Genomic DNA, 144,179 nt, shown 5'->3' with positions numbered 1-144,179 from the left:
AATTAAAGACAACAGGCCCTTGTTTGTATGCAAAGAAGGGAAGTCACAAATTTCAAACTATGGGGGAAAGTGCTTTTTATTAAAATAATTGAAGTAGAACAAATAAGCCCATCTTTATGCCACAGAAAATGCAGTTCTACAAACAGTCTCCTCTGGTCTAATGGGATTCCAATATATTATAAAAAAGATTGCAATGATATTGATGTTTTAAGTCCCTTTCCCAACTGTTTTCTGTGTTTACAGTTCATTGGTTCAGTGCATTTCAGGAGATATATGCTTTACTAGATGATTGATAACAGTTCTTTAAATTTTCTGATACCTCATTGTATTAAATGTGCATTGTTTACCACACTTGTAATTTATAAATACTGAAAGGACAGATTCCATCAGCCTCTATTAATGTCTGAAAATAGCAAACTAGAGTAATGTGACAATAACTTTCTTACAATTTCAAAGTGTTTCTGACCTGCTTTTCCCCCTCTGGGGAACCAAAGCAGCTCACAAAACTCCAGACTGCTATGATGAATAACAATAGATTAAAACTTGTTAGAATTATCAATAAAAAATTAAAATTAACCCACTAAGTGACCTAAAATAAGGAACTCTCTGCCTCAGCATCAGCTCCCTACTCCCTCTGCAATACAGGGGCCGATTTCACACGACTTACCTGAACCCGGGACGTTGCACTACGTTGCGGATCATGCCGGGGAAAACACGAAATATCGCGTTTTCTCGCACAAGTTTTGTGAGACATCATGCAAAACTCACGTAAGAAAACGCAATAATTCGCGTTTTCCCCGGCATGATCCACAACATAGCGCAACGTCCCAGGTTCCGGTAAGTCGTGTGGAACCGGCCAGGGATAATATTCTGAGACCTTCTTTACAGGGTTGTTATATGGAAGGATTGCAACAAAAATCATGTGTGTGAACCAGCTTGCACACTGAAGGGGCTATTTTAATGAATTTTTTGGAAGCAAATAAAGTAGAGAATGACTGTGAATTTATGATCCAAAATTTCAGATAGGTAGCCATATTGGTCTGCAGTAGAATAGCAGCACTGAGGTTCAGTGGCACCTTAGAGATCAAGATATTCAGAGTGTAAGGTTTTGAGAGTCAAAACTCCCTTCTTCAGAAACAAGGATCCAAAATTTCTTGATCCAAAATTTGTGTGTTTAGATACAAGCAGCTTGCAAAACTGTGTGTGTGTGTGTATGCATATCTGTCACTATGCTCATTCCCAATTTATTTATTTAATTGAATTTATATTCCACTCTTCCTGCAAGCGGGTTCAGAGCAGATCAGAGTAGTATAATAAATACAATAAAAACATAATATAAATTAAGACATCAATCAGTAAAACAATCCAGTAAAACATCCACGCACATAATGCACAATCCATCACACATTTACAAATCTGTGGGGCAGGGTGGCCAGCTACCAGATGAATACAAAATCTGGGAGGGCAACCCCCACCCACGTCCAAGGCAGGAGGCCTGTTTGGTGGAACATCTCTGTCTTGCAGGCCTGGTGAAAGGATAGTAAATCTGACTGAGGCCGAGTTTCCACAGACATAGAGTTCCACCAAGTTGATGCCAGGGCCAAAAAAAGCCCTGACCCTGGATGAGGTAAGGTGAACCTCCTTAGGGCCTCCTTAGTAGATGTTTGTCTTCCAAACGGATCAGCATCCAAAAAAAAAACCCATCTTGAATCCTGTTCATGAATGGAATAGGGTTTTTCATATAAAGAAGAGGGATCTAGTAAAATGGAATTTCTTGCAAGGGCACTTTCTAACAAGATGAAACCCAGATGGGAGTGGGAAAGACAATGGTCCAATTGTAGAAACCCTGATCTCCCTGCCCATGCCGATATAGACGCCAATGCAAATATAAGCAACGGTTCTCATGCACTATCTAGTAGCTGTAGGATGATACCTTGTCTTGTGGCAGATGAGTTTAAATTCTCTCAGTAATGGAAACCGTTTCTCACTTGATTATCTCTAGAGCAAAGCATCTGTACTGCCCTAAGCACTTAGAGGTAACTGGAATATGTTAGGAGAGGTAGAAAGCGACTCCACTGGATGATTCAAACGACCTCCTAATGCTCATTCATTTCCCTCATCTCTCTCTTATTATCATTCCCAGCAACCTCTGGGTTTTTTTTACTTTTTCTCTTCTAATCGCCTTATCCGAGGAGACACTGGCTGTGCTACACAGAACAACACAGCAATGCTTCAGTAGCTTCCTTCAGATTCCATTAAGCTTTGGTCTCTGTGAGGATAAATAATAAATAATTTACAAGCATAGACCCAAGACAATGTTCAAAGTTTCTGTATGCTACTGCTCCTTCTTTTTATGTTTCTGTCACAACTAACCCAAGAAAGAAAAAACAAGGAGCAGGCCAAAGATATTTGGATTCTTACCTGCACTTTCACTGTTATGCTGGCATCGTTGAAGAGCTGGGATATATTTGAACGGATGGGGAATGGTGCTCCACATCTGAGGCGATTATATTTTGTGCAGAGCTGGACCTGGATTGAGGTCTACTTATGTAAATTACTGAAACAACCAGAGGCATGGTGTGGGGGACGTATCCCCCGTGGTGTGCGGGATGTATGGAAACGCACTAAGGATGTTCCCCAAAATTTCTTCCTACAATTTCTCCCAGCTTTGGGAATTCTGAATTTCCTGGTCATGCTTCTGAAGTGGTGCCAAGGTTGCCAGGTCCCCTGTCTTCAAACAGGGTGGGGTTCCAGGTGGGTGGGGGGAGCTGGTTCTTCATGCATGTGCAAAATGTGCATGCGCTTCCCGTGTCTTATGATTATCTAGTTAGGTGTAGTTGTTAAGAGTGGCATGACTCTAATATGGAGAATCGGGCTTAATTCTTCACTCCTCCACTTGAAGCCAACTGGGTGACCTTGGGTTAGTCACAGCTCTTCTAGAGCTCTCTCAGCCCCACCCACCTCACAGGGTGATTGTTGTGGGGTTAATAATAATACACTTTATAAACTGCTCTGAGAAGGCATTAAGTTGTCCTGAAGGGCGGTATATACATCTAATGTTGTTGTTATTATTGTTGTTGTTAGTTCAAGTGGCAGGTTCTCAGTCAAATATAGTGTTTCTGCTGTATTGAACTGCCAGGTTGTCAAGCCTCAGGTGGGGTGAGCCACCTTACACTGCCACCACTCTTGGATTTAGGGTCCCTTTGGAAGGCCCAGAGTACCTTCTCAACCCTTCTGACCTCCGTAGCTTGGCCAATAAACAGGCGTGAGGACCCAGCAGAGTAACAACAAACAAAATAGTTTATTTACAAGGAGGTCAGTTAATATCAAACAAACAAGCAAACAAGAAGCAAGGTGCATTAGCAACAATAGATGGGTGAAAGCAAAATAAACAAAAGGACCTAGTGCGACTGACTGAACTCCCTGTCCCTCTGTCTGCCAGGCCTGTCTTCTCACCCTACCTGGATGAGGGCCTCTCCCCCTAGCAGAAACCTCCTCTGGCCTGCTCCCTGGGAGAAAGAACACAGGCTTTCCCCCTCCCAGACTTATGTAGCACTTAGCCCCCCATGTTCTGATTGGCCAAAAAGGGTGCCAAAACGGCCTAGGGGCTCCTGGGAATTGTAGGCAGGCCTACTCCCACTGCTAACAGGCTTCTGAGGCCTTCCTAGGCCTTCCTGGCACAGCCAGATCATGACACAGGTGAACAGTGGCAGGGAGCAGCAGCGGGGGGCAGGGGGCAGCCAACTCTAAATGATACTGATTAATAATCCTGTGTGGTTTCAGTTTTTAGTTCAAATGTACCCAACACATTTGTGAGGGGTTGATGAGCCATGATATAGGGTATCCAGGGTCTGGCCTCTACGGGGGGAGTGGTGCCTTACTGTGGGGAGGACTTGGCAGAAGGGCCAGGTTGCTTCTGACCTCCTTCACAGAGCTGGTTTTGTAAACCTTACATTCTCCCGCTTGTCTCCCGACAGTGTTTGGGAGACTGTCCGTTCTCGCACAGTGGCAGCAGTAGGGAGAACTACTGGAGCCTTCCACAAACAAGAGTCATTGCCATCTATTATTCATTGTTGGCTGTTTGCAATTATGTAGTCATTAAAGTTTCAGCTGGCCAAACACTTATCCATGTGGCTTAGATGAGCGATCATGCACTGCAAATAGCCTGGGTAAGCAGTTAACAAGGAACCCACCGTCTGAAAATTGCTCCTGGAAAGTGTTCCGCAAATAGATTAAAAGGATGAGCATACCCATCACTCATGGACCACAAAGAAGCCTACACGCTGTGTGGCTCTCACTCTACTCCACATGGGGCAGGTTGTATATAAGGTCACATACTGGGATAGTGCCTCTCCGCACAGCATTTGTTCAACGTCCTTTCCTCCATCCCATTGTTTCTCACCCCTTTGAACTCTATCCTCCTGCCACATTGCTTCGCCACTTCCTGGAGCTACCAGGTACTGAGTATTATTGAACGTTCCCCCCATACCCCGACATCTTTTGCTTATTCATGCTCATTCTGTCTCCATATCTGTTTTTTAATGCTTAGTTTAAACATAATGGGCTCACTGGAGATGATTTTACCATTCAAATTTGGTGTGTCTCCTTATGCTTCTGCTTTCATCTGTTTGCATAGCAGCACTATGTTGCTGTAGCATAGTGGTTAAGTGGTTGGGCTGTGAGTCAGTAATCTGATGGTTTGAATCTGAATACTGCCATGAGCTCAGCAGGTGACCTTGGATACGCAACTTCTCTTATCCCCAGCTCCCCCACTTTATTGTGGGGATAATAATAACACTGACTTTGTTCACTGCTCTGAATGGGGCACTAATCTGTCTAGAAGAGTGGTATATAAGCACTGTTATTATTAGTTCTGAGAGCTGCTGTAGCATAGTGCTTAAGTGATTGGGCTGCAAATCACCACTCTGTTGGTTTGACTCCCATTACTGCCATGAGCTGAGCAGGTGGCCTTGGACAAGCCACTCCTCTTAGCCCCAGTTCCCCACTGTATTGTGGGGATAATAACACTGTCTTTGTTCACCACTCTGAGTTGGGCACAAATCTGTCTAGAAGAGCAATATATAAGCATACTGTTGTAATAATAGTAGTAATTGTTATTGATACCTTCATTTTAATTAAAGGTGCTTTACTGTTCTAACATTATTTTCAGTCTTGTTGATGCTACCAATGATTTTAGTTTACATGTTATTGTTTGTATTTTTAATTTATGTAAGCTGCCTCAGGAGTTTTTGCAACTGAGAATACAAGATAAAAATATCTTAAATGAATAAATCATAAATAACTTCATGCAACCCATTCCTGTCGACATGTATAGTGAAGTCAATACAAACCCATGTTTATGGTTATTTTTCTATGTTGAACCCATCATGTAAAGTACTCCAGCCAGGGATGCTGCCAAATTCATAGAAAATAAGTTTGGCAAGTGAACGAATCATGTTCAACAACCCCAATTTTCAGGACATGACCTGATGATTCCGTATCAGAGGATGAGGACATCATGGAACAAACCATGGCTAATTCCGCACACATTGGATAATGCACTTTCAATGCACTTTATCAATCATTTGAGGTGGATTATTTGTTCCGCACTCACAAAAATCCGTTCCAAATGATCTATAAAGAGGATTGGAAGTGCATTATCCAACGTGTGTGGAATCACTCCACGATAGAACCTGAGATCTCTGAGCTTTCTGACTTCCAGGGGCCATCAAGGGTCTTGCAGCTACCAGAGCAGGAGGTTCAGGTAAAGGAGCCAGCACCAGAAACTTACGTACCATTGAAGGAGAGCAGCCTATTGCCAGGGATCCCACAGTTGCCCCCAAGCTCTCAAGAGGAACGAAGCAGAGCTCAGATGACAGATTGCACAACTGGCTCTCGGTGGCCTCTTGATTGACAGTGAGGCATCTAGAAACCGAGATCCACACAAAGGCTTTGCAGGATGATCTACAAGGTCCAGCAGTGAGTGCGTGTAGACTCCAGGCCACTGCTTTAGCTGCAAGCACTCACCTCTATAAATAGCTTCAATTCGCTTCTGGCTGTTGTGGGATCAATGGTTCTAATGATTCCTGTCATATGTGCTTTGGGTCCCTGGGTGATTATCCAGGAACTGAGCCTTGGATTTGTCCAGTTCACTGCTGTCTGAGTTGAACAGCTATCAAAAAGTTTTGGGGCTATGCAGTAGCTTGTGGTGGTGGTTTCATTTCTTTGCCTTGCAAGCACCTTTGCTTCTCTTTAATAGGTGAATTTGATTTTTGCCCAAGCTCATTGATGGTTGGATCAGGCAATTAAATGAGGGGAACTACACCTCTCAAAAGGCTGTGAGGAAATGCACATGTGCAAACTCATCTCCTTAACACAGATTTAAATGAGCACCAGTAAGACTTTTTTTAAAAAAAGAAGGTTGGATTCAGAATGAAACTTTCCTGTCTCTCTCTCTGCAGCCCACTGACTTCCACAAAATGCTGCTCTTGAATGATAGGTAGCATGGGAGGGGGTCTGTAGTAAGGGAGAATCGGTGGGCATTGTCAATTGAGTCTGGATCCAACCCAGAGTGTTTAGCATCATTGCCCAATTCATTTGTTCATTCATGATTTATACATAACAATTGGTTGCCCAGTAGCATGCATGCACTGATGACAGGCTCTGCCATTCCTCATGAGAACCAGGGTTCTCATCTGGCTGTGTAAGAATGCACCTGTATGGAAATTGCTGGTTGTCCTATATTGTACTGTTTGACTATGCAAAAAGTAACCCAGCAGGCTCCAACTGCTTGCAAACCGCCAAATGATCCATGAAAGTTCAGCTCTCTGTTCACAACGGAGAAACAGAACTTGAGCCAAACCAGTGGGTGTTTGAGCATAAGATCATTATTCAGCATGCATGAATCTAAATAATGATCTGAAAAATCAGAGAGTCTCATAGAGGGAGGCAGAGATGCAAGACCTGCATTTATCTGGGTTTCTTCTCTGTCCTAACCCCATTATGACAATGAGGAGCGTTCAAAGAGACCCAGTTTGGTGTAGCGGTTAAGAGCGCAGGACTCTAATCTGGAGAACCAGGTTTGATTCCCCCACTCCTCCACTTGAAGCCAGCTGGGTGACAGTCACAGCTCTCCGGAGCTCTCTCAGCCTCACCCACCTCACAGGGTGTTTTGTTGTGGGGATAATAATGGCATACTTTGTAAACTGATCTGAGTGGGCATTAAGTTGTCCTGAAGGGCAGTATATAAATAGATTATTATTATTATTATTCATTTCTCCTGCTTTTTTACCATATTAATTCCCATTCTAACCTGTGTTCCCCTTTCCCCTCTTTGTGTTATTTGCATACTAGAGCTGGACTTTTAAAAAGGAGGAAATGAATACACTATGACTTCTGTAAAAAATCTAGAGGACAAAAAGAATGGAGGTGGGAGAAAGGAGTGAAGTTATATATTTTCTTGCCAGCATCCCTGAAAAGGACAGCATCTCATTTTGCTTCAGACACATGACTTGCTGGAGGGGAAAGGTGCCTGCGAGGCTTGTCTGGGGTCAGTAGGCAGGTGCCAAAGCCATGTAGAAAGGGAAAGAAGAAAGCAGGGAAGGAAAACAAAGCTTGCAAAGGGCACCAGCAATGCCTTATCTTTTTTAAAAAGGGAGGCTTTGGGAAAAACCATTTCAATCATAAACTATTTCAGTTTCTTTTACAGAAGTTCACACTTTGGTGATAAGAATTTTTTCCCTTTCATTGAAGTACACAGTGCTTTGTAAGCAGGGAAAACTAAGATAGGCGGAACCATATAGCAACTTCTTACACTGCTTGGACCCCTGTGTTGTCTTCTGTCCATCCCCCACCCCCACCCTAGATTTCCAAGGATCACTTAGTGGATCAGTTAAACTGAATGTCCAGCATTACTCCAGCTTTCCTCTTGGGAGGACGGGTGGAGAGTACTCTCAAGTTATAGCTGATTCATGGCAACCCCTAGAGGGGTTTTCATGGCAAGAGACTAAGAGCCAAGTTACAAGTGATGCCTTACACAGATTGGACACTTGTCAGCCTACCTCAAGTTTTGATGGGAAATGTAGGCATCCTGGTTTTACAGCTTGGCTCTCCATTACAGCTGCAAGACCAGGATGCCTACATTTCCCATCAAAACTTGAGGGAAGCTGACACGTGTCCAAACTGTGTCAGGCGTCACTTGTAGCTTGGCTCTAACAGAGGTGGTTTACCATTGCCTGGTCTTTGCTGGAGGTCTCCCATCCAATTACTAACCAAGGCAGACCCTGCTTAGCTTCTGAGATTTGATGAGATCAGGCTCAACTGGGCTATCCAGGTCAGGGCTTCTGTTGGGAGTCCCAGGTCCAAATCCCAACTTGGCGATGAAGCTTGCTGGGTGACTTTGGGACAGTCACTCTCAGCCTAACCTCTCCCCCAAGGTTTGTTGTAAGGATGAAGCAGAGGAGGGGAGAATGGTGCAGGCTATTCTGTGTTCCTTGAAAGAAGGGCAGGATTAAAATATATTAAATAATTAGGAAGTTCATTGTATACATCTGTTGTATGTCCTTATACACATGTACCTATATGTACAGTGACACACCACAAAAAGAAGGAAGATTGGTGGGAGCGACCCAGAACATGTTGCAAAAATAAATAGCCATGGCTTTGATTTGTACAAGAGAGCAAAACCCCCCAAAAATAGGAATCTGGGGGTCAAAACAGCAGGGATAAGCAATTCAAAAATCATCTCTAGCAAAAAGAAATCAATAGCTACTGCCACCTAGTGGGTAAAGGAAAAATTGTATTCTAATAACTTATGCAAGCGGTCTAATTGTACTAGTTCCAAATGAAGCTTTGCCAGCTTCCAGTCTCTTACCATGGACTTCTGTAGAGAATTAGCACACACTTTCTTTGTAATTTGGCTGAGAGAATAAAGTCATTATTGTGTGGTTATGTAAGATTAGTTGGACTGCTCTCCCTGACCAGAAACACCCAAATTTAGTTAACCAAGAAATCAGATTTATTTATTTTTAAATTAAACACTTCATGTACATTAATTCAGAAAATAACAGTACTTCAAAAAGGAGAGATGCAAATAATTCCAATGGTATGTTACAACTGGAGAATCATTCTATCAAGTTTTACAAAACCCAGATGAACATTCCAATAGCTAATAAATATAGTCCACTTTTGCACAAATTGGACCAAATAGTTCCTTCCCATAGTAGCATGGACCTTATCAGTGAGTTTATCCATTACTGTCAGTTCCAATTGCTTATGAAGCCATTCTAGAGTCATTGGAACTCTTCTATCTTACAGGAGAGATCTAATTGAAGTGCCAAATGAAACTCCGCCAACTTCCAATTCAAGAAGTCAGATTCATTAACAGATACTGAGAACATAGCATGGTTGCATTGGTGCTGCATGCTTAAAGTATTGTACTCCCTTTGTGCTAAAAAGCCACATTCTCCTCTTTTTAAAAAAGCAATATAGATGGTCCTGGGTTTATTGACTTTCCCAAGCTAATCTAATAGGCAAACAGGCCATATTGGTCATGACTGCAGAAGATCCATAGTAAAAACCAACTGTGTTTAGTAGAGTCAGAGACTCTCAAATTACTAGAAGCTAGGGAATTGCTAACTCCAAACAGAAGATCTGAAGCAAATCTTCTGGTTGTATGCTATTGACAATTTTGCTATGAAATTATAAGCAATGGTATGGATCCAGCCAGTTTTTTAACTCAGTCTCGCCCAGTTCCCCTGGACTATAGACGCGGTCACCCCATGTCAACCTCTCCTGCCATCAAGGCAAAACCCAGAGCCTTGATTTCCTTTGGAGCTGGGTTATCTGAACAAGATTGGGAGACGTCTAGAGGAACAGTGGTAGAAAACTAGGAAAGCATCTGACAGAGTGTGTTATCAGATCCATTGGAAGACTTATGAGGTTGCAGTAACAGCAGCTAAGAAATTTGACTTCTCTGCTAGTATTACACCAGCTAATTTGTGACCTGTGCAGTCGTTTAAGGTGTTTTGGCACTTGTTGGCTTCTAAATCTGAGCCTTTACATTCTCAGGATCAGCTGTGACAATTTTTTGAATTTTTTTTGCTGATAAAATTACTTATTATGTCCTGATTTTGATGTTGATTGTTACATAGCTCAGACAGAAGAAATATTAAGTGTATCCTCAGGTCCATTCATGCATTGTTTTGAGCTAGCTACCATGATGGATGTTGACAGGATCTTGGGATCTGTGAAGACCACCAGTTGTGCTCTGGATCCTTGTCCATCCTGGTTGCTGAACTCATGTAAGGAGCACATTAACAAATCTTGAGGTTCATCATAAATCATTCTCTAGGGCCATCAGAAAGAGGGAATGAAGCAACCAGGAAATCTTCCATCAGGTCTGGACCCAGTTAAACTGAGACTCCCTCCCTCAGGAGCATTTTATATTGAATTGTAATGTCATTTTTCTTAGAGATCCGGTTTGAACTGAGAAGTGGAAAAACAAATGAAAGGATGTGATGATGACGCCCTGTCTCCAGAGCTAGAAACTGGCAACTTAAATTTCATGCCCTACAAACTTCTTTGGGTTTTTAAAAAAATACTTTTATTTTTATATTTGAGACTTTGGAGAGTGCTTAGTCTTCTAGTCCTTAATGAGGGCAATGCCCAGACTCAGGGTTTCACCCATAGTTCACTTGGGCCTATTATGAGGAGATTATTACTGTGAAGGAACTACACATTAGACCAGAGGAAAGCAACTAAGAATTGGATTTATTTCAGTAGTACGGGTGGCTTGGTTGTTTCTCTGTTCCCCTTTTCTCCAGCTCTCTCAGTATCACAGTAACGTTACTAGATAGCTGGGGCCTGAGAAACCATTATAATCACAAAGCAGGTTTCTTGTTTGACTGATTGAGACTTACAGCGTGTAACAGAAATCATTTTAACTGTTTTTGACAGGAACAGCACCCAAACCTTTATAACAAACAGCAGATAGGGTCCTCCCTTTTAAACTGCTTTTGACAGGAATAGCACCTGAATCCTACTCGTCTTCAAAATACCTGAAGTCCTTAATGGACTTCCTGCCTACCCAGCAAACTTCCTGAACCTTGTCCCAAAATCTAACCACCCTCAACTCTAACAGCTGGCCACCATTAAAACTGCCAAACTCTTCCCTTTTTTTCCTCTTTAGCATTCCAATCCACTGTTCGAAAGTGATTAGCTGAGGCTCCTGGAGGGCAGCTTCTGAAACCATCCATCATAATAGATGTTCATAACCCACCCCTGATACCTCTTCAGCATCTATGCAGAGGCCAATTGGTAACAGGCAAAGGTCTAGTCCATGTCTTATTATAGTTCCAGCTTACCAGAATATGGATAAATTCCAGACCAGGTTTTGCTTATGGCTTTCAATAAGCTGCTTCTCCATAAACTGTTGTGAAGGACCCTGATAGGCCTCAACTAGAGGTGGGCAAAAAACTAAATATGAACTGAAGTTCATCACAAACCGGGCTGGTTTGTGGTTTGCGAACCAGCAATTCATGGGAGCTCATTTCTCATGTACTGTGACGAATTTAGTTCGTATTTCAGTCCATTACTGTAGACAGCCTGGCACTGATCAATCAGTTTCCTAGGCAATAACGGAGGGATGGGCTCTCTGCAGACCTTCTGCTGACCCAGAAGTGACATTTTCATGAACCAAATAAACCAGTTTGCAAACCGGGGCAAGTTTGTGAAAGTTTGTAGTTCGTGGTTCATGAAACATGGCGAACCACGAACTCCATGGTTCAAAATTTTCCCAGTTCATGCCCATCACTAGCCTCAACATCTTTCATGTATTTCACATGGTTTGAATAAAGTTATACTTTGTTTACCCAAGAAACATATTCTTGAGTGATGGCATCTCACACAGCCATTCGAAAGAGGCCCTGATATGTTGTCACTCTGTACAATCTCTGAAATGGTTATGGAATTAAACTCCTCTATCTGAGACTCTGATATGGTTCATGGATCAGTTATAACATCTCTGTTGTTCTTAGATATTCCAAATTGATTCAGAAGCCAGAGAGAAAACATTTAAAACCTACCAGTGGCTGTTCCGACAGGAATCTAATTTCCAATTAAATTTTTGTTCTGGTAAAGCAGCCTCCGTAATAGATCATACAAGGGAAGAAGGGATGATTTTGCATCAGCCTTTGAAAGAATGTCCGTGTGTCTTCTTTCTCATCTAAAAACTTGACATGTTTGTCAGTGCTGGGAAAAGAGGTATTTCATGTTCATTCATTCAAGATCCTTTTACATTTCTGATCCGACAGAAGCTGCAGCTTTGAATTTTCTTAGCATAATCTTCAGGTCCATGCACACTCACAAAGCCCACTATTTAAATGGAATGGCTGCTGGGGCAACGCAGAGACATTGCTTCCTTATCTCTGCCAAAAGAAAGAATGACACGAAAACTTTTTCCCCTCTTCAATAGGATCTTTAGCTACTATACATCCCCTTTTAGTAATTTGTGCCAGGTAGCTCAAAGAACTTTCCAACTTCCAAACATTGTGTCTCTCAGATTCTTCTAAAATCAAGGAAGGTGGAGCTTTGTTGCAATGGAGCTGCATGCTTAAAGCATCCTGCTCCCTTTGTGCTAAAGAGAGTCCTCTTTTAGTTTTTGTTCAGAACACTTGAGCCAGAGGAAGAGTTCTGGGAAAGCAAAAAAGTTTGCTTTGGTAATTGTTAAAAAATTCTCCATCCAATGTGAACATCACCTCATTTCTGCTGGGTATGCCAATGAGAGATGTCTTTCATAGTACAAATAAAAACCCATCAACTTTGCAGCACTTCTATGCAGACTTCAAAAAAGAGGGGATAGCAAGAATGAAGTGTTCAGTGACAATCCAAATGTCACAGTAATTATCAGTGAATGAAGCAGAGACATATTATTGCCTTTATCTGGAGAAGTAAAGATTATACACACAGCTTTGCCAGGTTCCTGCCAATGGCAGGCGATCTCCTGCTGACTGTAGACTGTGTCTGCTGATACCCTGCACCCCAATTAGCAGTCAGACCCCTACCATGCTAAAGGGCTGCTTATGGATGCAACAGAAACCCCTTCTTCAAATGCCATAAATACATGGCACAACCTGGTCCTGGCTGGATGCCAACAGGACAGGAGCATGGAAAAGTACCAGAAGGTTGAGTCAGGTGGCTGGCAGGCTGACACCTCCCATGCCCCAGAGAGCAACACATGCCTAAGAACAATGAGATCTCCCAAGAACTCCTGACTAACCTTGTCAATGCCCTGCCTCTCTTCCTCAACCCACCTATCTAATCAGAGCTATTCAGTGAACCTGACAGCTCTTCCCATCCAGCAATTGCTGGTTCATCAAGTCCCATTCCCTCCCTTAGTCTGCCACAGGAAAAGCCATTGAGCCTGTCCTAAACTTATTGTTCCAACCTCTGGACAAACCATCAATCCATTGTCTTTGAGGCAAAGATGCCAGTTTTGCCCCAGGACATGTTTTGACCTGTAATTAGACTCCCCCACCCATGTGCTCTCTCTGTGTGTTCTGGATCCAAACACTCCCCTCAAGTTTGCTTGAGCCCTCTCTTCTCACTATGAAATGCTGGTCATTTTGTTGCTGCTCCCACAGACCTTCTGCCTTCTTGGTAAATATCACCCTATCCCAATTACTGTCTCCCATTTTCCTCTCTTTTTTTCTTAGTTAGCCTTGTATGTATGCTGTGTGTGATTTTTCTGTGTGTTTGACTTTTTATTTCTCTGTTAATTAAAAAAAATGTTTCCTGTTGAACAGCTGCCTGTTTATTTGAGCGTTCTCTAAGGGAATAATCCCATTATACATAGGTGGAGAATCCCAGTTACCCCCTCTTGCTGCCTCCTTAATGATAATTCCCCCAAGTAATTAAGGAGGCAGCGAGCGGGGGTAACTGGGATTCTCCAACTATGTATACTGGGACTATTCCATTAGAGAACTCTCAAATAAACAGGCAGCTGTTCAACAGGAAAGGTTTTTTATTTTATTATTTTTTATTATTTGGGTAACTCCTTCTGGTCTCCCACCAGTTGCCCAGGAGGACCTGGCAACCCTATCTATAATATTATCTTGGATTAACGGTGCATACTATACAAAATTAGGTCTTACAAGAATCTCCTAAGGAGTAAAGCTTGTGGTTCTATGTGAGTATCCCCACTCCTGGGATCATCCCATTTGAATAACTGATAAGAGTATATTTGTGACTGGAAAAATGTCTTATGTAGATTGGGATTGCTGGAGGCATTGCAAATATACAATTAAAAGAAGCATATGCTTTCTCTCTCTTGTTCTCAGCTACCAAGGGGAACTTGAAAGCTAGAATTCAGGAAACGCATAGCACATTAGTCTATAGTATGTGTTTTATATTCAGTCTAAGCACTTGTGCATGCACACACAGAGAGAGACAAGCCAACCCTTTGGAATAATTCCTATTCTCTAGCTCTTCACAGATACAACCACGTAACAACTAATTTGTCTTAATGTCAGAGAAAGTGACAGAAAACTGTGGTAGATGGATGACCATGGCCCTCGGTGTCAAAGAGAAAAAATGCATTCCACAGAAGTGTGCATTGTGTTTATGGCCAATTATAATCCCATCAGGCCATTCTGTAGCTGCTCAGGCCTAATAGGATACGAGAAGAACAGAACCAGCAAAGCATCCATTATGTTCCAAACATTCATTATCACATCCCCAGGATATGGCCAAATGGAACACATTCCAGGCCCCATGCAGTCCTCTGATTGTAGTAGAAAATTGGGCTGCACATTATTAAAAGAAAACAATCTATTCTTGGCTAGTTTAGATTGGTAATTTTAGAGCTGGTGAGACTCTATGCTCCAAGCCACTCAGGAAATAAGATTCATTAATGGGGATAGAGAACATGTAGATAGAAGTCCTGGGTTCTATAGCTAATCTCCGCTAATTTACTTCTATGCTAGAACAGTCACTCTCCACCAGAATCAAGAGTACTCATTATGAAGCCTGGCGAGCAGCTCCCCACACGACTGCCACCCAGGGTTGTTGACTCCAGGCAAGGAAATTTATGATGATGTGTGGGTAGAGTTTGGGGAAGACTTCAGTGGGAATTTCAGTGGTGCCATAGAATCCACCCTCCAAATCAGACATTTTCTCCAGGGGAACTGATGTCTGTAGTCTGGAGAACTAGTTGTAATTCTGGTTCTCCAGGCCCCACCTGGAGACTGGCAACCCTAGACAACATCTCAGAAGGGTTCAGGGATACTTACCAGCTCCTTACAGTATCTTGAGGGGAGGCTACTGTGGAGATTTTTCAAAGTAATTTTTACCAAGAGTATTTTATTCCTTGTGATGTTCCCAGTATTACAGCTCTCTCTCTCTCTCTCTCTCTCCTTTCCATCTAAGTCCAAAAACACACTGGACATATGTAACTAGTGTTTAGAAGTAACAAAGGACTAGATGAGGGTGTGTGAAGGGTGTTCACTTGTTGGCCTGGAGGCCCCATTGGAAGCCCCTGGGGAGGCCTCATAAGTGAGAGGGGAGAGGGTTGCTGCCACCTGGTTACCCTACTTGTCTCTGAGTTTCTCTTCTGAAAACAAGAAAGACTCTGGGGTTCTCATTGGCCGACACCAAAGTCCTTTTAAAGACCTCCCCACAAGCTCTGCATACCCCATTGCTGCTGCTGACCTCACAAAGGCCTCTTCCCTTGTGAAAAGTTGGGAGCTACGTCTATCTTCTCTGCCAGCTTGCTATATTACAGCCTCCAACCCTTCAAGAATGTTGCAAACTCACTGTAGCACTTCTAGATGCAACCTGGAAGTAACAATGCGTAGCTCTAGGAATCTCGGGAACTCTATGTTAAAACTCTATGGTTTTACTAAGTGACTCCAAGAGATACCCATTGTCACTTGTGGATTATATCCCAAAGCTCAGAGGCTGGTTACTTTGTTTTCTTTATTTTTCTCCCACCGCTGTGTGGAGTGATGGCAGGCAACAGAGAGAATTGTTGGAAGATAGCTGCCATAAGCAGGTACATAGTAAACCTAATGCAAGGATCATCAGCATCCTGATGTGAAACCAGAAGTGAAAATATTGAAGTTCTGATGCTCTAGGATTCTGTGGTAACTCTGTGGTTAAACCATAGACTTTTAATAGAATGCTAGGGGATCACTACCAATGTAGAGACAAGCCAACGCAGTTTTGCCGAAGTGATATCATTGCATCACTGGTCATTATGATCACCAGTGAGGGTTCCCCCACAGGTAGTCTCCAACCTGTTGCCATCCTCATCCTGGCAATTCTAACTCTATGTCATTATTACCCATTGAGATCCCTTGTCTCCTCAGGATCCAACCCCAAATCTCCAGGAATTTCCCAATCCAGCATTGGCAACACCACTACTTTCCTGTCAGCAAAGCAGCAGCATCCCTTCAAAGAGGATTATTTCCTCAACAGCCACTTGAATGGGCGGGATCCTCCCCTCTGCCTCCTGCCATCTCCCAGGTAAGGATAGGGCACTTCTGGCTCTGGGCAGCGGGGATACTTCAAAACTTACTCCAGACAAAACGGAAGTACTCTCTCTGGGAATTAACCACAAGGCTAGGCATACAACCTGTTCTGAATGGGTTTCAACTCCCCCTGAAAGATCAGTGCGTGGTTTGTATTCCCATCCTGGATTACTTTCTGTCCTTGCATAGGCGGGTGATGGATGTCCTTCACCAGCTGCTATACCAGCAGTGGCAGTTCTGAGCGTACCTACTGTGACGCAGCAACATCCACATTAGGCTATTGTAATGAGCTGTCCTTGAAGATGGTTTGAAATTTCAGGTAGTCCTCAGTGCAGCTGTTATATAGTCCTAACTGCCACAAACACATAAAAATACTCCTTTCTGAACTTAACTGGCATCCAGTTTGTTTCCAGACCCAATTCAAGGAACTGCTTTACCTTTAAAATCCTAATAGCTTGGGTCCAAAATACCCAAAGGATCACTCCGGCCACATCAACCAGTTCGTATCTTGGGATTGGTGGATACAGCCTCCCGGTAGAAATCTGAATTGTCTGAATTTAAGGGACTTAGAACCCCACCCCCACCCCAAGAGCTCCAATTGTTCCATCGCTTCAGGCCTTATAGAGAGAATCATAGACTTTTTAAATTCTGGAAACCCCTTGAATTATGGTTTATGGTTGCTTTTTCTTTCTTAAAGATTCTTTGGTGAAACATAGAAATATAAGGTTGAGAATGGAGGTAGTAAAACAAGAAACTTCAAGTTCTCACTCAGTAATAGTCTGGCTTCTTCCTACATTTAAACATTTGAATTATATTTGTAAATCAAACTGCCTGATTTTTTAGAAGTGCCGTATGTTTTGTTTATCCATTCATCTACATATTGATCATCTGAATTTGTTAAAAGAAATGTTTTTAAGTGTAAAACTGCTGTAGGATAGGAATAGAAGGTAATGACTCCCTAAGTCACTAGCCGATCAGTGCTGTTCACTATGGGTTTCAAATGTAAGCTAGCTGAACCCCCTTTTCCCCAGAGTTCAACCCTGGAGAAGAAAGGTTCATTTGAGCTGATCACAGTAAGCATGCTTCTAAATTGGTCTCTCCCTGCTCTAAAACAATCTTATATTTATGTTCATATTAAGTGTATTTAGCAAAGTATTAAGTATTTAGCAAAGTATTAAGTGTATTTAGCAAAGAAAAGTACAGAGATTTGCAGCACCTCAAAGATTCAAAGAGATCTTTTCATTTTTGCTGGTTGAATTCACAACATAAAAAGCAACTAAAGTTTTCAGGTTATTTTAATTTAATTTTGAATATGATTTTGTTGAGTCTGGAGTAAACCATTTAGCTATGTAATAAAACAGGGAAAATCCAACACTGAGTTTTCATTTGGAATCTGGACCGAGGCATATCTCAGGATCTTTGGAAGAAAATGAGTAACAGGTTTTATTTGAGATACATTTCCTTCTCTTTTAAAAATCCATTTATCATTGTTTTAAAAAGGGATTCAAAGAGGTCGAAAGGATTTGTGCAGCCAATGCACGGACACTTTTCCTTGAATTTCTTCATATTTATTACCTCCTCGTTCGGCAATGGAATGGTCAGCCGGTAATTTATGGCAGACTGTCCGTAGAAATAAGCTAGTAGTGATGCAATAAAAAGCTTGGAGCCCTGGAAACTCCAATAAACGGAGAGGTAACATAGGAGCTAGCTAAGGAGAAGAAGAACAGAAGTCATTAAATCAATAATGCCGAGGACTGGCTCTGAGCTGTGCCGAAGTCAATAATATCATAAAGTTTTATACTGACTCTAGCATGGGAAAATGTTATTACCCGTGGCATGCAATGACAAAAGAATTTAGATCTGATAGACTTACCAGGACTGAAGCAGGGAATAAGTGGCTCTCTGATCTTGAACATATGTAAGGGAGAGAAGGTTGTTTATGGCCGTGAATTATGATCAAGTATAGCATTGGGATCCTGGAGTCTTCATTTCAGAATGCTAGTAGCGCAGAAGATAGAGATGTACATAGGACTTGGCTTAGAGTGTCCAGTGTGTTAGGACTTACCCTAATCCATCCTCAGCATTGGAAAAAGATTGCTCAGGAGACAGGCTCCTTGCATCCTGAGATCTCCCCCACAGTGAGACCATCAGGTCTAAGATGCCCCTGCAGTCTACACCACTAGAACTTGTTCCACCAGAGGAGGACTCTAAAGGAAAAGACATTCTTGATTATCAATTAGTTAATTGCCCGTGACATGTTATGGGTATTTGAAGGAAGTAAAGATAAAGGTAGTCCCCTGTGCAAGCACCGAGGCATTACTGACCCATGGGGGGATGTTGTATCACGGCATTTTCTTGGCAGACTTTTGTGACAGGGTGGTTTGCCATTGCTTTACCTAGTCATCTACACTTTACCCCCAGGAAACTGGGTACTCATTTTACCGACCTCTGAAGGATGGAAGGCTGAGTTGACCTTGAGCCGGCTACCTGAATCTGGCTTCCGCCAAGATTGAACTCAGGTTGTGAGCAGAGCTTGGGCTGCAGTACTACAGCTCACTCTGCACCATGGGGCAAGATGAGCCTTTTTTGACAATTCAAACCCCACCTTTACCTTTCTGCACGCTCTTCTTGGGTATCCAGGCTCAGATCCCTCACACCTGAAAAGAGCAAGCCTGCAGGATGGGGACTGGAGATACAGCCACCATGGTGAAGTCATTGCTGTGTTTGACTAGGATCTGGGAGACCTAAGTTCACATCCTCACACTGCTACAGAGCTTGCTGGTAGCTTTTGGGTCAGTCACTCTCTCTCAGCTTTACTTATCGTTCAGGGCTGTTGTGAGAATAAAATGGAGCAGAAAACCCTATATACCACCTTGAGTTCCTTGGAGAAAGAGTGGGGTAAACAGGTATTTAGCAATAATAATAAAGAAGAGACGCTCATGTCTCCTCTTTGCTTTTGAAATATGCTTTACTGTGATGAAAACAAAAATAATTGAATGTGACAGAACTTTCTCCAACCTCCCTCTCAAGACAGTTCCAAAGGATCTCTCACACCACAGAGGAATCAATGCTAATTCCTGCAAAAATGCAGAGCTGTGCAGAAGAGGCACTGGGCTTGGCTATCAATATGTCCACTACACGCAACCTGCAATTAGACAAATTCATGGAGGAAACGTCTATAGCTCATAGCTGTGTTAACTAAATAGGATATTTACATTCAGAGGAAATGTACGTCTCATATTTGTTACTAGGGGCAGCAAAAGGGGAAGGCTGTGGCCTTCCAGAGCATATTTTTAGCTAGTGTGGGAAACAAGTATTGATGCTCTAACCAGGTTGGGATTCAGATATGTCTGAATGAGTTCAGTTGCTTCCATTTTGCATAAATAAACCCTGTTCTTACATAATTACAGTACATTCTCACAGCAGCTCCCCACCCACCGGTATGTCACTGATTCCACATTTTAAAGGGACATTGTAAAAACAAAAAAAAAAGTCAGTGTGAATTTTTTTAAAATGAAACTTACTACTTAGATGTCTTTGTGTTCCATTTGTCTTTGCACGTGGGCCCAGCTATTCTGATCTTGGGATCAGCTCTAGCTTTCACTTCTCCAATAGTTGTCACAGCTTACGCAGGCACTAAAAGCAGTCAATGTAATCTAAGCTGATGATAGCCATTTAAAAGATGCATCTGACTGCAGAAACACATAGACTAGATGAACAGCAAACAATTTCTTGCTTTACATAAGTCTGTCACTTTAATGACCCAACCATGACCCAGGAGGAGATATACCTGCTGTCAATTGAGAAGATTTAGTTCTCAGACTGGGCAAAACAAACTGCAAGGGTATTCTGCCCACTAGGCAGCCCTAGAGGATTGCCTAGAGCACCAAACATAGTTAGCTGCCCCCCCCTCAGCAATTTACTTGGGTGCCCCACCCTCCTCCTGCCCTGCTGCAGCATCAAGGAAATACCCCAGGCCTAAGTGGATGGCCTGGATACACAGTGGATACACAGCAGACTCCCTTTCTAGGGGGGAGGGGGGAGGGTGAAGCCCTAATCCACCAGCTGTTGGGAGAGAGAAGAGTGGGCATCTTCCTATGAGGAGCAGGGCTGGATCTAGGGTTGCTGGCACCCAGGGCAACCCAAGCCCAGCCTCCCTTCCCCACGTGCACGCACAGCGTGCACACACTCCTGGTTTCTGCATGATGATGACACTTTCATGATGTCATCATGCAGGGGGCAGCCGGCCACCCACATGGCAAGCCAGCCGGCCCAGCACATGGTGCGCCGCGGAGCTGGCAGTGGCAGTGTGGGCAGCTGAGCGGAGGGCTGGGAGGCTGCCCGCACCATTCGCCTGCCCCACTGATGGGGCAGCCGGCTTGCTGCATGCTCCCTGTAAGCCAGCTGCCCTGTTGGTGGGGCAGGCGAAAGGCGCGGGCAGCCTCCCAGCCCTCTGCTCAGCCGCTGCCGCTGCCAACTCCAGTGCACTCCCGGCAGCTGGCAGCTCCACCGGGCACCGCCTCTTTGGCAGTGCTGAGGGCAGACTACCCCCCTGCGCCCTCCCATCAATCCAGCCCTGATGAGGAGCAATGGCTTGCCTAGAGTGCCAAACTCCTTGGGCTGGTCCTGCGGTCCTGTATCACAATAGCTATTGAGTGGATGCAAAGTTGCTTGAGACAAACTGACAACAACTATCAGGGGGTTCAATCAGAAGCTTGCCTTTCTTATCATCAAGAGTTCCAGCTATATAGCTTTGCTTGGTTCATGTTCTTGTCAAATTTCTCAGCTTGCCTAGAAATGGCTTGCTGGACTAGATGAACCATTGCTCTGATCCAGCATTTTCATATTTTCAAAACAACCATTAGCTATTAATGCAACAGAAAAAGCAGAAAACAGCAGCAACTTAACTGGGAATTCACAAAGCTCATCAAAAGAGCAGGTAAAATTGCCACCCTCCAGAAAGGGCGTGGAATGGCAACTGATCTCCAGACTACAGAGATCAGTTCCCCTTCAAAATAATGGTTGCTTTGGAGGGATAAGTCTATGGCATTATACACTGCTGAAGTCCCTTCCTTCCCAAACCCCACCCTCTCCAGGTTCCCCACACCAAAAAGTCTCCAGGAATTTCCCAACTCAGAGATGGCACTTTTAGGAACAGGGCTTGACTCTGCTACTCAAAGAACAACAGGGAAAGGTTCCCAGGGGAAGCATTCTTACAGTTTCAGTGCCACTGTTGAGAATGCCCTGTTGCCATAGACAGAAGCAAAATTTTGATGGTGGGGGCATACTGTTACCAGAACTGCTCTTTATTATAATGGGGAATTAGCTGTAGCAGTCTGTAACTTAAAATTAGCGCGGATCTTAACCTATGTCTACGGAGGTCCCGATCCCAGACACTCAAGTGAAAAAGAGGCAGACTACAAATAAGTTCAAACACGTGTATTTAGTGTGGCGTAAGCCTAAACTTGCACAAGCATACAAAGAACACACAAGATCTAAGAAATACAGAGTAGGAAATACAGAGACGTTCGCATTAGCTGGTTCCCAACGATGGTGGGGAATACTCACTTATCCTGTAGCGAAGCAAAGACACAGCAGCGAGGTGGCCCAATGCCAGCACTGGGACCACAGACGGACAGCGAGGGGTTCTGGATAGGATGGCACGAGCACCGTGTGGTCTGAGAGACCAGCTTAAATACCCCAAAACGTACCCTGGGGCGGGTGCTGTACTTGGTGGTTCTCACAGTTTAAAACAAAGGTTCTAATGGGTTACTGAATGGCTTGGATGGGCCACTTTGGTAATCAGATTGTGATAAGTGACACCTCAGGAAGAGGGGACAAAAGAGGGAGGGGGAAATCCAAGTGGGCTGAAAGGATGTTCCAGCGGACAGGGCTTGTCCTGATGTCATCAGCTCTGGAATGCGGAGGTTTCTTTGAGATGCATTCTCTAAGTGCTTGGGATGGTCAGCACTTAGTTCCTTCTCTGGGGCGGCTCCTAAGATATGCAGAGCGGGGCGAGGTACTCTCGCTGCGGACGTGGTGTGCCCGCTTTGCCGAAATGGCTTCCCAAAGCAGCCTTTTCTTCTGGGTCTTCTAGCTGCCTGAGAACATGGATGCCGGCTGGGCATAGCTGAGGCTGGTTTGCAGGCTGCCCGGTAGCGAGGGCAAGCTCGGGGACCGGCCCGCGGGAGACTCCAGGCGGGAACTGACCAGGGAGCGCCTAGCCAGGCTCGCTGGAGGTTTCCCCGGCAGGCGCCCGGCTGCTAGCAGCGGCTTGGGCCCATATGAGGCAGGCTTCCATGGAGGCAGGGGGAACAGTACTTAAAACACAGTCCAAAGCAGGGAACAGGCACGGTCCGTGGCAGATGGCAATGCAGGCACGGGGCACACTTGTGATAAAGTCCAAACACACACTGGGAAGTCCAGATATAGGTCTGGGCAGGGTTGCCCAGGAAAAGAGTCCTTTGTGCAATTAACCAAACATGGAGTCAGTAAACTACACAGTCTATTGCAGCAGCAGGGTAATCAAACAGCAGACAGGAAACTGACACGTGTATCAGAACACACACGTGCAGGGCAGTCTTTGGTGCAGCAGTAAAATAGCGATGCAGGAAACTTTAACACAGTTCATGGCAGGCTTCAAAGCAGGAGAGGGGGCCTACTTGGCAACAATTCCCCCCCTCGGAGACCACGTGGCGTCAGGCACGTGGGTCTCCAAACTTGACTTCAAAGGCGAGGTGGTCGGCAATGTCCGGTGGTCGAGCTTCAAGCGAGGAAGGAGTGGGAAGGGAAGGGGAGGGAGGCGTCACTCAAAAATTTAGTTTGGAGAACCACCTAACCAAATAAGTGCAATTTAGATCAGCCAATGGGCTGCAGGTCTCTGGGTTCACACCAGGAGGTGTGCTAAGTGCAACCGTCAGAATAAATAGCAATAATTCATAAGCAATAGTGGTACAAGCAGCAATGAGCAATTCATGTATATAAGCAGCAACAATTCATATTGTGTGTACATAGATCAATTCACAACCGGAGGTAACTCATTCGCAATTCATGGTGGATTAAAACACTAAAAACCAGGAGCAATTCACATACATGGATTAATTCATAAGCATAGGATTAAAAGCAAAGACAATTCATGGTTCAATTCATGAATGTAGGAGTAAAAGCAATTCATACAAGATAAAAGTGAAAAGTGCAAGCAAGGCATAGACTAATTCATATAGGGTGGAACAATTCATAGACGATTAAAACCATAAATACATATATATATATGATTAAAAGCAATAGACCAGGAAGTTAAAACCAATAGATAAAGCAGCAATGATAAAAGCAAGTGTGAGGAAATAATTCATGAGGGAGGCGGCGGAAGGGCTCATGGGGGTAGAAAAATAAACTTCGCAATTAAAGGCTAACTCATGCAGCCAGATTAAAACCAAATTCATAAAGTCTAAAATCAGGAATAAAATAACCTTTAAAAGAGACCGTTTAGGAGTGGTCCCGGTTAAAACCAAATTCATGAGATGATAAATAGGCTAGAATTACCTCGGCGGAGGGAGTCAGGTTAAAAAGGCAATTCATAAGGTTAAAATCAAATTCGTAGGGATAAAGTTAATATGGGGTGATAAAAGGATCCCAGTTCATGGGAAGATCATGGGCGCACTTGCAGCAAATAGAGGGAGGGACTAGTTCGGGGCTAAATTCATGGGAGTAAAATTCATAAGGCCATAGAACAACAAAGATCACAGATGGCTCAGTCCGCAGTACAGCTGCTAGACTGGGTTGCATATATACAGGAACAAGCAAACTTAGTCCATGTGTTCCAAAACACACTTCCACCCCCCCTTGCTGTCTGCGTCAATCCGCAGAGCAGGGTCGGTGAGCGGCGAGAAGGGCTTCAGGCACACAGTTCTAGTCCTCATGGAGGTAGTGCCGCTGGCAGTCGTTCGTAGGCGGGCCATGGGCTGGGAGGCGGAGAAATATGTCCCCCCCTAGTCCACAAGAGGGCCTCGGAGCGGTGTCCGGCAGCAGAGCGTCCATGGGGCCGGTTTAGGATCCATACACATAATCAAGAAGACACAAGCATAGTTCATACCAACATAAGCAAATAAACAGGGGTTAAAAGAGGGCGCCAAGAACAACCATTAAGGCAGGAGGAGGTCTGGATTGTAGTGACCCAGGCGGTAAGACAGCTGGAGTTGCTGGAGCTGTCGGCAGCTCCAACAGCCCAAATAAAGTAGTGAGGCACATAACAAAACTTGGACGGCCATAATAACGATGATCGGGTGCAAAGCCAAATTGTAAATTCCAGTGGCAGTGGGGCTCCAGCCAAAGAGGGTTTCCCACCACGAGTGCTCACCGGTGGTCTTAATCCGCTGGACAAGATCCAAAATCTCTTTGCCGTTGTGGGACACAACCAAAGCGGTAGTATCCCCGTCTCTCTGGATGCTCTGGAGGGTGCGGTGGAGCTGCGGGTGGGTCAGGAGCTCGTGGATTAATTCCAGACCGATGCCAAGGGAGACTGGCTTCACATAACGATAGATGGAGGGTGCCACCAGGATCTCTTCTTGGGTCCAGACCGGTACCGTGTAGGTGAAGTCGCAGGCTGCCACTGAAGACAGGTTGCAGAAGCAGCGGTTGACTCCCGGGATTACGGGCTTGAGCTGGAACGAGTTCAGGATCACGAAGTCGCAGGCCGTTCGCACACAGGCACATCCTTTCCCAAGGTAGACCACAGCGGAGCTGTTCTCCCGGACGACCTCAAAAGGGCATTCGTTGAGGGCGTCGACTTGTGGGGCTACACAGGGGTGATGTGGTGCAAAGGCTTGGTCTTGGCAAATGAAGCCGGTCTGGTCTCGATGCTGGCACCCTTGGAGGCTGACAAGCTGCCATCCGGTCGGGGTGAAGCGGGCCCAATGGTCGGGGTGGCGGGCGTAGAGAACTTCGGTGTCGCTGACTTGGAGTCCCTGAGGCACGACTGGATACACGTGGAACGACTCGTGCGCACTGGCCGTTAATAAAAATAATTTAAGTTCCTGGGTGGTCGGTGAGAATGAGGAATTTACGAGAGACCACCAGGATTCAAGCTCCAGTTCAATGGGTGACAATTTGGGCATAATCAATCTTTTAATTTCCAGGGGTAAGTGCCCGTCCGTGGCTTGCCGAATTAGCCCCATGGCCACAGCCTGATTTAATTGTTGGGCTTGCATACATGCCATGGCTATTGACACGTTGCGTTCAAAAGACTGCGTTCCTTTGAGCAGCAGAGAAAAATCTCTTTCAATTTGACTCTCCCAGTTAACTAAAATGGAGCTGATCTCGTGTTGCCCATTTGAAATGGAATTTAGGGACTGCACCACTGGTTTACCTAAGTCAGAGATGCTAGTCGTAACATGGGCAAACTTATTAGCGAGAGTCTCAATGTTGACCGAATCCATGATTGCTAAGCCTCCGGCTGCAGGAGCAGTCCAGTCGGCAATGCTTCGTCTGGCACGCGAGAGAGAGGGAGAGGGATCGATCCACAGTTGTAGCCATGCATTCCAACCCTTGCTACCGGCCTCCAGATAGGGAGCGCACTGCGGCAGCCTCTGGGTTACATTTAGCTCAGCTAAGTCTATGCGGATCTCTTTTAAAGACATTTGCGGGCGGACTAGAACTCTCTCTCGAATGTCAGTTTTCAAAACATGGGAGCCCACTATATGCGTGCCGCCTTGGCTTAATTGTTCATTGCTAGCAATCAAAGGGTCAATTTGGATGGTGTGGGTCTCCTGGGTCCGGATCAGCAGGGAATAATTGCCTGGTTCGTGAGTCAAATTTACAAAGAGCAGCCCAAGCCGGTGAAATTTCTCTACTAGGGGCTTGGTTTGGCATTCGGGCGTCTGTTGAACCAGTATCCAATCGGGTGGGCCATGTTTGGCTAGATCTTCCTCTTTTACAATCCAGGTCAGGTTCTCCAAGCGTTCTATAGCGAAGGAGAGAGCCGTGCCTGAAGGGGGCGTGATAGTGACAGATGCAGATTCAGTGGTAGTAGTGCCTAGTAGGATGGTCATTCTGAAGGGGTCTCCTGCCTTCCATACTGCGGCCGACACTAAAATAACTTCACAGTATGGTCCGAAAGCCTCAGTGACAAATGGCGAGGTTTCGACATTGGCAGGGGTGGTATATTTGTCTACCACCGGGACTGCGGTGGGGGCTGGCCTGATACGGGGAAGGAACATACATGGAATCGGAGCGAGTGGTGAAATGGTATCGGTGGGCGAGTAACACACTAGTTCTTGGGACATGGTTTTGACTCCCACACATAAAATAACAAGCTCTGGGGGTCGGATCCACTGCTCTTCACAACTGCGGAAGTTAGTGCGATCCGTAGGGGTGGTCATATTAATCTGCTGCACAACTTTGCAGACCATCATTTCATTTCCTGCTAGTGTGTTAATACATCTCCAGTGGGGGTAGGGCATTAATTTGGACGGGCGTCCCTCTATTAGGGTGCCTGCCAGCATGAGCAAACACAGAGTAGCCAGGTGCCTCATCTCCTGGCCTTCTTTTCCTTTCTGTAGTGAAAATATCCTGGGGAGACCTGCGGATATAAGTACAGGTTCCCTGAGTTTGTTGCAGCAAAATAAATAAAGTGAAGTAGGGAGAAAGAAAAGGGAGGGCGTTTTTCTGCCAGCACTGTCTATTAGGTGGGGCTCGAACGAGAAGTCCCGGAGCACTAAGCGAGCCTTCCAGCTTGTTGCTCTGGGGAGCTCCTGTGCGGGGGCTTCTTCTTAAAGTATGTATATTTCAGGGGGGACGTCTTTACGTCGAGCGAGGGTCAGCTGTACGTTAGGCGGGATTATGCAAACTCGCCCCAGGGGTCCCTGGGTGCCTAGACTATGTGGCCTCCAGGTGCCCCTTGCTCGGTGGCGGGCTGCTTTTATCTTGCGGGCTGAGAGCTGTCGGTCCGGCTCGGCCTGGCCTTGCCGCTTTAAAAGGAAAAAAACTAGAGAGCGGTATCCAGCAACTATAAGGGTTGCTGCAAACGGGGACCTTCGCTTAACTTCCTAAAAATGGGCTTTCGTCATATGTTTGCAGGACTAGCAATTTTTGGAGGGACTCCCTCGGGAGGCCCCATTTTCTGGTTTAAAAAAAGGTACACCGGGCAAAAAGAAAAATATACTGAGCAAAAGAAAAATGCACTGAGCAAAAAGAAAAACACACGGAGCAAGAAGCATACGGGTCTGGGGGACTTTTAGGTTGCCCTTACTTGGGGTGCCTGGCAGGGCTTCATTGTAACTTCAATATGTCTCCCCCCCTTCTTTTCCCTTATACGGTACGGGCAAGGGAAAAGATTACATTAGATGGGGCAGGCGGCTGCTGGCGGAAAGGGCCGAAGTGGAGCCGAAGGCGCTCGGCGGTGTTTATCGAAAAGCGGCGGAGGCGTCGGAAATCTTTCGGCGCCACTGGGTCTGGGTTGTTCGGGGGTCATCTTGGCGTGGGGGATCCTGGCTATGTAAATGAGGCACGCTGCCTCTTGTGCATAGCGAACGCACCTCAATAACACATTCCAGAGGAAACATATTTACAAAATACTGGCGGGTCTTTTACCTTTGCACTAAAGCGTACTAAGTGGTGGCGCCGTATAGCAACTCACCATGACGAATATGCGCATTAGTAAAAGAGGGGGTTGACGGGCTGGACGGGGGTTTCCTTCAGGGGAGGCACGGCCCTCAAAGCCAAAGCCGACCATCATGCGAAAGCGTGGGTCTGGCAGGTGAGACCCCGAATCTACGTAGATGCGGGATCTTCACCAGCACGGCTGTGAAATGTTTTCAAACAAAGAAATCACCTTATTTGGTGGTTTCACCGTTGGAAGACTGCATTCACTTTTGGGCTAAAGCCTCTCCAAACACTTTCACACACAGCAAATCTCTTTTGCCTGTGCAATTTTTTCCGAACACGCAGCTCAAAATCCAATTAAGAATCACTTTCGGTGGTGGTCCTATTTGGCTTTGGTTGCCGTGTTTCCCCCTAGGGTCCCAACTGTGGGGCCCACCTAAGAAAGTTAAAGAATAGAACTAGAAAAACTTTTGACATTCACACCTACATCTACATATTCTGCTATTTCTTTTATACTAAGGCTACAAAGGTCTGGTCTAAGGGAACGCAGGGTATCTCTGGCCCAGGGTGAAGGGACTTCTGGCGAATCACTGGGCAGAGGGGGGCTGGACTGGCAGCTGTTCCCCCAGGATCATACACAGGCGGGGCGGTTTGGAGCGGCTTCCCTTTCCATTCCTTTAATTGAGAGGCATGGAAGCATTTTAGCCAAGTGCCTCCTGCCTTCCTTTGAATGGCCACCTGATAGACGGCTGGAGAGACTCTCTTCGTGATGGGGACGGGGCCTTGCCATTTGGCCGCTAACGAGTGTGCCTTCTGTGAGAACTTCCTATATAGAACGAGCTGTCCTTCTTCCCACTGTCTTGGGTTTCTGACCCATCCTAGTTTGCGGTCCATATCCTTCTGGGCTGCGCCCAACTTCTGGGCTACTTGCATGTGGACGGCGTGTATCGATGAGAGCAGGTCCTGGACCCAGGCGTCATTAATCACTATGGGCTGCATATCAGAAGGGAGCTGCGTATCTAGCCAGAAGGCTTCCGGGAGCTGCATTCTTCGCCCTGTCATTACCATATGTGGTGTGAGCCCGTGAACTGCGGTGGTACCTCGGATGGCCATTAGGATTATGGGGAGTTTCTCATCCCAATCTCTCCCTGAGGAGCGAACCATTTTGCGGAGGGCCTCCTTGAGGGTCCGGTTGGTTCTTTCTATGGCGCCCGAAGCCTGAGGGTGGCCGGCTATGTGGAAGCGCTGTTGGATGCCTAGCGCCTTGCAAAGCTCCTGGGTGACTTCTCCGATGAAGTGTGAGCCTAAATCAGAGTCCATGACTCTCACAGTGCCCCATCTTGAAAATACGTTATTAAACAGTAGCTTGGCTGTGGTGGCTGCATTGTTGCGCTTACAGGGAAACGTTTTGACCCATTTGCTAAAGGGATCTATGATAGTGAGACAGTAGCGGTTGCTGCGAGGAGTGGGGGGAAGGGGGCCGCTAAAATCAATCTGGATGCGAGCCCAGGGTCCGTCAATTCTCTGATGCTGGAGGGGAGCTCTAGGTCCGGTGGGGTCTGCATTGACCATAGCGCAGGACAGACAGTTGTCTACCCATTGCGCTACTTCGGTGCGCATGCCAGGCCACCATCCAACCTCTTTGACCCTCTCCAGAGTCAGGTCCTTGCCTCGGTGTCCCTGCTCGTGGACAAACTGAATCAAGTCAGCCCTGACTTCCAATGGCACTACCCAGTGGCGCTCACCGGCTGCATCTACTGCCCAGACTATGCCTTCCTCTTCTCGGATCACTAGTCTTCCTGTCTGATCTCTTCCTGCGGCTAGGAGGTCAGCTACTTCTGGGTCAGATATCTGTAGTTGGGCTAGGTCTAGTGTACCTGCGGTTTCCTGAGCCTGATCACGGGCTTGTGCCCGGGTGGTGACAGGGTGGAGGGGACAATCGGTGGCTGGTTCCGGTAAGGGAGCATTCTCCGTGGCGGCCGCCTTGGCTGCGAGGTCTGCCTGGTCATTCCAATAAGCGGTCTCTGAGTTTGTCTTTTGGTGTCCTTTAACATGGGTAACCTGCGTTGGGCCTGTGCGGGACTGAAGAAGCGCGGCTACTTGCTGCCATAGCTGTAGGTGGGCTACGGGTTTCCCATCGCTACCTCTCCACCCTTGATTCTGCCACACCGGGAGCCAGATGGTGGCAGCTTTGGCCGTCCAATCCGAGTCTGTGTAAATGGCAAGTGGGCTTTCTGGGGGCTCAAACTCAAGCACTGCCAGAAGCGCTTGCGCCTCAGCCGCTTGGCTGGAATGGGGGCGGGCTGGACCCTTTAGAGTGCATGCATCGCTCACTCGCACGGCGCCGTAGCCTGTCCGAGGGGAGCCACCAACGTGAAAGGAGGAGCCGTCACAGAACCAGCACGTGAAGCCGTTCCGTCGGGCTTCCTCTAGCGGGACTCCCCAAATGACTGGCCAAACAACCTGCGGTGGTGGATCCAGGGGGCACTCGTGCTCGGTCCCGGTTACTAACAGGCCGTATGGGGCGGGTGGTTCGGTTGCTTCCCTTTTAAACTCTACTCCGCGGTTAACCAGGGCCAGGGTCCACTGCGCTATGTGAGCGTTTGACACTTGTCCATCTTGTATTTTTCCTGATAGGATGTACTTGAGGGGCGTGTGGGTGGTCTGGACTATCGTGCACGAGCCACCTATGATAAATTTCCAATGGGTCAGACTCCAAACTAGAGCGAGGCAAGTCTTTTCGCATGGGCTGAACTTGGTCTCGACTGGAGTTAGATTACGAGAGGCATAGGCTACTACTCTTGCGGTCCCGGCTTGCTGCTGGGTGAGCGTGGCTCCTACGCTTTTGTCTGACACGGCTAACTGAATAAAGAATGGCTGGGTAACATCTGGATGGGCTAGGGCCGGGGCTGCGGCCAGGCTGCGCTTCAGTTCGGCTAAGGCTGTCTGTTGATCCGGTCCCCACTCCCAGGGAGTGTTCTTTTTAAGGAGAGCATAAAGGGGGCGGGCCTTGTCTGCAAAGGACTCGATGAAATCTTGGGAAAAGTTAAAGGTTCCTAGTAGGGCTCTAAGGGAGGGGACGTCGGTGGGTGCAGGCAGCTTGGAAATGACCTCCATTCGCTGGGCGTCCGGGGTGCGACCCTCGGGTCCCAGGGTCAGACCCAGGTACTTAACACTGGTCTGAACCAATTGAGCCTTTTCCCTGCTTGCCTTGAACCCAGTCTCGCGGAGGAGCTCCAGGACTTCCCTGGTGATCTGGCGGGCTAATTCTTCCGTAGGGGCGTGGACTAAAATGTCATCCACGTAGCTCAGTACGTGGGGCCTCGAGGAAGGTTGGAGGCGTTCCCACATCTGAACCACGTGGGCGTGACAAATACTGGGGCTGGAGTGGAATCCCTGGGGTGTCCGCTTGAATGCGTATTGCTGGCCGCGGAAAGTGAACGCGAACTTGTACGAGCAAGACTCATGCAACCGGATGGAGTGGAAAGCGTTGGCCAGGTCTATGACCGAGTAGAACCGGGACCCAGCGGCAATGGCCGTCAGGATCTCGTTGTACTTAGCCACAACTGGGGCAACGGGAGGGGTGGTGGCATTCAGGGCACGGAAGTCGACCGTCATTCTCCAGGTCACTCCATCTGCCTTTAGAACTGGCCACAATGGGGCGTTGCAGATGGACTGCATTGGGAGTATGATGTCCCACTCAAGGAGTCCTTCTATAGTCTTGGCTATCCCTGCTTCGGCTTCCGCTGGGTACTTGTACTGTCTCTGGGGAGGGGGGTCCTTTCCTTCGATCAGGACGCAGGCGCCCTTCACTGTCCCACACTCGGCCTTGTCTGTCACCCAAACTTCGGGAAAGTCCTGAACCCAGGGGTCTCCTGTGATGGGGGCGAGAGGCAAAGGGGCCCTAAGGGCTGCACATCGATGGACTGCGTTGACGAAGTCTGGGCCTCCCGGGATGCGCCACAGGAGCCCGTTCGCTAAGTCAATGGTCAGTCCCTCAGCTCGGAAGAACGGCATGCCCAAAAGTCCATCATCTTCTCCCCGGTTTGCGCATGCCGAAATCCTGGTGGCCAGGTTCCCAATGGAGAGGGGGATGTCCTGCCAGACCGGGGATTCTTGCATGCCGCCTCCAAAACCGGCGAGCTGCATGGTAGTAGAGGTCTGAGTTCCCTTTGTGACTAAGGTGGGCCGGAGTATATTAAGTGAAGCTCCGGTATCTATGAGGAGGGTGGCAGGCTTCTTCTTTTCCCCAGGAGTCCCGATCCCTGCCTTCACTGTCGGTCTCCCCCATGTGTCCGGCTTTAGTTTGGCAACTATGCCCACGGAAGGAGACTGGGACTCGGGGCGACCCTATTCTGATCCTGCACCCTGGTCGGTGGAAGCGGCGCTTCCTCTAAAGGGGTTGTTGGGGCTCGGGCGTTCCCGGACCGCAGCTATCGGGGGACCTGAAAAGGGAAGGTCGGGCGGTAAGGGGGGCGCTGTCGGTGGCACTGGGGGCTGTTGCTGATCTTCCCAGTCCATGATCGCCTTCATTAGAACGGACGTGGGCTTTCCATCGAATAGCTCCATGTTCGCTCCAATGTTTTTGAGGCGCATCCAAAGTTCCCATCGGAGGGGGTCCCGGGACTGAGGCGTGCTGCCGCGGTCCTTGTAGCCCTCGTGGTCACCCTGTGGTGCTCCCCAAGCGTTAGACTGATCTGGAGGTGGGTAGACCTGGTGGTTGTACGGGTGCGATGCTCGAGAATGGGAAGGGGCTAGGGGCGCATCTTGCGGTCGGGGCTCGTGGGGTCCCTGCTGGGAGGAGGAACTGTAACTCGGGGTGGGTGCGAAGGAAACTCCCGGGCGGTAGTCCCTTGGCCCTCTTCCCCGGTTAAAACTGCTACTCCTTCCCCGCAGGATTCCTCCCCTTGCCTCCGAGTACGAGTTGCGTCCCTGCGGTCGGTACTGGGAGTGGGGGCCATGGTTGGCATACGTGACTGCGCTTATCGGCTCGCTCTCCTTCCTACGGGAGGCCGGGGACCTCACATGGCGGATGGCGCCGGTCTCTCGCAACAGGCCTGCAATGCTCCTAATGCGAGCTTCCAGGTATCCCCATGAGATGCTCCCGGGCTCCACTCCTGCTAGTGCTAGGCGGGTAGTGCTATTGAGACCATCTATAACAGCTCTTCTGAATTCTAACTCGTCAAAGTCGGGTACATCGCTTGCGTCTAAATCTACTTCATCTGCTAGTTCAGCGAGAAGCTGCTTCCTAGCCAAGTATGCCTCTGGGTCCTCTCCGGGCTTCTGGGACTCTGCAATGTACAGGGCTTTTAAGCTCTTGGTGGGCCATAGGAATGCACACAACTCTTTAATTGCTCCGTACTGACTTCGGGTGGCTAGCCTTCAGTTAGAGATATAGGCGTTCAGGGCTGAAACTATCTCAGGGGCGGCGCATTGGCGGGCCAGCTGGGCCACATCGGAACCACTAGCGGAGGGCTGAGAGGTGGTTACATGGGTGAACCATTGGATAGCTGTGTCTCGGTTTAGGGGCCCCATGCAATCTGCTATGGCTTGGAGCTCATCGGGCCTCCAATTGCGGGTTTCCTTAACGACCCGGTCTGTCTTCTTGCCGTCCTCGTCCATGGATACAATTTCTTTAGTGGCTATTGGATGGAGGGGCTGTGGAGCTTCCTCGGGCTGGGGCGACTGAGATGCCCAGCTATCCTTACTATCTTCTGGGAGGGCCAAGAGGGCTGAGGGGTGCACGGCGGAAATTACGGCCTGTTGCATCCCTAAGTGTCGCTTCAGGGCCTCTAGCTCCCTCTTACAAGCTGAATGATCCGCGGCTGCGGTTTTAGACTGGTTGTGGTCCGCCATGAACCGGGCGGCATGGGTGAGTTTAGTAATCTCCTCTTGTCCCTCAGTTAGTGCGTGCTCAGCCATATCGGCACGAGCGGTGGCCGCTTCAGCCTTGTGCTGAGCGTCCTGGAGGGCAGTAGTGAGTCCTTGTTTCTCTAATATGAAATTGACACGTTCGGCACGCCACTCAACTGCTCTTCTCTCATACTCTTTTTCCTGTTCGTTTAGCTTAGTCCTGAGAGTCTGGATTTCTAGACGCAAGGCATCCTGCTCTCGCTCTGACCTCTCCTCTAGCTCCTCCTGCGCTGTTTGCAACTTACTAATTAGGGACACGCTGTCCTGTAGGGTGGTGAAAAGTGCCCAAGCTCCGTATCTATCTTTCTTACTAGACCTAGGTTTCTCCTTGTCACAAAAATCCTGGAAGGCGCTTCTAACTATCTGGAGCGGGTCTGGTCCCTTGAAGGAACCGGCTTCCCAAGGGCAATCTCCCTTCTTAACTAGCCACTTCTCCAGGCGGGGCACGGTGGGGTTTGCCCGGTACATTTTACTTTCGTTTAAGGCTGATCTCGGGGGAGGTTAAAGAGTGGATCAGCGACACCACGGACGGGGCGATTAAAGCTACTCAGGGGTTTTAACAACTTTTTCCTCTCTATGTTCCTTTGGGAGGTTTATCCTTCCCTCCGGTTCTCAAGGATTTTTAAACTGGGTTCTACACAGGTTTTTACCAGGGGTGATTTAAAGGTCCTACTTTTAGGTTTACAAGGGTATTTTTAAGGGTTCTACACTCGGTTCTTCTCCACCGGGGGAGAAGGGAAAATTCCTATTCCCGTTTTAAGCTTGCCTACAAGCCACGGGACCAGGAAAAGTTTACTGGCTCAGAAGGTGCTCCCAAGCTCTCTAAGCCCAAGAACAAAAACGCTCAGTGCTCCCAAGCCTCTGCTCAGAAGCTAAAGCCCAGGGGTCTCCCAAGCCTATGTGCTCAGAAACCCAAAAAGTGTTCCCAAGCCTTTGCTCAGAAACTGAAATGCTCCCAAGCCTCTGCTTAGAAGCTGCAACTAAGGGGTCTCCCAAGCCTCTGCTCAGGCAACCAGAAATGCTCCCAAGCCTCTGCTCAGAAGCTACAATGCTCTCAAGCTCTCTACCCAAGAACTAAACTCACAGTGTCCCCAGGCCTCGTGCTCAGAGACAAACGGTTAAACTGTCTCCAAGCCAAGACCAAAAGACTGAAAGCGCTCAAGGACTGCTTCTGCAAGTCCCCAAGCAAAAGTGCCCAGGAGTAAAACTACGGTACTCCCAAGCGGGGTGCGCTCAAGAGTTCAAACAACTCCCAAGCAAAGGTGCCCAAGAGTCCTACTAACTCCCAAGCGGGGTGCGCCCAGGAGTCTTCCTTAAAACTCTCAAGCGAAAAGCGCTCAAGAGTCTACCTTAAAACTCTTAAGCACGGTGCGGCCGGCTGCCGCGGGGCTTCAGGAACCTGGCTTTAGATTCCCAAAGCTAACTGACTGAACGAACGGACTATCGATCCCTTCACGTTTCCTCCGGAGCGGGGATTGAAGCCTAAGTGCTGGCAGGAACGGGGTTTGGACGGACTTAGGAGAGATGGGGGAGGGCGGAAAAGAATTTCATATGTGCTGCTTCAGGAAGTGTATATATATCTATATATCTAGAGCCTACTTCTGGGATCCCTCCCACATAGACGCGTTTAGGCGGCCCGGAAGGTGGCCAGGAACTTCACCAGTTCAAAGGTCCTCACCCACAGTACACCGGTTATAACGGCTGGAGGGCCTCGCGGTGCACCACAAAAGGCAAGTAGTCCAAAGCTGGCTGAAGGAGGAAATGGGGGAAAGCCAACCCACAAGATTGAAATGCTCGCTAGAGCCACACACACTCACACTTTTAATTCCCTAAGCTAAATTGCGCTCTTTACACAGAGGTCTGGAAAATTTTCCTCTAAGTCAGTTCGCTGAAAACACGCGTGTCGACTCACGTGTATTCACACGAACTGGGTTATGCCCGCATTCTCCACCAGTAAACTGTTACCAGAACTGCTCTTTATTATAATGGGGAATTAGCTGTAGCAGTCTGTAACTTAAAATTAGCGCGGATCTTAACCTATGTCTACGGAGGTCCCGATCCCAGACACTCAAGTGAAAAAGAGGCAGACTACAAATAAGTTCAAACACGTGTATTTAGTGTGGCGTAAGCCTAAACTTGCACAAGCATACAAAGAACACACAAGATCTAAGAAATACAGAGTAGGAAATACAGAGACGTTCGCATTAGCTGGTTCCCAACGATGGTGGGGAATACTCACTTATCCTGTAGCGAAGCAAAGACACAGCAGCGAGGTGGCCCAATGCCAGCACTGGGACCACAGACGGACAGCGAGGGGTTCTGGATAGGATGGCACGAGCACCGTGTGGTCTGAGAGACCAGCTTAAATACCCCAAAACGTACCCTGGGGCGGGTGCTGTACTTGGTGGTTCTCACAGTTTAAAACAAAGGTTCTAATGGGTTACTGAATGGCTTGGATGGGCCACTTTGGTAATCAGATTGTGATAAGTGACACCTCAGGAAGAGGGGACAAAAGAGGGAGGGGGAAATCCAAGTGGGCTGAAAGGATGTTCCAGCGGACAGGGCTTGTCCTGATGTCATCAGCTCTGGAATGCGGAGGTTTCTTTGAGATGCATTCTCTAAGTGCTTGGGATGGTCAGCACTTAGTTCCTTCTCTGGGGCGGCTCCTAAGATATGCAGAGCGGGGCGAGGTACTCTCGCTGCGGACGTGGTGTGCCCGCTTTGCCGAAATGGCTTCCCAAAGCAGCCTTTTCTTCTGGGTCTTCTAGCTGCCTGAGAACATGGATGCCGGCTGGGCATAGCTGAGGCTGGTTTGCAGGCTGCCCGGTAGCGAGGGCAAGCTCGGGGACCGGCCCGCGGGAGACTCCAGGCGGGAACTGACCAGGGAGCGCCTAGCCAGGCTCGCTGGAGGTTTCCCCGGCAGGCGCCCGGCTGCTAGCAGCGGCTTGGGCCCATATGAGGCAGGCTTCCATGGAGGCAGGGGGAACAGTACTTAAAACACAGTCCAAAGCAGGGAACAGGCACGGTCCGTGGCAGATGGCAATGCAGGCACGGGGCACACTTGTAATAAAGTCCAAACACACACTGGGAAGTCCAGATATAGGTCTGGGCAGGGTTGCCCAGGAAAAGAGTCCTTTGTGCAATTAACCAAACATGGAGTCAGTAAACTACACAGTCTATTGCAGCAGCAGGGTAATCAAACAGCAGACAGGAAACTGACACGTGTATCAGAACACACACGTGCAGGGCAGTCTTTGGTGCAGCAGTAAAATAGCGATGCAGGAAACTTTAACACAGTTCATGGCAGGCTTCAAAGCAGGAGAGGGGGCCTACTTGGCAACAATACAAGCGAGGACCTGTGAGTTAGAGCTTACTATATATGAACTGGAGGCTCACAACAAATGTCTGCATATCTTATACGGAGTGATTCCGCACACGTTGGATAATGCACTTCCAATCCTCTTTATAGATCATTTGGAACAGATTTTTTTGTGTGCGGAACAAAAAATCCACCTCAAACTATTGATAAAGTGCATTGAAAGTGCAATATCCAACATGTGCGGAATCAGCCATAGTCATAGTGAAGTGGCCCTGATCAGAGGATACTTAAATCTGGAGACTGGATCCATGAGCAGACAAGACACATCTTCCAAAACACCTGGAAATGTGCCAGGTTTGCATGAAAATCTGAAATCTAAAAAAAGTACATTGGGGGATTTAAAAAAAAAACAAATGATAAAAGGCAACTAAAGCAGTTTAGCCAGTAATCTAGCCTTGGTTTCTGTTAGTAAAAGGCAGGAGGAAAGGGCAGGGCCCTTTCTAGGGCTGCTTTGGCCTCTGATAGAAGATTCATCAAGGCCAGGACCAGAAGCAACCACCAGGTAACTTAATACCACATGACTTACATGTCTTGCTTCTTCTACTGTTCAACAGCAACACCCCCCCACACAAGCCAGTGTAGGATAGTGGTTAGAGATGGGCACGAACCGAAAAATGAACCAAAATTAAGCACGAACCTGACCGGTTCGTGGTTCATGAACCATGGTTCATCAGATCCCATTTCTGATGAACCGCCACGAACTTTTAGGCTGGTTCATTTGGTTCATTTTTTGGTTCGTCACTGCAGACAGCCTGGTGCCAATCAATCCATTTCCTAGGCAACAGGGGATGGACTTCCTGCAGACCTTCTGCTGACCCGGAAGTGAGCTTCTGCTGACCCGGAAGTGAACTTCTGCTGACCCGGACGTGATTATTTTCTGACCCGGATGTGCCTTTTCACAAACCAAACAGAGAGGAACCAGGGGCAGGTTCATGAAAGTTCGTGGTTCATAGTTTGTGAAATTTGATGAACCACGAACCACATGGTTCATTTTTTTCCGGTTCATGCAGTGGCCTCTGGACGAACGGCCGCCCGATGCCACCCTCCGGCCCCACTCACCTGAAGGAGGCCAGACCAGGTGCGGCCCGAGGCGTGGCAGTGTTGATGACGGTGGCGGCGGCAGCAGAGAGGCCCAGGGCTGAAGCGGGCAACACACAGCACCCCTGGCCGCTGAGGCTTCGGTGGCAGCTGCGGTGACTCCCTGCTGAACAGTGGGGCAGCAGGGAAGGTGCAGTGGTGCGGCATGGTCTCTGAGCACCTCGAGGCGCAGCGAGCCAGGCCTGTGCCTCCCGAGGCTGCACCAGCCACTCCCCGGCCCAGGACACTGAGCTCCCAGCCGGACATGCCCCTGCCACATCAGAGGCGAGCTGCGGTTGGGTCAGGGAGAGGGCAGCCCAGGAAGGCACACCTGGGAGGGGAGGACGACCAGACGGAGGGAAGCTCAGCCCTGGGAGAAAGCATAGGTCGGAGCGGGGCTTTGGCATCTGGCCACACCTGCTCCAGGTAGTGTGCCTGACCATGGGGGCAGGGTCCTGGGAGCAGGGGTGGGGCTAGGGACAAGGGGGAGGTATAAAGGAGGGCTCTGGAACCCAGGCCAAAGAGGAGTATGATGAGGGGGATAGTCTGTCTCTGAGGTTAAGAGACACTTCCCCGAGGCGCCCAGGGGCAGATAGGCTTAAGGAGGCCTAGCTCCAGGGCCCACCTGGATTCTGAGGCCACGTGGGGAGGAGCCCTCGCCTGCCTCAGGCACCGAGAGACACAGCCGACCAGGCAGCTGACGTCAGGGAAGGAGGCGGACCTGCTCGAGAAAGTGGGCCCGGATGGCCACCCCAACCCCGCCGGCGCCAGCAGCCCCACCCGATCCTGACACTCTAGTAGTGGTTAAAGTTTCAGAGTAGGATCTGAGAGACCCAAATTAAAACCATCACTCTGTTGTGGAAGCTCACTGGGTGACTTTGATCTATTCACACACTTTTAGCCTAACCTACCTCTCAGGGTTGTTGTGAGGTTAGTATGGAGGCAAGGAGAATGATATAAGTTGCTTTGGTTCCCCATTGTGGAGAAAGACAGCATATAAATGAAGTAAATTAAGAAATATAGGTGAATATGGGGAGCAAATAGAAGGTAAGTTGTTTAGTGGGTTTGAAGGACTGAAAGATGTAGGGAAAGGTCAGCATATGGAGGCTGCCAGAGGGAGGAAGAGAGGAAATCATATGAGAAAGAAGATACAGAGAAAAGTGAAATACCGCCCATAAGTACTTAGAGGTTCCTCACCATGCAACTGGGACTGGCTCAGTTGCTACCACACAACCGGGCCATGGGGGACAGGCTGCCGGCAGGGAGGGGGAAACAGGAAGACAGGGGGGCAGACAGAGGTGGGTGGGAAGGAAAAAAGGAAGCAGGAAAAGGAGGAGAGTTAGGGGGGACAAAGAATGGGAGGCGGACATGGTGCAGGGGGATGAGATGCCCCTGCAAGTCGTTGCGGGTCCCCCACTGTGCATTAATAATGACAAGCAATATTAGCATAAGCAAATGTATTAAGTAACATCATCCTGCTAAGCCAGCCACAGGCCCATTAATAAAAAGACCACCTCTCTCAGGAGCATGTTTGAAAGCGAGACCCTCTTGCCTTCATTTTACATACCAATTTTTAAGAGAGAAAACATACAAAGAGAAAAGAAAACAGAAGCAAAACAACCCAAGCCACATTTTTACACGGCTCTGAAAATTATAGCTCAGCTAATAAAATGAGGGTGTCCTACACCAGCTCTGATATTGTATAAATCATGAATAATACATCAGGCAAAAATGAGAAACTGCGATGGAATCAAACCTATATGGAAATAAATAAAACATACCATCAGAGCAGCAATCATGTTAGCTGTGTTGATAAAATGTGTGTTTGTGTTTGCAAGAAGGAAAGGGGGAGGAAGGGACAGTAGTAAGTGATGGTAAATGCATTAATAATAATAATAATAGGACTCAGCCATGACATGCCATGAGAAGTGGTAATTAACATATAAGCATGCTCCTTGCCCAAAATATTTCTATGAGGGTGAACAGGTGGGGGGAAACGTAAAGGAAACAGCATGATGGGGTGAATGGGGAAAGAGAGAACAAGAAAATATCTTGACTGGATAATATACTTTGTGGACCTTGTCCCTCTTGGTTGCATAATGTTAAAAAAAAAATTGCGGGGCAGGGGAAATATTCTGGAGAAATTCATTCATGGGCCAATTGGCACATGGGTGTTAGTGTATCACTCCATACAATTCAAATATGGAATGAAACCGGGGCAAGTTGGCTGAGGCATAGCCAATATGGGGGCCTAAAAGAGAAACTTATTTTTAAAAGCTCTGATTGCTTCAGCAAGATTTCAGTGTCCTTTTTCAAATCTACCCAGTATGGGTCAATCAATTGCCTTTGGGGCTGAGCAGGATTTTTTGGATCTCCTTAGATTGGCTATTAAAGGGAATCTTTTTCATTAGTTTCATGTTATGCTTAGGGTGGTAAATAGAATTGCCATTGGCAATTCCATTGGCAATCCCAAGGAGTGTTTTGAGGGGGGGGAGTGGAACCTCGGGAGGGGGAGCATCAAAAATACTGTGATGTCATTTCCAGTTGAGTAGCTAGAAGTGATGTCACAGAGTCTGTGATGCTTTAGGAATTCCATCAATCTTTATGGTAAATACCACACATGTGCGTGCATATGTGCCAAGTCGCAACTGACTTATGGTAACTCCAGAAGGGGCTTTCAAACCAAGAGAGAAGCAGGGGCAGTTTTCTATTGCCTTCCTCTACTGAGTCTTCCTTGGTGGTCAGTCACCCATGCAAGTACTGACCCTGCTTAGCTTCTGAGGGGTGATGAGATTGGGCTATACCGTGCTTTGTTCCTTCCCAAATACCACACAGTTTGGGGAAATTCCTACAGCATAATGGCACTTGTGACATCACTCCGTGGCAGTAAACTGTAAGTGGTGTCACAACATTGGCACCACCCTATTTTTTCCATCCACTGTTCCAATAAGTAAGAGCAGGAATCAGAGCATAGAGGTGGGAGGTTTATTTATGTCATTTATAATCCATCTTTCTCACTGAGACTCAAGTTAGATTACACAGTGCAAGAATTAGTACAGTCAATATCAAGGACATTTCAAAAACAATGCCATAGGGTAAATAAATACAAGTTTACAAAGACATAGCATTAGCAAGAATCCATTATAGAGTTGAAGAAATGCTGAAACAGAGCATAAACAATTCTAGGACAGAAATTAGACAACATATAACTACCCAGTAGGATCATACTTGAAGCACAGGTAGCACATAGGAGCACATACTTAAAGCACAGATAGTATGGAAGGCAATATAGTGGTGAAATATATGGGCCCTAGCTCATTACCTAAGCATCTGAGACCCCCTCCCTACAATACAGCCCTTCTATCTGAGTAAAAAAGCCTTTTGAATACTTTGGTTTTGCATCGTTTGCAGAAAGCCAGGAAGGTGGTGGTTCTCCTGACCCCGAGCTGGGCAACCTGGTAAACCTATTAGTAAATATAACTGGTTTTGTGACGATTAGGCCATAGCTACAGATGGCAGGAATAGGATTGTTTGAAAAGGCAGGAATAATTGACGTGCAGCCGGAAGCATCTAAGAATGAGGGGCTGATTTTAAAACCTTTCTCTACGTTGTATGTGGATGGGCAGATACATGAACGATGTCATGTTTGGGCCTCATTGTACTTAGGTTTGCCAACTCGAGCTTTGGAAATTGCTGGAGATTAAGGGGCAGTGCCTAGGGAGAGTGGCATTTCAGGAGAGGAAGAGATGTGGTTCCATATTGTACGCCTTTTGAAGCAGCTGTTTTTTCCAGAGGAAAAGATCTCTTTCATGTAGAAATCAGTAATTCCAGGAGAACTCCAGGCCTCACCTCAAAGTCAGTAACCCTAATTATACTACCCTTCAAAACAAGGTTGTTCATATCAAACTCCTACAGAAGGGTATTGGGAAAAAGAGGTATCATGTAAGCATGAGAAATATTGCAATGGCCTGTGCGGGGGAGTGTTAATCCAAACATGGATCAATTAAGGTACTTCGAAACAAGTTCATGGGTTATTTTGCTGCTGTTTAAACTGCCAGGTGCTGAGATGCATTCTGGCCTCATTGCACAATCTGCATCTGCCTGTTCACACTCCAATTGTTCTTCTTTACCAAGAACCACCACCTTTCCTGTAGAGACGGGCACAAACAGCATTACGAACTCAAAAAAGCCCACGAACAGCCTGTTCGGCTGTTCGCAAACAAGCTGTTCGTGAGGCCCCGTTCTAAACAAACAGATGGTCGTTGCAAGCCTCATTCGTCGCTGTTCGATGCTGTTCATCAAGCCAGACAGTCTGGCACCTTCAATCAATTCCCATGGCAACTCAGGTAGGGATTTTCTGAACTCTGTCTGAACTCCTGCTGTTGCCCTGGAAACCCAATCGAAGCCCAATTTAGCTTGATAGGCAGGTCTTCCTTCCAAATGTGGACAGGAGCTCCAAATTTGTTACAAGAGGAAAAGAACGGGAGGTGGGGCTTCCAGCTCTGGCTTTCAGGGAGAGACAGCTGCTGTTAAAGAGACAGGGTGAGTGCATTGGAGGTTGAATTTTCTTTGTGTGTGGTGGGATAAGGATATACCTGTACAGGTTCCAGGCTCTGAATCCAAGCCGCCAGGCTCTGAATCCAAGCTATTATTTATTATTGGTACCTTTTCTGCTGCCTGCTCTAGTAGGGTTTCTGGGAGTGGTGCAGTAGGGATCTACCCCTTCAAGTTCCAGGGCTGCTGCCAGGCTCTGGGGTCAAGCTATTATTTATTATTGGTACCTTTCCTGCTGCATGCTCAGGTAGGGTTTCTGGGAGTGGTGCAGTAGGGATCTATCCCTTCAAGTTCCAGGGCTGCTGCCAGGCTCTGGGGTCAAGCTATTATTTATTATTGGTACCTTTCCTGCTGCATGCTCAGGTAGGGTTTCTGGGAGTGGTGCAGTAGGGATCTTGATGGGTGGAGGAGAGCCTGCTGACTCCCACGAACAACAAACAAACATGTTCCTGACAGGATCATGTTCATCAGTGTTCATTGTTCATTGTTCGTGGATGGCAACAAGCAACGAACACCATGTTCGGTTGTTTTTTTTCTGTTTGTGCCCATGTCTACTTTACTGGTACTCATGCCTATGAAATCTTTGTCCCTATTTTCTCTCTCTTTTTGCTTTTCAGCTTGTTAAATTTTGTGAGTGTGAATTGCTAGCACAGGTGCTTTTCGGTGTACAGTTCTTTCCCAGGGTTTCCACATGTTAAATTGGGGAATGGGTGCATTTTAATGTGCAGAAGTATGAACTCTAAGGCAAAGACAGTGTGCAGTCTTCTATTTCAACCCCTACCCCTGCTGTGGCAATTTTGAATTGCTGATAATACTTTGTAGGACAATTCTGTTTTGCAACTTGCTCTCAAACTCAATGAAGAAATATCCTCTTGGCTTTTAAATCAATAAAGGCAGGGTCTTGCTAAGTAAACCAATATAGCATACTGCAAGTGGATGAGTGCCTTCAGCAATATGTGACTTTGCAGCAGAGGCTGCGAATCATGGTCTGTGCCCAAGTGCTCAAGTGATGGCTCCACTAATTTTGAAAATCCCTTGGCACTTTCTTTTTCCTTTTCAAGCCTTTCATCCATCCTGCATTTCACAATTCCTTTATCATACTTCCTGTTTTTCATTCCATATTTCCTTTTTTCACTCACATATAGGGCAAACAGGAATAGGGTGAGCCTATGTGGAATTCTCCATTGAGAAGAATCACAAAGACACAACCAAGTGCATACATTTATTGGCAAGGAATTTAGAATTCCATTCATAACAGAGCCCTCTTCAAACTCTTTTAAAAAGTACAAAGAACATTTAGTCGACAAAATTATTAGGAATATACAAGGGGTGATCCTCAAGAAACTCATGGGGAAGGGGAAAAACTTACCATCCCCTGGTCCCTGCTTCCTCCTGGAGCATCTTTGTGTCCCTCATTTGTGTCCCCAATAGCCTCCCCACCACCACCTCCTCCCTTCCCTACTGACTCTGCCGCAACTGACTTGCCCACTCGCTTGTGCTACAACCCCATCCGCTGCTCCCTGCTTCATTTGCCTGCTGTCCATCGGCAGTACCAACCCTCTTGTCTTCCTCACCATGAATTCTTTCCTCAGAATGACACACCATCAACTGTCTCCCCAAAATCTTACAACATAGCATCACAAAATCTCATTTTTTCCCCACGCGAGTTGATATTTGGGTGATTTTTAAAAGTCCCCTCATCTTTTTCCCGCTATTTTTGTATTTTTTGCAAGGGCCTATAGAAAAATGTTTCTCATCAGCACATAACCCCGTTGTGCGGATTTTTTCATCCATACTCTGGGACCATTGTTTAGAATAACATATAATGATTTCATTCCTAAAGTTCTTTCCCCTGTACTTAACAAAAGAACATCTTTTCCACCTGGGTCAATAAAGTGTACTTTCAATTTCAAAATTTACATTTTCAAAGAAAGGGACTTTGCATGTATTTCCCTTTAAACTTGCATTATCTTTCCTTTTCTCTTGGTTTTCCTAGAGCTGACATAGAGGCCCATCTGGAAATGAAGCATTTGTGTCTTAACTGTGTAAAGCAGTTATAAACCAAGCTCAGCAGAATGAAACTGCAAAGCAACCATTGTACATATTTAATGGAACTCCAAAGAAAACATTCAAGGACAAAGGCTCCATTGCTAACAGCCCTCTTTAATGAGCCTCCGGTTTCAGAGTGTTTCTCTTGCCCCTAAGATTACTCGTATCATTTTATGTAAATTGGATGCATCTCTCTCTTTTTCAAGGTTCAGAGTAATCTATGCATATCTTTATATTACTTTTCAGAGCCATTAGCCAAGATGAGTTCATATTTTTATTCCCTTTGCATGCTGAATGTGTTTTATTTCTTTGGGGTGGCAGCTTTTATGATTAAAGTCAGCAAAACTTGATGCATCCCATTACCAAGATTTCTTCCCTCTTTCCCCAGCTTCCAAAGATTTATTAACAAAAATCAAAGTTTGGATTTTTAATAGACTATGCTTTTCATTTTTCCTGTCTTCCTGACCATTCTCTCCCCCCCCCCCTTTAGATGGAAAGAATGTTGACCTGATCAGAATAGCTCTGAATACAAATATCAAAGAGATGATTTTCATGGCTTCTCATCTCATTGTATACCTTGCGTAATCTCTAAATTATGAAAAGGAAGATAGAAAAAATGTGAAGGAAAATGTCACACAAAGAAAGGGGGAAGACTTTTTTGGAAGGAACGGCCCCATATCCAGCTCTCTTCATTTCCAGTCAGATTACAAGTGCCATCTTTGTACTGCTTGGGGTTGATTAGCACATGTGTTTACTATCTTCAGCCTAGTTCAGAATTAGCTCAGTAATTATGAGCTTTTTCTGTCTCTTAGTCTAAGTGTGAACCCTATTTTAGACTAATTTATGTGGTCACACATTTTGGGTCAAATTGGAACCACCTCTGTAATTAGGAGCGTTCTCTGGTTGGTAACTGCAAGGCCCAATGTGGCCTTTGTTAGGGTTAGTTCACGCAAGAGTTCACTTGTTCTAGCTGAGTTCTGAATAAACTTGGTAATTACAAGCTGTGTTTGGTAATTACAAGTACGTGTGTCTTAATGTATCCCATTCTGCCACCTGCCATAGAGCCACTTCCTCTCATCTGATCTTCCTCTCTGGAAAAAGAGAAGGTTTTACATCTGGATGGGTGACAGTAATACATAAATCATTTCATACATTCATATGAAGCTTCCTTATAACAAGTCAATCTAGCTTGGTGTTGTCTACCTTGACTACCAACTCTTCTCCAAGTTCTTAAACAGAAGTCATTCTCAGACAAGCTACTTCACTTCTTTTAATTGGAGTTGCCAGAGAGTGAAACTTGGTGTATATCACATGTTCCATCACTGGACTTCAGGCCCTGCATTTTATAAGAAACAATCACGAGTACTGACCCTAATAGAGAAAATACTCACCAAAGACCAAGTTGCTTGGTTGGGAGTCTGATCATTTATTTCATAGCAGTCGTTTAATCAAGAATAAGTATAATCAGAAATAAGTGGTAAACCTTGAAAAACTTGATATGTCTACAAAAAGCTAGCTTTGTAACGCATGTGGACTCACAACAGTCAATGAGAATTTCACTGAGATTAAAGCCCTTGTCCTCAAAGATTTACTGGGCATACATTCACAAGCAACATCGCTATGGGTACCTGCCCTGCTGAATACTGACTTCACATATATGCTGAATACTGACTGCACAGTAAGAACTTCTGAAATGAAGGGACATCCACTTCACACTTCAATTGAACATTATGAGGGAGACGAAGTTGTATTATGAACCAGATAATAACACATTTTAATGACATCTCTAAAAATCACTCAGTGATTCACAAGAGAATTGGTCTGCCACCACTAAAAAGCACCGAAATCAGACAATAAGAGATCTGTCTGTGATGGTTGTTCTGTACTCAAGTTGTTGCCTGGTGTTTCAGTCACCAAGTGGTAGAATATATACCCCCCAATGCTGGGTGAAAATGTGTGAAAATGGAGAAACTCTGACAGAGGACAGAGAGAAGGCAGAAAGGCTAAATGCCTATTTTGCCTCAGTTTTCTCCCAGAAGGAGAGAACAGGCCCACCTAGAGATGGCAGTAGGCAAAGCATGGCTTTAGGGCTGCTGGTTGTCATGGGCAGAGAAGTTGCTGAGAATCAACAAGCTGTACTGGATGTATACGAATCCACCAGACCACATTGAATGCACCCAAGAGTACTTAAAGAACTTTCAAAAGAGCTTGCAGACCCTTTGTTGATCATCTTCCAGGCCTCTTGGAGGACAGGTGATGTACTGAAAGACTGGAGGAGGGCAAATGTCATCCCAGTCTTCAAGAAAGGGAAGAAAGACAATCCTGGGAATTAAAGACCAGTCAGCCTGATCTCTGTCTCAGGGAAGATCGTGTAACAGTTATTAAAGGCATCAGTCTGCAAGCATTTGATGGACAACATTGTGATATGGGGAAGTCTGCACGGATTTATACCCAACGGGTCCTGCCAGACCAACCTCATCTCCTTCTACGACTGAGTGATAGGCTTTCTGGATCACAGGAATGCTGTTGATGTAGTTTATCTAAAGCTTTAGACAAGTTCTTCATGATATTCTGATGAGGAAACTGGAGGACTGTGGACTAGAGATGGGCACGAACCAAAATAAAGCACGAACCAGGCCGGTTCGTGGTTCGTGAACCAGCAGTTCATCAGATTCCATTTCTGATGATCCGTCACAAACTTTAGGCTGGTTCATTTGGTCAGTTTTTTTATTCGTCACTGTAGACAGCCTGGTGCCAATTAATCAGTTTCCTAGGCAACAGGGAATGGACTTCCTGCAGACCTTCTGCTGACCTGGATGTGAACTTCTGCTGGCCTGGAAGTGATGGTTTTCTGACCTGGATGTGCCATTTTCATGAACCAAACAAACCAGTTCGCGAACCAGGGGCAGGTTCGTGAAAGTTTGTGATTTGTGGTTCGTGAAAATTGTTGAACCACGAACCACATGATTCAGCCTTTTTCCAGTTTGTGCCCATCTCTACTGTGGACTGGACCCTAAAATGGTTAGATGGATAGGGAACTAACTGGATAACCACACCTAAAGAGTAGTCATCAGTGGCATCACATCTAATTGGAGGAAGGTGTCCAGTGGAGTGCAACAGGGTTTGGTTTTGAGCCCAGTCCTTTTCAATATTTTTATAAATGGTCTGTATGAGGGTATGAAGGGATTCCTCATTAAATTTGCAGATGACACCAAACTGGGAGGAGTGTCATACACCCTTGAAGACAGGGATAGAATTCAAGAAGAGATCTGAACACACTGGAAAAGGGACAGATTTGAATAAGATGCAATTTAACAAGGATAAGTGCTGGGTTCTGCATCTGGGTAACAAAAATACAAAGCACAGATACTGGATGAGGGATACACTTCTAGGTAGCAGTGTGTGTGAACAAGATCTTTGGGTACGGATGGATGGGGAGTTAAATATGAGTTGCCAGTGTGATGCAGCAGCAAAAAAAAATCAATGCAACAAAGGCATAACTTCCAAATCACAGGATGTCATTGTCCCACTATATATCACATTGGTCAGGCCCCACCAGGAGTATTACGTGCAGTTCTGGATGCCTCATTTCAAAAAGGATGTGGACAAATTGGACTGGGTACAGAGGAGGGCAACCAGGATGATCAGGGGCCTGGAGACCAAGCCCTACGAGAAGGGACTGAGGGACCTGGGAATATTCAGTTTGGAGAAGAGGAGATTGAGGGGAGACATGATTGCTCTCTTGAAGTATTTAAAAGTCTGTCACTTAGGGGAGGGGAGGGAGCTATTCCTGCTGGCAGCAGGGGATAGGACTTGAAATAATGGGTTTAAACTACAGGAGAGAAGGTACCGGCTGAACATTAGGAAAAACTTCTTCACATTAAAGAGTAGTTGGGGAAAACATCTTCACATGAAGACTGCCTAGGGATGTGGTGGGTTCCCACTCATTGGCAGTCTTCAAGGAGCAGCTGGGCGAATACTTGCTGGGGATGCTGGGCTGAGCAGGGGTTGGATTAGATAGTCTGTAAGGCCCCGTCCAATTCTTTGATTCTAGTAATCCAAACCCAAAAGTAAAAACCAAATATCAACAGTAACATGTACAATAGAGCAAACCCTTTATCCCCTAAAACCAAGTCAGACAACATATTTTATTTAGTTTTTTTAAATATTAATACCCCACTTTTTGTCCAATGGGGATATAGTTTATAGAATTCTTATATGCTCCCCTGAAATCAGCTATGGAGGAGGAGGCACCAATATGTGAGTGATACTTTGTCCCTTGTTCTACTTAAAACAGAGGTTTTCTTTAAATCTTTACTACTGTACTCCGAGTATGTAGCAGACAGCTTATTTGGTTTTTGTCCTTTGTATGTTGTGTTACAGGACCAATCATCTTGATGTCATAAATCCCAGATTAGCTTTTAGAGCTAGAAAAGATACAATGCAATCATATTTATTAAACTGTCCATATTCTAATAATTACATGTTCAGATAAATATGAGTGCCACTTTCAGGGACAAATGGCAGGGAGCAGAAAAGGAAATTCCAATTTGAATAATTAGGGTTTACTGCAGCCGAATCAAACATCATCTTCTACCATCTTGAAAGATGCAAATTCAGCTTCAAAGTTCTCTTTAAAGTTAAATGTTTGCAATCAAGCATTGCAGAGGAAATTTCATTTTATCACGCTTTGAATTTGTAATGCACAATTCATAATTCATTTTTTTCAATATTTAAATAACTGGGGTATCACAGACATGTTGTACATATTACTATGCAAGCAGTTACTTAAATATTGAAATCCTAAATTGCATATGGCAAACTCTAAGCCACTAAATCACAAACAGAAGGATGACATTTGAAAAAAAAAACCCAAGATGTACAATACACATTAAACAAATTATTCAGAGCCAAAGATCACCCAGGTTTTCCTGGTTACAAAACCAAACTTGAAAGAATTTGTCAAAGGAAATCAATATTGAATTGGATCACAAGCTGAAAAGTCCCTGCATGCGTTTTCACTTTATCCGTTTATGGAGAGCTACCGATTTTATTCATGTTGAATGAACAAACAAATATATGTACCCTTTTGAAAAAATAAAGCAAAAGTATTCCCAAAATCATAGCTGCATAACAGCAGACATATATTTAGCTCATGTCCATCCTCTCTCTCCGGTCTCTTTCTGCAGGCCTTCCAGGTTTCCCTATAAATATTTAAAACATTTTATATAGCCAGGCCTAGAGGTATCTTTAACTTAATTTTTAACAGCTGCATTTCAAGTACCATTATCAAGCAGAAAAAAATGTTCTGCTCGCTAATTCAGACGACAGTTATTTCCTGATGATATATTAGATCAGATCCTTGGGATTAGATCTCAAAGGACCATTTCTCTTGCAGAGAGAATCCTTTTACTCTACTCACTTGTGCAAGGAAGGATCTTTTCCACAAGAAAAGATTCTTTCCATAAGCAGAGCCATTTTTCTGTCAGCTGGAGGGCATGCTAGGATCTATTCTTATGATTTGGGTTGGATCTGGCCAGCTTTCTCACTCAATCTCACCCTCTATAATAGAGCCCCCATGGCTTTTGTACACTCAGTTCTCGTGATTCTCATCAACAGCAAAAGGAAGGAACTGGATGATGAGTGTTCAGTAATTTGGAAAGTCACTGGTAGGCAGGGAAGGTGGTGGAATTCAGTGGGTTGCCAGCACAGGTGGCAACTCTTGGCGGGAGGTGGTGCCCCTGGTACCACATGTCCACACGCAAAGTTCACGCATGCTCCCAAGGCCAATGATGTCACTTTGGGTCAGCTGGAACAAGGAGGAGTTTTTAAAAGTTTAAATTGCCCTCAGCGAAAATGGTCACGTGGCTGGTGGCCCCGCCCCCTGATCTCCAGACAGAGGGGAGTTGAGATTGCCTCCAGCAGCACAGAGGGCAATCTAAACCCCCCTCTGTCTGGAGATGAGGGGGCGGGGCCACCAGCCATGTGACCATTTTCAAGAGGTTCCGGAACTCCGTTCCACCACATTCCAGCTGAAAAAAAGCCCTGCTGGTAGGTAAGAAAGTTGTGAAACTGTGCAGTAATTTCTTAGGTGATGGTGTCAACATAAAGATACCCTGGGTTGGTTTTCTTGGCCCTTGCAAGCTTCCTGCAAATGCTCCAAGAAAGCACCAGGGATGCTTTTGCTGGGCACTGATAATCTATCAGTATTTCCCATAATACACGAAATGGATTGATACAAAGACCTAAGAAGGAAGGTTACAAATGTGTTCCTCATTATGTAGTACTATGAATTTCCAGCCTCATGGAAGACCAGAAACTCGTTCAACTTCAAGACCTATATTCCTAAAATATGTTCATGAGAATGTCTTCTCCATCCCCAAAGGCCTATAATCTGATTTTAAAGGAGTCTATTAATATTAATCCAGAGGAGTTAGCCGTGTTAGTCTACAGTAGCAAAATAGCAAAGAGTCCAGTAGCACATTTAAGACTAACCAACTTTATTGTAGCATAAGCTTTTGAGAATCACAGTTCTCTTTGTTAGATGCATCTGACAAAGAACTGTGATTCTTGAAAGCTTATGCTACAATAAAGTTGGTTAGTCTTAAAGGTGCTACTGGACTCTTTGCTATTTAATTAATATTAATTGTCTGCCGTTTTCTCCATAATCTTAGATCTTTTTAAAACCCAGGTTGCCATATTGGGTACATTTATATCCTTCCAAAGCTTAATGATAGAAATTCTTTCTGTAACCAATAAATACTATGTGATATTAGAATGCTCTTTTTAAAATCAGTGACAGTCAGGTATACTTGAGTTCTCGGCTGGTTGTTATTCTGATTACCAGCAGATTCTTCCCAAGAAGTTCTTATTTTGGGACAGTGCACTCATATAAATAGAAGTGCTGTATCACAGCTCTGACAGCACATGATTGACCTGTACCAGTAAATTTCCTAAGTATCCTTAGTGATGAAAACCATTGTGACATTGTAAAAGGATCCAATTAATGCAATACATCAGAGGAAGGGAAACAACTTTAATCTAGACATAAATTGAATAGTTTCCTTCATATTACTCCATTTCTTTCTCCTGTTAGCTCAATTAAGATTATGCATTGGGGCACACTGAACATGTGGAGAGGGGCATGGAATCATATCCACTGGCTTCACGTGGTATCTGTGCATCCAGGTAAACTTCTGAACAGACCCTATAAGCATACAACCTGTACGCACATAGGCTATCTATGCATGGTGTGTCACTGAATGTTGTATGAATACATGTCAAACAGGCAAGCCAGCCTGCCTGCCATACCTGTGACTGTCTATCTACTGGAGGGGGATGGGTATTAGTGTAGTTGTTTTCTTGCTTCACTGTGTCTTTGCTATGCTTTGTTTGGGCTGAGTGGTGTTATCAGTGCAGCTGGGGCTGGGAACCGACTGACCTTGGAAACTCAGCTCTGCATCTCTTCCAGGACTTTTGCACTTAACAGTTCCACGCCAACTGCAACTGACTGTCGTTTGAACTTGGGGGAGGAGACTGGGGGTATAACCTTTCTGGGAAGAGTTTGCTTTGGCATTCCAGGCAATTACTATGTACAGTGTACTTCTAGGGAGCAATCTCTAATAAAGACCTTTAACTCATACAACTGTGTTTGATGAAATGGAGAGTCTGAGAGAATCCCCTAGCCAGGCCTGGAAACTTCTTCATTCCTTCGAAACCAGAGGAAGCCAGCAAGATTCCCTACCAGCAGCATGGCAGAAGGAGGGGACAATGAATCTCCTGTGAACCCCGAGGACCTTTCTAAAGACCTCATGGGAACGCCGAAGCTTGGGATAGGCATGGCACATGGGGCTGGGGCAATTCCCAAATCAGGAGCCAGATTCCTACACTGGTTGGGTACAACACCCCGAGGATGGATACCATGTCCCTCATACAGATGGATGAAGGCCCAGAAGGAACGGCGCAAAGCCAGGCCTGACAATAAGGCTATACATACATATGTATGTGGCTGAATATCTGTATGTACAGTCAAGGCACAATTGACTTATGGCAACCCCAGCCAGGGGCTTTCAAGGCAAATGAGAAGCAGAAGTAGTTTCCTATTGCCTTCCTCTGCAGAGTCTTCCTTAGTGGTCTCCCATTCAAGTATAGACCCTGCCAGTTTGGTGCAGTGGTTAAGAGCGGCAGGACTCTAATCTGGGTTTGATTCCTCACTCCTCCACTTGAAGCCAGCTGGGTGACATTGGGTCAGTCACAGCTTCTTGAAGGTCTCTCAGCCCCAACCACCTCATAGGTTGATTGCCGTGCAGATAATAATAACATACTTTGTAAACTGCTCTGAGTGGGCATTAAGTCGTCCTGAAGGGCAGTATATAAATCGAATGTTATTTTTATCATTATTATGCCTCCTTCCCTCCCAAATAGGGGTGTAGTTGTAAATAATGAACCCTCTCCCCCTTAGCGTTAACTTTGGAAGATTTTATAGATTCTTGAAATTAGAGATGATTTTTAGTTTCTCATCTCTGCTGTTTCAGCTCCAAAATCCTTGTTTCAATTCAGCTTCTCTCATCTGTGAATCTAACTTATTCTTTATTTTCCACGGCATTTTAAAATGTACTCCATATCAATGTTATCCATGCATCAACAAATCATACAATAAATAATACAATAAATGTTATACAATAAATGAGTGTTATATATGGTGTATACCACATACCTCTTGTAATCCAATGGAAGGAGGATCTTACAACTTTATGAACATTTTAACAGATGCATATGGAATATGGATTTTTTTTAGATATTTGAAGACCATTCATAGATGCCAACATGTAGATCTGCCACCATTATTGTTATATTTGTTGTTGTTTGTATTGAAAATTCTAAAAAAAAATGAATATAGCGATACAATTTCCACTGTACATATAAATAATTTGCATAAAAACCATACAACATTCATATGCAATACAAAAGAATTTACAAGACCAATAGTGAAAAGAAGAAAGCTAGAACAATTGGGAGGAATAAAAACAGTCATAAAAACAGGAAACATTCCATCCATGTTCAGACACAGCAAACCTCTGAATATCACTGGCTGTAGTAAACAAGGGGAGCTCTCAGGATCTCTGTCCTGCTTGTAGAGCTTTTGGGAGCATGTAGTTGACCAACGTGTGAAGCAGGATGGTGGACTAGAAGCACCATTCCTCTACTCCAGCAGGGCTGTTCTTACTCATTCCTCCTTATTGATCCCCTTCTTATATATCTTAGACCTTGTGCAGCAAGAGCATTTTGTTAGAAAGGAACAGCTGCTGGTGGCTTCTCAGGATAATGAGAAACTAGTCTGCGGTCCATCCAAGGCAATGGCGCAATGAATCCACCTTCTAGATGACTAGTCAAGGGGATTCAAAGTATTAATAAGCACGGTTCTGTAGAAGAAGCAGGCATTCACTCCTCAATGCACATCTTCTAAGGATCTGGAGGATGAGGAGCCATTTAGTATGTGTTGTGATTCTCACATTTAATGAAGTGAAACCCTCTTGGCCCCCTGCGAGGATAAGAAGTTGGTAATTTACAACATTTGTGATACAATGACAAGGTACTTTGTGCTCCGTTGCCCTCCTAGTAGAGGCCACTGCCGAAGGCTCCATGGAGAAGACATGATCATCTCTAATTAGACCTGAAAGGTGTGTGTCTAAACAACAATGGTGATAAATAATAATGATTTGCATATTTCTTTCCGAGCTTATATAAACAAAGAAATGGTATGAGCCTTCTAATATGAATGTAAATGATTGTGCCATGTTTATTTAGTCATCACAATGATACAGATTCAATAGCAAGATTTTTTAAAAGCTGATTTAATCAGTCAGCAGGGTTGAGCTTCATGTGAGGGCTACATTTCCTCTCCCCTCCCCTGGCAATTGAAAACCTACCTACAGCGGGAGAGTGAGGTAAAGACTTTACTTGCACATAAGCAAATAAGACTGATCAAGACAGAAGACAGTAGAGGCTGGTGGACATATTATAGAGGTTGGATCTGGGGTCCCCATCCTATGTCCTATGTCACTATGTCAGCACCACAGTGAGTTGGGTGGCTCTCATTTCCTGTATGTGTGGTGCCCAATTCAGATCATGAATATAGTATGTTTAAATCTCCCTCCCCTCACGCCCTTTTCATGCCTGACTCTTAATGTTTTATGATTGTTTCTGTTCAGATGGCAGCCATTTTGTGGTGGTATCCTCCACTCTTTCTCAGAAAATTCCCGCAGGCTCAAGTAGGATGGGAACCCCACCTTTCAAATATAGTGCCATCAGCTTGTGGAACAAGAGTATTTCAGACATCGTACTTAAAATTTTGTCCAGACTCCACTGCGAGCCGTACAATCAAATTATCCATGTTTGCATCTACTTGGCCTTCATACTCAAGCATCCGCTACTTTTGCCCTATGGTTTGAGGAAAGCACACCTCATTGCAGCTTGGTCATGTTCCCCTACAGTGCAGCTATCACAGCACTGTGGAGTGCTGATAAAAACAAGCTGTTGAAATCAGCTATCCAATCAAATCTCCTGCAAGCCTCCCCCTCCCGTTATTTTTTTTTTGTATTCTTGGTTTTTTTTCCAAACAAAAGCTTGTTTATTACCTAGCAGCTTGACATTTTAAAAAAAGAAAAGAAAAATGTATTTGAACAGTTTCCAGAATAATGCAAGCCATATTGATGTGTAGAGTGTTTGCTTCTGCAGATTAAAAATGCATGTTACACTTGAGGTGTTCAAGCTGTGGAGCATCTTGCAAAGGCAGGTTGCAAATTGCTGTAACTGATTCTGTATTTGTATGAAAAGAACACCAAGGTGTATGTAAAGTTAGTACTGGATTATGTTGACCACTCAAGAGAGGGGACTAAAAGATGAATGAAATGAAGGCAAAGCAAAGAGGGAGGGTTTCCAAATGACTGTCTCTCATCTCCTCCAAAAGGGACACTGACAAATGCTCATCTGATTATACCAACACTATTATTAGAAGAGAATGAGATGAGAATTGCTCAGTGCCATCCTAGGCAGAGAGATCCCTTCTATGTCCACTGATATCAATGGGCATAAAAGGGTGTAACTCTGCTTAGGAGCACACTGTTAAGACCCTAATTGACGAACAGAGACCAGTCTTCTCCCTTTGTTACTCCCGCTGTTGCATTTGGAATTTTACTATAGATCAACATGACTACCTACACTTTCTCTTTCCTTTGGAGAACACCAAGTTAAGCCATGGGGGTGGGGATCCCAAATCCTGGAGGGTTAGTGCTTGCTTCCAAGTAAGCACAAGCCCTTCATAGTATGGGACACGTATACCTCCAATTTGATTCCTGTTGCAGAAAAGGTAAAGAAGGTTGTCATATTAACAAAGCTAGACATTTAGTGGAAGGTGAGCACAGTCCAGAAAATGGACCCAAATTTGACACGGTCCGGCCTGGTTTGTGGTTCACAAACACATGGTTCATGGGACTCACCTTTTTCACAAACTTTGGTCCATTTGGGCCGGTCTGTCAGTCTTTGGACCATGAGTTCCTGGCTCCGATCTATCAGTTCCCTAGGTAACGGAGGGGATATTGGCAGACCTTCTGCAGCCCTTAAAAATTTGATAGGCAGCTCTGCCAGAGAGCTTCCATTCTGCTCTATGCTAGCAAGGTGGAAGAATTAATTCCCTAGGCAACAGAGGGCAGGATGTTCTGCAGCCACTGGAACACCCTTAAAACCTTGATAGGCAGCTTTGCCTGCCAACCAGAGAGCTCCCATTCAGCTCTATGCAAGCAAGGAGCACAAATTAATTCCCTAGACAACGACTGGGAAGGTGTCTGTGTGGTGAGTGAGGGGGCTCTTCCCCCACTCTTTTCTGTTTGATTTTGCTTCATTGCAACTTTTTGGTCACGCAACCCAATGCAAGTCAATTGGCATTTGCAACTCCTAGTATCTACTGGAAATTTCCTGGGGCTGGCCGCTTTGGAGGTCTGTAACTCGGACGTGCGAACTGCAATCTTGGGCAAATTTGGAGAGTGGCTGGAGGAGAGCCTGCTGAAGCCTTGCTGCAAGTTTGGCATCTCTGAGTGCGAAAGGGGTGGTCTTAGGATCACAGGCTGGCGGTCCGTAGCATTTTCCTGGTCTGTGCCCACCTCTACTGAGGATTGATCTAGACCATTATGATCTACTCAGTCTTGTAACAGTTCTCCAAAGTTTCATATCCAAGTATTTCCCAGCCTTAATACTTGAAATCCTTTAACCGAGAGACTAGGTTTTTGCTCTCATTTTGCTAGTCTTTGACCTAGTGTGAATTTTCCTTTGAATATGGGAAGACATGCATAATATTTTTATGAGGACCAATGTGGTGTAGTGGTTAGAGGGATGGACTAGGCTCTGGGAAACCCAAGATCACTTCTCCAGTCTGCTATGGAAGCCTTCTGGGTGACCTTGGGCCAGTCACAAGCTATATGGCTAACTTACCTCACAGGGATTGTTGTAAGGATAAAATGGAGGAGAAGAGAATGATGTAAGCTGCTTTGGGTCCCCATTAGGAAGAAATGAAGTAAAATAAATAAATACATAATGTTTATTTTATTTTTTGAAAGGACCCCTGTGGTCTGGAGATACATCTATACACTTTAGTATAACATGAGGTTACCTTATCAGTTTTGCACTCAAGAGAGTCTAAACAAAGTCTCCATAACTCTTCCTCTGACCCGTCTGAAGACTTTGCTTTCACCAAAGTTGGAGCTTCTACCAAGTCTTCCATCAAGTCCAGCAATTGCTTTTTCTCCTCTCCTTCCCTTAATTTTGTTTTTTTAATACTGAGCCTGAAAAAAAAATTCCTGGGAAATTCTAAAGTTTCCTCCCAGCAGGACTGAGAGAAATAAAAAAATATACTAACAGTGTAATTCTAAGCAGTTAGGATTTTTGTTACCAAAGTATCAAGATAAAGAGTGAAATCCTAAGCAGACTTACGTCAGTCTAAACCCATTGATTTCAGTGGGCTTAGACTGGAGTAACTCTGCTTAGAATTTCACTGCAAGTCCATAGAACATAGTACTCATGTTCCAAAATGTTCTTGTGAAAATTCTGGGGACTTTTAATAGAAGGGACAATTAGCAGTATTGAAGTAATGGGTACTTAAATATAAATACATAAATTCCTGTATTTGGAAAAAGCCAATAGGATTTCCACAGAAATCTGTTCCTTAGGGTTCAGGAAAAAAAAGAACTAGAGATGTAACTCTTGTTTCAGATTCACACATTACTCTTGCCACCGCTGTGCATCAGGTGCATCAAAGGCTTTTTTTTTTGGTCAAACCACTACTATAACAACTACTACTACTATAATCAATCTATCATTGTTGCAGTCTGCAACAATATAGTCTGCATCTCTATAAACGGATTCTACCAAATCTAATCTTATTTTGTAGTCATTTGCTTAAATTCCTTTGATGTCCTACTTGAAATGGCCTTTGGCCTTATACAATTACTACTACTACTACTACTACTACTACTACTACCAGGGCTTTTTTCAGGGGGAATGCGGGGGAACTGAGTTCTGGAACCTCTTGAAAATGGTCACATGGCTGGTGGCCCCTCCCCCTGATCTCCAGACAGAGGGGAGTCTAGATTGCCCTCCGCGGCGTGGAGGGCAATCTAAACTCCCCTCTGTCTGGAGGTCAGGGGCTGGGGCCACCAGCCATGTGACCATTTTCTCTGAGGGCAACGCACTGAGTTCCACCACCTCTTTTCCCAGAAAAAAAGCCCTGACTACTACTAAGATCAGGTAGGATAGTTTTGGCTGGGTAGCTGGGTTGGTTTGCAGAAGAACACCAGGATTTGATACCCCTGGCACCTTAGGGCTTAAACACTCTTTTTCAGAGAGTTATTTAAATTTAACGTTATTTTGTTGTTACCTTTTATGTCCTACATATAATGGCCTTTGGCACTGTACAATATCTAAAACTACTACCACTACTATTGCTACTGTTACCACTACAATCAATCAGTCATTTTTGAAGTTCAGAAATCTATGACTCGTGGCACCTCCATGCATCAGTTGCTTGAAAGGTGGGTTTTTTGTGTGTCAAACCACATATTTTCTAATACTGAGGTCCAAACAACATGCTAAAAAAATCTCTTTTCCTGCTCACTGTGCCTGATTTCTCACGAGCTGAACATTCCATTCTCTGGAATTGCCAATTGTTTGTAATATAAAATGAGCAGGATTGTAAGTATATTATGAGTACAGTCAGTGCCAGTCATCATCAGATAGGCAACCATCCAGTAATTGCTATTGGCACATGCTCAGATTTCTCAGATAGATGGGGTTTGTCATTTTCTCAGCCTGCCAGTTCAATTTGAGAGGCCACTAAAGATGCAATTCCTTCCTCCCACCAGTCTTGAGAGCAAGGCAGGCTGGGAAAGTTTAGGATGATTCATTTATAGCAAAGAAAGTCTCTGTTGCAAGTTATCTCCATAGAACACTCCCAAAAGACTACCAAGCATTTCTGAGAGTTTGGAGGAAATGCTTGTCAAAATGGTATGTTGAGGTCAAACTTTGCAGTGTTTTCTATCTCTAGATGATATTGGTCCAGCATAAATAATGGAGAAAGGGGGGGGGGCTAAGAGCAGCATCTTTGGGAGGCCATAAAATGCCCCCCCAACGTGAGATCTGCTTGAGCCTTGGTGGAGGGAGGGAGGACAGGTAGGAGGAGGTCCTCTGAAGTTTGGGGGCATTTTGCATGCAAAATGCCACCCCTATCCAGACAAGCCTCTCTTATTTCCCCCATAGGGAATAGTGGAGTGGAGGTGGGTAGTAGAAATGTAAAATGGCCCCCCAAAGTGGAATCTGCCTGAAATTTGGTGGAGGGTGGGAGGACAGGTGGGAGCAAGTCCCCTGAAAGTTGGTTGCATTTTGCTTGCAAAATGCCACCCCAAGCCACCTAGAAAAATGACTTGTTTTTCCCCATAGAGAACCATGGAGAGTGTAGGAGGATGGGGTACCTTATTTGGGGGGGCATAACTTGGCCCCCCAAAGTCCAATCTTTCTGAAACTTGGGGATAGTTAGAGGAGAGTTAGGAGAAGGTCTCCACCAAGTTTGGTGTGATTTGGATAGAAAAGCCCCCCCCCAGACTCCCGGAAAGCCGGTAGAAGGTCTTCTCATTGAAAACAATGGCCGAATCAAGCTGAAACACGAATACCAAATCGGCTTGCTGTTTCGGTATTCCCTGGATACCAAAACGGTTTCCTGATTCAGTTAAAACCAAATCAGGTTTAGCAAAACAGGCAGGCCTTGCACACCCCTACAAACAATCATCCACGAAATATTGTTGGGAACAAAAGCCCAAGAAAGTTGTTGAAAATGAGAAGGTTAAGTTCTTGTGGGATTTCAAAATCCAAGCAGGTAAAAAGTTAGAACATAATACTCTAGATGTTACTGTGGTTGAAAGTAGAAAGTCAAACCAATACGTGTGGCAATTCCAGGAGACAGTCTAAGTAAAAGAGATTGAAAAGATAAAATATCAGGATCTAAGATATGAAGCTCAGCGTCTCTGGAAAAAACATACAACAGTTACTTCAGGCCTAACTAAACACCTAAGCAAGATCAGCATAGACAAGATAGCAATCGGACAATTGTAAACAGGTGGACTACTTGGAATATGCTACATACTAATTTAAACCTATCAGACTTCTAGATTTTTGGATAAAATCTGAGTGGGTGAGGGACCAAATAATTCCAGCCCAAACACCTGGTGGAGTGTGATAACAGAGAAGAAAAAGTAATAATAATAATAATAATAACAACAACAACAACAACAATATGCAATCTATATTTATTATTGATTGTGTTGCATGTAATTTTAATAATAATAACAACAACAGCTAAAAAATATTAAGGGAAAAAGTGACAACAGCCTAACTTGGGCATGGTTGAAGATGGGTACAATCGAGAAAGAAACTGAAGGTCTAATCTTCGCAGCACAAGAACAAGCATTGCAAATGAATGTTTTGAAAGCCAAAATTCAGAAAATCAGTGAAAATCTAGAATGTCAACTTTGCCAGTAAAAAGATGAAACTGTGTCCCACCTTATCTCTGAATGCAGCAAAATTGCACAGACAGACTACAAAGCTAGACATGACAGGATCGCAAAGCTGATTCATTGGTCATTGTGTAAAAAGTATAACTTGCCAGTATCAAAGAATTCATGGGAATATCAGGTGGAAAAGGTGCTAGAAAATGATCAAGTCAAGATCTTGTGGGATTTCAGAATTCAAACTGATCGGCACCTTGAACATAATACACCAGACGTAACAGTCATAGGAAATCAAAAAGTCTGGATAATCAACATTGAAATTCCTGGGGATGCCAGAGTCGAAGAAAAAGAACAAGAAAAAATGATTAAATATAGAGATCTGGCAATAGAAACCACCCGGCTATGGAAGAAGAATGTAACGGTAGTCCCCATTGTCATCTGGGCACTTGGAACCATCTCGGAAAACTTTGCAATTCATATGGAAAAACTGCAGCTTTCTGACATAACATCTACAGAACTGCAAAATACGGCGCTACTTGGAACAGTGTACATATTACGCCGATATTTGGTTGATACTTAGGTCTCCAGTGGAAACCTGTATCAGCTTAGCAAGGCCAATCAATAATAACATGTGACCTCTGCTTATTGTTTATTGTGTTTTGGATAATTCGAATAACAATAACAACAACAATAATAATGGTGTTAAAATATACGCACATAGGCTTTAGAAATAAGATGGTTAGCTATACTGAGATGTCCTGAGAAGTGCATTGATCCTACAATAGAGATCTCTGCAAAAAAGAAGTTGTCATTCCATTCATACTCAAATGAAGCTCTGTAAATAAAGTATGTTGCAGGTATGTTTCCAGCTGTGTCATGACAACATGCCCTCCATTGTTTCCTCCCAATCGCTGGGCCTTAAATTGACTTAATCTGCTAACGTTGCCTCCTCAGCAATTTCTCTCTGTGATTTATTGGATTAAAACCTGCTGCTCCGCATCACTGTATATCAGCCTCTCAATTTCAGAAGCCATTTTGTGTTGTGGCTCCATCAATGCTGTCCGGAGTGAAGCTGGCATTATGAAAATTGGATTGCTTCTTTATCCTCCCCATTATACAAAAGGTGGTTTTGATACCAGGCATACAAATATGATTGCTTGGTCCCCTTCCAGCTCTATCAAACCCCTGTTGCGCACTCAGTGGTGCAGCTAGGAATAATCACATATTAACATATCATAGTGGCGTAAACAAAAAAAGGCTCCCACCCAGCCCAGCTACTGGCTTACTCTTCTTTCTGCTGAGCAGGCTTTTGTTCTAACTGCCTTTTCGGAACAAGATAAAGAAAAACAGAAATCCACGCCGGTGGGAGCAATATCATTCACAGTGCAAGCCGATTGGAGGCAGGTGCTGGATTATTCTGCACTTTCCCAAGCAGCCAGAAATTCCAATGGCAGCCCTTCCTTTGGTGGATGGGAAATCAGGAGACTTTTGGGGTCTTTGTAATATTTGCTTGGTTTTCAAATTACAAGTAGAACCCAGCTGTAGGGAAAAGAAACACCCCAGTGTCCTTCAACTAACCCACAGCCCCCTTTGTGTCTCTGTTTCTTCTAAACTGTTGTTTCTTTACAAAAACACACACCTGTCTTTTTTTCTCAGCTGGAAGGGGTCATCTTCCCCAAATTCTCATTTAAGAAATGAGTTAAGAAGAGGCCATCTGTTAATAATTACTGCCCTCTGATGAAACATCTACTGCCTTTGCAGAATTTGAGTCCTCACATTAGAGACCAACAAGAGCTTCAGGGTATGAGTTTCTAAGAGTCTCCCTTCTCCTGATACTAATGTAGCCCCTTCTCCTGGGGCTACATTTCCTACTTGTATCTGACAAATGGAGATTTGACTTTTGAAAGCTTGTACCTCTAAAATCTTGTTGGTCTCTAAGGTGCCACTGGAAATCCAGCTGTTCTACTTCAGGCCAACACAATACCCACATAAAGCTATCTACTAGAGATGGGCATGAACTGAAATATGAACCAAAATTCATGACAAACCAGGCCAGTTTGTGGTTTGTGAACCAGCAGTTCGTCAGATCCCATTTCTGATGAACCACCACAAACTTTAGGCTGGTTCATTTGGTTAGTTTTTTTATTCGTCACTGCAGACAGCCTGGTGCCAATCAATCAGTTTCCTAGGCAACAGGGGATGGACTTCCAGCAGACCTTCTGCTGACCCAGAAGTGATGATTTTCTCACCTGGATGTGACATTTTCACAAACCAAATGAACCAGTTCGTGAACTAGGGGCAGGTTCGTGAAAGTTCGTGAAATTTGATGAACCACGAACCGCATGGTTCAGGTTTTTTCCATTTCGTGCCCATCTCTACTATCTACTGCCATAAGTATCCTATTTGTCTATCCATCCATTTATCACATTTTTGTCCCAGCTTTCCTCTAAGGAGTTCAGAGCCATGTACGTAGTTCTCCCCATTTTATCCCTGTGTGTGAGGGAGCAACTGGCCCCTGGTCATCCAGTGATCTCTGTGGCAAAGCAAGTATTCAAAACCTGGGTCTTCCAGTCCGAATTTAACACTTTAACCAACCTCTACACTACACTGGCAACAGGGTGAAGGGATTTGTCACTCTGTAGTTGATTGAGCTTCTCTCATTTCTCTCAGCCAACATGGTCAAAGAAAAGGTATAGAAGTCTAGTTTGCAAGTTACACTTCTGTTGTGGAAGCCACCCAAGTAAGTTTTTTGTGGCAGTGCTCCACAAGCTGCAAGATTTAAAAGCCTTCTCCTTGTGTGATTCATCCCATTCATGTGGAGGGTGACCGTAGTGCCTGTGGCTGCCAGGTCTGTCTTTAACAGGTCCTGAGAGTGAGAAGAAAAGTGACATGGCAAGAGGTCTGCACAAGGCAATATTAAAAGGAGATGAGGCCTAATCAAAAGGCCGACACACAGAGCACGGAGTGAACTGAGGAAATGAACTCAGCGGCATCCACATGGCCAGCTCCAAGGGAAGAGGTACGGCAGCCTGGGAGGATGCAGAAATCAATCTTCGGGTGTAACATGAGATTCCTTTGATCAAACTAATCTTTTCATACCTTTCTTCCCTTCTGTTGTTGTTCTGAACATCTTTTGCCTTCAGGGGAAGAGAGAAAGCAAGAGAGAGAGAGAGAGAGAGAGAGAGAGAGAGAGAGAAAGGCAAATAGACTGGCATTCAAAATCTACCCGTATAGTACATCCTGTGCTGGTTCATATAGGTGGGAAAGAGACGCCACAGGCACGGACTCTGTTCCATGCTGGTTGTTAAATTCGCTGCCAGCTCCTGCCTTGGTGGAGCCAATTGGTTGCCAATTATTTGACACTCTTTGCAAATACAAAGTTTTCTCCCCTGATTTATACCCAGCAAAGAAGCATTACGCTGTCCAGTGAAGAACCTGCTGGTCACAGTGATCTCATTTAATTTTTTTTTCTGTTCAATAATTATGCTTCCTTATTCTGAATTAGGTGGTGATCCTGAAAAATACTCCAAACCTGAGCCTTGCTACAGCAAAAGATTGTGTAGCCGCAGTCACTAAGCTGCTCTTAACTTCTCCTTGCCAGTACACCAATGTTTTATGGAGAATGACACTGCCCATCAAGGCAGTTGTCAGGGGAAGAGAGAAACATGGACAACATGAGAGTTCAAGTATCGACAGCTGGCAAGTACCGAAAGCCTTTCCTTCCCAGACACTTGGATCAGACAGCCTAAAGCATCTGGTTTGGTTACCTCTCCCTATAACTGTGGATAACATAGCACCTCTTACAGTGTAATGTTAGGTATATATGAGTAAGCCTTCCAGTGCAATCCTGTATATGCTGACCTAGGAGTAAGCCTCATTGAATTCAGCGGGACTTACTTCTAGTTAGGCCCTAAGTTAGGATGTTATCAGTCTATTCTGACCAGGCGTATTTAGATAGGTTTCCCCTACCAATTACAGTATCAAGCAGCAGATCCAGAGGAGTTAGCCATGTTAGTCAGTACTTGCAAAATAGTAAAGAGTTCAGTAGCACCTTTAAGACTAACCAACTTATTTGTAGCATAAGCTTTTGAGAACCACAGCTCTCTTCATCAGATGCATCTGACAAAGAGAGCTGTATTTCTCAAAAGCTTATGCTACAAATAAGTTGGTTAGTCTTAAAGGTGCTACTGGACTCTTTACCAACAGTGGCTGATTCCGCACACGTTGGATAATGCACTTTCAATGCACTTTATCAATCGTTTGAGGTGGATCTATAAAGAGGATTGGAAGTGCATTATCCAACGTGTGCAGAATGGTAAGTATCAAGCAGATGAAAGAAAGAAGGAAAATGAAGGAAGGAAGGATTCACAGCCAATTAGAGACAGGCTTCCCAAAATCCCTTCTTAGTACCAAAGTGGCCAGCTAATCCCATTTTGTAATCAAGGGTGAGAGATTGAACAGCTCTCAGCAGGCACACAGGATTTAAGAAACTTGCAAGAAAGGCCATAAATAGGCTGGGCAGAAAAACTACTCAGGGCCATACAAGACATGATGGCATCCTTGTGGCTGCCACAAGAACACCACCACCATTGTAAAGTCATTTAAAAATGCTGCAAGGGGCCAATCCTGATCAGGCCCAGAGCATGGCACTCTTCTTCCCCCCCCCTCATGCCTTTAAAAGTTCTGAAACAGCTGTCGTATAGTGGTGCAGCTGTGTTGGCACTTGATATTGTGCGGGGGCAGGGGATGGGCCCCTCAGCCTGCCATCTGCAGACCTGAGCAAGATCAGGCCATTGCAGCATTTCTGATGGTGGTGGAAAGTGCCATCAAGCCAGAGCTGGCTTATGGGAACCCCCGCTGGGGTTTTCAAGGCAAGATACTAACAGAGATGGTTTGCCATTGCCTGCCTCTGCATAGCGACCCTAGTCTTCCTTTGAGGTCTCCCATCCAGTTACTAACCAAGGCTGACCCTCTTTAGCTTCCAAGATACAAGAAGACTAGGCTTGCCTGGGCCATCCAGGTCAGGGCCGCAGCATTTTTAGATGGCATTTAAATGGTGGTGACATTCTCATGGCAGCCAAGGATGCCATCATCACATATTGTTTGGCCCTCAACCTCACCTCAAATGGCTGTGTCTTTATTTTTGAAAACTGGGAGTGACCAAATAATGGCTCCCATCTTGCAGGCTGAACAGACCCTTATAGATGGATGAAGATACATGATGCTCATCACATGTTTTGGCCCCGAGATAGCTTAACCAGTTGACAGGGATCTTTTTGTTGTTTCATCCACTAAGTATTTTAAGCCTATAAAAGAGTCAGCCCACAGCAAGTGTATAAACTGTAGACGGTTGCCAATGAAATCCTGCTGTACAGTTTAAATATATGAAATAATATTCACTAAGAAATCCTTCTGGGCTGCCTGCATATAGATCAGATAGAATCTAAGTATCTATGAATAAGCAAATTTTCTCTAGTTAGGGAAAGATGTTCCCAAGAGCACAAGCCTGAAACATGAAGCCGTGTCCCGAAACAAAGGAGAAAATCGGTCTGCAATTAAAAAAAAAAAAGAGGTGTGGGGGCCTCTTGGGTGTGAGATTGTTGAGTTACTCCATTAATCTCTCTTGGGACGTTGCTGAGTCTGGATGGGCCCAAGAGAAAACTGGATTTAAACATAAATTCTATTTTATTTTAGGGGCGGAAACTTCTTCAGACCACGAGAGAGAGAAACTGCCTTTAGCTACTGTTTAAATATGTTGTTAATGTTGTATTTTAGCAAACATGAGTCAGTCATGACCGCCTTAGGATCCTGAAGCATTTGATCCACAGATATCTTGTTTCTTTATTCTTGCAACACCTCCTCTTTCCTCTGCTGGTTCAACTGAGCCAGATGTAGAAGTGGGAAATAATTTTCTGAACGAGTGAGAGCCAGTGAATTTTGAGTTTAGCCTGGATGATGGGAGAGCTGCATTCCGATCTTGAGAGGGCCTTGACCAAAGCACTGTCATTCTAGGGGCCGGTAGACATGTTGCTCTACATTTCTACATCTACAATGGTTATACTTTACAAGTCAAACCAAGTAAAGTAAGCCTCCCCATTGCAAACCAAACTCTCACACAGCAATACAGCCCAGACCCAAATCCCAACAGCTATAATCAAGTCCAGATATACAGGCTCAACATAATATAGTTCATCTGTTAAAAATGCAAAGCATGGAATCTAGGGAAAATTCCCCTTGCCTAAAGCTAAGAGAAATCATCATTAGCACTACACAGAGTGCTTCCATCCCACTGATTTCTAAGTTGCTCTGGTCAGTGTCACCATAGCATCAAATGGTGCCAAAGGGATTGGCTATGAATTCTGCTCACATACCTGTGGAGTATCATCATGGTCTCTCTGGAATATCTTTATGGAGGATGTCTGTGACTTGTCATGGTTCATGGTTCGTCAAATTTCACAAATCATGAACCACGAACTTTCACGAACCTGCCCCTGGTTTGCGAACCAGTTCATTTGGTTCATGAAAACATCACATCAAGGTCAGAAAATTGTCACTCCTAGGTCAGCAGATGGTCACTTCCAGGTCAGCAGAAGGTCTGCAGGAAGTCCATCCCCTGTTGCCTAGGAAACTGATTGATCAACACCAGGCTGTCTGCAATGACGAACCAAAAAATGAACCAAATGAACCAGCCTAAAGTTCGTGGTGGTTCGTCAGAAATGGGACGAATTGCTGGTTCACAAACCACAAACTGGCCTGGTTTGTCATGAATTTTGGTTCATATTTTTGTTCATGCCCATCTCTATTCCTGAGCACAATTACACTTTCTAAGCCAATTGACTTCAATGGTATAACTCTGCTTAGGAAAGTACTGTAAGGGTAACAGTTCCAAATAGCCAAAGACTCCTTTTTCAAACTATTTTCAAAGATTGCAAGGACAAGAGGAAGTTTTCTACAAAGGAAACATTCCTTACTTGGTGAATATAAATGATGGACCACATGGAAAGATGTCAAATGCAGAGTTTTCAACAAAAGTTTTTTTAAAAAATTGTCAGTCTCTGTGAGATTACATTTTAAAAATGGATGCATTCTATTCTATTCTATCCTTTCCCAGGAATCAGTGGAAAGAAGCATGGCTGCTCTGAGGTCTCTATTTCAAAGGTCTGTAAAATCAATCCTCTTTGTCCATTCTGCTTGAAACGTAGGGGTTCTTTAAATTCGAGGAAGGACTGTGTTCTATGCAAATTCGGTGGCATTATCTTTAAAAACAGCTGCCCCAGACCCTCTCATTGAAAATAATGGTCCCAAGATGCCATGTCCTGAAAAAACACACAGATTAAATCCCAAACTGATAATGTCCTACCTGAAAATCAGCAATCACAGTAAAGTCCATACACACAACCCAAATCCCAGATCCAAAGTTATAATGATTATTTTTTGGATCACACCCTTAGTAAGATAACCCTCTTGAGACTCTGCACACCCAGTCAGCGTCTAACCAAAGCACAGTAGCTAGGGTCTAACTGTGAGCAAAAACTTGCAGCTTTTCTCCATGTTCTGCTCACCACAACAGTCCCTTTTATAACTCAGAAAGATGATTCCTGAAACTGCAAAAACCACTTTGGTAAGCTTCTGTGTCAGAGTAGGGGTTCAAACCTGGTTCTCCTAGATCTAGTGAAACACTATCCACTAGGCCATGCCAGCTCTCAGGATGGAGCTTTCTGTTGTCATTCACTTTGTGTGGAAATTTTGGAGACAGGCACTCTCTCGTAATCTTCTACTACCTCCAGCATTACCATTATCATGAATGTATGTGAACTCCAGCCAACTGGGCCATGTTAGTAGGAGGTGGGCTATAAAACAAGCAGGAACATGGCAGAAAATATAATGCAGGCCCACGACAGCTGTGCAAAAGGCTCCCCTCCATTCCTCATCCCTGACTTGTTGATTAACTTTGCTATTGGAATGGATTAATGCAGCCTGCTGCTTCCTTTTTCAATTTTTTGTTGTTGAAGCCTTTTGTCACAAGAATGCAGTGCAGAATATTTAAGGTCCTGCATATTCTGTGAGTTACAGGGAGGGAGATAGGACTGGGTTGACCTTTTCAGTATTCTGTATTGTGACTAGCTACCGCCATTCCATTCATTTCCCTGTTTTACAGCCTCACTGAGCTCTGGAGAGCCTGGTGGAATGGCCACCCCAATCAAAATACAAAATGATGAAAGGTCAGAACAGTAAAGCACGCGAGTATATTTCTGGGAATATAATGCATTGCGTCTCGAAGCCCTCGTCCTTGGACCAAAGTTTGTAATGAGATCGAAAATGGCAGCCCAGGAAAATGTCTTTGTAAGAAGCATGGATGTCTCAACACACACCCTCGTCATCGCATATGTTTCAAAGCCAAATGAGTGCACGTGTTTGAAAACGCAACTGGGGTCACTTGAAAATGCAAACTGCAGGGCTGGGTAGGAAACTCTTAATATTGAAGAAACTCTTTGTGCAAATAAGATATTTCAACCAAGGTAGTGCTTGAGCTGCAGCTCAAGCCAAAAGAAGGGCAGGACAGTCTTGGCAGAATAATGAATCAGAACCAGACGAGAGAAGAGAAAATATTACTAAGAGAGGTTTATATTGCATTGCGGCTTAGTGGGGCAGGAAAAACAGACAGGCTCTCTGGGAGAGTCTCTGGGAGAATCTCTGGGGTGCACTCGTGGAAAAAACTTGGCCCAATCAGAAACTGGTATGTCCAGAGACTGCTTTCTCATGATGACTTGCTACAGAGGGCCAGCCACCCATTTCATAGCATGCAGCTCTAAAAGATGCTTCAACCCTCCCTCCCTATTGAGCAGGGATAGGTCCTCCTATTTTCTTATATTTGTTTCTGGTAAATATGTCCTTCTTATATGTCAGTTTTGTTCAAATTTCATAAGTGTGAGTTGCTACTAGTTCTCATTAAGGTTTTAAATCCCCCTCCAGGGTCTATAGTAGTTAAAGCTCTTACAGTTTGGGCGGGAGGAGGGAATTCAGCCTGTCTATAGCGTGCATGCATATAAACACATGCACATAAACCATGTAGCAGATAACATATCATTCCACATACTGCAAATGTTGAGATATGTATTTTGGACCATGATAGCATATTATCAGACATTATGTTTTTTTCATATATCCTTAAATCAGTGGAGGACAGGTTATTACAGAGTAAATGAATACAGCATACAACAGAGTATAGCCTTCAGCAAGGCATAACGGGGAAGGGCATTAATCTTTGATATGAGAGTAGGGGTATTATAAGCATCACCATGTTCTCATCTGTGAAATATTGGCAGGTATCCAACCACATTGTGTGGGCCAATCTGATACAGAGGAGAAATTAGAAGGCAAATGCATTAACTTATACCTCTTTTCTCCAGTTCCTCAGATAGCTTTACCCAGGGCTTTTTTGGAGGGGAAGGAGGTGGTGGAACTCAGTGGGTTGCCAGCACATGACCACACAATGATGTCACTTTGGGTCATCTGGAACAAGGGGGGAATTTTTTAAAGTTTAAATCGCCTCGGCAAAAATGGTCGTATGGCTGGCGGCCCCGCCCCCTGATCTCCAGACAGAGGGGAGTTTAGATTGCCCTCCGCACTGCTCCAGTGATATGGAGGGCAATCTAAACTCCCCTCTGTCTGGAGATCAGGGGCTCGGGCCACCAGCCATGTGACCATTTTCTTTTCTTTCTTTTTAAAAAATTATTAGGTGAGAATATTAATACATACAACTTTCAAATATCATCTCAATATCATTTTCCCCCACCCTTCCCCTCCCCCCCTTTTTCAGGACTTCCAACAGCTTTCCAGCCCTATATCTTAATCTATTCCTAATCTATCCCCTTTTTCTGTAACTCATTATATCATATTTACATTCTGCTTTGTTAAACTAAGCCCTATCTGTTAGCTTCGAATCTATTATTATTAACTTAAAATCTATTATCTATTACTATCTGTTAACTTCAAATATATTTAAATTTAAGCTAACAATTAAATAAAATATCTACTTTATTAATTTTACTAATATCTATTAACTCCAAGTCCACTTAAATTTAGGCTCACAATTAGCTAATACTTCACTTCATATGGTAAAGATTCTGTCTCTTCCAATAAAAAAAAACACATTCTAATAATTTTCAAATTGCCATAATTCTCCTTTCACGTCCCACTTCTTTTCTAAATATGTTTTCAATCTTCCCCAATCAGTAAAAAATTCTGCTAAGTGCTGATCTCTCAACTTTCTTGTCATTTTATCCATTTCCGCCATGTACAGCAATTTATACATCCAGTCTTCAATAGTTGGTATTCCTTACGCCTTCCATTTCTGCGCGTATAAAAGTCTTGCTGCTGTCGTCACGTAAAATAGTAATGTTCTGTATTGCATAGGGACATCTTCCATACTAAAATTCAGTAGCAATAGTTCTGGGTTCTTCTTTATTTGGGTCTGAAAAATCTCATTTATTACTTCTAAAATATCTCCCCAGTACTGTCTAGCTACTTCACACGTCCACCACATATGATACAATGATCCTTCATGCTTTTTTACATTTCCAGCATTTATCTGACATATTTGCATTTCCAAGCGCAATTTTCTTAGGCGTTAAATACCATCTATAAATCATCTTATAGACAATCTCGTTAATACTGGTACAAGTTGAAATCTTCAATGTAGTTTTCCATAAATATTCCCATGACTCCATTGTTATTTCTTTGTGACAATTAATTGCCCACTTCACCATCTGTACTTTGACCGTCTCATCCTCTGTATACCACTTCAAAAGTATTTTATAAATTTTTGATATCTTCTTTTTACTTTCTTGTAGTATAGTCTCTTCTAACTCTGAGTTTTTCCATTTGATTCTTCCTTTTGAACAATCCGAGTTGTAAAGATCTCTAATCTGTCTATATTGGAACCATCCATAACAGGAAGATAACTCTTCCTCCGTTTTGATTCTTATCATTTTTTGTTCCATAATCAATATCTCTTTATATGATAGACATTGTTCTTCATTATAGATAGCTCTCGGATCGATCACTTCAAATGGTACCACCCAAGAGGGGATACCTTCACCCAGATATTTTTTATATTTTTTTCCAGATCGTGAAGAGGCTCCTTCTGATATAATGGTGCAAAAACATAGAATCAGCTTTTATTTTATCCTGCCATAAGTAGGCATTCCATCCAAACAACTTCTTATAACCTTCCAATGTTAAGAGCTTGCGGTCTTTCAGTGACATCCATTCTTTTAGCCAAACTAAACATATTGCAGTTAGCTCAATTCCAAGATATTTAACTTTATGTGTTACTTCGCAATCAATAAGTTCCATTAATTCTTGTTGCTTTTGTTTAGTCATATTCTTGCATAATATCTTTGATTTCTTCTTATTAACATAGAATCCAGCCAGATCTCCAAACTCTTTTATCTTATCAAGCAACTTTGGCATGTTTTGTATTGGATCTTCCACTATAACCATCACATCATCCGCAAAAGCTCTAACCTTGTAGGTAAATTCTTTAATCTTTATGCCTCTTATAGTATCATCTTCTCGTATTTGAATCAATAGCAGTTCCAAAATCAAAATGAACAACAGTGGAGAGGCACCCCTGTCTTGTATCCTTTCTTATTTCCAATTTTTTTGTTAAATCGCCATTTACTACAATTGCCGCACATTGGTCTTTGTATATTGCTTTTACTGCTTGAATAAAATCTTTTCCCATTTGCAGCGTTTCCATTGTGGCAAACATAAAATTCCAATTCAGATTATCAAAAGCTTTTTCTACATCCACAAAGAAGAAACCAGCCATGTGACCATTTTCAAGAGGTGCCGGAACTCCATTCCATTGCGTTCCAGCTGGAAAAAAGCCCTGGCTTTACCTAATGGCTTCTTTTGTGGATAAGATATATTAATAATGAGGTGGTATGGGATGAAATGAATAGGAAATCCAGATAGATAGCCTTGTTAGTCTGTAGAAGCAGAAGAAAACAGGAGTGCAGTAGCACCTTAAAGACTAACAACATTTTTTCAGGCATAAATCAGAGCTCACTTCACCAGATGCATAGGAGTGTAAATCCATCAGATTGATTATATATACTTTTTAATTTTTTATTTACTTCATCTTCCTGCCCATGGGGAACCCTAGGTGTCTTGCATAATTCTTCTCTCTTCCATTTTATCCCTACAACAGCCCTGTGAGGTAAGTTAGGCTGAGAGTGCCTGTGATTGGCCCAAAGTAGTTCAATGAGCTTCTGTGGCAGTTTGGGGATTTGGACCTGCTTTTCCCAGGGTGTGAAGCACTCTCAGCTATTGTTGCATAGGAAAAATGTAAAAACTGGCAGTAGAAGAAATGAGATAATCAGATGCAACAAAAAGTTACAGAGACATAAGACATTAACATCCATAAGTGGGGGCATGCCCTGACCTGGATTGCCTAGGCAGGCCCAATCTTATCAGATCTCAGAAACTAAACAGGGTTGGCCTTGGTTAGCAGTTGGATGGGAGACCTTCAACAGAGACCAAGGTTGCAGAGACAGGCAATAGTAAACCACCTGTTAGTCTCCTGCCATAAAAACTCCAACAGGGGTTGCCATTAGTCAGCTATGACTTGACAGCACTCTCCACCACCACCAAGAGGTAGCATATGCAAGACAGTAGTAGCTATAGTAAGTTATGAATCTCAGGTCTCTGTAAAGCCCACAGGAAGAGGAGGGTACATTGTCTTGAACTTGTTAATGAATTCTTATTCTACAATTTTGTATCAGCTCCTTCCTTTGAAGATACTTTGCAAGTCAGCTATATAATTTAGATCAGCAACAGATTGCCTGGAAAAATAAAATGTTTCTCCACTGGTTTCTGAATATTTATTTATTTAAATATTTATATGCCATCCTTCGACCCAACTCAGAGTCCCGAAGGCAGCAGACATTATAATGTTAAATGTTAAAATGTTTCAAACATTAAAAACAGCATTTAAAATACAAACATAATTTTTTTAAAGAAAGCACAAACACATATAAACACACAGGTAGGGAGGAAGGCTGATAAGAGTTAGTGAGGGAAGGCCAAACAACACAAAAAAGTCTTCTTTTCACCCACTGGTGTAAAATCATGATAAAGGAATCTCCCTGCTGAGAGAGTTCCAAAGTTTCAGTGCCACAACCAAGAAAGCCCTTTCTTCGCTTGACATCTGGGCCGATTCTGCATGGCTCACCTGAAGCCAGGACGTTGCAGAACATGCCGGAAAAAATGGAGAAGATCTCGTTTTCTCATGCAAGTTTTGCTCGATGTCGTGCAAAACTCGCACAAGAAAATGCGATCTTCTGCATTTTTTCCAGCATGTTCCACAACGTCCCAGCTTCAGGTGACCCGTGCGGAATCGGCCCTGGTGAACCAGCTGAAACTGATGAAAGGAGCCCCTGACCACCTAGAAGAATGACACAGAACTACATGAGCAGATGCGATAGTGGTGGGGGGAAGATTGTTTATTTGTTGCTGCCATCACCTACACTGAGTAAGATTTAAAATGAACTCTAGCCCATGCCTTGTCAGATTCATCATGAATGTTTCTCCACTGTCACTCTATCTGCCTCCCTTGTCTTTTCAGTGTCCATAGCTCCTCAGTAAACCAAGGGTCTACCTGGGCTGTTAGACCTTAGAAAGGGTGCCTAGTTTCAATTATGTTAATTACCTGGGTTATTTCCTCATTCCTGGGGTCAACCAGGTCATTGACAAGTGCCAACCATATCAACAGGAGAATCCTCTAATATCACTGAAATCCGGTCTGATCCATCAGGCTGCAGAACTGGATCATCTTAAATGATCCCCCATCCTAAGAATTCTCAAGTGTGTTCTCAGATCTCAGCAGGTGATGATATGTCCATGACAAGGGAACTACCTTCAATCCCACCCCCCACCTTCAGATCACCTTCTTCCTGCTCAGAGCAGAACAACAGATAATAACAACAACAACAACAACAACATTCAATTTATATACCGCCCTTCAAGACAACTTAACACCCACTCAGAGCGGTTTACAAAGTATGTTATGATTATCCCCACCACAATTACCCTGTGAGGTGGGTGGGGCTGAGAGAGCTCCAAGGAGCTGTGACTGACCCAAGGTCACCCAGCTGGCTTCAGGTGGAGGAGTGGGGAATTAAACCCAGTTCTCCAGATTAGAGTCCTGCCACTCTTAACTACTATACCAAATTGGCTCAAAAAGTATGACCTGCACAATGTGCAAGTGAGACAGACCTCTGGTTGTCATGGAAACCATGGCATTCTGAGCTACTCCGGATAAGGTAACTACAACATAGATATCCCCCTAAAGAACCAGCCTAAGAGTCTTCAGCACCACCTCCACCAACTCAGACAGCATCCTAGTCTTGCAGTCTCAGCCATCTCAAAACGTCAAGAGTCTTGATCCTGAACAGAGCCTCGTGCCGGGGGATAGAATCCTGATAGAATATAGTGACTGACACCTCTTCCCTGGCAGCCAGGCCTAACCTGGTCATCGGTGAGTACCCAGGGGCGCATGGTTGGGAAAGGTTAACTCCTCCCCTAGCTAGGGCTCAGGGAGACATGCCAGATCATCCCTCTCATCCAGAAAATGCTGCTGTTCTTCCTGTAACTGTCCTAGCACTTAAAAGCAAGATATTATACCCCAGTGGGATGTTGGTATGTTCACCTGCATCCCCCTAGCTGAAAGAAAAACCTGAAGGGGCAACAGCCTGAAAACGTCTGATGTCCTTCCCCTTACCTGCCCTGTTCTTCTTCCGCTACCTTATTCCCCCCATCCCATATCCTATGAACATGACACCACCCCCACCCCATTCTTCTCCCCAAACACATCCCCAGCCAGCAGGTGAAGCAGCAGCAAACAATGACAAACAAACCACACTTAAACACTACAATCCAGATACCAGCTGTCACCCATATCTGGACAGGAGAAGCAATTCCAGAAACCAACTCCCACCTGGTTCTGAACAAGACAAAAACACAAAGACAACCAGTGTCACCTAGTATAAAGACAACAGTATGCTGTACCCTACCCTCCCTCTTGGACAAAGTAGCAGTCTCATTATCTTCTACCAGGTTGGCTTTACATAGAGGCAATAGCATTCTTTCACCACCCTGTGCAGCTCAGGACACATCCAGGGTGTTAAATCCTCATCAGGGCCATAGGATAAACGCCACAGAACAAGAGACCTTTGGGCAGTGACTCACAAAAGCTCATATTGAATAAATATTGTTAGCTATTAAGATGCCACTGGACTTCTCTTTTATTTTACTGTAACAGATTAACATGGCTACCCCTTCGCAATCATTGCTGGATACATGCCATTATTGATAATGGGTGAGCCTGAACTCTCTTTGTTAAATTGATTAGCTTAAGTTCATTATCAATAAACCACGATTCGTGAATTTGTCTTAAGGCGCCAGCAGGTTTCCCCAACCGGTAAACAAATGTTAACTCTTCATGGAAAGCCTGTACTTTGTACAAGTATAGCTAGGTTGGCGTCATTAAATTTTTAAAAAAAACAGTGAGGTGATAAATCTTACAGGATCAATTAATGTTCTAAGTGCTGGAAGCAAAAATGTTCAAATTATGCAGAACTCAATGCACAATGAAGAAGCACTTGTGGGCTGAAGGACTTGCACTCTTATGGACTATAAACACAGGAAAGTATATTTCTTTAAAGCTTACATAGGACAATCTTTTCTAAATGTTAGTCAGTTCAAGTTGATGTATGTCAGGCTTCATGTGTGCCAACAAGGTGGTGGAAGATGATAAAACTGGGAATACCAAAGACATCTTTTACACTTAACTGGTTATTTCTTAGGTTAACCCAGCTGCTAATAAGCACCACCCACCAGAATCAGTGGCTGTTTCAGACAAAGACTTAGGAGACCAGATAGCTCCATAAACTCTAATGCAAGAGGGACACGAGCAAGCAACTGTCCATGCTTTTAGAAGGTAACTGAAAAACTGGGGCAATGAATATTTTGTCTTTGATCCTTCATTGTGCAACCTTAATCATACAAGCATTGCCAAATTTCTTCTGCTTCTACTAGTAGTCATGGAAGGGGCATAGCGCTAAAAGTGAAGTTCTGCACTCTCTCCAATATAAACCCTAGTGATTTCCACATTTACATTAGAATTCTTGTGTACTTTTGAGAGTCACAGTGGTAATATCTGAACCTATCTATTTCAAGTTGTTTGTTTTTTAAAAAAAGCTGGCTCCTTTTTTTCAAAGCTGACTTTCTACCAAGTCTTCCGCCATCAGGAAAAAAATCCTTTCTTCATTGCAAGAACTATTTCTCTCAGTCAAGAAGACAGCAAAAGAGAGTTGTATGACCAAACTTAGTAGAAGGAAGTTACATGATCCAACTGACATCTACCATTTCTTGCAGCAAAATTTCACACACAGTCAAAATTCAAAAAAAGAAAATCTAGAATTCATATTTTACTTATGCATATTTTATATTTTTTAAAGGCGCAAAAACTTAATTCTTTCTTGTGTGTTTTGTTGAAACTAGGAATTCAAATTATTACTTGCCAACTCAAGCAAAATCTGTATAGGAATTCTTGCCTCCTGCCCGATTTTATTTCAGCTCTTTCCTGCCTTTCAGCTTTAATTTGCCTTTTCTTCAAGGGCAAATGATCAATTGAAAGTTATCCAAACTGCAAAGTTTCCAGCATCAGTTTTAGATGAAGCTCTTATTTGTATCCTGAAGTCTTGAGATTTGTATCTGCTTATTTTCTCAATTAGTTTGGTCGATGGATGTTAATTGGCTGATTGGTAATGCAAACAACTTCCTGCTGTGGGTGCGTCAAAGGGAAGCAATTTGTATTTGCTGGCTGGTAGTTAATTGAGGAAGTATTCAATTATAGGCAATAATCATTTATTACTAATAAGATCTTCTAAGATCCTCAAATATCAACAACAAGCATAATTGCAGAATGAAATTACAAGCTTTTGCCTAATTCCAAATGTAAAGTGATTGAGAATAAAAGATTCAGGGAGGGGTATGTGAAGGCAAGCCCTACTAGAACTGCGCTTGTATCAAGGCCAACTTCAGAGAATAAGCTAAATAAATCAATAGAATTCTGATCAAAGTTATCTTTCCGCCCATGTGCTCTCGCTTTCTTATAGTTTACAAGAGGGGTTTTTCATAGCAGGGGAACAAGCTTTACAATGTATTCAGCTGGAAATAATCACGTGCTTAATCAAAATGATCAAATGTGGCATTTAAAACATATAGCTGAGATCAGAGTTGAATATTCCATTTACCGATACTCTTTTCTCCAAGCTACTTTGCAATCTCATTTGGATTTCTGAAATTAATTTCTTCACTCTTCAGTGAGGGTCTCACCAGACTTGAGTTTAATTGAAGGTTGCTTCACTCATCTGTTTTTTTTTTCTATATACAGATAATGCCAGACTGTCCAACTAGGGATGTCACTTACTTGATTCTAGCAAGAGGGCTCCTTCAGATCCTTTCTGGTCACTGCCGCTGCTCAAATGAGCAGACAGGGGAAACAGAGAGGAGGAAATGGTACTATGTGACACCTTGATGTCATTTCTGGCCAAAAAATGGAAGCGATATCACCATGGTGACACTCTAGGAATCCTCCAGATCTCTATGATCAAAACATAGAAATCTGCAGAGTTCCTACAGCATACCCACAATGAGGTGTTTTGGGATGGAAATGATGTCAGAGTCTCCTGCCACTGGACCATCACAGCCTAGCTACCCTAAGTCCCATATTGGGAGAATCTATGGCTCAGTGGAATAACATGGGCTTGGCATGCAAAAGGCATGCAAGTTCAATCCCCAATGTTGCTAGCTTTAAACGTTCAGGTAGTAGGTGATGTGGGAGTCCTCTACCAGAGACCATGGAAAGCTGCTGCCAGACTTTGTAGACAAAGCTGACTGTGATACACCAATGGTCAGTATAAAGCAGTTTTATGCATTGGTCTATCAAGGTCTGTATTGCCTACTCTGACTAATAGTGGATCTCCAGCGTCTTGGACACAGGTCTTTCACATCACCTGCTATGTGATCCCTTTTACTGGAGATGCTGGGGAATGAACCTGTGACTAGAGATGGGCACGATCCGCATGATAATGGCGATCGCGCTATCGTGACCCAGCGGATCATTATCATCCACGGCCAATGATCCAGTGATCGGGAGGGGCCTGGATCGGGGCAATCGGGTTTGGATCGAGGATCCAGACACTCAGTTGCCAGCAATCTATTCCCCTGGCAACGGAGCCAGGGGAATACCTGAGCTCTGTTTGCCCTCCTTCTGTCGCCCTGGAAATCCGAATGGAAACCCAGCTTTCCTTGATCAGCAGGGCTTCCTTCCAACCACGGAGCAGCAAAGCATTCACCAGCTGGGAGAAGACACCCAGGGGAGGGAGGGGGAAGGGGGTGTTCTGTAGCCATGGGCACTCCAATCTCATTCCTGCAAACCCTGATAGGCAGCTCTGACAGCCAAACACAGATGGCCAAACACAAACACAGATGCTGCCGGCATCACCCACCGTTCCTGTATCGCTGGGAACAGCGGGGCGCCCCTCCACTTTTGCCTCCACGATCCACGGATCGGGAATGGGAAATGCTCGGTGCAGGTCGTTAAATCAGGATTGGCGCCGGTGCCGATCCATGATCAGCTTGATCGTTAATTTTTTTGGGATCGTGCCCATCTCTACCTGTGACATCTTGCATGGAAAGCTCTACCACTGAGCCATGACACTGACTCAGCATAGTCTACTTTGAAAAGAAGCAATAATTCTCTGGCTGAGAAGATTGTTTCCCAACATCTGCTTATGTGAGTTTCTTAACTCAGAGATGCCAGAGTTTCAATCTGGGACTTTTTGTTTGCAACTCATATGCTCTTCCTTTCATCCACACAGTACCTTAAATGTGAAGTTGTGGCTTGCTTGATAACACAGCAGATCTTTGGTTCTCAAGCTCAGTATAGTTGACTCTGAATTGCAGTGATTCTCCAAGGTCTGAGGCCAAGAAATGTCTTTCCTGAAATGTCTCAGAGAGATCTTTTGGTAAAAGAACAGGGTCCGTAGACTATACTACTGGGTATTGCCTGTTGAGGAGGGAAGGAAGCATGGTATAGTCCGATCTTGTCAAATCTAGGCAGTTAAGCAGGGACAGTACTTGGATAGACAACCACCAAGGAAAACTCTGCAGAGGAAGGCAATGGCAAACCACCTCTACTTCTCACGTGCCTTGAAAGCCCCTTGCTGGAGTCACCATGAGTTTGTTGTGACTTGACAGAACGTATGCACACATATACTTTTTGGTGATGTAGATATGTTCGTATCATGTAGTGTCCTCATCATTAAATATGTCATGTTTAATTTGTTATGCTGTGATTCAGCAATGTTTCATCTCTGTATTCAAATTTATGCTTATAAGTTTATGTTTACAAATTCCTACAACCCATACTGTGACACTCTCCCCTCTAGGTTGGCAGCACCTCTGGGTTGGGGGTCAGCCACTGCCCCTTTAACTGCTATCCCTGCCATGTCAGGATACTCCCATCTCTTCCTTGTCACTCCACACCTCTCATCTAATTCCTTACTCTCCACACATGCTTGTAGAGGGGCCTCCCCTTTCATCCCTTCATCAATCCCAGCTTCCATCTCCTAGCCCTGCCCCTAACAACCTAGCTGCTGCCTTAGGCAGCCACAGCTGTAGCTGCTCTGCTGTTGGCTCTTCCAGGCTACTCCCCACCCTTTCTAGCCTATCTGTCGGTTTGCTGTGCTGCTGCATCTCTCCTGCAGCCTCTGGGTGGTAGTGTGGCCTCGTGCGCGCCTCCTTTGCTGCCTTTGGCCTGCTGCTTGAGTTGGTGGTGGCTGGCTCTCCCTGCCCTCCCCCTCTTCTCCCCCTGTCTGGGCTGTTGTTCTTCCCCTGGGCTGAGGAAAGAGGCTGCCCTGGAGCCCTGACTGGGTAACTGGTAGTTGTTAGGACCCAGGAGGCATCGCCTAGCCTGCCTCCTGTTGTTGAGACTTTGCCTGAGCTTCCTGCACCTGGGGCTTTGCCTGAACTTTCATCCACACAGTACCTTAAATGTGAAGTTGTGGCTTGCTTGATAACACAGCAGATCTTTGGTTCTCAAGCTCAGTATAGTTGACTCTGAATTGCTTCTTTGGCATTCTTGGCCTTTGTTGGTGTCTCTGACGTCTGTCCTCTCCTGGCTGGGTGTGTGGTAGGACTGGACTGGGGGGCTGCAAGCCATGTTTCTGGGGTGGGTGTCCCTGGGGGGGTTCCCTAAGTCTGCCCCAGCACAGGACACATACCTTATTGTATTGTTTCATTGAATACCAGAGTTGTTGATTGGATTGACTTGCACTGTATAATCCACCCTGAGTCTCAGTAAGAAAGGCAGACTGTAAATAATGCAAATAAATATCTGGTTATTTCCAACCTATTGGTGAGTATTTATTACCTGTAGCCACTTTAGCTGCCCTGAGCCCATCTGTGGGGAGGGCGGGGTATAAATCAAATTAATTAAATAAATAAATAAATAATAAATTTACCCTGAAGTAAGAACAGCAACCAGAGCTAAAGGGGCAGGCAGAACGTGAGGTCTGGGGAAAATAGACACCTGTTCGCTCAGTTATATGTGGTCTTCTAACTGGTAATATTTTTGATGGATTTCCTAATTCAGTTTGAGGATTACATAGATACATACACACAAACAAATGTGTGTGTAGTGAAAAGGAGAGTTAAAATATTTCGAATAAATAATAATGCAGATCAGTATCATGTTATTACAGAAAGGAAATACCAGTTCCCCGTCTTACTGGTGAACCAGTAGATTTGTCTGACTTATCACATTAATTTGAATTGCAAAACATTTTCATGGCTAAGATAGAGCAAATCCTAGGTGTTTTGCAGCAATACATTGTGAGAACTGGAAGGGAAGATGAATTTTAGCCTTCACTCATTGAATCAAAATGTTCATGTTCTTTTAAGTCTCTCTGTGTGTGTTTGGGTTTAGTGTGTAAACTGACTAATTCTGATGGTAAATAGGAATCATTTTCCACTTAGAAAACGAGGTTTTCCATTTGTACAAGGTAATGAATTGGGGTCTCGAAGATCAGTTATAAAACAAATTGTATTAAGTGAAATCAGGCACTGAGTTGTCGGTTCTGATTTGTCTCTTTACACTCCTCTCCTGGTACTTATGGGCTGCTATTATGTTTCTCATTCTATAAAAGGACAATAAATAAGCGATTAAGAGATGGTGGGATTACAATCAGCTTCCATTCATCTGGCACCCAAAAAAGTGGGAGGGGGGGGGAGATGTGCGCCTTCATCCCCGGATTTGCTAATCCTCTTTCAATAGAAACATGGAAACAGAAATGGAAAGGATGTTGCTATGTAACTTCCCGTATTGAAATGTATGAGGCGCAGTGACCCTAGGCTCAGGAGACTATGTGCCAACCATTTATATGCGCAGCTGTGCAAATTGCCAGAGTTTAATGTTAAATTTGATGGAAAATCATCTTTGCTGCTCTGCATTTGAGGAAAGGACAAGGTTTAAATATTTAATGGAGTTCCTTGCTGCGTGAGCGCATTCGGCGCTGTATTTAGAGGGCAGAATGTCTCCAAATCCTCTTTCCAGACTTTCCCATCGAGCTTCTAATGCAACCATTTGTTGGATTTGTCTTTGGTGGAGGGCTCTTTCCCAGCGAATCCAAAAGCACCAAGGAAGCTGCTCCTTTTCATTTTATAGATTTTATGTCCAACGGTAAATGTGCCTTCATGCGTATACTGGTACCCCAGCACCAACTTGGTACTTGCTGCTGTACTGCTGCCTTATTGGTGCATTTTGTTCACCTCTTGTCTGCAGAAGACAGTGCCCTCTGCTTGGGAGGCGGAAAGAATCTTCTTCCCCTTTGCATAGCACCCAACATTGTGGCTTACTTTTTTACTCTGCCTGCAAGATTTAGGTCCAACAGTGGTCCTAGAAGAGGGTGACTCTGCTTAAGGTTGAACTGTTCACCTCCCACACACACACCAACTGTGAGCCTTATTAGAGAACCTTGGGTAAATAACTGACAGCATCCGCACATTATTGACTGTACGTTCATCACCATTGCGAATGTAAAGGCATACAATAAGGATCTTCTATATGTGAGTTTTCTGCTCACTTTCATCCATCAGTTGATGTTTTCCATGGATGTCCCCTTGAAATATCACCAGAGGACTTTTCCAGGGCTTCTTTAAAAAAAAAAGAAGGATAAATGGTATAGCATTAAGAACAGTAGAGGAGGACGGGCTAACAAACAGGAAATAGAAGCTGAGAACTCCTCCTTCTCTGTTTTATGTACATGGAGGTTTTCTTCACTCACCATGGCTGGTAGTTACTGATAGATCTGTGTTCTTCTATGAATCCATCTAGCTCCCTTTTAAAGCCATCTATGGGCCAAGCTACAAGAGATGAATGACACTTGAACAGCAAGTGAACAGACTCACATGTATTCCTCCCTGTTCACTTGCGCTCCACTTGATCACGTAGTGGCTTATTTATTTTTATTTTTACATTGTTCATTTTGAATGTCAAGTATGTAAAAGAAATAGAATAAGTTTAAAGTAAGAGATAGGGCGATCCCTGCTATATATCATATTATATTGGTATGCTATATTGATATGAGATATACTATATTGATAGTAGGTTTGATAGAGATTATGTAAAAAATAAGAATGTGCTTAGAATAAGAGATATTATGATTTAAAGTTGGTAGGAAAATATAAATGAAATAGATTTAAGTAATAAGAAGGGTTAAGGGTTGGAAAGCTGTTGGAAGTCAATAGGGAGGGGGGAGGAAAAGGGTGGGGGACAGAGCAAGGGGAAAAATGGGATTATTTGTGTTAAATTTGGAAAATTTTCTTTTGTTTTTCCACTCACTAATAAAATTTTATTTTAAAAAAAAGTATGTAAAATGTTCATTCTAGACTTCTCACTTTGGTCTCTACTGAATGGGGGTGCCAAAGTCAAAGTTTGCCTAGGAAGCCAAAAAACCTGGGGCTGGCCCTACAAATCAATCTTCCTCCAGGTTCCCCAGCCCTAGAGAAGATAGGAGAATGTATCCAAGCCTATGTCCCTAATTCATTCTTGATGTGGCTAATGTTCTCCAGCACGAACTGAGCAAGGAGCACTTGGGAGTCCTATTAAGTTCCATGCTTCATTGAGTTCATTATCTATCTGACATCTGGAAGAAGGGGGGTGATGGGGAAAAGATGGGAAATGCATGTAAAATATAAAACAAATAAATGTGTATTCATCTTTTTAGCAAGCCAGCAAGTAGACAAGAAATCTTCCAGCTAGCCCTGGGTCTGACAGAATACAAGAATGAATCACATACTCTGATCTTCATTGTGTGTGTTGGGACCAAGAATAGAAGAGGGGCATTGTTTCATCATGGCTCAAAAACACAGTAGAAGGAATCAAGGAGGCTTTCACTGGTTCTACATTAACAATGTCCCTTTTAAAGGTGGCCGCTTTTCTAGACTTTGTCTACCCTTAATCTGCAGAAGACAATGCATCCACCTGGACTGAATCAAGACATTTGCTTCCTATCTCATTACCAATCTAATTTTGCCACATTCACTACCCCTCTACATACTCCACCCTATTCAATCATGCCTGCTATTGCCATTCACTGTCTACTATCATTTGGCTTCCACAGTCACTCCACTCTCCAAGATATAAGGACAGATGGACTCATATTCTAGCTATATCTGAAGAAGTGAGCTGTGGCTCACAAAAGCTCATACCCTACCACAAATTTTGTTAGTCTTATAGGTGCTACTGGACTCTTACTCTTTTCTAATGTTACAGACCGACTAACACGGCTACACATCTTGATCTTATTCTACACAGTGCTAGGTTTCTTCTGTGGATGGTCACATCCATTCCTGACACCCAGTTCATTAGCCATCCTCCCCAGACTTGGTGCATGTGCCTGCAGACTCAGCGCTGCCTGTTCATTTCAAATTGCCAGCACAGAGATATTAATCCATGTTTGGAGCAGAAGCCCAAGTCACCACTCACTGTAAAGTGACTTAGACGGAAGAGCTGGGAGGATATTATCTCTCTGGTTCATCCCATGCTCTGCGAACAAAATTAAATGCCTTGCCACTTTGACTTATGGGCTCTCAAATCTGGGCGAACCTTAGGCTTTTAGGAGGCCCAGCATTTTCTCACACCAGCCATTTACAGGGAGGGATAAATGGGTAGCTTTCAGCCTCTTCCCTATGGGGCCTGTTGGCAGACTATACAAATATGAATTGTGATGAATGCTATACTCCGTTACTGTCTGTAATAGCTGGAGCTGGAGAGATTATTGGTCAAGACAACACAACAAGTGATGGTTCAGGGAAATGTGAAGAGTCATTGGGTTGCTGACTCTATTGCTTTTCCACATATAGTGTGAGTTCACCATAGAGACCTTTGATAGAGCGCTCCTAAGCAGAATCATACCTTCCTATGCCCATTGACTTCAACTGGAGGCATTATCAGTGATCTATCAATTACATTTTTATCCTACCCCCCTTCAGGAAACTCCAGGGATGGGGGGGGGGGGTCTATTAGTCTCTCTCTTTCCATTTTATCTTCACAGCAAAGTAGGTTAGACTAAGAGAGAGAGATGCACCCATAGTTGCTCAATGACCCTCATGACTCAGTAGGGATTTGACCCCTACTGATTAGGGATTTGACCCCCCAATCTGACACACAAAAGACGACTGTAACATAGCAGCTAAAAATAGTCTATGCAAGTTTATCTGAAATATATGGGTTTATTTCTTTGCTGGGAGCCATGGTTGGTGCCACTCCAATTTTTAAGAGGAAAGCAGAAGATGATTGGGAAGTCTAGATAGTAGGAAGGACTTGGGCTGACTATTTATAGCTAGTGTATTCCATTTCTGCCTGTCTTTTTGTCAACAGAGCTGCCCCAGTCTTCCTTCCCTTTAAGTATAATATGGGATTAGTTGGTTGCATCAAGCTGAGCAGTATTTATTTGTTTTAGTCTTTGATTGGTCAGTCTTTTTCACTTGCTTCATACAGTATGATGTGTTTGTGTGTATGGGAGTGGGGTATAGTTAAGCAGTCCTGGTCAAAGTAGACTGGTAAGTCTCTTACTAGTTGCCCACTTGCACTGGCCAAAACCCCACCTTCAGCCCCAATCCCCTGCCCTTGCAAAATTGAAAAGTTTTTAAGGAAAAGGTCAACTATTGGGACAAAAAGGGAGAACTAAAACTATCAAATGTTCGTTTGGTTGTATTAAATCACAAATCTACAGTGCTACCCTGTGTAGAGTTACTCCAGTCTAAGCTCATTTAAGTCACTGCCCTCAGTCTGGATTAGTTCTGTGTAGGATTGCATTGCTGCTTTCATACAGTACCACCAATGGATGTTAAAACTGGCCCTTGATGGCTTCCTTACATCTTTAGAAATCATTATGGAAATCATTCCATGCTCCTTGGTTTAGCCATGCTCTCACCAATCACAACTGCTGTCAGGAAAATCATGCTAGCAGACCCAGATCCAGGAAAGCAATTCCTCAGGTTTTTCTATTCTCTTTTATTTTTCAATATTGTTTTCGAAGTAACATGGGCCCTAATTTCCCTATCAACACTGCTGCTTTAAGCATATTGATTTAGACTCCTCTCTGATAGCTGCTGCCGAGCAGCACTAAACAGATCAAGAAAATGCTAAAGCAATTCCCCAAAGCCAAATCAACCAAACATTCTCAACGGGGGGGGGGGGGGGCCTTGCATGGAGTGAGCAAAGCAAACAAGGCAGGAGTAGAGTCCAGCAGCAGGAAACAAACAGCCACTACTTCACAATTTCATTTTGTGCAGGCATCCATATCCTTTCTTTCTTTCTTTTTCTTTCTTTCCCTTTGTTTCAAAATAAGTAAGAAAACGTATCTAAATACATGTTTTCTTGCTATTATAAAGTTGAAGTCTATACAGATAGTTGAAGTCTATACAGAAATTAACTGCATGGTAGTGCTGCCTTACCAGTGTGGTTTATTTGTTAAGAGTGCTAGACTGGGATCTGGAAGACACGGGTTCGAATCCTTACTCTGCCGTGAAACTTGCTGAGTGATCTTGGACTAGTCACTCTCTCTAAGCCTAACCTTCCTGATAACGTTGTTATGAGGATAAAATGGGGGGGGGGAGAGTGAACCATGTGTGCCACCCTGAGCTCTCTGGAGGAATGGTGGGATAGAAATGTACCAGATAGGTTATAATTAAATGCCGTCAAGTCATAGCCAGCGTATGGTGACCCTCACGGGGTTTCCAAGGCAAGAGATGAGCAGAGGTGGTTTGCCATTGCCACCCCTGTATAACAACCCTGGTCTCCCTTGGTGATCTCCCATCCAAGAGTTGACCATGGATGATGCTGATTAGTGCTTAGCTTCCATCTTCTGACAAGCTGAGCCAAGTCTGGGCTATTCAGGCTGCTACACTAGAAAGAGACAGGTGATTTGACATGCCAAATATTGGCATTAGGTCAATCAACTGGCTACTTATTATCTGACCCTGGTTATGCAAGGCAAATGATAATCCTAATGGCCAAGTGCAACATTACATTTGCACTGGGAACTTACAGCAGGCTGCTGCCTTGAACGGAGTCAGGCTCTTGGTCTGTCAAGGTGAGAATCATCTCCCCTGACTGGCAGGGGCTCTGTCTTGAGTAAAGGTCTTCATACCCAATCTTTTTAAGTACAGCTGCTGGGACTTGAACCTTTGGCATTCACATCAGGTTCTCCACCAGTGAGTTATGGCCCTTTAAAGCTGCCTGGTCCAATAGCTATGGTCCTGGTCAAGGTCAGGATTGCCTACACTGGCTGGCAGCAGCTCTCTAGGTGGGCAGAGGTCTTTCTAGTCACCTACTACATCATCCTTTGGATTGACACTGGGACTTTCTACATGCAAAGCAGGTCCTCTACCCACAGCCACAGCCCATCTATTGTGATCAAGAACCCTCTGCAAACAAGAGGGTAAAGATATGGTAGAAGGAACAAAGGGAAGGACACTGTGAGGCCGTTGACTTGAATGGTGCCACAGGTGACTTGAAATGCTCTCCTTCTCTGCTGCTAGCTAGCTTTCATGGAGGGCTATCAAAAAAAGGAGGGAAGGAATGCAGTTTTGCTGAAGCTAAACAGAACTGGGTCTGGTTAATGCTTGGACAGGACACCCATTATGCCATACCCTGCATATAACAACAACAACATTCAATTTATATACCTCCCTTCAGGATGACTTAACACCCACTCAGAGCAGTTTACAAAGTATGTTATTATTATCCCCACAACAAAACATCCTGTGAGGTGGGTGGGGCTGAGAGAGCTAGAAGCTATGACTGACCCAAGGTCATCCAGCTTCAAGTGGAGGAGTGAGGAATCAAGCCCAGCTCTCCAGATTAGAGTCCCGCACTCTTAACCACTACACCAAACTGGCTCTCATTATATGTCACCTTAAATCAACATCTGCCCGCACATGTGCTTTCTCTGCGGTAACTCCCACCTTACAGAATGGCCTGCTTGAGGAGGTCCGGAAAGTGCCTGTCTCCCACTCTCCTTGCTTTCCACAAACTATGCAAAATGGAATTATTCACGAGGGTTTCTTCCCAAATTATAGTAGCTCATAGAGAGGCATAGGGACTATTCGCTATTATGTTGGGTGCTGTGTGCTGATGTAGACGTGTGCCCACTAGGGAGTTTTCTTGTTGCAAAACATGCCATATAAATTAGTTATGCTTTGTTTCAGAAAGATTTCATTTCTATGCTTAGCTTTATTCTTGTTTTTCCAAATCTTCTGCTACCATACCCTATTTAATTTCTTTCTCTGATTGTCCTAACTGTTGGTCATTTTTGTACTTTGCTCAGTGAATGCCCTAGTTGTTTGATTATATCATATTTTCACTTGCATTGTGTAATTCGCATTGGATCTCAGTGAGAAAGGTGAACTATAAATAACAACAACAACAATAACAACATTATGATGGAAGAAGGGTGAGATACGTGTGTAACGAAGAAATAAAAAATACAGCCTTTTGCATACTGAAAAACACTATTAAAACAGTGAGGAATAATTCTGATGAAGCCAATACTTTAATTCCCTTGTATCCCATTGCTTGAACAAGAAAAGCTGTCTGCCATTAAGCTGATTGCATCTCTCATGTTAAAAGCTCAATAATCTTTCCAAACTTTGTCCAATGAATCTGAAAGTCTGGCTTTAATTGTCATATTCAGCTCAAGGAACCTTTAATCAATTGATTGCAGAACAAATAACCCTTGGAAGTCTTTGCAGTCTATTAGGTCATTGGACATTTGTGATTCATGGTATTCTAAATTTATTCAGGGTCTGCTGGGAGTTGGTTAAAAAGTGGGGGAGGGAACGAGCCTAAATCATCATAATTTCATTGATTGATGAATGTGTACCAGCTACTGATTTTGTTGGTGCTCTGGGTAGGGTATATAGTATGTGATCCAGTTGTTTTTTATGATGTTCTAGATCCATGACTGGTAGGGGGTTACTGCTGGAGTAAGCCATTAGCAAGCCCCGCTGCCCCTTCATTCCAGACTTGCCCCTGGAGTGGTATAAGGGATGTTCTACAGATTTATTTATGTTATTTATTTATTTACTTCATTTATATCCACTTCGTCTAGTACCCCTGATCCCTGCCGATAGTCACTGCTCAACCTGGCAAAGAGCAATTGAGGGGAAACTCTAGCAGCATGGCCTCTCTCCCCAAGTCTTACTGCATCTTGGGTACCAAAAAGCAGAAGAAACAATGAAACAGTGGCTCTGAGATCATGCCCTACCATCAGATAGGGCACAGAGACAGAAATATCCAGTTATTTTGGATATTGTGCCAAATGTTTTCAACCAGCAGACTACCTTAGAGCCCTTGAGGTCTCCAAATATTGGAGAATCCTTATTCTTGCACACTTTAACATTCTATCTTCAGCCCTCCTGGAAGGCAGATACCACCACGTCCCACTCCCTCAACGGCTCTGCCCATGCCATACAGGGAAAGTAGAGTCTATTGAACATGTTCTGCTGTATGGCTCATTCTATAGCGACATTCAATCTCAATATATAGCTCCAATCTTGTCAACTTTACCAGGAAAATCTGAACAACTTATTTCTCTCTCTTTTTTGCAGACCCTTCCCTAAATTTTGGCTTTGGGGCTTGTGGGATATGCAAGCAGCTTACTAAACTTCAATAATTTTATTTCTCTGTCGGAGGAAGGTATCACCTCTCCATCTCCTCTACAATCTGTGCTTACTGTTTTGTGCTTGTTGCACTGTTTGTGTCCTCCCTATTTTTATTTTTCCTTTCCTTTCTTATTATTCTTATTATTACTGCTGACTCTCCAGAGCTGAGCTTGTATCGAATTGATTGATTGATTGATTGATTGATTGATTGATTGATTGATTGATTGATTGATTGATTGATTGATTGATTGATTGATTGATTGATTGATTGATTGATTACACCCACTTTTCTCCTCAATGGGCGCCCTGGGTGGCCTACATAGTTCCCCTCTCCTACATTTTATCTTCACAACAACCCTGTGAGGTAGGTTAGACTGAGAGTATATGACTGGGCCAAGCTCATCCAGCAAGCTTCCATGGCAGATCTGGGATTTGAACCTGGTTCTCCCAGATCCTAGTCTGACATTTTAACTACTACACTACAGTCTCTCACATACAAGCCCACTGTTTGCTTACACTATCAATCCCCAGTGCAAGTTCAACAGCTAATTAAGTGATAAACTTGAAAGTGTGGGCTGGTGAAAGTGTTGGTGACACCATGCCCATTGTCCCAGGATTGGAGAGGTGGCTGGAACACTGGTACTTATGGTTTGGAAAGGTGTGTCACCTCTCTGCCCATCAGCTCTCAGATTCCCAAAATTAAATGACTTGTAGGAAGAGATAATGAGACTTAATAGAACTGCTGAGACATATTTAAAGACTGGTATGCCAATGTCAAGGAAGGCTCTTCCATGGCTCTGGCTGACCAGAAGGGCAAATGCCCAGGATGGAAGAGAAGAGAGTCTTTAAGCCATCTCTCCCCTCTAGCGGATGTTTCAGGTGGTATACAATCAAGAGAGAAGAAAGTTTGCCCTGCATCCCAGAATGAGGACGTGGAACATCAGTAGACAGGATAAACTAGGTTTTTCATCATGGCAGATCTGCATAAGAATTAGAGCGTTTCCTTTTTTCATGTGAGTGACCACTAACAGGCAGTCTCTGTTGTCTGCCAACATTGTGGGAACCTCCACCATGGCTCCAAACTGGTGTGCTGCCATCCTGGTTTATCCTAACCTGCAAAGAAGAGTGTGCCCAAAGGGTGCCAGATCTCATCATCACCTTCCATGTTCCCCACATGTCATAGAGTGATTAAGAGTGTGGCTGCTGCCGTTCAGCACCAAGTGATTCCATTCATCAACATCCCCTACCTTGGCCACACAGTCAATGATGAAATGGCTTCGGAAAAACCTCCCTTCATCTTTGGATACTTCTCCATTTATCCTAACTTGCATCCTTGCAACCTGCACTAATACTGTCATCCCTACCAAAACCAAACCAAACTATATGGATTGGAGAGAATTAATACAGCTCCGGGCCCTACCAAACCATGTCAAGCCAGTGAAAAAGCTGATCTGAAGGTTCATGTTAGGGTTAAGATAGTCGTTCAGCAGCTCTAGATCAAGCCTGCAGGGTGAGAGGCAGCACTGGATTAAATAAATGTTCCAATTCCAAGACCTTGTCTCAGCCATATGAGGCCATGGCCCTGCCCTGTCCCACAGGAACCTTGTGCTGCATTCTTATATGGGAGTAGGAGCAAAATTGCTCCCTACTGTTCCAAGGTTATGGCAAACATGTCAATACTCCTAGATATCACAGCAATGACAGAAGCTCCTTAGAAGTTTCCCCGCATCACTTCTGTAAAGCCTTTTCAATGACATCAGCCTTATTATTAAATTCATAAATAACAAAATATCCAGGATGACTTCATGGAAAGTGCTTTGCAAAACTGATAGGCTCCATCAAAATAAGCCCCAATGACTAAGGAAAAACACAATTCTGGATATTTTGCAGAGATGAAACTTTTCAACTAATGCTGAGTCACAATGAATGGGCAAAAACTTCAGTTAATCAAGAGCTGCAGGAAAAACTTTGGGTAAGGGGAGGCGGCTCCTTGATGGACAGTTCTCTGTTATAAACACGGCTCTCCTAAGAAGGAGACTCATTTATCTTTCTAAGCAGAAAGAAAGGCCTAGAAGTCTATGCCACTTTCTGACACTGCTGTGTAACGCTAACCGAGCAATGGCCTACTGCCAGAATATAAATATGCTTAGTTTGTAACTCGTTTTGCATTTCTCTGTTCATTCTGTGAAGATCGACACCTTGCACCATCTCATGGCCTGTCTGGGCTCAACAGCTGGCAGGTCAGAGGTAGCTTTTTTGCTGCTATGACACAACAATAAAGACAATGTATTCCTGGGTAGACCATACTCTGTGTCTTTCTAATTCGAGGAAATGTCCAACAGAGAGCATCTTGCCTTGAGTTTTCCACTCACTTGCTTGATTTCATTTCTTCTCCTAACTCATATATATTAAAGATTCCACCTATATTGAACATATTTTAATGGTATTATATTCTGAGCAGCAAACACTGCTAAAATACTAACTCTGTTAGGTCCCTGGTCCTACCTGTCAGAAATTCCACCTGAAGCTTGGCAGAAGGCAGCGCTCACTACACAAGGCATATAGGTGAAAAGCAAACAAGCACATTTTTTAAAAATAGTTGCAATGGGCAGACTAGGGTTGCCATCCTCCAGGTGGGGCCTGGAGATCTGCTGGAATTACAACTGATTTCCAAAGTACAAAGATCAGTTACACTGGAGAAAATGACAGCTTCAGAGGGTGGATTGTTTGGCATCATGTGCTGCTGAGCACCCTCCCCTCCCCAAAGTCCAATCTTCCTAGGCTCCACTCCCAAATCTCCAGGAATTTCTCAAGCTGGAGTTGGCAACCCTAGGCAGACTAATACAACTTATCTGTTGTATGCACGAGGGAACATTCAAGCCATTCACAGCAGATGATACGATGTTCTGAAGATCTGGAGTGATAACGGTTATGGTGGTTCTACTGTCTTCAACCCCTCTGGACTGCATTTTCAGGGATAAATATTCTGATCAAGCCTATTCAATGTTATAATTTACTAGCAAGGACAGTTTAAGAAGACCTGCCTCCCCATGTTGGAGGGGGAACATGATTCAGTGGTAGATCATCTGTTTTGCATGCAGGAAGTCCCAAGTTCAGTTCCCAGCATCTTGAATTAAAAGGATCAGGCAGGATAGTTTAGGTGGGTCTGCAGTAGAACAGCAGGACTTGAGCCCAGTGGCACCTTAGAGACCAACAAGATTTTCAGAGAGTAAGCTTTCGAGAGTCTGTGGTGTCTGAAGAAGGGATCATTGACTCTTGAAAGCTTACACTCTGAAAATCTTATTGGTCTCTAAGGTGCTACTGGACTCAAAACCTGAAGATCAGGAAAGAGCAGACTAGGAAGTGAAAACGGGTCTGGAGCAACCCAAGCTGAGTAGCCCCCATGGTGCTGCAAGCTGACATTGCAGAGATTGCTCAGGTCAGTGGTGCAAACAATGGGTATTAGCTCACCTGTTGCTTCTTCCAGAAGTCAGGTGGCAGTTTTGGAAAAAATGATTTGTGAACTGACACCAGTTACCGTTGCTGATGAGAAGTCAGAGCCAAGTGCCCCCCCCCAAGGCTCTGCTGAGCTGCTACAGCTTGAGTATGCCTGTTCTTGGCCACCAGCAGCTCTCTCGGACAGTGGCCCACTAAGAAATCTCCCTGCAAGTTAAATGGCCAGTCCACCCCTGGGTAGCAGGTCATGCAAAGACCTCAGCTTGTGATCCTGGACTCGAACCCTTGTTTGGAGAGAATAATATAAACAGACTCCAGTCCAGTAGGACCTTAGAGACCAACTAGATTTCCAGTTGGTCTCTAAGGTGCTACTGGCCCCAAATCTTGTTCTTCTACTACAGACCAACACGGCTACCCACCTGAAACAATAGACCATTTGTTCTCTTTGTGTCTTGGAAGTGACTTTCAAACAATGCTGAAAGCAATGAGTTCCTTCATGAGAGGTGAGCCTCTCCCATCACTACCCCAGCTTGATTTGGAATTGGGTCGAACCAATGATGCATTTTTCAAAATATTGGGAAATGGTTCCATTAATTCTGAGCCTATGAGCCTAACAACACTTGGCAATGCTCTTCTGCACCTCAGATTATTTACTGAAGGAGATTTCTGCTCAGAATACTTTCATTCTTATGATAACACTGATTCATATTCAAAACAGGGTAATTATGACATTCAGTAGCATGAATGTAGGTTCTAAAACATCTCAAAGGGCCTCATAGATGGGATGACCCACATATTTCCTGTGTTATTTAAGCATACCTCATATAAACATGTGAGACTCGTAGGTATGTATGAGCTGGTTAACACCAACAAATACTTAAACAGCTTATCTTTCTTCTTTGAGAAAGTCAAACTCTGTTGTTATGGGGGCAACTATATGAGACTTCCAGACCACCAGTACAATAGACAAACTGAAGTCCTGTGAACTATTAGTCACATCAGGCACTGGAGTTGGGTAACCAGATCTCCTCCAGGTAATAAAGGTTATTAACATTTTAATTGAGAATCCCAGTAGGAAAAGGAAGGGCATACCAAATATGCATGCTCCCCAGGAGGACCTGGCCAAGACAGTCCACTTCTCAATTAGCTAGGAAATTGGATAGGAAAGGGAAAGGAAAGATGAGGTGTTATATGCTTATAAGTTGCAAATGAATGAGTTTTGAAGGTTCTCCATCTCCCCAAATACAATTTTTCCTACTTTTTCTAATGGCAGTCAGTTGTGCCAAATGGGAAGTCCCTCAATATGACACAAGATTTCCTTTCCACTGATGTAAGCAGAAGAAGAGCTCATTTTGTCCAGGAAGTTGTGCAAATGCTGTCGGGTTGTGTTCACTTTATTTATTTATTTTATGTCATTTATACCCCATCTAGTGAAGACCCAAAGCAGTTTACATCATTCTCCTCCATTTTATTTTGACAACTCCATGAGGTAAGTTAGGCTGACAGTGTGTGACTGGCTCAGCAAGCTTCTATGTCAGAGTGGAAGTTAGAGTTAGACTAGGTCTCTCAGATCCTAGTCTAACACTTTGGTAGACGATATTAAAAACTCTGGTAGTGCAACAGACTTCAATGGACTTGGAAGGGAGTAACTTGGCTTACGCTTGCACTGTGGGCGACCTAATTGTCATACATAGTTATTACTAAGTACAGGGTACAGACAGCTATTAAATGGTCCGTAGTGGTAAATTAACAGTGCATTCATGTGTGGAGAGTAACTGCAGCCTGAGCCCACTTACTGTGATTAGGCATGGGCTGAGTGCTTGACCCATGAAAATGAACCATGATGGCACAGCGTAGGAGTTAACTAGCGGCAGTCTGAGTGTCAGAGTACAGCTGGGGAGACCCGGGTTCAATATCCCCAGTCGACCATGAAGCTCTCTGGTTGAACTTACGCCCGTCATTTTCTCATTCAGGTTCACTCCCTCACAAGATTATTGTAAGAGTAAAATGGAGAAGGAAAAACACATTTATCTAGCCCTGTGCTTCTTGAAGTAGTAGTGGAATAAAAATATAATAGAGAGATGGCTTTGAAAAGGGAAGTGCCTGGCTTGATCTTGCTGCTGTCATTAATTGCTGGGCAGGGCGTCTCATACCAGCCATTCTGTCTCAGCCTTCCATTCTGCAGTTTTGGGATCATATCATTGGCCTACCTTACAGGGCTGTTCATGAGAAAACGTACCCAAAACATTTTGAACACTTAAAAGTGCTATGCAAATACTAATTATTATTACTTCAACGTCTGTGAAGGATATACTTTTACAATGCAAAGTCTGAGCTTAATATTTGTTTTAAAGTTTATGCTCATCAAATTTAGCTAACTGAAACTACAATAAAGTCCACTCTGATTTCAGCAAATTTTGTATCTACTAGGAAAAAAACAGTTTGCTTGGCCGAGGCTGTCATGTGGCAAGGTTGTCTCACATCACATTACTGTTTGCTGGGAGTTAATCAAGATAGTAAATTTGAAAATGCACATTACGTTTGTCAGTTGTGGAAAGACCACTTTGTATGTATTGGTTTTCAATGGAAAAGGGAGCACCATGGTCTTTTTGGTAGAAAATGTATGAAGGAAGCAGACCTGAGCCGCAAAGAGCTGGCTTTTAATGTCATTTCCCCCCAGCTTTCTGACAAGTTGATCAGAAATGCTGTCTTTGTGAAAAGATCATAAAAGGGTCTGTTGAGCTCAAAAAGTGTCTGCAGTGTTAGAAGCTAATCAGATTAATCTTCTGCCCACCGCTTATACTGGTGAGTGTGACCATCACTTTGTCCTATTACTCTACTGTGACTTTGCTGGGTGTACTCTTGATATTCATCAGTGTGAGTGAGAGGAGAATGAAATCATCCCGTGTGCATTTCAAGGATGCCGCACTGATGCCGCCTTCTGTCTCTCAATGACTACCAGTTCCTTGCTGACCTTTGCAGTACATCATCATTTTGAGTACAGGGGAGAGATGTACTCTGTACCTGCAAGTTAAAATAGATGAGCGTGTGGCAGATTGCAAAGCGATCACAAAGTGACTCTGTCCAGCGTGCTGAAAAAATATTGCTCAGCTGAAACACAACTCTGCAGCATCCAAGTGGAGAGGGTTCTTCGGAACAGCCCAAACCTGCATAAAAATTGAATAGAATTACTGCAGTGATCCACTTCCTGGGGAATAGCAAAAAGGATGATTCAAACACTCATCGGCAGAGGGAGTAACTAGAACAGCTGCTTTCAAGCAGCTCTTCTTTCAGGGAGCACCCGCAGGAAAGCCGCTGTCCTAGAAACACAGCTAATTATTCAAGATGGTTGTTGTCATCAACAATTTCCATTATTTTCTTTTATATAATTTACAACAATAAAATTGACCCTATCCCCAATAGGGAAGGGGAAGAGAGTCGGGAGAGGGATTATTGTTTTAGGTATATTTGGGGGATAAGAGAGGGTATCTGTGGATATGTGGATCAAAACTGGGAAGTGGAGAAGGAATGAGCTAATGCGGTGACAGGGAGCCAGAGAGAGTGGAAGGAATAAAGAGAGAGAGTGGGGGAGAAAGGAGAAAAATGACTTGGGTAGGGAGACTGACAGCACAATCCTGCACAGAAGGAGTTGAACCTAAACCCATTGACTTCAATTGGTTTAGACAGGAGTCATTCTGCTTAGGATTGCATTGTGGGTTCACAAGGTTAGGTGCACAGCCCTGGGTCAGACTCAGTCTGCCACAAGGATTGTCAGTCAGATGTGCACTTGGGAGGGGGGATCATTCCCAGGCTTATAGGGCCAATTCAGACTGAGACTGTGTCAGATGGGGAGATGGTGTCTATGGGGTCCCCCTCCCCATGCCATTTTCCCAACCAAAATGGTCCTTAAGGAGCATTATTTTTCATATTCACACCTTCATCCCATCAGCGCATGAGGAGCAACCAACATGGCAAAAAGTAACTCCCCAGTCCTTCTCAGGTTAGGAAAACAGCACAAGGGAAAAGCGGAAGCCCCTTCTCCTTGTGTGGTGCAGTCCTGATCTAACCTGGGCCCTGTGCACTGGGAATTTGGTTTCCCAGATTTGGTTCACCATTCCAGAAGGTGTTTTGGCTAAATGAAAACAGCAATTTCCAGGTGTATTTCCAGCTCCTTTGTTCCATTTTGCACACCCCTACTAGTTACTGGTAAGGGAAAGGCATTTTCCATGGACTCGGTGGCACTTTCATTTATCCTTTATCTACTAAGGCTACAATCTTCATGTTCATGGGCTGAGCCTTGGCTCAGCTTAAACCCTGGTAGCCCCAGAGATCTTCAGGAACACAACTGCTTTCAACACAAAGGGCATGAAACCGCTACATCAGGGGTCTCCAACGTAGTGCTCATTGACACATTTCCTGTTGCCTGTTTTTAGAAAGTGGATGGTTCCAGGTAGGGCTGTTGGCCAGCAGGGTTTCTGATTGGCCCCTGGAGATCCAACTGACTGTACACGCAACTGCTGCCACCACAGTGTTGGTTTTATTCTCTCTCACTCCTCTTTCCCAATGTATTTTTGAAATTACTCTCTTCTTCTCCCCTGCACTTGGGCTTCCACTGTCTGGTTAGCTCTACCTACTGCAGCAGCCATTTTGTGGTTGGCTCTGCTTCCTGTGGCATCCATTTTATGTGATTGGCTCTGCTTCCTGTGTCAGAATTCCAGAGGTGCCCAGAGGCCCAAAAAGGTTGGGGTTCCCTGCTCTACATCAATGAGACATAATTTAGGCAGTTTTCATAATGCTGTTCACTGTGTATGTTATACTGTTTCTCTGTTTCTCTGACTGTTCTCTGTTTCTCTTACTGTCCAGGATGGCCTTTTATAAAGGGAACAGGATCATAATAATTGTCTTTGAATCTTTAGATAGTTTTCATTGTTTTGTTTATTGCACAATTATACTGTTGTACTTTTTATCTAAATTTGAATGGAGTAGGTCATAGGGACCATATTACTCCAATTCTGGTTCATCGATACTGGCTCCTAATTTGTTTCCTGGCCTAATTCGATGTGCTGGTGTTGACCTTTAAAGACCTGTATGATATGGAGCCAGTATACCTTAAAGATCACATACTCTGATATGAATCTACCCAACTGCTACTGTCATTTTCTGAGATTCTGATCCTGGAGCCTATACCTTCTGAGCCTAGATGACTGGTACCCTAAGAAAGGGCTTTCTCAGCCTTGGCACCAAGATTATGGAACTCCCCAGGCTTTTATCGTCCTCTTTCACCAGTGGATGAAGACATTTGTGTTTTGTCTGATGGTTCCTCAATGACCCTTCCTTCCTGCCCCAGGTTTAATGGTTGTTTCTATGCTTTTACACATTTTATTTTTATTTTTGGTTTTAGTTGATTTTCTGATCTATTTTTATAATGATCTGTTTTTTAATTGTGATCTTTGGTGACTCAGATTGGAAAGAAAGGTGAGAGATGCTTTATGTAAATAATAAATTTGTAATACTGTTTGGTTTCATTGTATGCATTATACTGTTTTATTGTATTTGGTGTACTGTTTTCAGTGTACTTGAGGAGCCCCATGGTGCAGAAGGGTAAGCTGCAGTACTGCAGCCCAAGCTCTACTCATGACCTGATTTTGATCCTGGCGGAAGCCAGGTTTAAATAACCGGCTCAAGGTTGACTCAGCCTTCCAAGGTCAGTAAAATGAGTACCCAGTTTCCTGGGGGTAAAGTGTAGATGACTGGGGAAGGCAATGGCAAACCACCCCATAACAAGTCTGCCAAGAAAACATCGTGACGTGACATCCCCCATGGGTCAGTAATGACTTGGTGCTTGCACAGGGGACTTTACGTTTTTTTCAGCGTACTGGCTTCTACTTTTGTAATCTTGTTTTATTGCATTGTGGATCATATGAATTATACTGCTGTGTTTGCATGGTTTTAATTGTGCAGTCTGCCTTGCATCTCAGTAAGAAAGATCAACTATAAGTGAAGCAAATCAATCAATAAATGTTCGTGTCTTTCATCATGAAACGTATTTGGGTTTTATTTATTTAGAAAAATTTTATGCCAGTTCTCCAGAGGCCTGCTCAACCTGCTATTGAGAAATAGCTACCTCTACAAATGATTTAGAATCGAGTATGTGGATAAAAGTATTTTCTTAGGATCAAAGTCTTTATTAGTCTGTATCTTGTCTTACTTGCACTAGACTTGTACAACTATATGGGAAAGAAATAGAACATAAGAGAGTGCATGAAGCAAACCACATGGAAAGGGCCACGTGAAATCATTTCTTAGAAAAGGAGGTATATTTTTATATCCAAAATTGTAATGCCTCTGTGCTCAACTGATTAATTTTGACCAAATAAATGTATATATGAGAAAGAACCATCCAGGGACAATAGAATAATAATTAGTTTGGGGACAAAGGGGGGAAGCAAGATTACATGGAAACCTTGGTTTTGTGGTATCTACAATGGGGAGATGATGTCAGTCATACTGACATTTCTGGTCTTGCTGGTTGGATGGAGGAAAGTGGCAAGGGAGAAGCAGTGTGGGACAGTGGTTATGGGGAGATGATTAGTGGGAAGACCTCGAATCAAATCCCACCTCAGCCATTCAGGATGACACTGGGCCACTCACTCACTGTCAATCTCAGCCTAGCCTAAATAACAGAGTTTTTTTTGTTAAGATAAAAATGGGGAATGTGCATATTACCTTGGGAAAGGCTGGGATTAAAATGTGATAGGATTAGTGAAAATATTTGTGGGAAAGCTGATGCCAGCTGCAATTACTGGGTGTTAGAATGCTTTGACAAGTGTTCTTTGTTTTGTCTCTAACTAGGGGCCAAGCTACAAGTGATGAACGGCACTTGAATGGCAAGTGAACAGACTCATGTGTATTCCTCCCTGATCACGTGATCAAGTGGAGCGCAAGTGGAGCACAAGTGAACAGGGAGGAATACACGTGAGTCTGTTCACTTGCCGTTCAAGTGCTGTTCGTCACTTGTAGCTTGGCCCTTGGATAGAGATATTTTTGAACATGTGGTTATTTGATCCTTTTTACACAGACAAAGCAGGAAACAATTTCAATGGAAATGTTTCTATCAAATTTGAATCAAATCACAGTTCTCAAGAAATTCAGTAACATCCTTAAGGAGAAGTTGTGCCAAGCCCAGAAAGCTTTAAGTTCTGTGGTCCAGTTTTCAAGTAGCCCAGTGTCTTACCTTAGTGATCTATAAATTGGGGGTCTCGTTAGGTGTGCTTCACTTTTTCTACTTGCAACATATTTAATGGGCTGGCCTTTCTAAAAAAATTTGCCTAGGACAGGATTTGATCAGTTGGGGAAAGTCAGGAAACCATATTGTAGCTATCTGTTGTTGCTGCTGGAGCCGCCACAGGGAGGGACAAGGTTTTTGCGGTGGTGGCTTAAAGCAGCCACAGAGAGGAGCAATTTTGACTGGGCAAACAATACAGAAAGAAGTAATTAAGTTCTTCCCCTTCCCTACTATCACACCTTTGATCCATACATAAAGTTACCAACTCTGACTTGGGAAATTCCTGGAGATTGGGTGGGGGGAGTGCTGCTAAAGGTGGGATCTCAGTGGGATATACTGCCATAGTGTCCACTTTCCAAAGTAGCCACTTTCTTCAGAGGAACTGATATCTGGAAATCAGTTGTAACTCCAGGACCCACCTGGAGGTTGGCAACCATATCAATACATTGTGTCCCAATCTGCCTTTTGAGGTTAAAAGACACATCAGGGGTCCACTCACGAATTCCCCATGTAATTTGTAGATTGGCCATTAATTGATCCATATCGGCTTAACTCCCCCCCTCCCTATGAAAACTTCATAGCAAGCCTGCAATGCCAGCTAACTTCATTGATAGCTTTAAAGAGCAATCCTCTTTTATCCCATCTCTCCAAACACAATTAAAAGTGAATGTGAAATCCTTCCAGCAGGCCTGAGAGCCGACTGCAGCTTTCTTCCTCCGTAAGGCTCACAGTGATTTCCTGCAGAGGCCGGAGTGGCCAGCTGTTTGAATTGAGAATCAGTTCCTCTCTCAGCGGCATTCAGAGGTGAAACCGCTCACAGGGGTTCAGTGACCCAGTAACTCATTCCTCGGCACAGCACACTTTTCAAAGGGAAGGTTCTGATTACACTGATGGTGCTGCAATCAAGGTGCCTTGATTAGCGGAAAATTGGGGAGGGGAAAAGAGAAATGCCACCATTCTAGAACAGAGGCAAACACTCCAGCGCTAATTAAATCAAAGACAACCGCGGAGCAAGAAATAGGAAAGGCATGTTGCGTCCCCACAGTTTGCTGATTGCCAAAGTGCCTGACCTTAAAGGGACATTCAAACTGCCCATGGAGGTGTCAGGGCAACTGCTGAGTGCCAGATTAGCCCTGAAACTAGGACACACAGTGGCTGGTCATGGGGTCTTGCAGTCTTGGCACCTGAATGCCAGTGGTGAAAATTAGTATGAACAGATGGATAAAAAAAAACCCCTTATCCATTTTCATCACTGAGTTCATCTTATACAACTTCATGGATGCTCTCCTGAGAGAGAAGCACAAAATCCCACTTTTGTTTCTTATCTTCATTCATATTTTGTTGTTAAAGGTTTCAGTTTTCTGATTTTTACTGTCAATTTTGAGAGTGTCTTGCTATCATGTATGCATGTTCCACGGTTTTTATGCACAGTTTACAAGGTATGCACAATGTCTCTCATTTAGATGTGTAATGTTTTGTCAAAGAAAATATAGGGCTGTGCTGTAAGGAAACAGTTCAAAGAGATGCTTTGCTAAAGGGATAGGGAGGGACTGTAGACTGTACTGGTGTGTACCACTTGTTGCTATATGTATGCTCCTATTGTGTAGTTTCTGTGTCATTTAATATGTCATGTTAGATTGCTTATGTTTTGTTTCAGCCGTGTATCAGATTTCTGCTTGAAATGTCTGCAATCTATACTTTACTGTGTTGTTTATTGAATGTTCCAGCCATTGATCATATTGACTTACACTGTACAGGTAAGGTAAAGGTAGTCCCCTGTGCAAGCACCAAGTCATTACTGACCCTTGGGGGATGTTGCATCATTCATGATGCTTTCTTGGCAGACTTGTTATGGGGTGGTTTGCCATTGCCTTCCCCAGCCATCTACACTTTACCCCCAGGAAACTGGGTACTCATTTTACTGACCTTGGAAGGCTGAGTCAACTTTGAGCCGGTTATTTGAACCCGGCTTCCGCCAGGATCAAACTCAGGTCATGAGTAGAGCTTTGGCTGCAGTACTACAGCTTACCACTCTGCGCCATGGGGCTCCTCAAGTACACTGAAAACAGTATACCAAATACAATAAAACAGTATAATGCATACAATGAAACAAAACAGTATTACAAATGTATTTATTATTTACATAAAGCATCTCTCACTGTTCTTTCCAATCTGGGTCACTGAAGATCACAATTAAAAAAACAGATCATTATAAAAATAGATCAGAAAATCAACTAAAACCAAAAATAAAAATGTGTAAAAGCACAGAAACAACCATGGGGGGACATCACATCATTCATGATGTTTTCTTGGCAGACTTGTTACGTGGCGGTTTGCCATTGCCTTCCCCAGTCATCTACACTTTAGCCCCAGGAAACTGAGTACTCATTTTACTGACCTTGGAAGGATGGAAGGCTGAGTCAACCTTGAGCCAGCTTTTTGAACCCAGCTTCTGCCAGGATCGAACTCAGGTCATGAGCAGAGCTTGGGCTGCAGTACTGCAGCTTACCACTCTGTGCCACGGGGCTGTGTGCAATCTGCCTTGAATTTCAGTGGGAAAGGTGGACTCTAAATAACATAAATAAATAGACAGCATTGTTTTTTTAGAAATATATACTTCTTATGAGGAAACAAAAAAATGGCATCATGAGTTCAATTTGCACTTTTTTTAACACTGTGATTCTTTAGCGATTTCAAGGTACGGGATGTTCAAGGTAAGGGACGTTCAGAGGTGGTTTGCTATTGCCTGCCTCTGTGTAGCAACTCTAGACTTCCTTGGTGGTCTCCCATCCAAGTACTAACCAGGGGTAACCCTCCTTAGCTTCTGAGAGCTGACAAGATTGGGCTAGCCAGATCAGGGTCAGTTTACACAGAAGTAGAATTGATCCAGGGTTTTTTAGATCAAATCGGGGGGATGAGGAAGTCAACATGAACCAATTTAAATAATTCAAATCAAACTACTTAAAGCAAAATAACTACCTGGCATCACTGTCCAGCAGTGCTACACAAAAGGGGCAGAACTCTTATTTTTGTATATTGAACCCAAGTGGTTAGATTAAAGTTGCTACCCTCCAGATGGAGCCTAGAGATCTCCTGAAATTACAAGTGTTCTCCAGACTACAGAGATCAGTTTCCCTGGAGAAAAACGGGTGGACTCTATGGCATTATAGCTACTGATTAGGAAAATTCCTAGAACATCACTGCATTACACTGATGTAACTGGGGTTCCAGCAAGAAGGAGTGTCATGGTATCATGCAATGCTATCCCTCCTCCATTCCCCCCTGCCACTCCATTGAGCTCCAGTGGAGAATGAGGAGTGCTGGTGGGAGTGCTGCCCACTACGAGCAGGCAAATGGAAACCCAAGTTGCAACCTGAACTTAAAAGTTGACTGAATAATTAGATGACTCAGATCAGCCATTTAATAAAACTCAAATATGGTTGCCTTGTTGCTTCATTTGGGGGCTGGTGGCAGAAATAAATCCTAGAGGATTCTTTTTCTCCCTTGAATTTTTTCTGTAATTTTTTTTCAATGTGATTGGTGCATCATTTACATAGCAATGGCATAGAAATGGTGTTAAAATGGTGTAAAAAACATCTAAAATGAAGTGGACCCAAACCAATGACCAAAGGCGTCAAAAAGAAACCAAAAGGTGTAAATTAGCCAGTCCTGTGATGCACCAACCTAGTGCTCTCTCTCCTACTCTAGGGGCTGGATGCTCTCTCCAACTGTACTTAATTTCCTGGTTGTTCTATTCACTGATATGTTGATTGCTGGCTGAGGTAATTTTAAGCATGACATCTTTGGGGTGCAAATTACATCACCATTCCTGCCCTGTTTGCCAACCTTTTCACTCTCTACCAATATTGTGCAGGCTTGCCTGAATTTGCAACAAAGATTGGCTTCTCAGTTCTTGGGTCTGAAGTATTTGTCTGTCTGGGGCGGGGGGGGGGGGGTACAGTCACTGATTTATCTGTGGCCAAAATCCTACTGCAAAAGGTTGTGTGGGGTCAATGAGCTGGTATAACTACTCCACATCTCAAACCCAGCCCGTATGCCAGAGAAGTTATGAGCTTTGACACACTGTGTATAAGCTTCTCCACACACTGGCATGCAGTCCCAGCCCCTTGGCTCTGCTGCTTAGTTGAGTTAATGAGAAAACTCTTTGGAGATTTTTCTCAAAATCACCACAAGGAAATAGAGGACACACATCAGAGCCAAGTTAGTTATTGGAAACAAATAGCTAAGTGACCTTGAGTCTAAAGCCCAAAGCTCTCATAGGCCTAACGTCACATAGCATTACCTGTGGGTCACTGGCTCACTTGGTGATCATTTAAATCTTGCATGTTTTCAAGTTGTCTTTTTTTCTCTCAGTGCTTAAACAGAAAGAGTAAGAGCCAGAGAGCAGTTTCAAGCAGATAATACACAGCTGTGTGACTGCATTGCCCAGGTAAAGGACAGAAATCCCAGGTGGATGTTGTTAACTGAAGAATGCAAATGAAAGAAAATATCAATCATGGTACTGGTTTTGACTATCAAACCCTACGTAGTCTGGGACCAGTGAACCTTCTGTGTATGAATTTGAAGATCTGTTCACTAGTGTGTTATAATGGTTAGATTAGGAGCAAGAAGATGCCAATTTACATCACTATCCTTTAGGTGATCTTCAGCAAGTTTTCATCTTGGCACCTAGCCCATCTTGCAAGGTAGTTGTGAGGAAAAAAACCAAGAAGGAAATTCATTTCTTCCACAGACTTTATTATTAACATGAGTGCCTTTCATTGCCTCAAAAATGGGATCCCTTTATTCCTTGAAATTTGGAAGTGTGGATATCCCAGGGAGTGCTACAATTCCCCTAAGGGTTGTCCAATTTGTTTGGAAACCCATGAAAGTACAGAGCTGGTGAGGAGTGGGGACTTCCTTTGAAACCAATGGGAGATAATAATGAAACAATAACAACAAAAGAAGCAATAATAAAACAAAGCCATACTGACCAATCCAATAATGTAATGGTCCCTTTTGGAATGAATAACGAACATGAAAAAAATAAAAACAACTCCCATACACAAATCTATCCTTTAGAAAACTCAAGAAACCCAAGAAACAGGAAAAGGAAAGCCAGACGCTGGTGTTTGGTGGATGGGCAGAGATCCTGCCCCTTTTGGCCATCACCAGGTCCCTGTTAGAGATGGGCACGAACCAGAAAAAAATGAGCCATGCAGTTCGTGGTTTGTCACGTTTCATGAACCATGAACTTTCCCGAACCTGCCCTGGTTCACAAATCAGTTCATTTTGGTTCATGAAAATGTCACTCCTGGGCTAGCAAATCACCTCTTCTGGGTCAGCAGAAGATCACTTCCAGGTCAGCATAAGTTCTGCAGAAAGCCCAACCCCTGTTGCCTAGGAAACTGATTGATTGGCACCAGGCTGTCTGCAGTGCCGAACCAAAAAACGAACCAAATGAACCACCCTAAAATTCATGGTGGTTCATCATAAATGGGCTCTGATGAACGGCTGGTTCGCAAACTACGAACTGGCTCGGTTCATGACGAACTTTGGTTTGTATTTCGGTTCATGCCCATCTCTAGTCGCTGTATGCCTAATAACCAGTTAGGGCCCACAGATGGCTGAGGAAGCCAGATGGAAGGGGGAGCTGTTATACTGTCAGCTCAGATCAGCTAGGGACTGAATCTTCAGACAGAGAGACTGGAGAGATCCTGTCTCAGAGTCTGCCTCTGAGCAGGCTAAACTAGTGAATGTGTGGAGATGGGGTTTCTATCACCAGAGTATTAAGTGGGAGAGAACCTGTCTCAGGAGTCTATATAAACCTCAGAGTCTAAATTTTGTGGGAAAGCAGGCTAGCATAGTGAAAGCTTTGGGAAGAGTGCGGCTAATGGCTATCACAGGGCCCAGTTTCTGAGGGAAACTGTGCATTGATTTGTAGTTTCTGAGAGGAGCTCACGTTTACACTGTGAAAATCCTGAAAGTCAGGGAATGTCATTCTTTACCTCAAGAATAAAAGGTTGGCTGCTGTGTGCACCCAAGAGTTAACATCTGGGTGCACCCAAGAGTTAACATCTGAAACATGATAACTTAATGTGCCCAGCAGAAGCTGTGCGTTATTTGTAAATACTATTTTTAAGCCTCATTACTGAACCTTCTTATTTCTCCCATCCCTGACAGGAATAAATTATTGGGGGGTTTCCTCCTGTTTCCCTGATGTCTTGTATGTAATAACTACAGTTAGAAGGCCACTTGGGTTCAGTCTATCAGTAGAAATTTGGGGTAGAGACTCTGTTTGAACTGCACAGCATACTACCTCTTCTTAAGTGGCTTTAAATCCCTGACTGGGGTCTGAAAGCATATCCCTGTTCAACATCAGGATCACTTAAGAGTCTCTCTACAGACTAAAGCCGCACAAGTACTGGAATATGTCTCTGTGTTTACTGCTTCATTCTACACACATTTATCTTCATTGATATACATATTAGTGGTATTTAGGCTTGTAAACAGTTCCTCTTGTTATAGGAATCTCTGTCTTTCTTGGCATCAAACAACTCAAGCAGCAGTCATGACCCTGATCTTCTTGATCTTCAGCCAGTTGTCACAGCTAATGTTATTTACTGCAAGAAAACACTGCTTCTTCATTATTCTGAGCTGTTTTTCCAGCTTACTCAAAACCTATGTTTACTTATTTCATGCAAAACAGTCTCAGTGACTTCAGAAGTCCAATATTTCATGCTTTGTCTCTAAAAAAATAGGCACTTCTCTGTGAAAACCTCATCACATAAGGGTACTGTGAGTGTACTTTGAAATGTCCATGGTAAGGTAACTTCATCTACACTTTATCTACATCAAAGTTTACCAGGCAGCAGTGAATTTGGAACCACAGTAGTATGTCCTTGTCTTCCAGATAATGTTAGTCTCCAGTCTCATGCAGACTTCCAAAAATAAGCTTAAGCAACTCATACCTAGAAGGAAAATCCATGTACTGAAACAACCATCTAAGTTTCAAGATAGAGAACCCTCCTCCATGCCAATTCATTCTGAAGCATATTAGGGACAGATTAACAGGATAGTAAAAAATTTTACCAGATGCAGTCCATCTGTTAAAATTAATAAACCTAAATTTAATCCAATTTTGGTGTTTGTGCCTTCCATTCAGGGGATGTGAGACTAACAGTATGATTAAAATCTAATTATTAATAATAAAATCATTGGTGGTTCTTCTCCAACAGTCTCCAGCATCAGAGATCAGATGGGTGGCTACTAGAGTTGGGCATGAACTGATATACGAACCATAGTTCATCACGAACCAGGCTAGTTTTTTATTCACAAACTGGTGATTCATCAGAGCTCATTTCTGATTAACTGCTATGATTTTTAGAGCAGTTTGTATGGTTCGTTTTTTGGTTTATCACTTTAGACAGCCTGGCGCCGGTCAATCTGTTACCTAGGCAACAGGGAGATGGACTTTCTGCAGACCTTCTGCAGACCTGAAAATGACGAACCAACGAACCAAACAAACTAGTTCATGAACCAGGCAAGTTCATGGTGGTTCGTGAAACGAAATGAACCACAAACTGCAATGAACCGCCATTTTCTCAGTTCATGCCCACCTCTAGTGGCTACCAAAGGAAAGGCTTTTTCAGTCCTTTTGCCCCTGAGGATGGAAATCCATCTTGATATTTCTCCACCTGGTGCTATTGTCTTGCAGATGCAAACCAAATTTTTCTTGTTTACACAAACTTTTGATTGATTGGTGATCACTAGAGATGGGCACAAATCAGGAAAATGTCATGAACCACAGTTCATGGTTCATCACATTTCACAAACCATGAACTTTCACAAACTGGTTTGCAAACCAGTTTGTTTGGTTCATGGTTAATCACTTCCAGGGGGGCACAGAACAGCCCCCTTGACAGTCAGAGATATCAAACTCACAGGGATTCTTCAGCAGGGTCTCCTCCCGCCACCCTCCAAGTTTGGCAAAGATTGGATTTTGGATGTCTGAATTATACACCTCCAAAATGGCTGCCCCCAGGAAAGTTCCATTGCCAAATGACTTGCATGGTTCCATTGAAATACATTGCAGCACCAAAAACTTGCAATGAAAATGTGGGAGATGAAGAGAGCTGTGGTTCTCAAAAGCTTATGCTACAAGTTTGTTAGTCTTAAAGGTTCTACTGGACTCTTTTGCAACTATGGACTAAAACAGCTAACTCCTCTGGTTCTCAGAGGAGGAAGATTCTGTAACTCCATCCCTCGGTTTCATTACAGCTTTTTGGTGCTGCAATGTATTTCAGAGGAGCCAATGCAAGTCAGTCCACTCTTGTGGCCATCATTCCAACCCCAGAGCAGTTTTTCTGCTCCCAGGAACTGTTCTCAGAGGAAGATTCTGTAACTCCATCCCATGTTTTCATCCATCCAATCTTTGCCAAACTCGGAGAGTGGCTGGAAGAGACCCTGTTGAAGACTCCCTGTGAGTTCGGCATCTCTGACTGTCAAGGGGGGCATTCTATGGCCCCCGGAAATGACAAACCACAAATCAAACAAATCAGTCTAAAGTTCATCACGGTTCATCAGAAATGCACTCCCACGAACCATCGATTCCCAAACACGAACCAGCCCGGTTCGTCACAAACATTGGTTCGTATTTCAGTTTGTTCCCACCTCTAGTGATCACGCTTTGATCCCATTACTTTGTTACTTGGTTCTAGTCACTAGTTGATTTGCTCCAAATGTGTTTTTTTCAGCTTTGCTCTTACCTGCTGTTCTTGACATCTGTTTATCAAGATTATATTTGTGTAATTGCTTTTATTTTTTTGTAAGCTGCACTGAAACCCATGTCCATAGAGAGAGCAGCAGAGCTGTTGAGTTAACTTTTGTGCCATTTATTCTGATGAAGCTGAGAAGGTCCCAAAACCACCACCTGGTCTGCTCTTGTACCAGTAACAGCTTGATATCTAGAAATCAATAGATGAAGATGCATCTGACAAAAAGAACTGTGGTTCTCGAAAACTTATGCTACAGTAAAGTTGGTTAATCTTAAAGGTGCTACTGGACTCTTCTCTATTTTGCTAACATGGCTAACTTCTCTGGATCTACAACTAATGATTGTAGATCAAATTGCTCTTCAATAGCGATGAGCAAATATTCCCTATATATTTTTTCAAATATTGTATTTTTATATAATAGATGTGGCAGAGAACAGTTAAGTTATCTAAGCTATTGTTGGCCTTCTAGTTTTGTTCAAATTATATCTGTATGTTGAATGTTCTTTATGAAGAATGCACACATCCAATGCATACCATCTAAATCCAGAATAATGTGTGATGCTGATTTATTGATGCACAAATAAAGTTGGAAAAGATGTATCATTTATGGGTAATATTTAGTGCATGGAAAAGAAAAAGGAGTTTTAAAAAACAAGTTCAAACATGGAAGAAACAAAATTAAAATAGGAATTTTCAGATCAAAACAGAATGAGAATTTGAAACTATTCCTAGTCTGCAAAGTACAGGCAAAAGGCTTGTACAAACATGGGCAAATGGGTTTTCACCTACTACTTGTGTCTGAATAATTTGCAAAAGCTAGATTTGTTTTGTAAAGATTCTATATTTAATTTTTTTGCTGCTAAAGAAGATTAACAGGTTGAAAACAACATGTCTGTAAATTGACACATTTTTGTCTAAGTGATTTTGTGATGAAAGCTGAACACTGATCAGTCAGACCGCCAATTTATGAACCAGTCCCTGCAGCTGTCCCTTTAACAGTAGTACGATATGCAGAAATAAGCAGGTGCGCATATTTCACAGCAAGAAAAACCGCCTTTGCTGATTCTGCAAACCAGGTTTTTATTAAAGGGAGAGGAGCAAGCTAGTTTCCCCCCAGTCAGTTGGCAACCTTACTGGCCATTGCATTGTTATGCGGTTGAAAAATAACAATTGTATTTTCCATTACTCTTGCATCAATAGCACAGTGCACTAGTAATCTGAAGCTGATTGAGTTTTATTGACATGCAACCATTTGCAACATTGCATGTAATAGATTTTAATGTGTTAAGGGATGTTTTAAACAATATGTTGTGAATCGGAATAAGTATATTTTGCAGGAATTTTTTTCTTTAATGCGGTGCATGAAAACAGAGTTTAAGATTTAATCTCATGTCATCTTTCCTTAACCCTCCCCCTGGTCAGTGACAAAAGGATTTAGATATTACTCCCATCACACTATCACCAAAATCGAAGTCTATACTAAACCATTAGGGAGGTTGCCAGCTGCCTGGAGAAAAAAAATGTGCTACGCTTTAGTAGAGGTTTAATAGGGTGCTATTTACCTCCACGCCATGAAAAGCTTCAGCTGTCAGTTTCCACACATTAAGCCTCTATTAAAGGGGCACGGCAATTTCCTCCAGGCTTCTTGGTAGCCCTAGTAAAGATCATTTCCATTGCTCATTCCTTTGCTCATTCTGAAATAACAGTTTTATTTTCTCTTATGATGATTAAATAATTAGGCTCCCTATGAATGGGCTTTCCCCCATAAAGCATGCACATTTTCCAATTTTATTTGTGCATCAATACATCAGCATGACACATCAGGCAAGGTGATGACTTCCAAGGAACCATAGAGGATCCTTCTCTCCCTTGTCCCCCTTTTCTTTCTTCTCTCTCTCCTTCTCATCACCATCGTTATCCTCAGAATCTGTTAGGAACCCCAACCAGTGCCCAGAGCCTTCAAGATCACATTGCCAGACTTTGGGTGCCATTTTGAGTTGCCATAGCAACTTAATGGGTACCGAGATATGCGGATTCTGTTGTGCCACACAACCTTCTTCAGGATATAACTCTTCAGCCAAGCTTCAGTTGTTTCTGTACCAGTGGTCCCCTCAACCTTTTTGAACCTGTGGGCACCTTTGGAATTTTGACACAGCGTGGTGGACTCAACCACTAAATTCCTGCCAAAAAAATATCCCGGAATGAGGCCATGCATAGTTCTATCAGTAAATCTTCAAATCTTGTTAAACAGGCAGAAGCTCTGTTTAACAAGATGCCTTTTAAAATGAACATATTTAAAAATATTTTCTTGTATACACACAGCTTACCTTCAGTCAAGCAAATGCTCATGCCGTGGTGGCAGGTGCTACATAGACAATTTGATCTGCAATCAGAAGCCCTGCTGGGCAAATGCCTCCCCTGGCCCCGCCCACTTTCTAAAAATATTTGGCAGGCACCAGAACAAGTATTGGCAAGTGGATCACAAGATCCTGAAGAGCCACTGCCATCCAGAACAAACAATAACTGAACTAGAGGCACTAATGACCTGTCTCAAGTTAAGGCAACGTCATATGCTCAACGAGCAATTCTTACTCCCCACAAGCACGGTGTTCCACTTTCTATACCTGTAAAATGTTAGCTAGGTTTTTTTTGCTCTGTTACTTGTAAACACTATACTTTTGCAATGTTTCTCTAAATTTGTAACCCAGTTCTGCTTCATTGTCTATATGTTTTATTGTAGGTAGTACAATGCTTTTAATGAGCTACTTTCTAATTTTGCAGTCCTGTTCCATTGAACTGCTGGCTGCATGTATCCTATTACTCTGATTGCATTGTCTTAATTATATAATCTACTTTGAGTCTCAGTGAGAAAGATGGACTATAAATAAAGAAGGAAATTAAGGAAATAAGCAAACGAGCAAGGCTTTAATACCTGTGTGAAAGAAGAAACTGGTAATTCTTCATCCCTCACTGAATCTCCATGCTGGGATAAGGTTCATTACTTTAAAAATTGTTTTAGATATTTATACTTCATTTTGCTCCCCATTGGGAACCCAAGAGGACTTGTTGTTCTCTCCTCCACTGTTTTATATTCATAACAACAACCTTGTGAAGTAGGTAAGGCTGAGAGAGAGTGAGAGTAAGAGTAGCTGACCCAAGGACACTTTCACTCTTTCAGGACAGGGTGGTAATTCAAACTTGGCTGTTCCAGAGCCTACTATGACATGCTAACCACTAGATTACACTGCCTGTTGAACTGCTGTTTGCTATACTCCTGCTAAAGTCATAGGAAGGCAACTAGAAACAAAGGCTGCAACTTAAGGCTGTTTGCTGTTGAGGTGGCTAGGGTGGCCAACTCCAGGTTAGGAAATTTCTGAAGGTTTTGGAGTGCATTGGAGGGAGGGCAGGATTTGGGGGAAGGAGGGACTTCATATAAAAGGCAAGCTGTATTGGCAACAACTCACTTTTTATCCTGGCTCAGGCACATTCGCACGCCATTCCATGGGGATAAAAGGTGAGTCATCAGCAGCATGGCTTGCCTCAGAGGCCCAGAGGAGGCCGCAGTAGTGGCAGGAAGGCCTTGGGAGGAACCTTCTGCTGCGTGGAGCCTCCATGCTGCCTACGTAGGGTTGCCAGTCCCCCGTTGGGGGCAATCCCCCAATCCCACCCCCTGCCCCCACTTACCTGGCCAGCAGGGGGAAAGGCAGGGTTATGTGTCTCCCAGGGCGTGCTTCCTGGTGGCATACCATGCTCCCACGTGCTGCAGTGGGCCATTTTCAGCTCAAAACAGGCTCGATGTGGCCCACTGTGGAACATAGGAGCACTCCAGGGCCTGCCTCAGCAGCACTCCTGGGCTCCACAGCAGCATATATCGGGCTGCTGTGGAGAAAGGGAGCACTCCCTGGCCCATCGCAGCAGCTTGGCAGTGCTCCCACATGCCACAGTGGGCCAAATCAGGTCTGATTCAGCCTGCTGTGGAGCGCAGGAGCACTCCAGGGCCACCATGCCACCTTGGTAGTACTCCAGTGCTTGACAGCAGCCCAACTCAGCCTGCTGTGGAGCGCATGAGCACTCTGGGGCCTGTTGCGCCACCACAGCAGTGCCCTGGGGCTCCACAGTGGCCCAAATCAGGCTGCTGTGGAGCACTCCCCAGGTCGTCATGTGGCCCGTGCAGTGATATCAGATCCCAGAAGTGATGTCATCATGTAGCCTGGGAGCACATGTACTTTGTGCATGCGCATGTGAGGACAACCCAAAGGTGAGTGCCAAGTCTTCCACCCAGAGGGTAAGGGTGGTGACCGTACACCTGCGCCAGGCCTTTGAGGGGCTGCAGAGGTGGCAGGGAGGCCTAGCATGGTGGCACAGCCCTCAAGGCCCCGCAGTGGCCACGGTGAGAGTGGAGAGGCCTAGCATGGTGACGTGGCCCTTCCAAGGCCCAGCAGTGCGGGACTGCCAAATCAGTTTTCTAGCCCCGTTGTTTTTTTCCACACAACAGGCTCTGTTGCTAGTAATAGTATAAAGTCCATCTTCTAAAGCAGCCATTTTCTCCAGCGGATCAGTTGTCATTCCAGGAGATCTTCAGTATGACAGCCCTAAAGATGGCCCTTACTAAAGTGGCTGATGTGTCAGCCTTTGTCACAGGGCCCTGCCTCTGTCATTCTTTCTCAGGATTCATAAGCAGGCCTTTCTGCACAAAGCCCCTTGGCTTGGAAGGGAAGAGGAAGTTTTTTTTCCCTCCCACTGTGCTAGCCCAGGCTCTAAAAAGGATTAACGGGAATGAAACAGTGAGAGGAAGCTGGCTGTTGAGCTGTGAATAGGAAATGATCTGTGAGCAAGCTGAACAAGCTGGGATGAGGCAAATAAGCAATTAACATTCATTTGGGCAAATCTGCACCTGTCGGAGCTGAAGTGCGCACAGAGGAAGCAGGTTGGGGAGGGGAGCCAATGGTAAATGAGGTCAAAGCCAGGGAGGCTCCGTTTGCTTTACGGAGACTCCTGACTGGATGCCATGAACAGAAATGATAGTTCTTTATTATTTATAGAGAGCTGCAAGGTGGCAAAGTGAGGATTCTTTTGGATATGTGAAATTTCAATATTTTTCCCCTATTGAGTTTGCATTCAGTGAACTATTTTGCCATAGGTTATGGTGTTTCCTCTTCTTGAATACTTTTATTCAGAGTGGATTGAAATGTGTTGAGTTTTTTTCCTTGAGACAGCTTTTAGGCTCTTCGAACTGAGGTTGGCTCTGTAGAATTTAGCAGGAGATGCTTATCAGGACTGTGACAGGAATCCCAGCCTCTGGGAGCGTGAAGAATGGCTCTTATTCCAAATCCCTATATTCCCAGGCAGGCTGTCTGCCTCCCAATCCATGATGAATTCAGAACATTTTAAAAGAATCAGGTGCCACCTGTTCAGGTTTTCAAATGGAGGCGGAAGGTATCTAATACCTCATTTCTCTCTATATTAAAGGCATCCAAAGTCAACAGCTCAGTCATGTTAGCAAAGAGTCAAAACACCCCAGTGTTACTAGGGAAACTATTCCTAGTTCTGTGTTTATTTTCTTCATTTCTAACCCTCTTTTTTCATTCAGACTCAGGGTGGATGTCCAACTTTTATACAGATTTGGCATCCTCTTGATAGGAATGTCTCATTCCTACTAGGTTTCTTTAAGTGCTAATTTGCCCTATTTTGAATCCGTCAAAGGAATCTACCATCTTGACACAATGTAAATTCTTGCAGCATGTTAGCCATAAATTCAATAGCTGTGAAGTTAAATCTCAACAGTATCACAAGAGGATTCATGAGAAGTCAGTATCTCTTTTATTACTGTAACTATCTGAGCCCCATGTGGGGGGGGGGTCTTATACCCCCACACAGTATCAGCAAATAAGCATAAACACTCCAGCATTTTTCATTCATCCAATACCATCCTAAGCAGAATTGCACCACTCTAAGCCCATTGGTTCTTGCTAACTGAGAGCCAAGCTACAAGAGACAAATTACACAAGGAGGAGCACATGAAAGGAGTTGCAATGTTAGCCCGGAAGATGAGTTTTAAAAGCGATCAGAAGGCTTTGTCAATTTCCCTCTCTACAGAGCCAGGGAGATGGCTGCTCAGAGGGTTTGTTAATTTCCTCTTTGCCTCCCAAAGCCTCTGTCAGTTTCACTTCCCCTTCTAAGAGGCGAAGAGGAAATAAACTTTCTGAGCAGAGATCTCCCTGGCTCTGTAGAGAGGGGAAATTGACAAAGCCTTCCGATCTCTTAAAACTCTGCTTTCTGGCTACCATTGCGACTCCCTTTACGTGCGCATGTAATTCGTCTCTTGTAGCTTATCTCTTAGAGCCAAACTAGATGTGACAGCATCCTCAAGTCCAGCATGGGTGAAATGCCCTCTGTTTTCAAACATTGGGGGGGGGCTGATACTGATTAGGGTTGTTGTGTGGGGTGGGGGGAAGGGTGCCTGTTTTCCCCTCCCATGAGCTACTTTCAAAAGCCAGGGCATTGGACTCTTGAAAATGGTGTTGGAGGGAACAGGAGTCCCTCCTCCTTCCATGCAGAGGTCCCAGTCAGGATCAGGTCCCTGTCACTTGGGTAAACATAGAGAATTCCATCCCTAAAATGACAGAGGCATTAGAGCATTCCACTTTATAAAATTATGTCCATCCTTCTAATCTAGGTTGCCGTGATTGTTTTGCTGGAAGATTCTAACCGGAGTGGGACCATTTATAGGAGCAGGATCCAGTCTTCCTGGCAGGAACAGGGCAAAAATGCTAAGGTAGCTTCAGACTGGATTCCTCCTCCAAACTAAGGTGACTTTTTGCAGTCACTTTGTGATAGTGACTGCAAAAAGTCACCTTAGTCTAGAGTTGAAAACCAGTTCAAAGCTACCTTAGCATTTTTGCCCTGTTCTTGCCAGGGAGACTGTTTTGCATTTTTTGACGCCCTCCCCCATGAAAGTCAGGATAAAATGGCCCTGTTATTTTATCAGTGTAAGTAATTGCAGAGTGTCCTGCTGTTTAAGAGGCTGCCACTTAATTAGTTCCCTCCTGTTTATCTCTGGTAAATTATTAAAGAACTTTATTTTATCACTGTCGCTGATTACTACATTGCTTTCCCAAACAATGCCTAGCATATATTTTAAAAATGAGCAAAGAAAAGGCTAGAGAGTTAGATTATGAAGGGTCTCAACTATTCCAGAGAGAGCATGTGTGAATTGGCCTCACAGCAGATATTAACAGTAAAATGCTAAGATTTCAGTCTATCTATAATCTAGTTCTGACATGCATGTGCATTACTTGATTTGGTAACACTTTGCTCTGGAGACTGTGGAAGAGTTCCAGGGATGGAAGAGGGGGCAATTTTCACTGATTCGTCCCCCTCACAGAAGACTTCTGAGTTCTGACCTTTCCCTTGCTGTTCCCAGAGCTCCCCTGATTTCCAGTAAGAACTTCAGGACATTTAAGACTTCAGCAAGATGGTGAAGTGAGGAAGCTGTGCTCCACAGACAGAAATCCCATCCATCTGTGAAAATTACCAGTGGATCCCAGCCTTGATGTTGATCATTTGAATACATAAAAGGCCTCTGTTAAAAGGTGTTAGATTTGCAGGGATGTGAATATTCCTGCTATTATGCTGGTATTCTGACAATTCAAAATAGCAAGTCCTCATCTGTTATCAAGCAATAGACATGCATGTATTAATGGAACAAACTCGAGTCCAGTAGCCCCTTAAAGACCAACAGAGCTTTCCAGGGTATAAGATTTCGTGAGTCAAAGGTCACTTCATCAGATTTTGTATCTGACAAAGTGAGCTGTGACTCACAAAATCTGGAAAATTGTGTTAGTCTTTAAGGTGCTACTGGACTCGAATTTTATTCTGCTCTTCCAAACTAACATGGCTACCCACCTGAGTCTATCTGCATGTTTATCCCCACATAGCACATGCCATTTCCAAATTATATATGAGTTAAGCACTGAAGCTAAGCTAGAAAAAGATTGTCAAGGTGGTTGGTCCTTTGGTTAGATGACTTGCAAGCAGGGAGGGATGAACTTCCTTTGGTCTGGTTCAGAACTGGCTCTTTATGAATTTTCTTGGAGCACATCTGAAAAAAAGAAAGTCACCTGTTTTCTAAGAGTTCATTCTTCACTTTGTAACATGAGCATGCAGTATGCTCCCTATGCATTCTCGCCTTATCATATCACCTCCAGGGATCTGTAGTCCCAGCACCAGCCATGGAGGAGAGTCCTTTGTAAGCATTCGATTCCCCAACATGAAGATTTCAATCTGGATAAAGGGCAACAGCCACTAGAAAACGTTTGCAAGAATCAGTCAAGGAAATCAATCCAAAACAAAGAACTCATGAAGCAAAACCCTTACTTGTCAGGGGGTTGGTCATGTAATTCACAGTATTTCAATCAGTAATTAACACTGAAGAGTTTCTGTGCCCTCGTGTACAAAGGGTACATCTAGTGGAGAGCAAGAGGTTTAAGAGATCTATTGAGCACGGTCTTACAAAGTAGCTGCTGGCTGTGGGTGCCCAGTATTCTGGCCACATATGTGTAAAATCTTGTTTTACATTCCAAGTGGGAGAAAAACTTTTGCCATTTGGTTTGTAATACAGCCAAGCCTTTTAAGCCGGCCAAATTCATATTCCACATCAGGTAATTATGAAATTTGGCAACATCGCTTTAAATCAGCTGTGTATTCGCCCGGAGTGTTTCACAGTAGAATGTTAACTAGCTCTGTCAGCATTTCTACTATGCTGTGAGTGGTTACCTTTTTACAGAACCTGCCTTTGTGCTTCCAAGAGAAAGCACAGCATGACAAGTACAAACTGAGGTTCTGCAGTCCACGCTAGTCAACAGGGTGGGTGGGTCCATAGCTTGCAGCAATGCTTGCATGGAGATGACCAAGCAGGATTATAGAATCGCTCTATAGCTGCCTTTTGTGTCTGGCCTGTGCAAAGCAGTCAGTCTAACTGCTCGCCCCACCGAACTGTGTAAAAGTTTACAGCATTACAAGGTGAATGTTGAATTTGCCCTCTGGAAGTACTCAGAGACTAAAGTATTTTTACAGGTCATCAAGAGCAAGAGGGTGTTTTTTTTCCGGGTCCCAATCTGAGTCCCAGAAGAAGGTTAGAAATTCATATCTGCAGGCCCACCTCTCTTCTTGCACTCCGCTGCAGCAGCTTAGCTCATCTGAAAAGGGCCTTCTGGACATGCCACCCTGCAAAAGGGCAAAATCAACTGCTCGTTCATTCACGTTCTCTTGGTGGCCCCTATTTTATGGAGTGGCCTGCCTGAGGAGATTAGGAAGGCCCCTACTCTCTTGGTTTTCCTCAATCTCTACAAACCTGAATTATTCAAGAGAGTTTTTTTAATTCAGGTAATAGGGCTGTACTGGCTCAGAGAGATATTTTGGTAGAGGGATGGGGATTGTAGAATATACTACTGTATACTGTTGGAGCAGATATGCTCCTACTGGGAGTTTCCATGTCATTCAATGTGTCGTGTTAATTTAATTACGTTTTGTTTCTGCTGTGTTTCATTTCTGTAGTGGACTTACAATTGTTTTCTAATTCCTGTGTAATCAGCCTTGAGTGTCAGTGAGAAAGATGGGGTATAAATAAAAATTTAAAAATGACTATGGAGAACAAAAGACCTTGCTTGAAGCTTAATGGCAACAAGGATTGCTAGAATCTTCTAGGGAGATAGGGAAGGGGTCTTATGTGCTATGTAGGTGACTCCATCTTTTATTAGAAGCACATGGTTGGGTAGGAAGATTTAGGAATCTTTTTGAAGGGTTGAGCTGAGTCAGACGTCAAGGAAGATGGCCTATAAGATCACAACAACAACAACCACAGTGTGCTTATATGCTACCCTTCTGGACACTCAGAGCAGTGATCAAAGTCAGTGTTGTCATCATCCCCTCAATACAGCACTAGAGGGATTCAAACCAGCAGAGTGCTGATTCACAACCCAGCCACTTAACCACTATACTAAAGCAGCTCTCTCAGCCGGAAAAGTAGAAACCTCAGCAAAGCCTGAACAAGAAATCTAGAAACCTTTAAGAATATTTACTATACCTCCTGATTTATTTATTTATTTTTATTTATTTAACGAAATGTATACACACACACACACACCTTCTCCTAAGAGCCATTGAGGCAAGTAAAAATATCAGGATTGTAGTCCAGTGGCACCTTAAAGACCAAGATGATGTTCAGGGTGTAATAGAGTTGCCAGGTTTCCTTACCCTCCTGGAGGGAGGGCAGGGACCCTGTACTTACCTTCCCCATGTTCCTCTCCCTCACCTGTGCAATTACATCACTTCCAGTGACAGCACTTTCAGGTAATGTCAGCATACAAGTGCGTGTGCGCACTTTGCAGCTAGCCAAAGCTCGGGAGCCCTCTCGAAGAAGCACGATGATGTCACTCCCAGGAAGTGATGTCATAGCATCACTCCAGGAGTGCACTCATGATGCCCGTTCCCAAGCCTTCCCCCCCACACACACACACCAGGGTGAGTAGTGGCAGGGGGTGGAGGTAGGGAGCAAGGGATCCCCCAGTCCCACTGGGGGACTGTAACCTTAGGGTGTAAACTTTTGATAGACAGGGGGGCCCCCTTCAGATACAAGGAGAAGGAGAGAGAAGATTTTACTCTGGAAAGTGTATGCCCTGAAAATCTTGTTGATCTTTAAGGTGACACTGGATTCAAATCCTGCTGTTTTACTGAACTCCAACATGGCTATCCACTTAAATTTAGAGGATAGGTTTTAGACCTACAGGTGAGAGGTTGCATGTATCACTCATTTTATTTTGCTTGGCTCAGCTAGATGCCTTTTTTTTAATAACCAATTATTGCTTATACAAATGAACTTAATTTTTTCTTTTTCGTTTTCTGACATTGGTGCCATGTGATCCGTCTGCACCCATTCAACGTCTAATTCTGCTCAAGTTTCAGGAAAAAAGGGAAGGAGCTGCCTGCCTGGGTCTGACTCACACTATTGTCTTTTTAAAGGTTTCCTCTGTCCATGCTGGATCAGAGTAGGGGAATGATTCCTAGTTTGGAAAAGAGGGAGGAAAGTGCTTTAAGCGACAGAAATATTGTGTCTGGGCTGCATGTTGTCAGAATAGCATACCTCTAACTTTTACACTGGTGATGACAGTGGAAAGGATTCTTATATCTTATGTGCCGGGTGGAGGGAGGGGATAAAGGTAGAGATGTGAACTCCTCATTGAGGTCTATCAGCTTGAAATCCATTTCAGCTGAGTAAATTCCACATCCTCATGGCAGACCAGGGTGCCTGTAGGGCTAGTTTCACTGCAGACTGTGCTGCAAGAAAGAAAGCTCATGACACAGTAGTGCTGAAATCCTATGCAGAGTTACTCAAGTCTAAGACAATTTAAGTCAGTGGGTTCAAATTCGAATAACTCTGCATAGGATTCCATGGTGAATCTGTTAGGTTTTTAGAATGCCACCAGGCCCCTGGTTGTTGTGGTGGTAATTAACTAAGCATGCTATCACTCTGAAATCTTTTGCATATGAATTCTCTTAGACACTTCTGATAGATTAATTAATTTCCCCATTTTATATTGGATGTAACTTTTATTTTTGCAGATAAAGATGTTCAATGTTTTGTGCTGTTTTTATCCTCTGGCTGGGCCTCTAATGAGGGCTTTTAATATCTTGTTGATTATAGCAATTTTTATGCTGCCTCGAATTTTTATTGTGTTCAGCATTGTAAGCCACCTCAGGTTCTTTAAAGAGTTGTTGTATATATGTTTTAGAAATAAATAATAAAATAAAATGCTTGATTGATTCTGTGTTCCCTTCAAGTGAAAAAGAATGGGCTACTGATTGAAGAAAAGAGGTTGGTGTGTGGCCTGCTCTACCAGAAAGACTATTTTCCATGGGAATGTTAGCAGTCAAACCTGCCCTCACGTTAATAGAAGGTTTATGAATATGGTTATATTACAAGCCCCAATCCTCATGTGTTTTAAACACAGAAATGCTGCCTAGCAAGGCATAAACTGGCTGCCAGTTCCCTTTGGGAGCTGGAAAATTACTGGCATGTGAATCACAAAGTGAGACTAGCTTTCAGCCACACACCCACAGAGATGTGCAAAGATTCTAAGACAACAGAGTCTTCCAGAAGTTCCTGAATTAATCACCTTCACATCCTGCCAATCTTCTCCTTATTCGCTCTCCCATTCCAGGCTTTGATAGCTGCTCCCATCCAGCCATCACAGATCATCAATTATTACTTAGTTTTGCCCAAGAAAGCTTAATGAAAGCTTTCCCAGTTTTCTGTCTCAGCCCAGAGACAGCCATTAAGTTATTGTTTGGGGTGAAGATGCAATCCTGCCCCAGGGTACATTCCATGGTATAATTAGGCTACCCTTCGACCATAATTGTGTGCATGCCTTCGGATCCAGTATCCAACCTCAGATCCTCATCTGAGCCTCTCATTTTCCTGTCATGAAGCACTGGTCATTCAACGCTTCTCTCTCACAGACACCCCCTTCTCTGCTTGATTGGTAACTATCACCCAACTCCACAACTCTCTCTAATTTTCCTCCCTGTGTCTGTGTGATTTGTGTGCAATTGGTCTTTATTATTTTATAAATAAAAACTCTTTTGGTTGAACATCTGCCTATTTATTAAAAGAGTTCTCTAGAGGAATGATCCCTGTATACACAGGTGAAAGATCTCACTAGTTACCTTCCTCACACTGCCTCTCCTTGCACATTAATTCCCCCAACTTGCAAGGAGACCCCAATTTGGGTAACAGGTGTGTTAGTGCATTATGTGTGTGATTTACATGTTTGTCTTCGCTACCTATTCAATAATAAGGGTGCTTTTCTCAGTGGCATGACAAAGAATAGTAAGGTATGTGTGGCGCAGTATATGATTTTATAAGAAGAAAACAGTTTCAGTGTTTCCGATAGGGCTGTGCATTCATTTCCAAATTAATAGAGGGAAAACCATAATGTATTTGCCTAATGCATTGCATTATTTAAGGTAACAAAATGAATGGAAATAACAAAGAAGAGATGAAAACAAACATCATCCATTTCATGTGTTGCTCTAGGTGCCTGGCAATCTGGTTTAGTGAGTGCAGGGAGGACAGAATCATTAAATGGTAATGAGCTATGATGTCTAAATGGAAAGTCTATGGATAGTGGCAGTACACTGTCTGAATATCAGTGGCTAGAGGGTAACAACAACAGAGTGACTCCTGAATTCCATGTCCTCCATGTGGGCTTTTTGGAGGCATCTGATTACTTTGTATTGTCAAAGGCTTTCACGGCCGGAGAACGATGGCTGTTGTGGGTTTTCCGGGCTGTATTGCTGTGGTCTTGGCATTGTAGTTCCTGACGTTTCGCCAGCAGCTGTGGCTGGCATCTTCAGAGGTGCAGCACCAAAAGACAGAGATCTCTCAGTGTCACAGTGTCTTTTGGTGCTACACCTCTGAAGATGCCAGCCACAGCTGCTGGCGAAACGTCAGGAACTACAATGCCAAGACCACGGCAATACAGCCCGGAAAACCCACAACAACCATCATCTGATTACTCATTGAGTAAAACAGGATTCTGAACTAAGTCGAACTTATCCTGCAGGGGTGTCCCTCTGTTCTTCTACATTCAAAGAAGGAGTGGGAATGGGAGAGAAGCAATGGAGAGGAGGAGATACGAAATGCAATTGAAGAGCATTCTGGTTTTCAAAGTCAAATAGAAGAGAATGGCAATGTGCATTCATTTTCAAACAAAAGGGGTTTTATTTTTTATTTTTTAAAAATTGCTATTTGTGAGGATGCAAAATGGGAATGCTAATAAATGAAATGGACATGATCAACGTTTTTGCAACAAAGACTGTAAGAATGAAAATGGAGGGAAATGTACACACCCCATTTATGCAGAAGCTTGCACCTTAAGGTGCAAACCTCATCTGACTCTCTTTATTGAAGCACAGGAAGACCTGTATTCAGCTCCCAACGACAAAAGAGCCAGGACTGGAAGAAGGGTCTAGTCATCAGAATCTCTTCTAGTGGAGGGATAGCTGTTTTAATATAGAGAACAAGAGTGAATTCTGAGAAGCCTTCTGTATCCTGCTACTGTATGATTTATTATTTCGTTATCGCCTCTAAAGAGGGAAATAAGACCTCATTGTCAACTCTGATTTATATTCTCTCATTTTGCAATTTCAGTGACTAAGTCAGGAGGGGCATAGCTGGAAGCAGGTTATGGATTTTGCCCAATGAGAGGTAATTGTATTTGTATTCAAAGTTTCAGTTTTATATTCCAGCATTCTCTTTCTCTCCACACAGCTTTCCTTGCCCACTGATTTGTCGAAACTCAGACTGAGAAGCAGGAGTCAATTGTGTGCACATTTTGGCACTGGACTGGTCCCTGTTGAGAGAATTATTTAGAGTTGATCCTGATAGTCTGTGGTAGGGAAGCCAAATCCTTGTTCAAGAGACAGGTCAGAGGAGTGTGTGATTGCTGGGGTATTTTGTAGATGTTAATTGGAGGAAGTTTCCATTTGTGCTGGTCAAATCCCCCCCTTCATTATTCCTGATTATAAGACCCAGCATTTAAAATGTGAAGCATTTCATTTATTTGTTGTATTTTAGCCTGCTTTTCAGCCAAATTAAATTGGCTCCCAAAACAGCTTACGGCAATTAAAAATTATTGGCAGTTGCCCATTCCTGTGTATTCCCAGTGGTCGCTCGCACCTCGTAGAATGGCCTGCCTGATGAGATTAGGAAGGTTTGCGCACTTCTGTTGTTCCAAAGAATGTGTGAAACCATAATGTTCAAGAGGTCAGTTTTAAAAAGAGAGCTGAGCCACAGTACAATGACTAGCCCAGGAGGGCACCTTTATAATGGAATAGTCCACTGTCATGATTAAAACAGTACCATTCTTACTGCAGTCTTTACTTCGTAATCCATTTTCTGTCATTTATAGTTTACCTGCCTTTATTTGTTTTTCATATTGTTCCTTGATTCTGTAATCCTAGTTCTATTGCATTGTTCATTGTCTTATGCTGTACACCTTCAGTATTACCTGTCTCAGGGTCAAGCTACTCATGACGAATGACACTTGAACGGCAAGTGGATTGAGTGGAGGGCAAGTGAACAGGGAGAAATACACTTGCTGTTCAAGTGTCATTCGTCATGTGTAGCTTGGCCCATAGTTTGTTGTTTGCATTGTTCTCTAATTATTGAGCTCTAATTATTGTTCACTAATTCCTAGACCTACTGCATTGTTCATTGGTTGTCTTTGCTACTTGATTGCATTGTTTATATCCAGTAATCCACCTTGAGTCTCAGTAAGAAAGTCACTCTAAGTAACGGTAACGATAACAACAATAACAATAATAGTATAACATTTTAACAAGGTACTGGTATGGGCATGATGGTAAGATGCCTAGCTGCTGCCACTTCTCCCTCTCCACCAGTGCTTGAGCCTGGCAAGACAAAAATAACCTGGATGCTGCCTAAGATACAAAGTATAAAATATAGGATTAAAACAAGAAGAACAAAATGTGCCCAAAACAAAATTCTCAAAAAGCATTCAGGATCAACACTAGGACCCAGAAGTTAATTTTATACAGACAACCACTTCAAATGGTTCAGGGCAAAACATGAGATATGCCACTGGCATCAGCCTTCCAGTTTGGTAGAGTAAATTCAGACTGCTCACTTGCCTAGTCCAGAATTCTGTCAAATATTTGGGATGGTTTTTTATAGCATGGGGACTCCAGGGCAAGGAAGTTCTGTGCTTTAGAGGGACAGGAAACATGAGATGTGTCATTCCCCAAAAGGATATGCCCTGGAGCAAGCAAATAGAACTAGTGTTCTGACTTTTGTTATGGGGAAACACATAAAAACAACAACAACATTTGATTTATATACCACCCTTCAGGACAACTTAATGCCCACTCAGAGCAGTTTACAAAGTATGTTGTTATTATCCCCAGGTAGGTGGGGCTGAGAGCGCTCCAGAGAGCTGTGACTGACCCAAGGTCACCCAGCTGGCTACAAGTGGAAAAATGGGGAATCAAACTCGGCTCTCCAGATAAGAATCCCACCACTCTTAACCACTACACCAAACTGGCTCCCCAGAATAAAGAGAGCAGTCGGAGTAACTGGGACAATAAAGGACTCCCACTTTATTTTATTTTTATATATACACTACTTTTCTCCTCAGTGGCTTACCATATCATTCTCCCTTCCTCCATTTTATCTTCACAATAATAGTCATGTAAAGTAGGTTAGGCTGACAGAGAGTGATTGGCTCAAGGTCACCCAGTGAGCTTCCATGGCAGAGTGGCCATTTGAACCAGGTTCTATCAGATCCCAGTCTCACTCTCTAACCACTACACTGCCAAAAGCGCCAAGAATGTGCAGTGGGCAGTACAAAGCAGCTTACACCGATACTCAACCTTAATGTAGGTAAAAATGACAGAGCTGCAGGAGAATCAAGCCTCCTCTAGTTATATGTTGCTGCTATCTGGGCGAATCTACCCTGTTTTTTGAGTCCCTGAAGGGTAAATTCTCCTCGTCTAGAATAAAGCCTCTCCTTTTAAAAATAAAAATCTGTTGGTACTTCACTACTTGCTTTTCCATATGGGATGTTCTGTGCCCTCTGAGATATGGGCCAACTGCAAGTAAATAAACAGTGCCACCCTGTGAGTAAACCTCTGACTCTTCTGCTTCCCTGACTCTGCTGTATTGAGAGTTTTATCTCCCTTCTTTCGTTAATATAATCACAAGTGTTTGCCACTCTACCACTAAAGAGCTCAAGAGAGTATATTATATTCTTTCCCCATTTAATTTCATAGCGGTCACAGGCTAACAATGCAATACTAAATGGAATCATTCATGACCTTCTAAGCCCATTGAATTCAATGGGCTTAGAAGGGGGTAACAATTGCACCTAAATTTACAAAGGCTGAGACAGAGTCACTCAGTGAGTTGTATGGCTGAGTCGAATTTAAACCTTGGTCTTTGAACCCAAACCAATTCATTACTATTGCATTAGCTCTCTGACTTTCTGTAGCTTCACCAATAGTTTCAGATCAGTTTCATACTTTGGCATTTCACATCATTCACTGCCTTTAGCATTCTTTCTTAACTACCATGCAATCAATACCTTTTCCTTGTTGAGGTAGAAGACAAAGGTAAAAATTCAACCACTGGACAATACAAAGGGTAGTTGGAAATAACATGAACCAACATTCAAGCTTCAGACCACAAGCTAGTCCGTGCTATTGCCCAGTAAATAAGCACTTTCCATGAGGAGGAAATGGAGTGAGTCCTGGGCTTACTGGTCAAGGCCAACATACAAGTTCATGAATGAAGAAGGAAATCTCCCTAACTCTGACAGTTTCTTGGAAGTATAATAACTGTGGGAGAACACCTGCTTCGGATGCAAAAGGTCCCGTATTCAATCCCTGGCAATTCCAGTTGAAAAGATGCTCTGAGCTGTTGGAGTAGTTGCCTGTTAGAATAGGCAATAGTTAGATAATAAAGCAGCTATATTTCACTTGCTGGAGCACATGGGCTTTGTGAGGAAATAGGGATTCTTTTGGAATCCATTGACCAATCAGGGCCTTAGAAGGTTAAACAAAAGACCATCATAGAGGCCAATGAGCTAGCAGGCTAGTGCTGATTGGGAGGTATCTCGCCTAGGCTAACAGAGCTTGTATGGAGGAAGAAAAAATCAACTCCATAAAGGAAAGGTGGGCAGGCAGGACAGGCTAGGCCGGACCGGGCCAGACCAGACCAGACATACTCAACACATTCTTACCAATGATAGGTCATGCAGAATTCAAGGTAAACGAAGGACAGAACCACCTCAGAAAAGAATGAGAAAGAAGTTCAGCACTCCAATGTATTTCTCTCCCTCTTCTTGCCTCATACTTAGACCATGAGTCTCTAACAGTAATAAGGCGGAAACAGTTCCCTGAATTACAGTGAATCATTTTGTCAGGGAAGAGTGTAACTACCAGTAATTTTCAGATCAATTTACATGACACTCCACTTATTTTATACAGCATGGTGTAGCTGCTCCTCTTGACTGCGCTAATAGCATGTGCCCTTAAAATTAAAACTTTTTGTCTTGGCTGAACTCATATTTCCTGGGGTTATATACTGAAAAAAGCCTCCCTTTCATTGGTGGCTTTAACTGTTCATGTGCCATCCAGCACCAGTGTGCCAGTTTTGCATATTAGGCAAGAGAATACATGATTCTTTCAGCAAAGTAGATTGAGGTATTGACAATTTTTAAAATTTTGTTTTGACAATGCAGCTGTTAGGTGGGATAATTTGATCAGGAAAGCTGACTAAGTGTTTAAACCCACCCCCAACACCAGGTTCCTGAGCTAAATAACTCCCCTCTGTCAGCATTGTGAACTGCAGCAGTAAAAGCTATAGTTAATTGTTTCACACGACTATTTGCTCCTCTGGAGCAAATAGCAGATGGGGGGGAAATTTTAGGATTGCCAACTCCAGGTTGTGAAATGCCTGGAGATTTGAGGGGGTGGAGCCTGGAGAGGGCAGAGTTTGAGGAGGGATCTTAGTAGGTATAATGCCATAGAGATCACTCTCCAAAGCAGCCATTTTCTCCAGGGGAACTGATCTCTGTTGCCTGGAGATCAGTTGTAATTCTAGATTTCCAACAACCACCTGGAGGCTGGCAACTCTAATTTAGACCAGGACAGCAGTTTAGGGGAAGGGTTAAAAACATAGACATGCATACTCCTAGACTTCCCTAACCATGTTAGAACTCCTACCCCTGCATGACTGCCTTTTTGTTTAATTTCAGGAAATTCACCACGGCTGTTCCAGTTACTGTTCCAGTAACATGTAACTGGGTACTGAGAGACTTCAATGCTGTTCATTAAGGATTTTATTGCTGTGGTGTCATAAATAAGGTTAGGTAACATCTTCAAGAGGCCAAGAAAAGACCAGGAATAGGGTGTTGGATTTTAACCTATAATGCTCTATGACAGTTTGGCTGTTACCACAGCAACTATCCATTAAGTCAAGAAAGAAAATGATTGAGAAACAATTTACATGTTGAGAAAAAGCAGGTAAGAGACTTTTTCTGGGTCTATAGCATTTCAGAATGTAGACTGGAGGTTGCATGCCTGAATGCTTCCACATGTACAAAAATTCCCCTCACATTAGTGCCCTTTAATTTTGCCTTTTACAAAATTAAGGACAAATTTGAAGGATCCTTCTCAGAAAACAAAATCTGTAGGCATTTTTGAGGGGTGTTAAAAAGAATTCTGGCCTCCAATAGGCCATCAACAATTCAAAATATACTTTAGTAGCTACAGAAAAGAGCAAGAGTCCAGTAGCACCGGCTTGTGCTGCAGTGCTGCTGAACTCTTTTTGATTTTGCTACTACAGACTAACAGGGCAAACTCCTTTGAATCTTTTACACAAGCAAACTGATCCCCACACCAAAAGGAGCTGTCTTCATCTCCATATCGAAGGAGTTGTTTACATCCCCCCTCTCCTACTTTCCCCCTCCCCCCCCCTCTCCTCCTCTATATTTGGCCAGTTTCCTTCTGCCCTCCATGCATCTGACGAAGAGAACATGATTCTCGAAAGCTTATGCTACAATAAAATTGGTTAGTCTTAAAGGTGCTACTGGACTCTTTTTGATTTTGCTACTACAGACTAACACGGCTAACTCCTCTGGATCTTTACACAAGACATCTTACTCGGGAACGCTCAAGTGACTTACTTTCTATGTAGTTTAATATTCAATTGTACTTTGTCTCCCTAGCAGTGCATGTGTATCCACAATGGGGAAACAAGTGTAAGACCTTTCACTTGAGTGTCCCCATGTAAGATGTCTTGCATAGAGAGACTCTAACAGAATTTGTGGTAGAGTATGAGCTTTCATGAGTCACAGCTCACTTCTTCAGATACAGCTAAAATGTGAGTCCACCTTTGTGCAGCAACTCTGGGCTTTCTTGGTGGTTTCCCATCCAAGTACTAACCAGGGCTAACTCTCCTTAGCTATTTGGATCTGGCTGGGGGTCTCCATGTTCTCTATGGGTTTTATATGTTCATTTGTATTCAGAACACGTACAAAATTTATAATCTTTTATACCCAATTTATGTTGTTACACTCTATTTATACAATATTGACACATTCAGTGTGAGCTACTTATGCACACATAATGTATACTGCTACTCTTTTGATTCACAAATGATGCTGAAAATTGTGTACCTTTTATGGGGGAAATTAGAAGTGAGGAAGAGGGTGCAAAAATAACCTTGGGGTCATTTTTATGGAAGGTAGAAGTGTGATCAAAATAGGGTTTGTGGACTGAATCAGAAGGGATGAGAAATTCAAAATCTTTCCTATGATGGACCTGTAGGGACTTCCCCTTATAAACGGGAGCAGCTGAAGCTCTTTCTAAACCATCCCCAAAAGGCATTTTTGCATAACATTCTTCATCTCAAAATCACCCCCTTTTCCAAGCCTGTTTTTCTATTTAAAAAAAATCCCAGGCCAAGGACGCATCCAGACAGGGGTGCCTGTAAGAGGGGACTGAATTAGCAAGCAGGGACAATGAACATGCGCTACTCATTATGAATTGTTAATGGGCTGTTTACAGCCAGAGCTGTCACAGAAAACAAGAGAGTCGGCTAAGTCAATAATTTATTTCAAGCCGTGGAATTAATTAGGGAGACAGTTAAATAAGGGTGGGAAAGTAAGAGGATGTTTGCTTTGAGATGCACACAACGTTTTGCAGCAAGGTTTTCTGCAAGGAACAGCAAAGAAGAAGCTGGCAGTAATAGGGAACTGGGCTAAACTGTAAATGCCAATAAGGTCCACTTTAAATGAAAGCTAGAAACCTTATCTGGATACACTGGGGAGGGGGTTAACATGAAAATTAGGTTTCCTATATAGATTGGAGCTTTCAGTCATTCTAGGTCATTCCAGTGGAGTACCGGATTAGATTCAAGGTTCTGGTATTGACCAATAAGGCCCTGTGCGGACTGAGACCAGCGTATCTATGGGACCATATCTCCCCATATATTCCCCAGAGGACACTCTGATCAGGGGACAAACAGCTGTTGGTGGTGTCTGGCCCCAAGGAGGCCCGCCTAGCCTAGAACCAGGGCCTTTTCGGTCCTGGCTTCCACCTGGTGGAATGCTCTGTCTGCTGAAACCAGGGCCCGGCAGGACCTACTATCCTTCCGCCGGGCCTGCAAGACAGAGTTGTTCCGCCAGGCATATGGCTGAGGCTGGGCCTCCGCCAGCCTGAAAAAGGGGTGTATAAATTCTTAACCCTCCCTGTGAAGGCTGTCCACCATCCAGTTTTAAATATGTATGGATTTTTATTGTATTTTAATATGTTGTTTCTATTGTATTTTGTATTTTAATATGTTGTTATCTGCCTTGAGCCAGCTCTCAGGGAGGGCGGAATAGAAATTTGAAATAAACAAACAAATAAATAAATAAATAAAATAGGTTTCCAGGCTCCATCATGTAGGGTGCAACAATGGAGGAGAAACAATGGGATACAATCCTGACCTCCTTTTTCTATCTTTGTAGTGCTGTTTTATCCCAGCCTTCCTTCAAGGAGCTAAGGGTGGTTGATGTACATGGTTCTCAACCCCCATTGTATTCTCACAACCTTCTGAGCTGGGTGAGGCTAAAAGAGAGTGACTTGGCCAAAGTCACCCAGCAATGTCCATGGCAGAGTGGGGATTTGAACCTGGATCTCCCAGATCGTAGTCTGACATGCTAACCACTGTTTGTGCATGCATATGTGCCATCAAGTCACCACCAAGTTATGGTGACCCCAGCAAGGGTCTTTCAAGGCAAGTGAGAAGCAGAGGAGACTTGTCATTGCCTTTCTCTGCAGAGTCTTCCTTGGTGGTCGCCCATCCAAGTTCTAACCTAGCATAGCTTCCAAAATCTGATGAGATTGGGCTATACCATGCCTCCTTCTCTCCTGCTAAACACTGTACTATTCTGGTTTTTAGTAGTAAAGATTGATGATCCACCTCTGTCTAAATGCTAGACTACATAAGATGGCGATTGACCCACGGTCAGATCTCCCACAGTGCTTTTAAATGTAAACGCAAGCATAAAGAAGGGGATTGAGATGACAACCATGATTTGCTGTTTGCCTCATAGGGAAACTGTACAATATGCATAAGATGACGTCTTGGATATACACCCCACTCCCTTCCTGCAGCTGTTATTCATTTTGGCAGTAGCTCTCTAGGGTCTTTCACATCACTTGCTACCTGATCCTTTTTTTAAAAGAAGAAACTAGAGATGCCAGGAATTTAACCTAGAACAGATGCTCTACCACTCTTATGGTCCCTTGTGTTTTTATTGTTGTTATTGTCGTTTTTAAAATCATGGGAAGATCTAGTTATGGATCTCCCAGCACCATATTTGTCCTAATTTGGGATCTTCCTGGTGTCTCCAATATGCTAACCACTATAACACTCCAGCTCCCTCTTGGGTTAAGGTGATCAACAACCCCTTTGAAAAGATTGACAATGAAAAGGTAAGGCAAATTTCAACAAAGCTATGCAGTTGGTCTAATCTATCATGATATATATAACTTAATCATGTGTCACCACTGCATCATTCATCATGTAATAGAAAATGTTTTGTTTGTCTTCTCCAAACTTCTCTAATGCTCTTCTGTCAAAATAATCAAACAATATACTAAAGCCCGAATTGCTATTTTTCAGATTCCCTGATGGAGAAACTGACATTTTCACATTGTTTGGATTCTGACCCTATTTTCCTACAAAAGTAAGTGTTGGAGAACTATATTACTTTCATGTTGAGGCAGTGCCAGGTGCCAGGCAGGCTTTATGTGCAAGTTTTGTCGTGGTTAGAAACACCTCAACTAATCACCTAATTTTTTTGTAGGCAATTTTACATGATTATATCATTCAAGATGGAGTAAATAAGTTGAATGAGAGCTAAACATGCTGTAATTTGTTGCAAAGCTGTGCCTAAATAAAATTAGTCCATGTAAACTATTAACCCTCCATACAGAAAGGGGGAAAGCATGGAGCAGCAGAGAAATTGCATCAAATGTAGATTATTCTGGTCCCGAGGTGGGAGCTCCCTGGCTTTTCTCCATTTTTTAGTAACTGTCTTGTCAATGCACAAATAAACTCTGTACTGTTTAGATAGCAGAAGAGGAGGGATTATATTCCTATAAATTACTGTCAAATTCTATTGTGCTATCATCTGCAAGAGCTCAAGAAGCAAATATTTACTCAGAAACTCTCTGGACTATGAGAGAGGGAAGATTGATTTGATAGATGTGTTTCTTGTTTCGTCCGTGCGAGGTCTTCAGTGAGGATTAGAGAGCACCACAGGCTATTCACACCAAGCTGAAGAAAGCCTTTCTCTGGTTCATATCCCAGGAGGAGGAGATGTGGCTTATGAGGCTGACTCAGATTGATTTTATTACAGTGGATTGTCTGTATGGCAGAGTGAACGGTCTCTGGTAGAACACAGGCAGCTCCCATCAGATGGTTAATTTTGACAGCATTGATTTCCCTCCCAAGCAGATGCTCACCCCCATCAAAGGGGACTACAGTTTTCATTCCGGGGGTACGTGTGTACAATCATTTGTCACTTAGGGACTCTCTTTTTAAACAGAGGAGAAGAAAATGTAACCACAATAAAACTGACTCATACCCCTTGTTTCTTCTACATGCAATCAACCATGGCATGTAAAAGAAACATGAACAACACAGGCTACAAGCACACCAGTGACAGAGTGAAGAAATGTACCTCATAGAGATTGAACTGATTTAGTGGGAAGCAACAATATGGCTGGCCTTATTGGTTTGGTGCTCTGTATGTATGTATGTATGTATGTATGTATGTATGTATGTATGTATGTATGTATGTATGTATGTATGTATGTTTGTATGTTTGTATGTTTGTATGTTTGTATGTATGTGATTATCTCTAATCCTCACTGTATGTATCACTCTGTTGCAAGTCTCATCGTGATTCAAACTTATCCTTAAAGATAAGGGACCTTCAGCACAATTCTAAGCAGCCAGACTGCTCTAAATCCATTGAAGTCAATGGACTTAATAAGGTGGAACTCTGCTGGGGTCATGCTGCTGGTTCTTCGCCTGCTGACCCAGACCATGACTGCACTTTTTCTACCTCAATGAGCCAAACACAACTGAGCCAAACACAGATTATGGTCCCAGATTAGGTCTACCAACCACCAGTAGGGTTGACAACACAAAGTTGGGAAATTCTTGGAGATTAGGAGGTGAAGCATGGGGAAGGTAGAATTTGGAGAGGGAAGGGAGCTCAGCAGAGATAGGGTGCCACTGATTTCTCCATCTAAAGCTGCTATTTCCTCCAGGGGAACTGATCTTTGTAGTCTGGTGATCAGGAGTAATTCTAGAACTCTAGGCCCCACCTGAAGCCTGAAGTTCTTCCAGAATTACAACTGATCTCCAAGGTACAGAAATCAGTTCCCCTGGAGAAAATCAAAAAGAGTCCAGTAGCACCTTTAAGACTAACCAACTTTATTGTAGCAATAATTCTATGGCATCATGTCTCCACTGAGCTCCCTTCTCTCCCCAAGCACTGCCCTAAAATTTTCCAAGACAGAGCTGGCAAACCTACCCAGCAGGTACTTGATGGCCCTCCTACTTTTGCACTCTCAAGTAGGTAGGCACTAGGTGGCAATACTTGTGGGCCATTGGAGGCAGTGGCCTCAGAGTCGGTTTCACCTTTCAAGCATCTCCAAGCTGGACTTAAGCAGAAGCTCGTAAAGCTCATAAAGCCAGCTTGCTGCCAATAATGCAGACCTTTGGCAAAAGTCAAGGGGCTCTTGTCCATTGGACTATTTGCAAGAGGCTCCCTGGTGTTTCCAGTCTGGTTATTGTACATTAGAAGGTATTTTCCCGTTGTGCTTTAAAGGACTACTAGAACTTTGTTAATGAGGACCAGTGGTGATGAGCTGTCTGTTTAATGAGAGGCCAGATTAATTGAAATGAAACTAAAATGACTAATGGCTTTATTCAATTAAATTAAAATGACTAATGGCTTTATAGAAAAGTTTCTTTCCATCTCTTTTAAGTGTATTGTTTGACTGATTGTGTGGGTCATCATGTATGACAGTGGGCTGTGTTCTGCTTGGTGAGTCACAAGCTGTATAAGCTGCATCTAGTTATTTTTAGGTCCAGCTCTTCCCACTTTATATATGAATTTGACTGTCTTATGAATGGCAGGTAACATAATGGAGGAGCCATGTAAAGGAAGTAAGAGAAACAGAACCATAGAGCCAGTTCACATCCCCTTGCAATTATGTCCAGCAGTGCCTCCAGTTTTCTCTATATCTTCTCCAACATTTGTGGTCAGAAGTAGAGATGACATTGAATTTGTCATTCCTGCTATTTCCATTGATTTGTTCTGATTTTGGTTTTCTTTTGTACAATCTGAACCTGCGATTCTTTGAATTCATGCCATTCTTTGTTTCTGTGCTGTATCTCCATCTGTAAGCCACCATTATAGATAATGCATTTATTTATATAAATGACAAATGCTGTCATTATAAATATTGTATGAATTGCATATCAAAATGGTACATGTTACACAATGCAAGTGAATCCATAAAGTGGAGAGCCAATGGTGTTGATAAAAATATAAACACACATTAAAAATATTTTTAAAATATGCAGCGCCTCGTGTGGAGGAACTGCAAGGTCAAATGATGATGCAGGTTCACACAGAAGCAACTGCATGGTTAAGTGTTAAATTGAGAAGACGATGCAATGAAAAAGGGTTAGTGAAAAATAATGAAGCTCTTGTTAATACCTGTATGATAAAATGGATGCAAAATTTTGGAGAAGAAATAACATCTTCATAAAATTTATAGTAAGCCAAACACTAAGAGAAAATTGGTATATGTTCTTTAGATGGTACATTACACCAAAAGATATTGAAAAAAAATGGATAAGAAAAATGTAGGATCATGCTGGAAGTGTAAGGAAGTAGATGGGTTTTTTTATCATATGTGGTGGACACGTAAAAAAAAGTAAAAAATTCTGGAAAGATATACACGCAGAGATTCAGAAGATTTTGGAAATTATCTTTGCTACGAAACCCCAGACTATGTTGTTGGGAATAATACCAGAGAATGTTGATAGAACACTACCTGAACTATCCTGGTATTTTTTTGATGGCAGCAAGAGTGGTAATGGCGAGTAAATGGAAAGAAGGAGAATGCCCAACCAGAGAAATCTGGAAGGACAAAATGTCAGAATACACAGTGATGGCAAAATTGACGAATTAGTTAAATAGAAGGCCAATTAAAGAATTTGAAGAGAAATGGGGAGAAATATTTTGCTTATAATGGATAAAATGTATAAGATGTCTTAGTCCTATTGTATATTGATACATTTGATAATTTGATTATAAGATAATTAGTTATATAAAGACAATTGGTAGAATAGACTGTTTAATATCGAAATATTGGCAAAAAGTCAACATTGTTATTGTTAAGTAAAGTATAAGTAAAAGGTAATGATAAACAGAGGGGAAATAAGTATTTTTTCATCCTTTAAGATAAGGAGTAGAAATAGGTCAGAATCTTCAATAATACTTTATGTCAATACCCTTAAAGGTTATGATCATCAGTTACATTAAGTAATAAGCAATGTTATTGTTAACTGTTATTGTTAAAAAATGGACAGGATAAGTCCTAGCAATAACGAAATAATGAGTTTTTTATCATTAAAATAACGAGAAGAAATAGGTTCAAACTGTGCATGTGTAGTATATGTGGAAAACTATATACTAATCAGGCTTAATTATTATTTTAATTACTATTCTAATATCAACAAAGGTTATGATTTTTGTACTCTGTATTTTAATAATCCTTGTAGAACACAGCTTTATATTTGTCTTGCTTGTCCCCCTACCCCCCTTTCTTCTGTATTTCCTTTTTGTTTTAATAAAATAAAAAATACAGAAAAAAATAATGAAGCTCTGTTGTGTGTAGGATCACTTAGGACTGATGTACATATTACATTTGCTGTGACTCATGGTGTTGAAGAGATAGAAGGGACTGCCATGCTTGGAGTAGCACCAAGAGAATTTTTTTAAAAATGGCAACATCATAACATCACTTGCAGTGCAATCCTAAGGAGAGTTACTCCAGTCTAAGCTCATTGAAGTCAATGGGCTTAGACTGGAGTAACTCTCCTTAGGATTGCACTGTTAGAGTAGCAATTCTAGGCTACTGTACTTCCCTTCTGGGTTACCCAGAAATGATGTCATGCAGCATAGGGTTTTCAGTGTTCTTAGAGCTACCATATGTCACTGCTGGGTTTTACATGGAAGTGACATCACAATGTAGCTGACATCATTCTTCCATGCACACATTGTCCTGCCCCCAACCATCCCACCAATTGCTAGACTCGATCTGCCAACCCTACTTATAGGCTATTTAATCCAACACCATACACCTTGGAGAAAATCCAATGCTAAAGTATTCCCAATACATGGTTGTTCAGTCTCTTGCTTGAGGACTTCACCAAGAGAGAACCCACCCTGACTGAGGTTACTAGTTCCATTGTCAAACTACACGTACTATAAAAAGTTTCTCCTAAAGTTCAACCCAAATCTACCCTTTATAATGTAACTTGTTTCATCTAGCCTTATCTTCTAGGGCAGCAGAAAAAACAATCTTTTCCCTCTTCCAAGTATTTGAAGAGCCCAACCATCTCTCTTTTAGGCTAAAGATGAGCAGTTCCTAGTTTTTTCATGACTTGGACATTATGCTTCTATTAATGCAGCCTAAAAATCTCATTAATGCATAATCCCTGCACTGAATATTTGAAACTGATGGCCCAAGATTGTCATTATCACATTAAGACACTCCAAGTTCCCACCCTTCCTAGAAATTGCCACAATTATCCTGAGTTAGGGCATGGAAGTTCTCAACATCACAGTGGTAACTCCAGCATTAAGCTGAAAGCTTCATGGCAAGCTTGTTCAAATGATGAACATACCATTTTCATCATGATAACTCATGCACCAAGCATTGGAATGCCTAGCCTTGTTTTCGATGTTTACCACCCAACCTGAGCACCAAAAAGAAGAGTACTCTTCCATATGGCATGTGATCCCATGGTATGTTGGTTCAAAACTAGAATTCCTGAAGAGGTATGCAAAAATGTGCATGTGTGAACCATTGCAGATGCAAACAAGTTGACAGCTATTAACATTGCTCAGACACAGATGAACACCAAATGATAAAACTTTTTAAAAAATTACATAGGTTTCATTTCTGTTTGGCAGACTGTTCCTGTTCATTCTTCATTTAAACAACTGGTGGCAAAACATGGCAAGGAAGCAGCAACAGGTGGCGAGATTAATGTATACTATGCATGACCATCTGTATGGGCAGAGAGTACACAGGTGAACAGGTTCAAGCTGCTCAGTAGCCACATGAACTTGCCACCAGAGAACTGGCTTCCTGCTTGTAACAGGTAAGCCAAACTGTCAAGTGCTTGAGCATTTCTATATAGAACTGAGTCCTGATTCTGAGACCAGCCTTAAGGACCACCTTCTCCCTTATGAACGTGCCTATCAACTCCAGTCATCTTCAGAGGACTTTCTATGGGTGCCTGTGGTGTCTGAGGTCAGATGGGTGGCAACCCAAGAAAGGATCTTCTCGGTCATGTCGCTGAAACTTTGGAACTCCCTCCCCAGGGAAATTCATCTGTCTCCCTCTATCATTGTCTTCCATCAGCAAGTGAAGAGCTTTCTTCTTTCATTTGACATACCCCCAATAAAATCTTATTGCCCCACCTCCCCGATTGTGTGTATGTGTGTTTGTTAACATAGCAATATGTTTTTATTGTATTTATATATAATTTTTTTCAATGTGATTTTCATGTTTTAATTATCTATTGTTTGCCACTTTAGGGAACCTATTTTGGGTAGAAAGGTGACATATAAATATTTTAAATAAATAAGGTTAACAAGACTTTAAAATCTTATTATGTGGAGAAGCCTTCCCCACTGAATAGGAGTCTGCATCCTTGTTGATGAGCCATCTGGCCCAACACCATTTTCCCCCTCAAAATGGAGAATGTTGACCTTCTTGCCTTGGCAAAGAGGGGCACATAACCATCCTTCAACTGTTCCAAATAAGGGCTGTGAGGACTTTGTATGCTCTCAGTGGCACTACAATACAGCCAATTGGACTGGCTACATGGTACTGCAATATCATTATGTGCTACGATCCTGATTACCTGGGATGATGTAATGAAAGAAAGAAAGAACCTCTGAAGAAGCAGATCAGGGTTGCAAACAGGCTTCTAAGAATGTGAATTGTAGTGGACAGGGGGCTCCTGGGGGAAACACACACACACGCTTGACAGCACACTTCCCCAAAATGTTCATCATGAGCAAACAAACAGAGCCTCCCTAGCCATAATGGAATTGGGAGCTAGACCTAGAAACAGTGGCCCGTAAATCCGGCTGTAGTCTCTAGATGCCTTCTCAGCATGCTTGCTGAGCAATCTGCTATCGGTTGGTTCTGTGATCTCACACAGCTGTCACGTTAGATCATATTATATGTGACACATGACATATTATGAAGGCTCAGGGAGATAGAATCCAACTTGACTTTTTCGGAATACGTTCTCTTAGAAAGGGAGGAAAGAATATCTAGGTAAAGCTACTTATTTTTTAATCTTTTAAGCCCTTTGAATGGCTCAGTCTGAGAGAGAATGACACGAACATGCAAAAGGAAGAGAGCGAAAAAGAATGTTTGAGCTTCAGCCCGTGACTGTCTTAAGCATCACCATGTGGTCCTTGGTCTTCACCTGGAATCCAGGCAAGGATATCTTTGCTGCCACCCAAAACTGCTTGCTATCATCAGACTTAGGGAAGATCTCCAATGGTTTGCTGAAGATGATTCTGCACTAGCCATTTTTGGCTGGAAATGACTCATTATTACCACACATGGTCAGATAAGAGCTTGGTTCTACATTTCAGTCCAAAGATCCAGCAAATGTTTACTGCCCAGGGATACTTGAGCAGGTATACTTGAAAGAGACGGCATGGAGGTTTTAGAAGAAGCATAACCTATACTTCTTCATTCAGTGTAAAGGAATGCAAAATAGCTATAGAACAGCAATAGTAGTAGAACTGTCATTTCAGGATGTTTTATCATTCTTGATGTTACTATTGGATGTCCTCTGTTATTATGGATGTTATATTGCTGTTTTTATCAGCTTCTGAAATTTTATGATGTTTTTATCTCGTTTGCGGGCTACTTTGAACATTGCATAGGAGGCAGGATATAATTTTTAACAATTGTAATAACAGTACGAATAATAACAAAGTTCATCCACAGTGAAGTGTCTGTGCAAACAGAGCTGAGGCGGAGAAGTAATTTATTGCTGACATTAATAGGGGAGTTTAAGTACTTCCACTTGAAAAGGTGTGTGTGTGTGTGTGTGAAGGCACCCTGATAACTTCTCCTAGGATAGGGATAAAGGGTAACCTCTTTCCTCCAGGGGATTCTTATGGGCAGCAAGCCTTGTCAACTACATGGAAGAATATATCTACAGCATGGTAAGTTAAACTCTCTAAAAGTCATACAAGAGTAGTAAATCCTCAGTGCCCCATACCTACATATGATGTTGGGGATCCCTAAACTTGTCAATTTTGCTATTGTCCTAAGCAGAGCTTTGCATTCATTGAAGTCAATCCAGAAGTAGAATGAGAGTGGAGCTGTGGTCCAGCAGGAGAGCGTCTGTTCTGCGTGCAAAAGGTCTCAGGTTCAACCTAGTTCATAAAGAGCAAGTTCTGTAGTAGGTGATGGGAAAGACCTCAACCTGTCAGTCAGAGGAAACAGTTCTATCCTCGACAGATCCCTGGTCTTACTCAGCAGAAAGCAGCTTCATTATCTGTGCCATTTCTCCAACTGAAACTGTGCTCTCAAAGTCATTTTAAGTTCAGAAAAGGAAAGGAGAGCTCCTTCCCTACTGCTTTTTAGAAGATTCTGTAGGACAGCACTATTTTAGAGAGGGTATTTTTGCTCTCTGCTCTCTGGATGGACACTTTGTTGATATATTGATGGTTTTGTGCTTGTTGGTGGCTATGGATTGTAACTTGTTGTGTTTGGTTTTTTTAGTTGATTCTGCATACTTTTGTAAGCTGCATTATGCCCCCGTTTTCAGGACACAGGACCTGGCCAAAAGGATGTCACTGTTTCTCAGTAAGTGTGAATGTTTCCCCAGAATGGAGAATTTGATTACAGGGTTAGCATTTTTTCCTGACAGGTTGCCATATTGGTCTGTAGTAGAAGAGCAAGATTTGGGCCCAGTAGTACCTTAAAGACCAACTAGATTTCCAAGCTATGAGCTTTCAAGTGTCAGAAATGGTTCTCTGCGTACTTGGATGAGCAAATTCCTCCTGTTCTGTACCCTCCTTATCCTGGGATTTTCTCCCATGCTCTATTCCACTGTTCCTGAAATCCTGTTTCACTTGGAGACTTTTAAACATTGAGTTCAAAACTGATTATAAGAGAACAAAAGAGCAGCCATGCTGGATCAGACTAATGGCCCATTAGCCTTATGTTTCACACCAAATATCTCCTGAAAAAAATCAGACAGAAGAGGTCCAATAGTCCCCACCATTGTTGTCTCGTCAACATTGGTATTCACAAGTTTACCACCTCTGAATCTAGAGGTTCAATTTTGTCATCATGGCTAATAGCTGTGGATGGACTTGTCATCTGTAAATGTATCTAATGCCCTTTTATTGGCAGTTAAACTAGTGATTATCATCCTACGGTAGTGAATTCCACAGGTAAATTACTCTTTGAGTATGGGCCGAGCTACAAGTGACAAATGACACTTGAACGGCAAGTGAACAGACTCACGTGTATTCCTCCCTGTTCACTTGCATCACTTGTAGCTTGGCCCTCAATCACTTGTATGTTCCGAATTGGATTATGTGGATTTTGCCACAGCTTTCCTTCCTTTCATTTGTATTCTCTCCCATCTACACATATGCAAAACAGTAACTTTGTATAGGATTGTATTTGATTCCATCCAGATTTTTTTTAGCACTATATCGGTGGGGAAAGTATCATCTAGTCACAGCTGACTTAGGTCAACTCTTGTAGGGTTTCCAAGGCAAGAGACATTCAAAGGTGGTTTGCCATTGCCTGTCTCTGCCTGGGCTTCCTTGGTGGTTCCATTACTAACTAGGGTGAACCCCGCTTAGCTTCCAAGAGTTGATGAGATCAGGCTAGCTTGGGCTATCCAAGTCAGGGCAGATATTATTTTACACCTTCAAAAAGATGCAGGATCTCATTATCACACAAAGGTGTTTCTGCTCATTATCACACATTATCCTGCTCAATATGACACGAAAAGGACCTTGATACGACTAATCTATGTTTAATAATCCGCATGTGCACATAGGGTAACACACTGAGGAAGGAAAGCTTATGGTACTTAAAAATCACTGGAAGCTGCAGCAGGGGCACATGCACAGTGCAGGATACAAAATTTGCATTTTAAAAAACTGGATTTCCAATGCATTTGTTCTTCAGTAAAAAAACAAAAAAGCAGGTGATTCAGAATTCCAGATACAGAGACTGCCAGTCTCTGTACCATGCATCTGACGAAGAGAACTTGATTCTCGAAAGCTTATGCTACAATAAAATTGGTTAAAGGTGCTACTGGACTCTTTTTGATTTTGCTACCACAGACTAACACGGCTAACTCCTCTGCAGATACAGAAATTCAAATAAGGTGAATGCCAGAAGAATCCAATGTGAAGATGCATGTCTAAAAAGACATACTGGTTAAATATAGAGGGAACTGAGAGTCTCCGGTTGGAGTTAGCTGGAAGCTGGGGTGCAGCCTTGGGGGAAGGGAGCACATGTTGCTTTAGGGATCTGATCCAGTTTGCATTGCCTGGCAATAGAAATAATCACTATCATTATGTTCTGCTAGTATCATTTTAAATAAAGTGAGCAAGACTTCAGTCTTCCCTCATCCCGAAGACAAGAAGCCCTCAGAACTCCTGGCCACTTGGAAGTGTGGAGGAAACATGTGGGTGCCAGTACAATGCCCCCTTCTGTCAATCACACCTGAGCATAAATTTGTTCTCTGGACTACTGAGTATACTTTTTTTTGGAATGTCTTGCCCAAACGGCGATGTGTATAAATAACAAATGTGTATACTTTCAGCGCCCATGCCTGCTCCCTTCAATAATAAACATTTTTATGCATATGTAGCAATGAATTTAAGTACATGCTGTGTGTTCTCTGCCTGACTACTTTTGCTTGACACTTTCATCTGCTTGCAACATGTGGCAAACAACGCATTTCAGCACGGCGAGTGTCAGAACTGTCAGGAAGATTAACAATAGGTATTTGAAAAGAAAACAGTAGGTAGTTAAAGAGCTGTTCTTGGGATGTGATTTATGGAGGTCTTTATGACAGAACCATGCTTTTGCAGAGGAAACAGTACATGTTCCAATAAAACCCAAGTAATTGAGGTTCTGATAAACAACTTGATCTTTACAGGACATGTTATTTGACTCTTTCTTACTAGATGGTCAAGCTACAAGAAGGAGGCTCTTGGCCTCTTGAAAAGGAACAAAAGTTGCCTACAGAGTCTGTTTTGGACATCAACATTTGGTTACTGGCAGTTTTGCTTCAGAAGTTGGAATGTCTGCAGATATTCCATACCATTACAGCAGCTCAGTGAATAGCTATGAGGGGAAGGTTCACAAGACAGAAGGGGCTGATAACAGCCAGTTTTTATTTTTGTGCATTAAACAGTTGATACAGAAAGAAACAAGAGAAAGAGGTGGATTAGATGCAGAATCCTCTGGACACAACAGAGGTTTATCTGCCAAGATGGCATTGGCCTCCCAAGAGAATCCATGGACATCTCCCTACCTTCCTTTCTTTGCTTTTCCTTTTCAATAGTCCATAACTCAGACAACAGTCAAGAGAGGCAAATATTTATGGTATGGCTGATGGGCTCGTATTATTGAGTGATGTTCATTGAAGCCTAGTTGATGTAGCTTTTGAAAAGGTGTTTTATTGTTATTTTTTTCTCCTCTGCCAACCGAAAAGTACTACCTTTGTCCAGGGATAGTCTTTGACAGCCTCTA

The sequence above is a fragment of the Eublepharis macularius genome, chromosome 14 (genome assembly GCF_028583425.1).
Source record: "Eublepharis macularius isolate TG4126 chromosome 14, MPM_Emac_v1.0, whole genome shotgun sequence".
NCBI lineage: Eukaryota > Metazoa > Chordata > Lepidosauria > Squamata > Eublepharidae > Eublepharis > Eublepharis macularius.
The sequence above is the reverse complement of the archived record's forward strand: the minus strand, read 5'-3'. Positions refer to the sequence as shown.